Source organism: Apodemus sylvaticus, chromosome 2, assembly GCF_947179515.1.
Source record: "Apodemus sylvaticus chromosome 2, mApoSyl1.1, whole genome shotgun sequence".
Lineage (NCBI taxonomy): Eukaryota > Metazoa > Chordata > Mammalia > Rodentia > Muridae > Apodemus > Apodemus sylvaticus.
In genome coordinates this window covers 78899700-79043878 of record NC_067473.1, presented here as the reverse complement: position 1 = coordinate 79043878, position 144179 = coordinate 78899700, and the positions used below count along the sequence as shown (strand labels likewise).

Sequence of the window (144179 nt, the reverse complement as noted above, 5' to 3'; positions counted from 1 at the left end):
CCAGGAATGCCTGCATATATGATGGGAAACGGCAGTAGTCACTCTCACACTAGTGGTCAAAACTGCAACAGAGGAACGTGGGAGAGCTCGGTTGGTAGAGTTCTCGGTGTGGATGCATGAAGAACTGAGGGAGCACTCACGGACAGAAGCTATCAGCTGGCTGTGGAGGCATGCATTTCTAATTCCAGGCCTGAGGAGAGGGACATGTCCCTGAGACCCATTGGTAGTCTGGTTAGCACACTTGGCAAGTTTCTGGCCAGTGAGGGACCCCATGTCAGGAAACTAAGGTAGACAGCTCCGGAGAAATGGGGGAAGGGTAGAAGAGTCTGTCTTCTGGTCTCCACATAGGAATGAGTATATATGTGCATACAATACACACAAAGTAATAAAATAAATGTATATTTAGTTTATAGACTTTAAAAATAAACTTTATTATAGAAAACCTTAAAATAAATTAAGTAAAATAAACTTCTGCATTCCTTTCTTTTTTAAAAATGATTTATTTATTAATATCTGAGTACACTGTAGCTGTCTTCAGACACCCCAAAAGAGGGCATCAGATACCATTACGGATGGTTGTGAGCCACCATGTGGTTGCTGGGATTTGAACTCAGTACCTTCAGAAGACCAGTCAGTGCTCTTAACTGCTGAGTCATCTCTCCAGCTAAAATAAACTTCTGAATAGGAAAAAAATTTCCAGAGTCACCCCCATTGATGACCTTGATTAGAAGTGACTATATTGAAGCATCTTCAGACGCTGCAGGGAAAACTTCAACCCAAATGAGGTGTGGCAGTTTCTTAGCACGCTCTCCATCTTTAGATCAATTTCAGTCTTCCCTTATTTTTTCCTCCCAAAGTTGGACTTCATGGAGACTCATGGAGATGGCTGGGCGGTACAGTGTCTCAGATTTACAATTTGTAATTAGACTGTGGCCTTCACGTCGGTCCTGGAACTGCAAGCAGCAAGCTCGAGCCGCAACAATTCATCATGAGGATGTGTTTTTGACAGTTTTAGAACATGGAGTGCGGTGCTGAGATATGATCGCTCTGTGGGAGATTTGCAAGGGAGGCTGCATGCTTCAGGAGGACTTTTGAATGAGATGAAGGGCGTGGCTGCTTGGGATGGGAAGAGAGAACTTGATGTCAGAAGAGTAGATGTGCTGCCGCCTCGCTGGGCTCTGCCTTGCACACAGTAGCCATTCCTCTCTGTCCCATCATGCTTTGTAGTTCTAGTCATTGACTTCCCTAGAGTACGGGTGTGTGAGGCCATAAAGGTTGATTGCAAATGTGAGGTTTTTTTTTTTTAAAAAAAAAAACTAACTCAAGAGTGTGGTGGGCTTCACAGGAACACCTTGCCTAGCCTACTATTGGCCTATGTCATGTGATTATTTTCTTTTTCTTTTTTTCTCTTTTCTTTCCTTTCTTTTTTCTTTTTCTTTTTTTTTTCTTTCCTTTCGAAGCAGGAACAATCGAGCACCCACTCACCTTATAAAAAGACATCAATGACAGAAAGAAAGAATAGAAACTTAGCTTAGAGGCCCAGTAAGTTTGCCCGAGGTTACTTACAGGAGCTTGGGTGGCTGACCCACTGAAGAAAATGCTTCCTTTCCTAAGCAACCATTAACTGTCTCTATATTCTTGGGAAGGGATGGGGCCTTGTGAGTGACTCTCAGTCCCTTAGCAACAGTTACGGGTCTATAAATCCTTGGGGGAGGAAAATGGCCCTGTTAGTCTGGTAAGAAGGCCTGAAATTAATTAAGTTTAGGAGAGAGTGAAGGGTTGGGAAGCCCTTCTTCTGTTTGGATCAAACATACAAACAGAGAAGGGCCTGCTCTTCGGGACTCACAGCCCTCGGTGCTCCTCATCTTCCTGTTGAGATCCTCCTCCAGGAAGAATATAGAAATCACCTGTGTAGTCTTGCTGTACACTGAATGGGCATCCTTACCATCCATAGAATGAGCATTCTCAGAGGCTGCTGGACTCCCTGATGGTCTCAGCCTTTCTTGATACCTGTCTTGTCACTGTAATGTCCAGTAGATTGTATTCAGAAAAGCCCTCCACACTCCTCCCCAAGTGTAATAGTCAGATAGCCTAGGTTATTACACAGTGACAAACAGGACATAGTAGCACACATTGGGAAAAGATTATTTTCTTTCTTGAGTCTTGGGACAAGAATACAAAAGGAAGCCTGACATTCAAGAGAAGACTAAAGCTTAGAGACGTGAATTAGCACAGCTGAGGGCATGTGGCTGCCAAGTGGCTTCACTGGGATTCAAATCCCTATTAGCCCGCTCCCAAGACCATGCCCTTAATCAGACTCTGACCCGTGCATCAGAGCAGGTTCACAATCATTCAGTGTGTACCTTGCAGAGGTGACATCATCTATGAGGATGTTGCAGGTGCCATAAGCCCACCAAACATGATTGCTGTGGCTATTTTTCTTGCTTTTACCTAGGGCTAGCTCTATTCTCCATAGGGGCCAGATCGATATTAATCCTATAATTCATCCTTAAACCTCCAACATCTTGTTTCCCAGCTTTCCCCATAGCCAGAGGGAAGCTACAAATGTGCCTTTTGTGAAAAAGCCTTAACATCTGCTGCCAAAGGGCACTAAACCATCTGGATCATCGGCGAAATATAGACTCACTTCTAAAAGACAGAGATTGATTTGGACGTCGTTTTCCTACACAAACCAGGCATAAGGAGGCAAGCAATCCAGAGAACAGATAATCATGCTGTGAGTAAAAGCACTTACTACAAATTATTACCATGTAATTATCCACAACTTCCTTGGAGTGTGCAGCCTGAGGCCGGTCCTAGAAAGTACCCTCTCCTTAGAAAGTATTAGAAGACTGAAGCACTTCAACAAGTTATCAGGCACCTGTCAGTGCCTCATGACAAGGTTATTGCCACCTGTGCCTGTCTCCCATGTAACAAAGTCTTCAGTGGTTATGATTAAGGTGCAGAACAGCTGGGCCAGGGGATTTCGACTGGATCTTTCCACCTACCTCCTTTTAAAAATACCACACTTAAAAATAATTAAATTTCATCTTTGCAAGTGGAAGTTTTGATGTACCTAAGTAGATTTTTTTTTCTTTGTTTGGGGTTCATGGATTTCTCACACACAATCTTCCTGTGTCTCAGACTGACCTTGAAGCTGTGAGCCTCTTGCCTTTCATCCGAAGTCCTGGGATCACAGGTGTGTGCCACCCAATCTGGCTTCTGGTTTATTAAGCAAGCCCAGGTCTATGTAGTGTGTGCAGGATTGACATTTCTATTCTGTGCACCGCTAGACTGTTTTTCAAGCTGTGAGAAGGCACAGTCAAAGATTGGCAATAATATTGAAAGGAGCAAGGCAAGCAGTCTTGACAAGTCTGAGGAGAGGCCCAGACAGGCCCAGAGGAGTGTGATTGTCTACAAGGTTAATCAGCTTGTGTTGATCCTAACTCCACATTTATCTCAGTGGCAGTGGCTCTTGTGCACACTGAAGATATTTTTCTTGGTGGCAGTGCTTCTTGTGAACACTGAAGATGGTGCATGAACCATAAACCTTGCTGCAAAGGAGGTCCTTTTGTACCCATTCTACCTTAACATTTATCTTGCTGGTGACAGCTACTAGCATGAGAGCCAGTCTGGAAGCCTGGAAGTTGCAATTGTGTTTACCTGCTCCAGATGTGTGTAAACAAACTACTCTATACAGCTCCTTGACTGGAGAATATGGGGCACTGCTGAGCACCAGCTCAAGGGCAGTGAGGGGCAAGCCTTCTAGGGGAGTCCAGACACCATTATAATGTATGGAGAGAGCAGTAAGACCCGCAATCATACAACCAGCATCTTACAGACTTCCTGACCCTCAGTGTTGTATAACTACTGCTTATATGATCATATATGGTGATCATGTCATTCTCTTTAAACCCAGGCAAGGTAGTATCTATGGATGAGAAAGCTAAGATTAAGTTGTTTGACTGAATCACCAAATAGCAGGTTCTAGATCTCAACCCTAGCCTGATCCATGCTCTGGTCTGCCAAGGAAAACTTGGGTTCAGAGACCATAAGAGACCAGGAAATTGATGATCGATCAACCAGTCACCCTAAATGCTTTCATCTTTGTCCTCAGAAATTCTAGTCAGAGATGAAAAGGATCCCCTGCTAGCCTGTATTTCTGTCTTCTTTTGAGTACATGCACCAAAAGACCAGCTAAAGGCATCACATGCATCGGTGGATTCTTCCCCCTTAAGTCACATCTATGATTCTTTAACTACTAAGTTCATTGCTGTTATGGACACTGGGGGACAAATGTTTTGGAACTATTACTATGGAAGGCTTTAGAAAGATTTTCCAGGGATACAAGAAAATGCTACTGTGTGGAGGAGGAATCTGTTTGTCTCTATGGAAAAGCCAACATTAAAATCTTCCCTCTCCACAGTTTTTGCCAACTGTACTTACACAGCTGGCTGGGGGCCCATCCAAAGGCGACCTTCTCCACAGCAGTCTGGTTTCCAGAAACAATCACTCAGGAGATTCAGCAGATGTGTCTCTCCAAAAAACAATAGTCCATCAGCGAAAGATGCTAAGAGACTGGGCATTATCAATAGGAAAATAGACTCAGTTCGTTTTGTCTGTATCACAGGTAGCCCTCCCCAGATCTCTTCAAGGCATCCAAATCTGTAAGCTTTGTTTTCTTTCTCAAAGTGGCTTTGGTGAGATAAGAGAGTCTCCAAAATTCATATCTATCCAGAATATCCGAATGGGACCTTATATGCAAATAAGGTATTTGTAGCTAAAATGGGTAAAGATGAAGTTACACTGGAACAATATAAGACCTGGATGCAGTGGCCAGTGTCCTAACAAACAGGAGAGGTGTGCAGAGATGTGCAGAGAGAGGCACAGATCCCTGCCCAGGAGTGAGACCAGGCAAAGAGTGTCCAGGCTTTGTAAGGGCAGTGGAAGAGGCAGAAGGCTTCTCCTTCAGATATTCTCTCTCAGGGAACCGGGTGCTCTACCACTGTTCACAGCTGCTGGCCTGTGGCGTTTCCTATGGTATCTGCAGAGCATCAATACCTATACTTATTTTTATTGCAGTTTCCCTGACCCAGCTCTCCGGAGCGCAGGCACCTCCAAGGCCCGTCTCTGTCAACAGAGTGTCCTCTCCAAGCATGGACAAACCTCTCAACACTCTGTGGCTTGGAAGTTCTGCTTTCCAGGTTTTTATGAGAAAATTTTATGAGAAAGTTTCCTAATGACTGAACCACCTGGAAGCATCACAATGACCAAGTGCTGGCAAACGTCTGAATATATCATCATGCATCCACACAGCTGAACATCATGCAGCTGTTAAAATTTTGTTTTTGAACTAGCAACTTGTGGAGAGAATTAGTGTATAATAAGACAGAACAAACAACTCCATGTAATATGATTCATACATATATGGACAAAATGTCATAATTCAGGCTATCTCTGAGAAGTTATAATGTGAATGTTCATCTAATATTTTTGTATGTGTCCACATCTCTATAAATAATTGTGTTTATAATAAGCAAAAATAGTTATCTTATTCAGATATCCAGGAGTCCTTCAATACTGCAGCTTCTAGGCTACCTTGCACTGTGACTCAATTGTCCCCTGGAACTGTCCAAATCCAGAGCCCTGGAATCTATAAATGCTCTACCTCTTCTACCAAATTTGAAGATGAGATGGCACAGTTATCTTAGAGCATGCATGAGGGCCTCATGAAGAACCAGATAGCCTGAGCAGTTTCTAGAAGACTGAAGAGGCTGAGGTAGACTCTTCCTGGACCCTCTAGAAGAAACACAGCTATTCTAACAAACAAGCCATTCTGACTACTGACCTCAGGATTATAAAAGAATATATCTGTGTCATCTTGAGACACTAACTTTGCAATCATTTGCAGCAGCTGCCCGAAAGGCAAAAGGACAAGCACTTGCACACAAAGTCCTTAAAATGTGATTTACTCTAGTGTTTCTTTCCTATCATTATGAGCTGAATTGTGTCCCATGAGAAGTGTGTGCTGAAGTCTAGTCTCTAGGACCTCAGAGTAGAGTTTTTGCAGAGGCAAGCAATTAAAATGGGTTCGTTTTCTAAGAAGGGAAGACCAAGATGCAGAGACAGTTACGCATTGAGAGAGGATGCTGTGAAGAGATAGGCAGAAGTTTCTGCAAAGATGAGCGACATCTGAGTGAGGTCACCACAAGCTGGGGCCACCAGAAACTGGAAACAGCAAGAGAGGTCCTTTCCCTACTGGTATCAAAGAGAACAGGACTTTGCTGATCTTTGAATAGAGAAATGCAGGAACAAAATGGAGCAGAGACTGAAGGAAAGGCCTTCCAGTGACCAGCCCAGCTAGGGATCCATCCCATGGGCAGGCACCAAACCTGACACCATTACTGGTGCCAAGCCACTTCTTAGCTGCTGTCTCCTCCTCCCAGTGCTCTTCATGACCCACTGCCCAGCTTCATGTCACCTCTGATGACATTCATTTTCTTCAGAAAGACCTTTGTTCTCTGCATTCTGGGAACAGCACGCTCTTCATTAGTCCCAATTAGAGAACAAATCATATTCACATCGTATTGAAAGAACAACTTTTGTGTTTCCTTCACCTTTGCCCTTAGCTGAATTGCAAATTCCTTAGAGACTATTAGGGAAAACCATTTCTTTCCTCACTTTTAAAGTGTTTAGCATAGAACCTGACATACAACAAACTAAAATATAGTAAAATATAGCACACCTCACACATAGTTTTAAGTAGAGTTTTCAGCCTTAAATTCAGAAGTCTGAACCCTACAAGCTGACAAAACTGTCTGGAGGCTTAGATTTTTTTTTAAAAAGCCACTTTAATAAGGGTTCTTTGACCCTTGTTAAACCTCCCTTTTAACCCACCGCCCACCAGAGGTAATGGGGGGAAAAAAAGGTTAGTAGGGCAAAGGGAGATATGGACCTGTTTAAAAATAGTTCTTTGGGGACAATTCTGATCTTTGTTGTAAGGATAGCAGCAGTTCAGTCCACTAGCAAGTCACCAAACATGAATCCTCACCAGCAGTCATGTCTAGGAGGCAAACACCACACCTGAATCAACAGAGGCAGCAGATCTGCATGAGTCCATGGAATCTGCAAGAAGCCACAGGTACGAAGTCCTGACAAACAATATCAGCATCATACATATTACAAGGCGAACCAATGCCAGAGCCTAGTCAGCGAAGTCCAGCTAAGCAGGGCAAGGCGAACCAATGCTTCTTCACACTGTCTGTAGGGTTATATTTGTTCTTTCTAAACATCACACGTCTCCTCATGTGTCTGTTTCAGCAAACCATCCTCTCACCTGTGTCTATCTCAGCAAAACATCCTTTGTCCTGTCTGCCCCAGCAAAACATCATGTGAGCTGAGTCTCCAAAGAAACCCAGAAATTCCCACTTCAACTATCATTGGAAATTTTCCTTCTTTTTGTCAGTTCGCATTTCTTTTGTAATGGTTTGAATTGAAATGGCCCCCATGGGCTATACAGAGTGGCGTTATTAGGAGGTGTGGCCTCAGAGTAGGCATGTCCCTGTTAGAGGAAGAATGTCACTGGAGGTGGGCTTTGGAGTTTCAGATGCTCTGCCAGGCCTAGCGTAACTTTCTGTTTCCTCTGCCTATAGATGAGAATGTTGAACTCTCAGCTACATCTCCAACATTATGCCTGCTTCCATAGCACCTTGCTTCCAGCTATGATGACAATGAAGTAAGCCTCTGAACTGCAAGCTACCCTCAATTAAATGTTTTCCTGTATAAGAGTTGCATGGTCATGGTGTCTCTTCACAGCAATAGAAACCCTAACTCAGACAGTCACTGAGTTTTAATTACAGTTATTCATCACATAATCTTGGCAGCACATTCTGAGAGCTGTCATCAAGCTATTTTGCCACTGTGCAAATGCTACAGAATATACCTGCAAAAAGTTAGGTGGTCCAGCCTACTGCATACTCAGGCTTATGATGCAGCCTAGGTTATAATTTGTGACTCCTGAGCTAAAAACTATATAGAACATTATTATATGGAACATTGTGGACAATGCTACTATGCTAAACACATGGGACATTAAATGTATCCAAATACTGAAAATATACAGTAAACATAGCATATAAAAATAAAAGATGCTATGTCTCTGCAAGCATTTACCATGAACAGTCCAGAAATTGGGAGTGGATTGCAAAGGAAGACCTGGGCCATTTCTGCACATAGCACCACTTTATAATTGTGCTCTATTTGTACTTTATTATATTATAGTATTAATTGAATGTAACTATAAATTTTAAACTTTTAAAACCTTTTGGAAAAGCATTGTATAAAATGAAAATTTGCAGCTATGAAAAATATTTCCTTGGGCACCATTATTGTATAAGCTTTTTTTGTGTTTATAATTTTTTCTTTTCAAGTTCCTTGTGATAAAAACCAAGATATATGGGCTTAGCTCAGCTAAGTGGTAGAATAGTTGCTTAGCAGGCACAAAGCCTGAGTGATTCCCAGTACCATATAAAACTGGGCATGTTGCTACACTACCCCAACAATCCTAGTGCTCAGCGGAGGAATGTAACAACATCAGAAGTTCAGGGCTCCCTCAGATGCAAAGCAAGTTCAAGGGCAACCTAGGATATGAGAAATTCTGTTGGGGAGAGAGAGAGAGAGAGAGAGAGAGAGAGAGAGAGAGAGAGAGAGAGAGAAGTCAACCTGGCTATCTTGCATGTTAGACAGGCAGAGAACACCACAGTTACCCATTAAAAGAATCTAGGCACTCCACCAAGGGTTATAGGCCTAGAATCTTCTGGAGAGTCATTACTAGATTCTGATGGCAGGCAATGATGGCAACAGTCACATACACACTCACTCAAGGAAGGAAAGAGATATAGACACACAGCATGCTGCTGCCTTCTGCTTCTATGGCTCTCAACCCCTTGAATGGTGCTGCCCACATCACAGAAATTCTTTCTCCTCCCTGTCATCTTTATCCTGTGTTTCAGCGCTCCCTGGACGTGTGCTCACACACCCTCATAGATATGGTTCATTGGTCTTTGACTTTCAATCAAGACCAACAACTACAGCGTGGTATGAAGGATACTACTTGGAGTGTAAAGCACCACTTTGATACTGGCATGCAGACCACTGAGAGGATGATGTGAAACTCTAGTATTAACTGTGCATATGTGGAAAAAGTAGTCTATTTTCCAAACAGTGCCGCTCTGTCTTAGCAGCGGGACAGTTAAGCGGGATGCCTGGTATTAGGAGCTATGTCCTGCATGCCTTCTCTTCCTCTGTGTGCCACAGGCCATGTCATCACAATCATCATTTGTCATCTTCTGTTGCTTCTATTTCTTCTGCTGTTTCTCTTCCTCCTTCCTTTTTGAGACAGAGTCTTACTATGCATCCATGCCTGGTCTGGAAATATATACCAGGATGGCCTTGAACTCTGACTCCAGAGAACTAGGCTTAAAGATAACTGCTACCATGCTCTGTTCACACGTACTTCTCAAGGGATCAAAGCTTCAGGAATACTTACTGTACACAATGGTCTTCAATCTATAACCTTATCATTGGCCCAAATTAGATACTTTTCCTGTCTATGAGAGCCTTGGACTCTGGCATTGAGTTGTCCACTTTATGAATGAAAGTCCTTTCAGACATATATTTCCAAGTTAGAGAATTTTTATTCCATGGAAGTCCTGCTCTGGAAATTGATTTCTTCTATGACCAAGACTACCCTCAAATTCTCAAAAGAATTACCACTCATTTTCTCATGAAGAAATGAAAAATGTCTTAACTTATTTAAACCACCTTGATATCAACATCACTATTGGGTCCACCATTCTTTCCATTCTGCAACCAATGTTTTTACTTTGGCCAAAATTCTTGGTGTTTAGAGGGATACTGTCCTGCACCACATCTCCAACCCATGCCATTATATCTCCTATGAGCATATGTCAGTAGGTGCACCTGTGACTGTAGTGTGTGTGTGGGGGTGTGTGTATGTGGTTGTACAGGACAGAGCTTTATGGTAGGTATCTCCCTCAATCACTCTTTACCCTATTTTTGAGACAAGATCTCATTGAACCCGCACTGTGACTTCAGGTGCATGCTGAGGATCGAACTCAGGCCCTTGTGCTTGCTCAGCACTGACCCCTCACTCCCAACCCCCTTTTCCAGTCTTTTCACCCCCAACAACATGGATCCTTTAACAATGTCTGCTACTTTATTCTTTGGGAGTGCAGCAGTGGAAGGGTAGAACACAGCCAACAGTAATACATGACCAGCTCTGTTATTTCAGCTTTGTAGTTCTTGATTACTTTTCATTTATTTTTAGGCTAAATGAGCCTCCTTCTGGCAACATTATCAGGGAAGCTACAGTGAGGAAAACATACAATAAAATCAGATTGGAGAGAAAATGACGCAATCAAGGATTGCAAGGAGCCCTGCATGTGCAAGGTCGACACCAGCAAAGCATACCATACTATTCAAGAATCAAATTTTTCTCTAGTAGAATCAGTACACTCTGAAATAATTACATTGTGTGATATATTTAAAGCATAGGCCAATGCCATAAAGCAGTATCATCACTATGAGGTACTATGAATTGCACATAATTATAGGCACTGTCCTTCTTACTGGCAATGCAATAGGATTGTTTACCCCAAATCATCACCCTTATAATGTGCTTTTCTGTGACACTACCATGTCACTAGAGGATGTGCATTTTTCATCTACATTATGATTTTATGAGACTGTTGGATGAAGCACTAGTATACTACATGACCATATCTTAATAAATATTATTGTCATTTTGTTTTCTTTTAGCAAATGTATGCTAACATAGAGGAGTATGTAGAGGAATTTTAATCCGACAACATGACTACTCTGGCTGTAATACAGACATGCCTTAATCCCAGGAGACAGAGATAAGCAGATTCAAAGCCAGCCTAGTATATAACAAATTCAGGTAAAGAAAAGCTTAGGTCCAGGCGAGGAGGTACACACCTTTAATCCCAGCACTCAGGAGATAGATGATACAGATTTCTAAGTTCCAGTCAGTCAGATTGGTTGTGTCAGAGGCACTGCATTGGACTGAAGTTTGTGGCAGTTCAGTTCGTGGAGTTCAGAGGTAGTTTTTACAGGGACAGTTTTACAGAGACAGGTTGCAGAAAGAACAGGCTAGACATAGATGAAGACAGAAGAGCCAGAGAATGAGAAGGAGCCAGAAGATAGAACAGATTGTCAGAGTTAGAGGCCAAGCAGAGCAATTCAGTGGGAAGCTGAGAAAAGTCAGATTCAGTCAGTCAGCTTGGAGAGGAGTTTGTGCCGGAACAGATGAGTTGAACAAGCCAGACAGAGTTCAGAAGAAATTTGAAAGGGCGAGTTTATTCAGCAGTAAGCCCCCTAGACGACAATTACATCAAGTGAATAAAAACTTCTTTTCAGGAACAGAAAATTTTCAGTAGAAACAATGTTTCACTCAACATTGACAAAACTAAATGATTGTGAAACTCTTAAACTTTCAAATGTTGCAATACTTATCTCTCTGAAGATAAACTGTAGTAGGGTTTTTGGTGCAACATGCTGGTAAATATGAATACTTATGTGTGGGTCAGTCTGTGTTTACTACAAAACTCAGTTTGACTTTCATTTGATTGGCTTCATTTTGGTTAAAGGCATATCGTGGCTAGTAGCTTTCTTTGCGTTTAAACTCAAGAGGTCCTTGCCAAGGCTGCACAGTTGGCCCTGGACTGTGGTACTCCCTCCAGTACAGGTAGGAGTCCATGGAAATGCACCATTGAACACGGTGCCCTTCAGCCCACTGTTCCTCAATCCAGGACTGTAAATACCTTCTACCAAAGCCACTTGTTTTTAGGGTCCACATACAAGCAGGCAAACTGTATCTAGGCAAGTAACCTTCAGGGGAAGACAATGTTGCTTTTTCCCATTATGTTCCTAAACCCAAGAGGTAGCTATTGGCAGCTGCTTCAGTGTTGCTGATCTGAGCTTCAGCCTATGGTCTGGAGATCTTCCTAAAGAGAGGTAACTGCAGAGCAGGGACAGGAAAACGCCTTTCCAGCTGGTCACATTGAAACATGCAGAACCTGGATTTCAAACCTGGCCTTTTGTACAATGATATATCCTAATGAGGATGTCAAGGTAGGAAGGCAGAATCTACAGCATCCAATGGCTTAACTTGGCAATGTCTATGCATCTGGGCATCTGATTATGGACTTGGATTTTTAGGCTCACCATGGGCATTATAACCATTCAAAGCACTGAATATTGTTTTAAGAAATCACTTTTATTTTCCACTAACAATTTTTTCTCTGTGAAGAGTTAAGTGGATAGGAAATATCTCCATGCATAATGTATGATAGGAAAAGAAGTCTGCAGTCTGGAGAGTCCACAATCTGCACCAGGCTCTTCTTCTAGCCCCCATGATGACACAACAGGGAGGTACTCTGGAAAAACTAAGATTCAGTGACATTAAGCAATTTGTTCCAGACCACAAAATGAGAGCTTCAGTTAGCTTTAGTTGCACAATAAACGGCCTTAAATTGAAAGTGACTTAAAATAGCAATGATGGATTTTTTCTTTTCTTGTCTGGAGGATTGGGCTGGGCTGCAACGCTGCCAGTTCCCTGGCAGGGTGGGCAGCAGAGGTCAGCTGGAGACAGGGCTGGGAGGCAAGGTTCCCAGTGCTTCTCACTTGTGTCTGGTTTGGTGCTGCTAGGGTTGAGAATGAAGATCTCCCTCAGTACTGTCTTTGCTGCCTACCACTGTGCATCCATGCATTTTAAATATAGCCTCTTCCTCCAGTCCTTCAGCTCACTGCCCACCACCTGGTGTCTTTTAATACTATACACTCAGCTCACTTATGAGCATCTTGAATGGTTGCTTAACCTAAGTTCCAGGTCCCCATTTACAGAATGTGGATGCAGCACAGATCGCATCAGGGTGCTCCATAGCCTTTCCAGCAGCAACACAAGAGTGGCTCTAGGTCGACCTTTGATTACTATTAAATGATTGCCTAATTCATATGGTATTACCTGTATGCATATGATCTCAGGACTGACCACTTGCTATTGGATAAAGATTGTTTGTTTGTTTGTTTGTTTTTTGTTTTTTCAAGACAGGGTTTCTCTGTATAGCCCTGGCTGTCCTGGAACTCACTCTGTAGACCAAGCTGGCCTTGAACTCAGAAATCCACCTGCCTCTGCCTTCCACGTGCTGGGATTAAAGGCGTGCACCACCACTGCCTGGGTAAAGATTGTTTTTATATATTTAGAATATATATATACATATATATTCCTATCTATCATCTATCTATATCTATCTGTTTGTACATCTATCTATCTATCTATCTATCTATCTACTATCTATCTATCTAATCCATCTATCTATCTATCTATCTATCTATCTATCTATCTATCTATAGAGAGAACATGTATATAAACAGAACAACAATTAAAAAATAAGATGCCATGCATTTGAGTGGGGAGATAGAGAGGAGGGATCGAAGAGAGGAAAGGGAAAAATACATGATTATATTTTATAATTTAAAAAGCAATCATAAAAACGATTTCTCTGTAGGATCAAGGAATGTATGTTGATCATCAGGCAGAGGGAGTGACCCAGTGTTGGTTTTTTTCAGGCGAGACCTCTGAGTTTGCAAGTACTGGAGTGGGGAAGTAATTTCAAAGCATGGGGTTGGAATTCTAAGACAGCAGCTCTGGGAATGTGGAAGAGAAAACAGAACAAACAAGGAGTGCACTCCACTGGGACACCACAGGAGCCTCTCTCTTATGGAACCCTCGGGAAGTTGCGTGTCATCCTTGGGCAGCGGCTAGGCCAGTCTCTGTTCCAGTTTCTGCCCCAAAGTTTCTCCATTAGTTTTTAAGATTCCATCTTGGAGCTCTTAGGTCCTTGTTTCTCCCCACATGGAAAGTGCTCCAGTGCTCCACCAGGTTTCAGGACCTGGGTGGGGACATATCTTTGTCCCATAGGTCTGGGTCAGACAAATCTGAGAAGCACTTAGGAGGTAGCTTTTGAGGATGTGATCTGGACTGGAAGTTTTACTCCCGCCAGACTTGTGATTCCCCACTGGGCCAGGCCAGCGTGGGTCTGTGCACACTGAGCAGGGAAGGCTGTGTGCCTGCATCTTTCCTGCAGGTGCGTCAGGCCAAGGGAATCAAGCAGTGTCCCCCCTTCTCCACCCGGGGCTCTGAAGGACTGTTTTGGTTTTGTAGGTGCTGGAGAGCAAGGAAGACAAGAGGTGCCTTGGACACTTCCCTGAGGGAAGGGAAAGCAAGCCCGCCTGGGCTGCTGCCAATGGTTGTGAAATGTAGGTCAGGAGGGAACCAGGGCAGGGGGCAGCCACTGCCTGACAAGTGATTTCTTCTTGGTTCCTTGGTGTCACTGAGCTCTGAGGAGGTGATGTGGGGGTGGTGTGGGGGAGTCATATGTATGGATTTCAATCCCAGGCCTGGCCTCTGCTATTAGCCTGTGACTCTGGGCAAATTGTTGAAGCTCTCCAAACCTTTCTCCTGTCTGAATGGTGGCGGTAATGGGCACATTTTTCTTTTAAATACAGAAATGGAAATAACTCTAGGCCATCCTGACCCAGTCCAGAGTGTACCTTTTAGTGAGAGGTCATTTTCTTTGACTTATGATTGATGTTGAACTGAGTGGTGGGACAGAGTCAATAATGCTTCCAACTCTGCCCGTGTTGATCATGGTCCCCTGTGTGCAGGCTGCCACTGTCCTTCTACTCTCCCCAAAGCTACCAGGGAATCTGGGGAAAGTCCCTGAACCCGACTGCTTCCAGAACCCACCACTGGTGACAATAGAAAGGATACTGTTCTTCAAAAGCAGTAAGGCCTTCCTCTTCTGTGTACATACATAGCATTGTTTGTTTGTTCTGGTGTGAGATAAATAAGAACAGAGGTGTATTGTGTGTAATTTTAAAAACACACTTTCTCCTTTGCCCAGGACCGAGGCCTGTGCTCCTGGATTATTAGCACAGGATCAATAGCAACCAACACCCATCCTGGGAAAGCCAGGAGCCACTGTCCAACTCCACCAGCCCCCTCTCATCTTTTCTCTTGTTTCTCCTGGCTAGTGTCGCCAAGCTGCCATCACCAACCTGCCTTCTATCTCTACCCATCGTTGTTCTGCAGAATGAAAAACACTAGGTGGCTTTATTATTTTAGAATTTGCCTCTAGCACAATTGCTGGGCACAGAATCTCCTGCGCTAATCTTAGGAGCTATCAGCTAGCTCCCACCAACCTCCTTGGCTCCTGCCCTCGGTGGTGGCTGCAGGTCCCAGGTGTCCCAAGGTAAGTGGCTGCGGCTTTCTTCTCATTCCAGTGCATGGCTGTAAAAGCCCCTGATCTTCCCTGTGTCTCTCTTTCCCTCTCCTGGGACCCAGAAGTCCCACCTGTCCCTTCCATCCAGCAATTGGCTCCATGTCTTCTTTAGTGACACAATCAAGAACCAATTAGTGAATCACCACCTTCCCCTACAGAGTGAAGAAAAAAATTTAAATTCCAACAAGGACAAATTTTATTAATTAAAAAAAGTACCCTTTAAGAGAATTGCTCAAAATGCAAATTGGAACATTTTTGGAAAAAATGCAATATGCTGAATTCCATTGACATATGAAGTCTATACAGTGGCAAAGACATTTTAGTGGACTGAATCTTGTCAGAGTATACTCCAGACCAGCACAGGCACAGTGGGACCCTCCCTAATGTGATGTCAGCATTCTTAGTAGGAAGCTTTTCCATTCTTTTTTTATATGTGGGGCATAATAAAATAAATCCATTTATAGACTAATGCATAGAAGGATTCTAGCAGTCTCATTTCACAGCCTAAGAAATAAACAAGATTCGAATGACTCAGGAGAGTACAAGAAAGCTCCTTCTCCAGAAAAAAAAAAATCTAAACAAGAAGAAAATAGCATGACCAGATATTTTTAAACATATTTGTCTTTGGGGAAGCATAGGCACTTTAGAGGAAAAGCCACCCTGAAATTCACAGAGCAGGACAGTGAGAAAAGCTATTACTATTGCCAAACAGCATAAGAACTCCACCTCTTACTGGCATCGGCTACTCAGGGTATGCAGAAGTAGCTAATAGTTCTTCAAAGAAAGCATGGCTTATTTAAAGGAGGTGCACCAGTCAGCTGGCAATGTTATCACAACAGGGAATCTGGCCTCCCTTACATTGGTACCATTTTGGCTCACAGTTTCAGTGACTTGAGTCCACAGGAGGTCGACAATATTGTTTTGGACCTGAGGCAAGGCAGGATTTCATTCCCGGTGGCGGTGAGAGCAGAGTGGAACAGGACTGCTCATCTCATGATGACAGGAATGAGACAGTAAGTCGACGGGAGCAAAGAGAAGAAGGGGTGGGGGAAGAAAGAGAGAGGACAGAGGAGAGAGGACAGAAAGATCAGGACACATGACAAGAAATATCCCCTAATGGTACACTTTTCCTTCAACTAGACATTACTTGTAAAAGGTTTGTCACCTCTAAACAATGTCATCATATTAAGAATCTATCAATGAGACAGGACCCCCAGCAGAGAGGTGAAGACACCAACCCACCTACAAAACTTTTGACCCAAATTGGTCCTGTCTGAAAGGAATGCAGGGGCAAAGATGGAACAGAGACTGAAGGAATGACCAGCCCACTTTGAGGCCCATCCTATGAGCTGGCACCAGTCCCTCACACTATTAATGATGCCATGTTGTGTTTGTAGACAGGAGCCCAGCATAGCAGCCCTCTGAGAGGCTCTACCCAGCAGCTGACTAAGACAGATGCTGACATCCACAAACAAATATTGGATGGAGGTCAGGGACCCCTATGGGGACCCCTACTGGGGAAGGATTGAAGGCCCTCAAGGAGATGGCAACCCCATCAGGCTCTGATATTGCTCTCTCCAGGAGACACGGCAGTGCCCCTTAAACAGAGAAACACACTTGTCTTTTACTACACTGACTCAGAACAAGACGAGGTGTTGGCAATGGGAGAGAAGCAACTAAGTCCTCAGATATGTGAGTTCCCAAACCCTTAGCATTGTCCTTTGACTTCAGTTGGGGCTCCCCTCAACCTGTGGTCTGATTTTGAATACAAGGCATCTCTACCTGGCACAGGTTTGGTTGCTGCTCCAGATATTGGATTAGAACTTTTGGGGCCTCCTCCTTCTTTACTGAAGCTTCTCATTCAATCAGTCATCCATCTTTCAAAAAGCTCTCTTGTCCTCTCCTGAATGGTTCTTTATGAAGGTTACTCAGATCCCCCAGGATTAATTCTCTCATTTATCCATTAAATCAAGTAATATTTAATATTTAATTTTCTAATGTCTGAGTATAAAAATGTTCAAATATTGATAAAATGTTTAAGTGTGAAAGCTCCCATTCTGCTGGCCCTCAGCCTGCTGGGTGGGGGAGGATTTCCCCCACTATTTGCTTCAAGCTGTGCTTTCCAAAGGTATAGAAACCTAAACGAAACGAAACAAAATAGCAAAACACAGGGTAAAGTCAGGGAGAAAGGAAGCTTTTGATTTAGCCTGGAGCAAAATGTTTGTGGAGGGGTCACGTGACTTTAGTCAGGGACGTTATTTTGGAGTCACATTTGAAGGACACTGATTTCATGCTTAAAGTGTTTGTGTCATGCGTCCACTTTCAGTCATGAGTCCTTGAAGGAGATTTTGGCAATAAAATGCCTTGGTTTTGTTCCTTTGGGCATCAAAGGTGTGCTGCACTGTGGTGGAGAGGAACTGAAGCCAGAGAGATGGGGTCAGAGGCTTTGCAAATGTCCTGTAAGTAAGTGCTGTACTAAACAGCGGATAGTCTGGATTACACCGAGGAAAAAGGGAGGGGAGGATTTGGTGACTGATTTACCATGAAGAGTTTTGGTATTAGAGCCGAGGATCTGCAGTCATATAGCACAGTGTCATTGAGACCTAGGCATCTATGGTTGTCAGGAACTGTTTGGGGAGCGATGGTCGGGAATAGGGAGAGTATCCTGAAATTACCATGGTGGTGAGACTACACAAATGTAAACTGGCAGCCAGCACTCAAGGGAATGAGAGCACAGAGGGAGAGAAGGAAGGACAAGGCCTTGGGGGGGGGGGGGGTGGCGCACTGACTTCTTAGAGCAAAGCACAGAGTTCATCAGGCTGACCCGGAGACTGTTCAGTCAGAGTTACAGCACAATTCCTTCAAGAGCTTACAGCTGATGCGTTCTAAGCACTCTCGGGAGAGGGCAGAGGGTGAGGCTCAGGAGTTTCTACTCACAAAGCTGTGCCTGCACTCTCTGGAGCCATGGCAGCCTAAAGATGGTCGCTGTTTTCCAGACTCAAGCTCTGGTGTGACACTTAATCAGATGTAGGGACACCCACTCTGTTAGCATTCTGTCTAAGCTCCACCCCACAGTTACCTGGCAACAGCCAGGTAGGCCTGGCCCTCTATAAAAGGGGCTGCTCACCCTGCCCCTCCGCTCTCTCTTGCCTCTCTTACTCCTGTTTCCTATTTGCTTCTCTCTCTCCTCTCCTCTCTCTCTCTCTCTCTCTCTCTCTCTCTCTCTCTCTCTCTCTCTCTCTCTCTCTCTCTCTCTCTCTCTCTCTCTCTCTCTCCCTTCCCTTCCCTTCCCTTCCCCCTCTCTCCATGTGGCCATGGCGGACTCTACTTCTCTACTCTCTCCCTCTCTGCCTTTCTCTGCCTCTGCTATCCTCTTAACTCCCTATTTTATTTATGACCTAAATAAACTATTCTATACTACACCATCCTGTGGCGGGCCCCTCAGGGGGAAGGGATGCCTTGGCATGGACCGGCTGAGGCAGCCCCTTCCCCCACACCTCCCCACACCCCCATAGAACATATCTTACTTCCCTTTAACTGTTTATAATCCCAACAAACTCTTTACCTACATAGCTGGGGCCAAAGCCCCCCCTCTGCCCCACTTCAATGCATGAGTGTACTCCCTATAGGCTGAGCAACTAGTCAGCTATGCTATCTGCTTTAGCACAATTTTTTGTTGTTTGTTTCTGTTTTGTTGGGTTGTTGTTTTGCCGAGGCCTTGTTGCTCCAAGTTCTCAAGTAGCAGAGGAGGGCAGGCCCTGCTGGGTTACTCTCTTTAGGACTTTGCAGGCTTCTATAGGTAGCGATGTGCACACATCCCTTACTGCGATGAGAGGCAGGGTCAGTCCCCACAGGATGTGAGCACTTTGCCGGAAAGAACATGGCTTTTAAGTGACAGAAGTCCTATTTGAAGTGGTGTGTACGTGCCCATTACCCAGGACAGCTGGGCGTGGGGCTCACATGGTGCTCATGGAAGCGCCGCACTAAGGCTGCTCCATCTCCGGAGGCTGAGGAGTTGGACAGTTCTTATTCCTGCGTGGGTGCCCTCTCCTTTTGTGTGCCCTTGTTCGACTCATCGTCCTGAACCCTGGGCAGAGGCCAATCCCTCTCCTAAACCAGTCTCTGGAAGTGGTGTGATCTCAAGGCTTCCCACTTCCTTTGGCTTAGCAGTCGCTTCCTTAATTCTTCTTGGGGCCTACTGTGAACTCTGCTGGTTTCTCTTGAGCATGAAATGGGGAGCAACCTTTCTGCTGTTTCCATTGCTAAGGTTTGGCCTTTTCCTATCCTCTCTGTTGTATCCAAGGCCAGTATTTACTTTGTATCTGTTCTTTTTGCCCCTGTTGTAAGTTCAGAAAGAGAGAGGGAGAGAGAAAGAGAGAGAGAAAGGATATGCACCCATAGCAAAATCACTCTTAGTCATTTGGTAGCCAGGTAGCCACACCCCTACCTTTGCTGAAGTTACAGGTAGCTTCTCGTACAGTGAGCAGGAAGATTTACATTGTAAATGGGTTATGGTCCATTGAGAACTTATTGAGGGTAGGTTTTCTTTTCATGGTCACAGAGTCCAGCCCTTGAACCTCATTATAGTGCTCACTTACAGACGATCTGGAGTCACTGGCTTCCCTGAACATTGTCCCCTTTCTAGAGTGTGTGCTCTTTGAGGACAGGTGCTGTGTCTTTGTCACATTACTCTTAAGCTTTGACAGTGTCTGACTCCATAGTCTAAGGCCACAGAAAGCATCACTAAAGAACTGAATGCTGTTCTAAGGTATTTGCATGCAAAGGTGTGGTGGGGCTTGAAGAGACAGAGAAAGGTGACTGCTTTGTGCTGAGGGGGAGTAGAAATGTTACAGTGACAGTCGAGGCTAGTAGAACACCCCCAAGCCTGTGAGGTAAGCGGCAGGAAGTGTTGGAAGTTAATGAAGATGAAACTGCCTTAGACGCATCCTGGACTCTGTGGTACGGGATCCTCCCAGCAAGGGCAGGTGGCAGCTCTAGCTAATCCTGAAAATGAGAAACATCCCCGCCTGGGATTCTTGACGAATAATATTATCATCAGGCAGCAGATTCCACTGAAAATCACTTGCTTTGTTTTCTCTCCCATTCTGCGTATTGAGGAGTTTGCAGAATTAACTTGCCTTGGAGGGGAGTGACCCTCTGTGCAGCCACATCTAAACTCATCTGAACCAACAATTAGCTGGAAGGCACTTATTGGGAATGTGTAGATGGGGTTTTGTTATTATGTTAATCCACACTCAAAACCATACTACAAAATAGTGTTTCGTGGGTAACCGGTCTCTCACTGATATACAGGGTAGAATGGTGACTTGAGTTTTCCTCTTATCAATGTGAGACTCAGAGCCTGCAGTTTTAGCCTCATGTGTGGCTAGAACCCTGGAATTCCGAGCTGGGATGCTGGGACCAATACAGTTCATCTAACCACCGAAATTTGCCAATGGAGGAGACAAAGTCCAGAGAGAAATGAATGTTCAGTGACCACCCCAACGCCCTGTCCCCTGGTAAGTCAGAGAATAAGAGTCTTTTCGGGAGGCCCCTCCCCTTCTGTGACTATGATCTGTCCATCACTGGGAAGGTTCTGCCAGCTACCTTCCATTGGTTTCTGGTCACCCTGTCACCACCCACGACTGCTTCCCTGCCCTGGCCAAAGTTCCCACCATCCTCATTCTGTTGAAGTCGGCTTATTTGGTGAAAACTGTTAACTTCAGGACCATCCTGTCACCGTTACCATGGTCTGCCTCAATCTTCAAAGCACCACATCCCGCAGCACCTCATAATTGTTAAAGACTGAGTCCTTATTCGGGACCCCACCCATGACTTCCACTTCTGCGAGGTCTGCCTTGCTCTTTCTCCACTCTCTTGTCTCTTGCTACCTGGCACGTAGTAAAATGGAATGGTTCCTAATTGCTACTGATGTTTGTCACCATCATAGGCCTATGTGTGGGCAAAAGTCCCCAACATTCTCTTTAAAAATCTGAGTCTTCTTCTCAGGTTGCCCTAACTCAGAGGCCTCCTCCCGCTTTCTCCTGCCCCCTCTTTGCATCTCTTTGTTGCCTAAAGGATCTCTTGCTTCTTTTAAAGCTGTGACTTTTATGATTTTTTTTAAGCTAACTTACAACTAATGGGTTGCATCTGGTGCTTTCATGCATGTATACGGTTGTGCTGTGCTCCTATTCACCCTCCCAACACCCTCTCTGGTCTCCCACTGAGCCATCAGCCTCCTTCTTCCCCAGATTAACTGGTTTCTGATTTCCTGCTTATAGTCTCAGTCCACAAAGTGAGCAGTTAGCCTGTTGCACACTGTATCTCCTGGGTCTCTTATTCTGAGACCCATGGACATGGTTACTAATTTCTTTTTCTTAAGTCAATATCCGACATTTGCTCTGCCTCATAAGTGTGGCTTGTGGCCAAGTATATGGCTTACTACAATGACAATCCCTGTCTTGCAAGTTTCATATAATTTGCTAAGTTAAAATGACCTGTTCAATTGTTCCAAATCTAGTTTAGCATTCTGTTGTTTCCTGAATGCAGTGTCTTATCTCTCTAAGGATATGTACATATTATAATAAATATATAATAAACATTACATAATATGTATACAGAATTACTCCACTCCATGTATTGTTGTTTCTTACGAAGGTTTAGTTAGATAATTTGTTTCATATAGTGCCTTTTGGATATTTTTCCAAGTTGATATGTCCCAGCGGTTCCTTGCAGACTCTAAGTGTAAGAAACTACATTATTATTTAGAAGCTCTGAGTATTGGGAGATCTGCATTTCCTAAGTTGACAGGAGGGGTCCCAGACATGTGACTGGTGTCCCCTTCATGACAGCACACAAGTTATTTCTCTAAGAAGATCTAGTCACTGTGGAAAGGAATCCTTCAGCCCCCTGTGACCTAGATGTCACCCAGTCCCCAGGGCTGTGGAGAATATGGGTGTGGAGTTGTTCTTAGCTCTAGGCAGGTGTCTCTTCCACACTGCATAGTGGCTAGTATGTCAGTTAAACGTTCTTAAGAGGAACTTTGGGACACACTCTCCCTGCTTTTCTCAGAGCCTACACCTGCTTCAGGGCCTAAGCTCTTGAGCACTGTGTGTGGTTCTGTAGTCCGAGGTAGCTTCTCAGTGAGACCATGCTCTCTTCCTTGGCAGACTGTTATTCCCCACCCCACATGCTTGAGCTGCCTCGTTTACTGCCATCTCTCTGTTTTCTAGAGCCAGAGTATTCGTGCCTTTAGAAAGAAGTCTTTACTCACACCCCAGGGACGTCCCTGTGCGAACACAGATAGATGGACTCCGCTCACAATGGTTTCTTCCCATTTTGACGCGTGGAGTTTTATACAGTGAGGGCACTTCAGGTGAGAATTTCAGCGGGCAGCTGGAGAGGTGAGCCAGAGGTGTCTGAGAAGCACATCAGCAGAAAGTGCTAGTTTGAATGATGACTACCTGGGAGAGGGTGTGTGGGGTGAGATAATCGTTTGAGCAAGGTGGGCTCCTGGGAACCCCAGGGGTGGAGGAAGCTGGGATAGAGGGAGTCATAAAAGTTCAGACTCTATGAGGCAAAGGTTGGAAAAGCTATAGACGAGGCATTGTGAACACCATCAAAGTCGGCTGTAAAGGCTAATTTTTTTTTTTTAATTTTGGAAATGAGTTCATTGGTGATTTTAGCAAGATAGTGTGGACAGAAGTCAGAATGTGGCAAGTGAGAGTGAAAACAGTGTTTTCACTCATTCAGAAACCGCTGACAGGTCGATTCTGAGTGTGATTCAAAGGCTTGAGAACCAGACAAGCCAGTCTGTAAGCTTTCTCCTTGTCTTCATCTTGAATACCACCCAGACTCTTTGGCCTTAAAGCTCTCATGAGGTCAACTTTGTGAAGACTTTTTTTGTTGTTGGCTTGAACTTAGCTATTGCTTCCCATGTTCCCATGCACATCAGACCTTACTTAAGAAATTAATCTCTTATTCCCCTTTCCATTTCTTGCTGACCACTTAGAGTTTTCCTGTATATGCCTAAAGGCAACTTAGAATTTGCAGGGGGTGGGTAGTGTTTGTACGGTCTTGCTTCTTTCTCTTGCCATGAATCCAATAGGGTTTCCACTGCCTGTGAACTAACTTCCTAGGGCTGGGGTAGGATCTCTCTGTCTCTGTCTTTGTCTCTCTGTGTCTCTGTGTCTGTGTTTGTCTAACTGTCTGTCTGTCTGCCCCCCCCTCTTACACACACACACACACACACACACACACACACACACACACACACTGGAGACAACAGGGACTTGTTACCAACACCTTGTTATAAGCATCTGGTGGGCCTACTTACTGAATACAGAGGCAGCTCTTGGGTCCCATCTGAAATCTCTAGGGAAGAGTCCCTACTTGCCTATTCCAGCATTGGCTGCATTACCTGACCAGATGATCCTTTGACTCATAGCTGCACTGCTCTGGTCTCTTCTTCTTACGTGGCTATATTCTGTGTCTCTCTTTCCCTGCAGGTCACTCTCCTTCCTGTATTTCCTCTTCTTCCTTCTAAAGATACCAATTTTGTGTTATAAATTCTACCCCAATCCACAACCCATCATGACCAATTAGATCTCCAAAGCCACATTTTCCCCCAAATAAGGCCCTGGGTCAAGGTTGTGGGAATTAGGGTTTCAACATGTGTGATCATGCATAAGAAACAACTTAGTCTTTAAAATTAAAAGCAGTCACTGTGGATGACAGTCCTGTGGCTTGAGTGTGGATTTCAGAAGTTCATGTATTAGAAACAGAGTCCTGAGATTCGTGTGAATGGTTTTTGGAAGCGTGACGCCTGGGAAGAAATGGGCATTGACTGAGGTCACGGCAGTAGTGGTTACTTTGCAAGAAGAGAGACCCTCGCTGGTCTGCTTGTTCTGTATCAGTGATGGCTTCTACCATATCATGATGCAGCAGGCTCACCAGATGCTGAGCAGATGTTGCCACCGTGCCCTCGGACTTTCTTGAGTAGAGCCATTGAGTCAATTTCTATTCTTTGCAGGTTCCTCAGTCCTGGGTGTTTTGCTGAAATGGACTAAAGCAGCTGTCCTCCATGTTTTTCTTTCCTGAAGCCACCACACCCTATTAAAGACACAGGTGGATGTGCCTTCAAAATACAGCTGGCTGTTCCTTAATAGCTTGCCGCAACTCCCTGGCACAACCCCTTCCATCACTACCGAGCCACTACAGCCTCCTCTAATTAGAATACTGATCCCATTGCTATATCAACCTGCTAGAGAACAGCTGGAGTGATCATTTCACACCGTGCTTCACCTTATTGCTCTCTGGCTTAAAGCCCCACAGCAGTTTCTCACTGTTAGCCATGTGCCTCCGAGAGGCCCCACCCTTTTCTCTCTTTCTTTCTGTGCTACCAAGTTTGCTCCCTCTGTTCTCACCAATAGCCAAGCTCGTTTGCACCTCAGGGCCTTTGCACTTTCCTCAGGGCTGGTGACTTCTCATTGCTTGGTCATTTCCATAGAGATTTCTTCCCTGGCTTGCAGTTAGCCAAATGCCTTCCTTTCCTCAGGGTTCAGAGGCCAAGGCCCAGGGAGGACACAGATGTTCCTCAGAAAGGTTTGTTGATGGAATAAAATCATAAAGTATGCTCCATAGGGTTATTCGTGCCAATCATACAAGATAAGATTTCCCTGGTCAAATATTGCTTATTTTCTAAGTTCTGTATTTAAGCAGAATTTCTCAGACATGTAGTCATTGGATTCTAGGGGATGGATCATGTGGTATTTTGGGGCTTACCTGAACAAGAAATAGACATGTCAGGAAGGGCTGGTACAGAGCCATGGGATGGGCTTTGTAACCTAATTAGGACTGGCCTTTGAAGGGAAAAGAAGCATTCTCTCCCCCATTGCTAGAGTCACAGCTTAAAGCAAAGGGGGAAAGGGAATTAACAAAAGAAAATCACAACATTTTCTATTTAGTTTAAGTTTTAAGTGACCCAGGAGTCTTCAGAAAGTGAAGGCCTAGGAGAAACTGCAGTTTTGGACAGACAGACAGGAGGAATGGAGTACTAGTCTGCTGCAGTAAATGGCTCAGCAAGACCGCTCAGTTCCTCACTAGTTTCCTTCCTCCTGGGAAAGGCCAGGACCCCCTGGAAAGCGGGCCTTACAGCCACCTTCAGAGAAGGATAGAAGGGTTATGCTTTCACAGCCTGGTCTTTAGAGGGAACGGTGGAAGGGTCAGCTTGCTCTGTATGCCTAGGGGTCATATTTGGGGGTGTCATGTTCCTCTGGATTCTTAAGTACGATTTGTGGGATCTCCAAGAATCAGTTGCTCTGCTACAAAATAGGATGATCAATTATATTACCCACCTGACATGGGTTAAAAACAAAAAAAATGATACAACGATTAGCACAGTTTGTACATGAGGAGTGTTTATCTGTTGGCTGCCTTCACTGCTATCAGGGCGTGATGGCGCCTTTGATCATGAATGATATCTATTTCAAAGCACTTATAAACACTGCAGGCATGCCGACTTTATTTCCCATTCTGCCCTGGCCTCCCGTATTTCCCCAAGTGGAGTCAGACTCTCAGGTGAAACTCTTCGGTTCAGCCTGGCATTGTACTATTCTCTCCTTCTCCTGACCCTGCTCATTCTTTACCTGACACACAATTCTAGTCTCTGTCCCCATCTTGCAAGTACAAGGATATGGTGGCAGAGATAGTGACAGCTAAATTCGTCAGAGAGATCAGTTTGCAGGGTCTTGTGCCAGAACTGAAGCCTGTGACTGAGAGATAGGCACGCCAGGCCACCAGCCAAAGCTGGTCCTTCACCATAGGGGCGTGTCCTGCTTCCACTGTCAATCTTAAAAATGGAAATGATGTCTTAAGGAAATGAACAATGGAGATATGGAAGTAATTTTTGCTCTATTCATTTACTTACACGGAAGTCTTTCATCAAAATGGTTACATTTAGAATTTGGGCTGCTATTTAATTCAAGGTTATATAATAGCCTTTATTATCAAATTCTCACAGTTCATTTACGCTTACAGAACCCCACAAGGTACCCAGGTGTTTTCTAAGCAGCAAAACCCCTTTCTTGTACTCCCTTAAATTATGGATTTCACGAAAATGCTGTTACTGACTTGTTTAATTTTTTTTCAAAATATTGTTTAGCATGTTGGGAATCGAAAAAGCAGTGAAAACTGGAAAGGTGTCCAAATGCCTATTTTAATCATGACAATAACATTTATCACGTGAGACAGTATTCCTTTTGCTGGTGTAGTCATACTGTACAGTGGAGTACTGAGGAATAAAGAGGAGACAGAGGATAGCTTGAATAGTGTGTGTGTGTATACCTGTGTGTATAGTATGTGCCCGTATGCGTGCCTCTGTGCCTGTGTGTGTCCCTGTGTGTGTGTGTGTGTGTTCTCATTCTAGAACCTCTCATTCTGTACCTTTAACTCACTAGTAAACACTCCCAAGTGGCCTCTTTGGGTTTCTTTTCTCCAGGCTTCTGGACTGAGCACACCACTCTTACTCCAATGTACCAAGGGCCGCTGAGCCCTCTTTCCTGTCTCTTCTGCTGGCCACTTGGGCAGGGATTGGAGGGGGAGAGGATGGGGAATAGTGTCCAGCTCACTTTATAAAGAGCTGCAGAGAACTCTGCAGCAATGGACTCTGGGGGAGAGACCTGACTTGTGAATTGTCAATTTCTATGGTGTAACACTGCCCACGTAGCTGATGTCAGGCTTTCAAGAGCTATGGAATACAGTTGGTGAACAATGCACGGAAGGAAGGAAGCCCTCACACAGGCTGCCAACTCTTAAGTCTCAAACTCTGGGACAAATGGCTGAGGTGTTGATTTATCATGTCAAACTGGACCTGGCCCCCAGGTTCTCCCAGCATCCCTCAGTCCCTGTTTCCTAGGGGGACAGCTAGCATAACCCACCTCCTTCCCTAAACCTCCAGTCCAGGGGCTAGGATGCCATTCCTCCAGCTGCCAATCATTTTAATTTCCTGGTCCCCCCTTTTGATTTTGTCCAGTCTTGTGGGTCTCCAGGCTGCTGCACCTGGGCTCCCTGCCCCCTCCTCTCTTCCCCTCCTCCTTATGTGCCTCAGCTCAGTCTGGTCAGGTCCACTTTAGACCCTCCCAGATGTCCCTGCCTCTGGCTATGCTCTTTCATATATCTACAATACACTTTCTCCTTCAGCATACCTGGGGCCTGCCATGTTTCTTTCTTTTTTTTTTTTTTTAATTTCTTTTTCTATTCACCTAACAGTCGCATAAAAATGTAGCACAGAAGTCAGTACTAAAATAACCAGGAACTGGTAAGCTTAGGGTTATTTTTTTAAATTTGCTTTAAGATATAACTCAGGGTAAGTTCTTGGAGTTTCGGTTTTAAAACACAGTATCTGTGTTAAAGAACTGTCTTCCAGGGTTCCCACGGTGTAACTGGCAACTGTCCTGATCATGGGGTGTCATACTGAGTGAGACAGAGAGGCTGCTGCTATCTAAACAAGGTCCACGTGTGGGTTATGGTGTCACACCTTTCCCAGAAAAACTGACTTCTCCAGATTCCGTCTATTTGTTTATGAATTGTTCAATACTTGATACCTGGGACAGGCTGAAGACTGTGATCTATTGATACCAGAGTCAGACTAATATCTGAAGAATATCTGAATGATCCAAAATGGGGGCCATGGGAATCAGATGAGAACTGGAACCATACATAAATCCTGGCTTTGAGTCTCCGCCCCACAATTCCATGATGAAATCCTTCTGATCAAGTCGGTTCTTTGTCAGGTGTGTTTTTGGTTTTTTTGTTTGTTCGTTTTCTTTTTAACCCTGTCAGACACCTAAATCAGATCTTAAGAACATTTGATATCTTCTGTAGATCTACGTTACCTTGGCTCCTCCTCATTCATATCCATCAGTGCCACACACCGCTGCTCAGTCATGCTTACTGCGTACTTGTTACAGATGCTGATCAGAATCGGATACAAATACCGTAAGGATGACCACCAGCAGCATCTCACTTCTAAACAGAGCCAAGTTACCAAGGAAAACCCCACGTTGAGCCTCTGAAGTTCTGTGGCTTTAGGTCAGGATACATCTGAATAGAATGTTGGAGAGAAAATCACAAACAGAACCTTATTCCTAGGAAACGCCAGAGGTCAGAACCAGGTATAATGAGGAACAAGGAGCAAGGCCCTGCTTTTTGTCCTGGCTATCAGTTGCTTTGTTTTGTCTGAAGGAAAATCAAAATATCAGAAAAAACTACTCTTTTGAATTTATAAGATTAGTTATTGTTGAAAACTTAGAATTTTATATGAAGTATAAAGCAAGGAGGAAATACCTATACCTACTCCAGTGGTCTACTCTTGTTTAACCAAAGCTTTGTTATCTTTCCCAAGTACTCTCCTCAGTCACTTCAGCTGTTGTCTGTAACAACTTTATTGAGTGGTAACTTACTAATCTGGTGTGTTGCTGTAGATGGGGTGTGCTGTGTTCTTATCCTAAAGATAAAGAGCATTGAGTTAAACAGCTTTGTTTAACATAATGTATGACATGGGTTCAAATGGTAACTTGGTGATGGTTTTGATCAGGCACACATTGTTGAACTGCCTTGATGATTTACTGATATGGCTGGAGTACACCTGGCATTTGTGTTCCTAAACTCCAAGAGCAGTATGTTCCCTGAAGCTGTCACTGTGATGGCTTAGACTGGAGATTTCTATGTGCCCTTCATATTCATTCAAGTAGGAATGCATGGTCAGTAGATAGTTTCTCTCTCTCTCTCTCTCTCTCTCTCTCTCTCTCTCTCTCTCTCTCTCTCTCTCTCTCTTGTGAGTCCCAACTTCTGTAGGTTTATTCATTCAGAGAGAACTCAGCGTTTAATAAATGAGAAATTTAGTTCAACTTAGGATTAGCAAAAGCAATGGAGAAGGTCTTTTTTTTTTTTTTTTTTTTAAGTCACACTCCTCCATTCATGCTAATGGTTTTCATTTCCCTTAGGAGAGATGACAGCTGAGCAGTTGTGGAATTCTGTTAAATGAGAACTGTGAAATGAAGTATGTTGTTGCCTTAATTCACTGATGTGCCACACCATGACTTTAGTAGTTACTTGATTAAATGTTAATGAGCTCTGCTAAATTGACCTAATTCTTACTTTTGTCCACTAAATTTATGTCAATTAAACCAAGCCTGCTTCCACCATTTTTAAAAAAAAACATCTTTGAGTGAAGCTCTGCTCTCCGAGGCAGTGTTGTGACTATAGTGGTTGCTTAAATATTAATGGTGCCATTAAGGGGGCTGGAGGCACGCTGTTGGAAAACAGGGAAACTAGACGACAGGCTGCTTTCTTGTGTCTGCCCAGGGGACACTCTTCCTGGAAGAGTCTCTTCTATTATCATTTTTTTTAACACTATGCCTTTCTTTTCTGAGTCAGTAGAATTGTGATTTCAGGCATTCTTTGAAAGTAGCTATGCTATTAAAGCCTTGGTGTAACAAATTCAAATAATTAAAAACCATATCTTAACAGTGCCACAGTGACCATTACCCTTGGGCCTCTGAGAACTTAATTTCAATTTCTAAAATCATTTGCTTCTTTATTATAGTCAATAACAGGCACAATCATTTTTAGCTGTGTACTATATTTGAATGGGTTTATTTACATTAAGCATGAGAATTCTATTAAGTTAACCCTGAGAGATATGACGAGGGTCATATATTCAATCAAATTATGATTATAAACCCTTACCTCAATGGGAAAATGTTGCTGAAAATCCTTTTAAATTTGACACAACCAGTATTTTGAATTATGCTAAATTGGGTTGTGTTAAACATGTGGTAAATAGATTTGTACACATTTTGCATTTTTAAAACGTTCTAATGGTTTGACATTTTGAATCATGGAAAATCAAAAGCAGGCATTGTGTTTGCATAATTGTATATTTCCCTTTATAATCAGAAACCTTGAGTGAATGGGGTATTTATTCACTGAACAATATTTTGTTTAGAATTTAGCTGCCAGGGTTATAATTCAATGGCAGTGAACTTGTATAGAATATGCAAGGTTCTGGGTTCTATTCCCAGCACTAAAAGAAAACCACTCCAACCAAAATTTAGAGCTAAGGATATCCTTCATGCTTAAGTAGCAATGAAACCGGGGCGGTGGTGGCACACACCTTTAATCCCAGCACTTGGGAGGCAGAGGCAGGCGGATTTCTGAGTTCGAGGCCAGCCTGGTCTACAGAGTGAGTTCCAGGACAGTCAGGGCTACACAGAGAAACCCTGTCTCAAAAAAACCAAAACCAACCAACCAAACAAACAAACAAACAAAAACAAGTAGCAATGGTGTGGAGCCAGGGACTGGCAGGTGCAGTTGCTATAATACCCCAGGCAAGGCTAGGATTAAGGTGTGGCAAGAGAGGCATCTTCCTCTGGTGGAAGATCTAAGATGGTTGCAAAAGCTCAGTAATCAAGAGGAACAGTGTTTTAATGCAGTGTGCGAAAACTTCATGTAATGAAAAAAAAGAAACCTATCATGGAAATCAAGATTTTAAGTGAGAACAGCCTCTGATCATCCTTCACAGAAGCTTTATGTACCCTCATATACCCTGCACCCCTGAAGTCATGCTTCATGTACCCCAACATGGGGGAGCAGGGAGAAATCAGGCCCTAGTTTCTCTACCTTCATATCCTTGCATGAGACAACATCTTGAGTCTAGTTTTGTTGCCTAACATTGAAGTCAGTTATTGTTGCCTTTCTGGTGGAGTTACTCAGGGATTCAAATAGCATAAAAAATACATTGAAAATACATGGAAAGGCCCACTGCAAACAGGACCTATGCTTCTGTGCAAAGCCTCGGCGGCAGACCACATGACTTCAAACCATTCTCATGACTTGCCAGGCAAGGATTCTCAGCAAACAATACATTTACAGGTTGTTGCTAATTTTCTCCTTTTTCTTCTCTCATTTAAAAAATGATTTACTTCTATTTTAACTCTGTGTGTGTGTGTGTGTGTGTGTGTATGTTTGTGTGCATTTGTCTGTGTGTGGTTATGTGCACCCATGTGTACTATTGTCAACAGAAACCAGAAGAGGGGATCTGGACTTATAGGAGGTTATGAGTCCCCAGCATGGATACTGGGATGAAGTCTCTGGTCCTCTACAAGAGTAGCAGGAGCCCTTGATGTCTAAACCATCTCTCTACCCTCCTCCACACGTACTTTTTGTTTGTTTGTTGTGTGAGACAGTAGCCCAGGATAGCTGACAATTTACTGTGTGGCCAGAGATGACCATGACCTGCTGATCCTTTTGACCCCAACTTCCAAGCACTAAGATTACAGGCATGCATGCACCCTGTGGGGCCTGATTTCTTCATTTGCCTATTAAGTGACAGTGAGTGGAGGGACTTAGAAATAGTTAGAGGATCTTCCATCTCTTCTTTCTGTTTTGTTGGTGGATATAGACTTGTGATTTGTAAGAGACAAATGATGTTAAACAACAACAACAACAAAAAAAAACAAAACAAACCCAGCCAGCCAGCCAACCAACCAACCAACCAACCCACTGGCTTATTTTAAATGCCCTGCAAAGTGCACTGTATGTCCACGGTCTTCCCTTTGCTTAAGCCATTTCTTGTATATTTGGTGCTGGGGAATGGGGGTGGGGGTTGGGTGTGTGGGGTGGGATGGGGCTGTGCTTTTTCTATTGCTCCCATATGCCTGAGTCCAACCTCCTTTCATTCCCACCCAGCTTGTCATCCTAGGTAATCTCCCTCTAAAATGCCCCCCAGATCCCCCGCCAGTCTGCAGTGATGGAATAGTCCTTCCCACTCACACACTCAGCGGCCATTTTTAGAGCCCTGGTTGCTTTCAGGCTTTTCCTAATTTTCTGATGGTTTTACTTTTCAGGTCATAATTTTACATATAATAGTTGCTTTCTCAGTACATTGTGAATCCCTTGCAGAACCTCTAGGTAGCTGAGGTCAGGATCAACAGGGGTTGTGTTGGCCTTACTCACCTCCTGGTCACATCCAAGGTGTTCAACAAACTGCCTTTATACATGATATGAAAAGTTTGTTTTCTTTTTTAAGCCAACCAATGGATTTGGCGCATGTGAAGGGGACAGGCAAAGACCGACTCCCCACTCATGTATGGACCGTTACTGCTCTCGCCCTAGGCTAACGAGAAATGGTTCCTGCTGAGTGGAAGGTGACTGCTTCACTGATCCTGTTTATGGTCAGCCCTGCTGATGGACTGTTTCACTCCCTATACCGAAACATCCTTGTTTCCCAGTCCTTGAAAGGGAATGCAGGAAAGCCTCTATTTCTTAGCCCGTACATCAAAAATGGGAAGATCAAGGAGGGTAAGTGTTGGTTGGGAAACTGCTGCTACCTTTTAAATGTGTTTTATTTCATTTTACAGCCCCCTACTCGATGGTGTTTTAAAAGTTATTTTCTATCCCCCAAGATTGAAAATACATGCCAGTATTTTATTCAGTTGTTTCATTTCAAATACTGATAATATATATCTCAATGCCATATATTATCTGAGTTTGAAACTAAAATGAGGTCATTGGGGAAGGAATATTTATGTGCTTAAGCACTGCTCTTCATAAAACCAGACAGTGTCTCTCAATGGGACAGGACTGACAAAGTCACTACAAAGCTTGCACCTTTCCTGTCATGAACTCATTCACACTTGTCAACCAAGTAAGGTATGCTCAGGTATGGAGGCCGAGGTAGGCGGTCCCAGGACCTGGCAGACTTCACAGGGCTGCCAGCTGATAGATGTGGGCTCCAATCTCCAGGGCTTCCTCCCTCCACCCACTCTGTTGTACCTCTCACCTGGCATGTGACCGCACCTACACCTCAGCTTCCTTGTTAGTAAGGTGGAGATTTAGCAGCTTGCACAACTCGAAAAAAATGTCAGGGAAATCTAGTGAGAAAGAAACTGAGAAAACCCCTGTATTTGTAAATTTATTCCAATATCTTAGTGTTTGCATAGGCTTCCTTAAGAGACTGCCAGGGGGTTAATACCTGTCAGTTAATAGAAAGAGGTCGTTTTGAGCTTTTAGTCTTACTAGACTAACATGTATGGTCGCATCTGTTCTTAACTGCATATTGGTCCTTGGGTAAGTCACTGTGGTTACAAAGAACTTCATCTGTGGGAACTCAGTTGACCCCTGAGCTACAAATAGTACACAGGCTCTGGTGTTGAGGAATTGTTTGTACAATGAAGCAGAAGACTGGGCTGGTGGCCAGAGAGAGTGGAGGAAGGGTCTCAAAGAGGAGGCAGAGTGTTTGTTGAAGGAAGGGGTGGGTGAGGTGAGGTCTGAGGAGCTGCTGGCAGGGACTGAGTGGGAGAAGTGCAGAGGAGGAACTTGCCCAGGACCTGATCCGTGCCTAGTGCAGCTGGAGGGTTTGATGGGGTGGAGGATGGAGGAGACCAAAAGTGCCAGGAAACTGATGGCTTCAAAGATGAAAAGTAAGTCTAAGTACTCTACAAGGAAGTTTAGAATAAAGCACAGTTTGCTCCTTGGAAGTGTCCTCACAATCAAAAGGCCGTCATCTTTTCTGTTTTCTTGAAAATCAAGGGGTTTGAATCCTGCCTTCATAGCTTCTCAGTGAAATTTGCATAAACTACGAGATTTTAACCAACTCTTTGCTGCAGGAAGGTGAAAAAGCCTTCATTGTGTAAACCGGAATACTTAAAAAAAAAAAGATTCACTTTCACTTTCTGCACAAAATTTACAGAAAGATGGCCACCTGGGTGCATGTAAAGATATATTTGTGTCAGAAATACATCATCAACCTGACTCCGCAGTACCAGTTGGCACTTGGTTCAGCTTCCTTAGTAACTTGAGACTGATGCTCAGATTCATCTCATTAATCAGAAGTAAGAGAAAACCATTTATGCAGTTAAATAGAAGAGGTCACAATAACCAAGTCTTACCAGCTTTGTGGCAGGAAGTGGAGACTCAGGCATCTTACAGGATTTACCCAAAGGGGAAGCAGGTCTCAGAGCAACCCAAAAAAGAACATATATTTACTGTTCCCATTGTGAAGATGAGAAGACCAAGGTTCCAGGAAAATAAATATCTTGCCCAGAGCTATAAAACCAGGGAGTGGCAGATCTGGGATCAGAACCTCTTGCTTGCCAGCCGCACCATAAACCACTGTGCCAAGTGACCATCTCCTGACTCAAAGCTGTGGGCAAGAAACCATTGACCCAAGAAGGGTCTTTGTGCACACTGATTAAGGGAGGCAGTTAAGCAAATGCATTTAGTCAGAGAAGCTATGACACGTCTGTGCCCTGCATGTGGCAGAACCAAGTGGGGAACACTGCAGAATTCCTACAAGCAATGAGTTATCCCATCCCTTGCTGCTTGTCTGGCCTAGGAACATGCCACCATCATCATGGGCACACACGGGAAGTGAGGAAGTTTGGTCTTTTGGTAGCAAGCCCAGCAGATCTACATCCTATTAGTGACAGCATTGGTGACACTGACTGATATGTAACTTCTATTGCTAATGTGGTGTTTCACACTCAGAATCTCTGAATGGAATTTGAGCGGCAGATCCAAATGCTGGCACATCTGGGGATTCAGATGCTTCCCAACAACATAATTAAGGATAATTTTATTCATCCGCTTTACCGAAAGTTCAGGGAGCTATGGACAGATGGTCAGCTCCCTCTTTAAATCCCTGCTGTTAATGGGATCTGTCAAAGCTGCAGAAACAAGAGCCTTAACATCGCAACAGAACATTGTCGAGATAAACAGAAGTTCAAAGAAAGACAAGGGGAATTTTTAATATTTTAATACCCAATTAGCTAGCTTAATTTTATATAATTGTAATTGCATGTTTGCTTTCTCTGAGGCTAAAATAAATCCTTACGTTCTGGAATAAAATGAATGCAGAAGGCAAACTTTAGCATCTTTATAAACATCATGTTTTTGCCAATTCTAAAGCATAGTTTGGTACTGGGTTCTAATTTGTTGCTTGTGGAATGTAAGTGTGTTGTCTACACTGGGGGTGGCTGGGGTGTGGATCTAATGTATGTCACAGTTGGCTGGTTGACTCCTTCTCTGGCCACACTCCAATTGTTCTCAGAGTGTTAATGTCTCAAACCCTGGCAACAGCAGTAAACAGAGGAAGAAGTGAGATGATTTCAAAGAAACCTTTTCCCTTTCCTTCCTTCACTGTTTTAAACATTTAACGTTTATATTGTGTGTCACAGTAACTGAAAGATTAAAAACTGCATGTGGGAGCCTGCCTTTCAGACTCCATTTACAGATGAGTCTGTGCTAAGGGTGAAAGACACATCCAAACATATTTAAAATTAACGTTACTTGAGGGAACTCTTGGTTATCTTACTGTGATTTGGTGCGTGGGAGTTTAATATGAAATGGGGCAGAACCACTCTTCCATTAAATAGAAAAGGGGTCTCAATATTTGTTAAGACAGTGACAATGTCTGTCTTCCAGAAGGGTTTGTAGAAACACACTAACCCTGGTGTGGTGTCAATGGCTGCCCATACATTCATTCATTCATCTGCCCATTCATTATTATTCATTCATTAGAGAGCATTTGTGGAGTATCTTAAGTGTGTGAACCATCACGATATGTCCCAAGGGTTCAGAGATTAAGACAGATTCCCTGCTTTCCCTCAGCTCCAGCTCGAGGAGAAACGGGACAGGACACGCCAAAGTTAGTAGAGATGCAACCTAGGCATTCCCAGAAGGGAGGAATGAGTGAGGAATGAGTTGAATCCATCTAGAGCCATCTTGGGAGCCTGTGCTGCGCTGGTCTCAGAGACAGATTGATCCAATGGGCTCTTGCCCGTAGTCCATCCTCTGCAGCCCCGTCTATCATCCACTTCCTCTTTTTCTCATTGTGCTTTGGCCTCTCTCATTCTTCTCTGTCTTCTATCCCTGATCCCATGCCTGCAGCCCATGACATACCTCACTCATTCCAGCCTCAGTGTTAATTCTTGCTCATTCTTTTTGGGGGATGGATGTTTGTCTGTTTGATGTTGAGATGATAATTAGTAGATATGCTTAAGGTATCTCCTCAGCATTTTAATGGCTTTCCAACCTTGGAGTGTGATCTTTCTTTGGCGTGAAAGTAGAAGAGGGAGAAATGGCAGTTGGAGGTAAGAGTTAGAGCTGAGGCAAGGCCAGAGTCTTAGTCAAGGTTGTACTGTTGTGAGGAGACAACCCGACCATGGGAACTCTTGTATGAGCAAGCATTTAACTGGGGCCTGGGGACAGTTTCAGAGTCTCTTAGATCATTGTTACCATGGCTGGAGCATGATGGCATGTGGGTCAGGCAGGCATGGTACTAGAGAAGTAGTTGAGAATTACAGCCTGATGTGGGGGGCGGGGGGACACTGAAACTTCAAAGCCCACCCCAGTGACACACTTCCTCCAAAAGGCCACACCTCCCAGTCCTTCTCAAACAGTGCCTGGAGCCTAAGCATTCAAATACATGAGCCTATGTGGGCCATTCTTACTCAAACCACTGTTGTCAGAAAACACTGCATTTCTTTTTCTTTTTCTTTTCTCTTACAGCCCTTTCCCTTTTCTCCTTTGCTACTTCTGTTGCTGTAACTGATTCACCATAGACCAAGCAGTTTATAAACAATGAAGGTTTATTTAGCTTGAAGTTCTGAAGGCCAAAGAGTCCAAGATCAGAAGCTGGATCTGGTGAGGTCATCCTGGGTATGGTCACTTTATAGAGCCCTGAACCAGCCCAGACCATCAAGTGAGATAGAAGGTCCTAACTTGTGGTTCTTCTATCCTGATACAGCCACAGCCCTATCGGATTAGGGCCCATCCTGATGGTTGCATTAACATTCATCACCCACCGAAAGCCTGGCTTTCAAATACTAAATTTTTGATATCTCAAAATGAGGACTCAATTCCCAACATGAGTTTTGGTCGGAACATTCAGGCACAAGAGAGACAAGTGCCCCTGGCAAGAGGGTGGGCAGAACTATGGGGCTCTAGTTAAGCAATTCTGTCTGGGACAAGTTGGGAGAGTAAAAACTGGGCAAAGCTTCCAGACATTCATGCTTCCTTCCGGGGTAACTTCCCAGGGGCTAACGAGACCCACCTCCTGTAAACTGACATTTTATGTTAGGTTCCCTCCCAGGCACATCCATGAGCACTTTTTGTTCTTCTTCTTCACAGAAAGCATGTAGTAGGGTAATCAGTGTCTGCATTTTGTACAGGAAGAACGACAGTTTGGAGAGGAAGTGACTTCATCAGGGATTATAAACCAGGTCTGTCTGACCAGAAATCCCACTTTGTAGCAGGCTAGGCCTGCTGGACCCTTGGGCCACTTCCCATTGAGACCTGTCTTTTGTGCCACCACTGTCTCCTCCCCCAGCTGCTGCCTCATCTCAATCAGCACAGGACATTTACAGACAACAGTAGCTATGCTCTGTGCAAGCCAGCTACTTTTTCTTTTCTTTCTCCCCTGTGTGTCTGTATCATGTGTTTGGATGTGCCTTATCGGGAAAGCCTGAGGACAACTTTGGGTGTCATCCTCAGGAATTATCCATTTCCTTTGCAGCAGGGTCTCTCACCAGCCTGAAACACACTGATTTGGCTAGACTGGCAGGCCAGGAAGTCCCTGGGATCCTCCTCTCCCTGTTTCCTCAACACTGCACCCATCACATATGTGGGTCTCCAGGGACCCAAGCCAGGTCCTCATGCTGGCCAGGCAGACACTTAACTGATCTCTTCCTCCCAGGTCTCCCCTCTGCGCCCTCCCTCACCCTCCAGTGTTCACTATCACTGCCCTCTCTGCCCTGTGCCCTGTTCCTTGTTGCTTCTTCTCTTTCACTTCTTGTTCCCTGTACCTAGGACTCGGTGGATCTCCAACAGCAGGCAGGCAGGAACAGCCTTGCAGCACTGCTGGGACAAGGAGTGCCTCAGTTCCTCTTCAATGCTGGGAACCTTAGGGGAATTACCTAACCTTTCTTTGTTTTTCTGGTGTCATGGCCTTGAAGTCTTAGCTCCTATCAGTATCAGCCCGTTTAAGGCCTTCACTGGTGACTGAGCATGCCCTCTGTCCCATTTCCTGTCCCCTTTGCTGAAATAAGAAATCCAGGGCCTCTGCCTTCCACAATGTCCCTGTTCTGCTTGGCACGCTGAATAACCATGAGGTCACTCAGGCTTGATGTCTGCCTGTAGTCACTTGGAACCCCTCAGGCCTGATCCTTAATAGATCAGTAGACTTTGTGTCCCAAATTAAAAGTTGGGGCTCATAGGCTGCCCTGTGACACTCAGCTGTTTAGTCTGTTTCCCTGTACCTTGTGGGAGAATCTGCCATTCAGTGGGAGAAGTGGAAACACCCGAGGTACTAACGTGACATCAACAACAAAACTACAAGGACTTGGATCCTCACCCCTTTCACCTTCCCTTGACCTTGGCCTCACCGGGAATGAGGAGTCTAGAAGCAGCTGGCGGAGGCTGGAACCTGTGTTCTGAGTACTCACACCAGCCCCTCCTAACTTCTCCTTTTAGCTGGTGGCTGGCAAAGGTCTCCCCCAGCCTGGGCAGGCTTATAGAACATGTTCTCTAATCCTTCCCTATATTTTCTTTCTCCTCACCAGGGCAAAGGAAGAGCATGGTCAATCCTTTCCCTGGAATGTATGACAAGAGTTATGCTGGCTACATCACGGTAAATCAGACGTACAACAGCAACCTCTTCTTCTGGTTCTTCCCGGCTCGGGTAGGTGTCCAAGGCCTGTAGTGGAGAGCTGGGCAGGGGTGGGGGAGCACCTCACTCCAGGTGCAATGGCCTGTAGTGGAGAACTGGGGGAGGGGGGCACCTCAAACCAGATGGAATGGAAATACTAGACTGAAGACTCATGGTGTCTTAGGGTTTCTATTCCTGCACAGAACATCATGACCAAGAAGCAAGTTGGGGAGGAAAGGGTTTATTCAGCTTATACTTCCACATTGCTGTTCATCACTAAAGCAAGTCAAGACTGGAACTCAAGCAGGTCAGGAAGCAGGAGCTGATGCAGAGGCCATGGGGGCGGGGGGGGGGGGGGATGTTTCTTACTGGCTTGCTTCCCCTGGCTTGCTCAGCTTGCTTTCTTATAGATCCCAAGAATACCAGCCCAGGGGTGGCACCACCCACAATGGGCCCTCCCATCCTTGATCACTAATTGAGAAAATGCCCCACAGCTGGATCTCATGGAGGCACTTCCCCAACTGAAGTTCCTTTCTCTGTGATAACTCCAGCTTGTGTCAAGTTGATACACAAAACCAGCCAATACACATGGGTTTTGCTGTTAATTGTTTTCTGGTGTGTTCCTGTGCATGCATGTGTGTGCATGTGTGTACACGCACCCTTCACTCTATTCTTTGAAACAGGGTCTCTCACTGAACCCACTAAACAGGCCGGCCACTAGGCCCAGAGATGTGTTTGCCTCCCTTCTTGAAAGGCTGGGCTTACAAGCCCATCTTTTTTATGTGGGTCCTCATGACCTCATGACAAGCACGTTCCTCAATGATGCACATCCCCAGCCCTGTTAGCTTTCCTTTTCTAAAATTAACATACAGGTTAAACAATAGGTTAAAATTGACATAGTAACAGATTTCGTTATGGAATTTCTATACACAATTTGTTTTTGCCGATTCTCCTCCATTTCTTCCTCCCCTCTGACCTATGTCATGCACCCCTCTGCCCCCAGTAGTCCTCTTAGGCCATACGGATCTATTGCCCTCCATCACTTTCCTGAAAGGCTTAAGAATCCTTGAAGAAAACTGTAATATTTCTTTAAAAATAAACAAATATTTGTGGAGACTCCAACTCAACCCTAGCCACCTGACACCTCCCCTTATAGTAACACAGCAACCTTCTTTTTGTTAGTATTGCTTTTATCTTTTAATTGTTATCTTATTTAAATAATACCTGGGGCAGGGCAGGCTTTGGGAAGAGTCCGAGGTCGGTCCGTAGGCTCACTCACCTGTGGCCTTTCAGGAGCTTCTCCATTTCCACCTGGGAGACAGAGGATAGAATTTTTTCAAACTCATCAGTGAGGTTTAGCTTATTCCCAGGTCACACAGTTCTTTGTGAACAAGACACATTAAGGTTGAAGGTACCTTTGGGGGGTCTGGGGGCAGATGCTGAGGTACAGAAACACATTAAAACCCACCACAGAGCTGCTTTCGATTTTCATCTACCAAATTGGATTTGCTTTAGAAGCCAGAGAAAGCAAAGCAAGACCTATCTCTGTGGAGACTGGTATTCATATTTGCATATGATTTGCATACAACAGTGTTGCATATTTAATAACCTGGTAAATTGCTTCAGCCAGTGTCTCTGCGAACTTGAATAGCTTTTTACTGGTCCTATCCTGCTGTGTTCTCTTGACTGACTTCTCTCTCCTCACCACATGACTTCTGGTGTAGTTCACCTCATAACAGTCTGTCTTTTGGACAGTGGAGGTGGGCAGTGTTTAGGGTTGGGTCTTTGGACCCTCACTGTCTCTGGTAGGCTTTCCTGGCCTCTGGAGGGGTTCTTATTTCTTTCTTCGTTTGACTGTTAGGTAAGTGAGGTGCCCAGAGTTTAGGGAGAGGCTTGTGTTGAGGTCGAGGGACAGATGGGGAGAAGTGGCTATGTCCAAGGTCAGCAAGTACAGCCTGCCATTGATAGAATCCAGCTGGCAGGAAGACTGAGGTGTGCTCCCCTGAGCCTCCCAGCGGGGCCCAGCAGGACAAAAGATGCTAATGGGTCCTCAGGGGCAAACAGCCCAGATGACTCAAGGTCACTTGACCTACATGAGACTGAAAACCATGACGTCATTTCACTACACAGAGGCTTTCCGTGTGTTTCTGTATTTGCTTGAGAGCTCAGCTTTATACGTACACTCTTATCAGATCTAAAGACCCCCGTGGGTTCCTAGCAGGACTCTGTCTTGCTTCTTGCTGTCTCCATCCTGCGTGTTTCTCCTTTCAACACCTTTGTTCTCCTGTTTCTTTATTTGCTCCTCCAACCCCAAGTTTCTCTGAGGTTTTCATACTTGACTTAGGAAGCACAAACATATTGAAGTTTTGTTTTGTTTTGAGATGGGCCTTGCTATGTAGTCTAGGCTACCCATGAATTAGTGGTGATTTTCCTGCCACAACTTCCACAGTGTACTACCACACCTGGCTATTTAACAAATTTTAATCCACATATACAAGTCATACAGCTTTATTGGCTACCCATGTGATGTATGTATGTACTGTGTGATGTTCAAATGTAGGTGTGGGTATTTATCTCTTACAAGGATTTAGTTCTCTGCAGTGAAAATGTTCAAAACATTTTCTTCTATCTTTTTTGAGCTGTACAGTGAGTTATAGTTATTTCCAGGCACAATACTGTGCAGACACCCAGAACTTCTCTATTGTATTATAGGACCCATGGAGCTAAATCTGGGGACTAAGCCTTGTCCCAGTCTTCCTTCCTCCTCCCTCTGTTCAGGATACGGGTGCTGTCTCACATTGGTCCCATCTTCATTAGAAAGAAGTCCTTATAGCAGACAGCTCAGGTGGGGAGCATATTCAGGCAAACATGGGGGTCAGCTTTCCAAATCCTACTTGGCATTTCACGAAGGTCTCTGGGAACCCAGCCTTCCCCTTGCCCTCCCTTTCTCCATGACCCCCACCTCCATCCCAGCTGATGAGGAAGCTTCACTCTCCGCTGTCTCTTCTACTTTTTCTAACCTGGTTTTCTTCTGAGAAGCTCTTCATCGATGTCTTAATGTTGCATCTTTAGTGAGTATTTAGATTTAGGAAAACAACAATTAGTAATGAGAAAAGATTAGAACCAAACAATAGAGCGGGAGGTTTTCTTTTCTTTGGTTTCTACCTGGCAGGCCTGGTCTAGCTTGCCTTTGTCTGCTTTATTAGCTCCATGGGTTTGAGGTTAGTTTGTTGGTTGTTAGTCCCCCACATCACTAATTAACTAAGAACATAGCTGGTCACCCACTGACTGAGCGATGGTATTTCTGATTAAGTTCTATAGCCATAAATACATGCAAAATGGTTCCGGAAGTCCTGCCCATGTGCCATCTCAGATCAAAGGTCTTGGACATAGGGTTCTGCAGGAAGTACGTGCAAGCTGAGAAGGCAGAGCTTATGAAAAGGCCCACAGTGTGGGCAGGTGTAGCAGGGAACAACTTACTGGGAAGTTCACAGGCACAACCAGGTGTCTGAGGCTAAGACTTCCAGATAGGAAATAAAAGAAAAAAGAAAAAAGAAAAACCATGGTGAGCAGATGCAGCACCCGAGGAGAAGCAGCTGTCAACCGTGAGGGATGTCCCTTTCATTTGGTAGAAATATGAGTTCCTTGGCGGTCCCAGGGAAGCAGCTGACATTGTCATTGGGGGAAAAATGACTCCCTTTTAAAGATGAGGGTATCGAAAATAGCGATGCAGGAAGGATGCCGCACTCAGCATCCTCTGAGTCATTTTCTGGATGCTGTTTCTCAAATTAGTTTTGTTTTCCTGTTATTTCTGCGAGATTCCCCTGTTATTGTCTACAAATCAGTGCATAATGAATTCCAGAAGTCAAAAATCAGTGTGCAGTGGAAATACTGTAGGGGAAACAGCATGCTTTCTGCCTGGGCTGGGGGCTGGGCAGAGCACTGTACCTAACAGAAGGCGCACCTCCAGTGGCTGCAGTAGGGACTGTGAGCTGCGTGCCGAAGCCCCTTCCTTGCTCCTGCCTTAATCAGAATTTAAGGCTCAGTTTTTGAGCTGGACATCTCTGCTTTTGACCACTGTGTATCACACCCCTAGAAAAGTAATCTCAGAAGGTCTTGGGGTACAGAGGTGGGAAGTAGGGCCTCTTGAATTAGTCACACGGTGGGCCCAGCCAGCACTTACCCACATTTCCTAACAGCATCAAACATCTGCTGTTTCAGTTCACAGTGAGACTCAGGACACGGCCTGACCTGGGTCTCAAGACAAAAGAGGTTATGGAGCCCAGCTGATTAGAGGAACCCTGACACACAATAAACACCACCTTTATTGTTAAGTCCTTGTGACAATTATTCTCATTATCTCTTTGGTGATACCAATTGCCACCAATACTGACCCACATGTATGGACTTTAAAGAAAATAGAGGGAAATTGCAAATCAGAAAGCCCCAGTCACCAAGCAAGAATGTGGATTAATTGCTACTGGAAAAGGAAATTACTAAGTGAAATTGGGATTGGTCACACTTCAGAAGATAAAGAGGCTTCTGAAGCTGTCTTCATTGGGAAGAGATAGCCAGATTTTGACCTTATCGAGTAGGAACACCAGTAATTTGAAATGTTCAGAATTAGCCCCGCCCCTTTCCTGAGGTCTACCCCTTGTTCTTTTGGGAGAGACAAGGCATGATTCCTGGTGTGTGTGTGTGTGTGTGTGTGTGTGTGTGTGTTTATTTGCTAGGGATGATGGGGAACTCTTATAAAGGAGCATGGAGACTGTGCCGTCTGTGAGGGCAGCCTCAGGGGCAGCCTATGAAGAGATACTCACTCAGGAACCGACAGGGAAAGTCAGATAGCAGGGAAAGGAAGGTGGCAGGATTATGCTGGCAAGAACTCTGCTGTCATCCCTCAGAGAATGGCAAAGGGCTGCTCTGTTATTCTTGGCCTAGAGAGATGTTTTCTGTGTGAGTGGAGGCAGAGTTCTAAACTGTCCTGAGAACCCATTTGGGAATGAAGGTAGAACCAGAGGCCCCGACCTGTCATCTGCAGCCAGGTATACTCCTTCCTCAGGGTGTCAGAACTTCCTTAGTAGCAGAGTATGTGTGGGAGAGCAGAGAGGATGCAGACTCTGCTGCTCTTAGAGCCGACTGGGAGCTTCAGAAGAGCGACGGCTGCTCCGTCTCAGGCATCTACACATCCAGGGTCCAGAGGTCAAAGCAGCATTTCTAATGTGCTCCATCTATCCTAGTGCAGCTTGTCAGTGGTCTTGAACTTAGGGGGAAAGCCTGGAGGTCAGGCTACAGAGACTCTGTTCTAGGTCTGCAATTCCTAGTTGTTTAACTTGGAATAGGGCATTTATTCTCCCTGGGGTTTGGGCTTCATTAAATCAGGGGTCTAGTTGATGTCTAGAGCTGTATCTTAGTTCTACAAGAGACCCTCAGCCAGTGTTACCCTGCCAGACGTCACCCTATCTCTGACTCATGGACAGCATAAAGGATGCTATGTTATCTTAAAAACTATTATGGTTTGGGTGGCTAAGGCCTTGTTCCTTTGGGGTGAGCTATGATATTTTGTGACAGTTGGCATCTACCTACTAAACCATGGGATGGAAATGTAGGTAGTGGCGATTGCTGCATAGTGTGCATCCTTGCTTGTTTTGCATCTCTGGTCTAATTTACCCTGACTCACAATAACAGCTTTAAACATCTTTGCTATTGGGTGACTATGTCAGTAGAGGGCGCTGGAGGGACATCACGGCACAAAGCTGCCTTTTCTGTTCCCTGTTCTGTGTCTTGCTGCTTAGATCAGGGACACTCTGCCTTATGTGTTCACTCAGACCACCAAGACCTTCTGTCTAGGTGACCATCCAGCTGCAGTCAGCTTACGGCCAGGAAACCCAGGGAACTTAGTCACCCAAGGGTTGCAAGGAGGTCTATAGCACAGCCTTAGGAGGCTCACACTCCTCCTCGTGGGACTGATTCTCAAAATAGGCACTTAGCCCTCAATACAGGACACTCTAGGCCAGTGTCCTCTATACACACCTATGGAGAAATCCCCATTGTGTCTGTACTTTTTATACCGTCTTCCCTGCTGCCTGGAAGACACAGGAAGCTTACGGGCCTGCTGATCTTGGGTCAGCTCTCTAGCCTTCTGTCCAACTTTCCTTGATACTGTGTCCCCTGTGGCTATAGCAGACATGCATCTTGCAGCAGGCTTACAGGCCAGTGTTTCTGGCTAAACAAAGTAACTGGACCGTCACACAGGAAAATGACTATGCAGTTCCTGTCTTACAATTGAGCCCTGAGTGAGATCACCACTCATTCTTTCTCTCAGAAACAGTCTGTCTCAAGGAACCAAGAATGTTCTGGAAAGACCACAGGAGCATCTCAGTGTGCTTTCCTTCTTCGGGAACTTGGCTAACTTGGCCAAACCATAGTTTCCAGGCTTCTTTGGCCTCAGTTAGAACTAACAGGGATTCACCAGTGTGTGCTTAAAGGTACAGTGTGATTGGCCAAGTTCCCATCAGGTGATTTTCCTTGATCCAAACAGCCAAGGATCATGGCCAATGGGCCTTTTCTATGATGAATGTAGGAACCGATTCTGTGAAAGACATGTGGCTCAACAGGTTTCTCAAACTATATTTATTACAAGTGGCTTCAGAGCCCCGGGAAATACCAAGACATCGGAGGTCATGGGCCAATGTCTTCATTTCCTTCTTGATGCACCAAGGATCTGAAATAACAAAGCCATATGAAACAAACCAAAGTTGCCACAGATTGTAAGTTATAGATCACTCTATTAATAAGTATATTAGGATTTTTCAGAAAACTTTTTGTGCCCAGTTTTCCATTGGGGAAATTAAAATTCTACACAATGGCAGAAGTTATTAACTTTTTCCAGTCATCTTTCATCTTAGAAGTGAGACCAGGCTCCCTCGTTCACAACACCCCTCATTCCTTCTAAGCTATAGCTTTCTTGCCTGGGGTTCTAAGAAGCCTTTGCCAGCTCCTGGGATGCTTAGGGAAGAGCCGGTGAGGAGTCTATGGGCTTGGGGCTGCTTCTTGATGAGGAAATAAGTCAGTGCTCGATAAAAACTCAGAAGAGGTTGGGGATGATCTAAGAAGACAGAGGGAGGAAACTGAAAAAGTTAATTTTCCCTATGAGTGATCACAGGAAAGGAGGGCTTAATGGTGTCAGCAGAAGCACGACGAGCAACTTCCCTGGGAACACACGACCGTCTGAAGCAAGCTCTTCACATGTGTTGGGACTATGCGGGTAGAATCAAAATGGTTCTGCAAAGCTATTTAATGATTCTGGTTACAAAACTAATTGCTTTAAGTAAAAATCCTTTTCCTTGATTAACATGGCATGGCAGTTGAAGCATCGTAGGCACAGAGATCTGTGCGGCAGAGTGCGAGTCCATTCGAATATACTTGGGGGGATTTAAGGACTTTACTTTGGGTACTAGTGACTTCGATTAAGAGAGAACATGTTATGTGAAGCAAGCAGGCCTCCAGCCGTGGCGTGTAGACGCACAGAGAAGGCCCCACTGATTCACCACAGCACGCTCTCCACTCTCAGCCTGGCTCGAAGTCTGGCAGCGGTTGGCTGTTGCATCCTCTTATCTACAGTGGTGTCTCTTAGTGGAATGAAAGAAAGGGTTGCGAGAAAAATGTATGCAGATTGGGTTCTGGCCCAAATACTGCCCCCACACATGGTAAGCTGTTTAATTCCCTAAAGCTACCTCAACAGAATTGTCCATGTAAAATTCAACCACTAGTTGCATTGTTTTGTTTTGTTTTGTTTTTGAGACAGGGTTTCTCTGTGTAGCACTGGCTGTCCTGGAACTCACTCTGTAGACCAGGCTGGCCTGGAACTCAGAAATTCACCTGCCTCTGCCTCCCAAGTGCTGGGATTAAAGGCATGCACCACCACCGCCCGGCGTTTTGTTTTGTTTTACTGTACTCTCTTTTCTTTCATTATTTATTTATTTATTTATTTCTTCACTTTACATCACTGCCCCCTCCTGGTCCCCCCATATAGTCCCTCCCCTCCCCTTCTCCTCTGAGAGAGTGGAGGCCCCTCCCCCTTGGATATCCTCCCATCCTGGCACATCAAGTCTCTATAGGGCGACTCCTCTCCCACTAAAGCCAGACAAGGCAGCCTGGCCAGAAGACCATTTCCCACACACAGGCAACAGCTTCTGAAATCTTCTCCCCTCCAGTTGTTTAGGACCCACATGAAGTCTGACCTGCACATCTGCTACATATATGTAAGAGGCCTAGGTCCAGCCCGTGTATGTTCTTTGGTTGATGGTTCAGTCTCTGAGAGTCCCCAAGGGTCCAGGTTAGTTGACTCTGTTGGTCTTCCTGTGGAGTTCCTATCCCCTTCAGGATCCTTAATCGCTGCTTAGATTTTTGGTGGCTTGACACAAAAGAATCACCTGGGAAGAGGGACTGTCAATTGGAGAGTTACAGCTATCAGATTAAACTGTGGGTATTTCTTGGTTAGTGATTTATGTGGTCAGGTGCCACCCCAGGCAGGTGATCTTAGGACATATAAGAAAGCAGGCTGAGCAAGCCAATAAGCAACATTCCTCTGTGGTTGTGGATTTAGAGCCTTCCTTGAGTTTTGCCTTGATTTCCTTTAATGATGGATTATAACATGTAAGGCGAAATAAGAGCTTTCCCATCCCAGTTGCTTTTGGTCCTGGTGTTTATAACAGCGATAAAAAGCAAACTAGAACAATCATGATGATCAAAAGAACTGAAATCGTTGTTGTTAGTCCCTGCTCCCAACATACGGACTCTCCACTTCAGCAACGTGTTAATGTGCAAATAGAAACGATGTCTCCTGTGTCTTGTTATCCGTCTCTGGCTGTAAATCTCTGGGGTCTGGTCTGGCTGGAGATATGGCTGGTTAAAAAGTCTAGGGGCATAGCTGATGCTTGGAAGGCAATGGGCCACATCAGGACCAGTTTAGATTTTAGGAAGTTTACTTCCCTGAAGTGACGGTCCATGAAGGCACACGATCGTTTTCTTTGTCCACCATCCACAGTAAGTAGTGGAATGTGCGAGTGTAGACATTCTAATGGACAGAATAGGAGACATGCCTCCTTGGGGCTGGCTGCTCATCACGCAAGAAACATTGAGGGAAGAGTAGCCAAGTTTGTGGCTGGCCACCAGGGGTCGCCAGAGGACTTGAGAGGGCAGCGGATAAACTGGGCTTCATTCTTTTCCTTACCCCCTTCTTTCCTTCCCTCACTTCCCCCCTCCCCTCCCTCCCCTCCCTCCCCTTCCCCTCCCCTCTTGATCAGGTCTCTCTGTGTAGCACAGGCTGTCACCCTTCTGTCTTCACTTCCCTAGCGGTGGGGATTGCAGGTGGTCACCCGCCATCACGGTTGTTGTCTGTGCATCACTCAGTGCAGGGTTCAGCCTCTTAGGCTCCACTCTCCGTGTGTCTCACAAGCCCAGGATTCCTCTGCTCCTTCACATTTCATCGCTTCTTCCTTCTTTCAATAGCTCTCAAAATGGTTATTCTTAGGCCCCTGACTCATTCATAATCGGTTTCCTTTCTTCATCACCAAACAGGTAACTCTTTACCAGGGCCATAACCCATGTAAGCCGTCCATCCCAAGCGTTTGAATAACCACCTCAAAAGCCCCGCCTTTGAGTCCTCACTCACGTGTTCCTCTGCCCATCTGTCCATATGTGTAGCCACACTTAGCTGTCTTCCCACTCATCAAAAAACCCAACCGGAACTGACACTTTAAAAAGGTAACGCCAGACACTGCCTGAATGAAGTGTTATGACAGCACCTGCTATTCACACGTATAACAACCCGTGTTTCCAGGCAGAGGGCACGAAGACAGAGAAATTAAGTCAGGGGCTCAAGGACACGCAGATATAAAGTAGCTAGCTGGAACTCCAGTCCTGGCAGTGTGGCTCGCATATCCACACTCTTGATAGAGTGCATTCTTCCTGGCTGTGAGTAGCAGCGAACCCACAGCTTGAGGGAGCAGACAGTGTGTGCTCTTAGATGACTTTACACACTGTGCGGGAAGCGTGCAGCCCAGGGTGATGTGAGTCACTGCTGTGGAGAGTCCTGGTGACCACAGAAACAGCAAGACCTTATCACTGAACTGGGTCTACAGCCCAGGTAATGCCCTTGAGTGTGCATATTGTATGCGCATAGAGAAGAATCCTTGATCCGTGATCAAGTTTAAGAAGTTAGACTTGGGATGGCAGGGGGATTTTTTTTGAAAATGATCTTTAAAAATCCTTAATTCAGAATATATACTCTATAGCTGAGAAATGGCGGGTCTGGTTGTACCCACTATCAAACCCGAAGACCTGACGGCCCCCTGAGCTACATGGCAGGAGAGAACCAACTCTCAAAACTTGTTTTTTGATGCTCACAGATGTGCGTGCAGTGCTAATAAGTAAACAAGTAAGCAAAAAAAAAAAGTAATGAGATTTCAAGAGAAGTACTCTGTTTGAAATATAAAAAATGTATTGAGTGAAATTAATCTAAAGCTTTGAGGTGGGAGAGCTAAATGTCTTGAATCGTAGCCATAGTAAAATTAGTATTTTCAAAGGTCTGAATTCCATCCTACCTATAGCTAGTGAGCAGAAGTTCCTTATTTCAATGGCCCTCAAGTTTGCAGTGTGGTTTGGTTCAGCATGCTCTCAGGGATTTCCCCTTTTTCCTTGGAGAAGGGCCTCGCCTCACAAGCGAGATCTGGCTATGTCATGGAGGATTATCTGTAAGAACGTTATGCCATTCGCGTGGGCCGTAGCGAGTATTGTCTATGATGTCATGATTCACCGTGCAGGCATGACTCTTGGGTACCGAGCATTAAATAGCGCCTTCCTATCCCAGCACCTGATCTAAGCATGACATCAGGGCCATACTTGGCTCACTGAAGTAGAAAGACACACTTTCTTTCAAAACAGGTGCTTCAAGGGCTGCTGAGCCCGAGGAGGCAGGTCAGCTGAGGTTGGAAGGCTGCTAACTCTTAGTATTCCAGCATCCCAAGAATGCAGGGTGCCGTGCTTCACGGCCTCACGAGAACCCTGTTTGGCACACTGCTGTTTGACTTGTTCTGTAGTGCGGCCTCTCAGGACCAGGCTATTTTTCTGAGTGTCTAGAGATAACCTTAACCCTGCCAGGTCACAGGAAGGTGGGGGAGAAGAGAGGAGTGGAAATTAGTTGCCTAGGAGACTGAAAAAGCAGGCTGCCTATCCTCTAGTAGGTCTCTGGCCATTTTTTCGTATAAGAAACTTCTGGGGAAAGCTGAGAGTGCCACCCGATTCCACAAGGGAGTGGAGGGGTGGGACAGGGGGATTGCAATTCCTGTGGCTTCACCTAAGGCAAAGTCATTTGAAAAGAGACTTCCATGTTATTTTAATCTATGGCCAAGCTTGCGAGCTACTGGTCCACTGCTGCAGATGGACCTAGGGAGGCTAAGGCTGAGGGCTGGGCACCCTGAAGTCAGTGTCCCAGCACCCCATACTTCCAAGAGGCTGGGACAAACGGGGGTGGCTTCCTTCCTGTTCTCCTGCTTTTCCTACCCCTTGTTGTATGGAGTTTGCTTTCAGTACTGGGTGAATAAAAGTATAGGTGGACTGGGGGGGGGGTGTCCTGGTGAGTGACAGAGGTTCTGGGGAGAGGTTTACTCATGTGAATAGGCAAAGCACGCAGTGGCTCCAGGAAGGGCGGGGCAGGTGGACAGCATCGCTCCACACAGATTTCCACCCTAGCATTCAGTAAGGCTTGTACTGTTGCCATGGGAGGGGTTTGGAAGCTCAGGCTGGAGGAGACAGAGGGCCAGGCCACCACAGCTACATTGTAGTGAGGTAAAGCCAGACCAGAGCCTCCTGGTTCGAGGCCTCCCTCAGCAGCTCTGACACACTGCTCTCAGGTTGGGGTTTTCTGCTTTGACTTGACAGAGAAGTCCCCTCCCTCCACTGGATTTTTTTTTTTTTTTTGGCATGTCCATATTTGAAGCAAGACAATAAAGTGATAAAAAATAGACCAGGCATGGGGGGGTAAAAACAAACAAACAAACAACGCCACCAAGCAGAACACTCTCCGAGCCTTCTGTGTGTAGATGCTTTGAGCACAGATCCCTCTGAGTTCTTAATGTTCACCCTTCACCATTTGCTGAACACAGCTTGCTGTGATCATAAAAAGAGAAAGCCGTGTAAGAATATGTTCTATGGGCGTGTGGGGGAAGGGGTTGCCTCAGCAGGTCACACAATGGTACTGCACAGAATAGAGTTTCTTCAGGGCATGGGGCGGGGAGTTAAGAGAGTAGTAGAGGCAGAGAAAGGCAGAGAGAGGGAGAGAGTAGAGAAGTAGAGGCCGGCTATGACCATGTGGGGGGAGGGGGGAAAGGAAGGGGAAAGGGAAGAGAACTCAGGAGGGCAAGAGGCAAGAGAGTAAAAGGCAAGAGAGAGAGAGGAGGGGCCAGGCAGCCCCTTTTAGAGTTGGCCAGGCCTACCTGGCTGTTGCCAGGTGACTGTGGGGGTGGAGTCCAGCCAGAATCTTAGCACAGCCACTCATCAGATTTTATGGCAAGTCCTCCCTCCTCACCTCCAGTACACACTTTAAACATGGTGCCAATGCCCATTTTACAGGTGCGGTAAGTGAAGTCCACATTGCTTTGCTGTCTTACCCAGAATCACCCAGTTGGGGATGAGCAAAGCCTGGGCTTGAGTCTGGAGGGTTGGGTGCAGTGTTTGTCACTCACCCGTGAGGCTGAGCTGACAACTGAGTGGCTACAGGCCCCTGGACCGAAAGCCCAGGCTACTGTGAGCTTCAGCACTTTCTGCCTGCCCCTCTGTTATTATAGCCAATTATGTTTATTGTATCTGGATGCTCCAGGGCATTGGCTATGTCATTTAATGTCTTGACATTTGGGAGTGGATCTGGGGCTAGCCCCTCATGGCAAAGTTATTCTACAGACCACAGCTGTTCCCAAGAGCACTTTCGGAAAAAAGCCCAGAACGTGAGGGAACCTCTGTCAGACCGTAGATGACAGGAAAGACATATCTGTATGGACCTTCCTCCAGATTCTTGCCTGCAGCTCCCAGTGACGTCTCATAAGTTAGTCTAGCCTCCCAGTACAGCTTCCTCACAGTACCTTGACAGGGGGAGTCCAGCTAACCTGGACTTTGGCAATGCTTACAATGTGTGTGAGACACTGGGTCAACTAGGAAATGGCAGGGGTTATTTGGTCCTTGGAGGATAGACTGTGCAGATGGCAAAATGCTATCAAGTTCACAGAAAGACACCAGCATTTGGGACACATGAAAATCCCAAATAGTAAAGGTGACCCACCTTTATTTATTGTAGAATGGAGTCCTGGGGACCAGGAGCATTCTAGAACGTTGTTGAGGATTGGAAGACAGAGGCTTCATGCATTTGGGCGTACTCTGCAACCTTGGAGCATTTTCGCTTACTGGCTTCTCTGTTCCCTCCAGATACAGCCTGCGGATGCCCCAGTTGTCCTCTGGCTTCAGGGTGGCCCTGGAGGTTCATCCATGTTTGGACTCTTTGTAGAACACGGGCCTTATATTGTCACAAGTAACATGACCGGTAAGCCATGGTTTGACTGCTTTTCTCAGGAGTCTCCTTCCAACCAGTGTCTGCTCTAAAACTAACTTGGAATAGACATAAGAACCACTAGGAGTAGCAGAATGGTTCCAGATGATAGAAACCCAGCTTTGTAGCAATGTCTGTCCAGAAGGAGGAGCCCCAGGATGAGTGTCCTGCATGGCCCTGGCTTACTCTCTCCTGAGAATGTGGGTGAGAGAGTCTAAGCTGTTTTCTGCAAGGCAGCTGCTGACTCAAGCATTCTTGGCTTGCAAAAACAGTTGGTATTTATTACTATTTGGGTGAGCTTTCTCGCACAGGCCTAATGGTGGAATTATATCCCTCATTATCCACGGGAATAGAATGCCTTATGAGCCTGTCACTTCAATGAGCTGATGCCTTGAGAGCAAAATGCAGTGGTGAGGCTGAGGTGGAGGAAGGGCTGGCGAAAGAGCCTCTGGCTGTGTCTCGGGGAGGTCTCTGCTCCTGTCTCATCGGGGAGGAGAGAGTTTGCTTTTCCTGGGTCAGCATTCAGAGTGTGAACAAGTTTGTGACTCAATGTAAAAACTTTTGTGTCAGTTTTGGTAGGGTTGTTCTCTTCAGCGTTGGAAAAGAAGAAGAGAGTCCAAGAGGCTGGGTGTAGGGTACCCTGTACCCGGGGGTGTAGGTGTCTTATACCCAGGGTTGTAGAGTGCCCTGCACCTAAGGGTGTAAGGTGCCCTTGACCTAGGGGCATAGGACAATGGGCGTTTTCATCTCCGTTCTTCATGAGGTTCTGTTGTCAGTCTTCAGTCTTGCCTATAGTATCACTGTGTTGGGCAGAAGTACGGAAGAGAACTGTGAAGGGGATGGGTGCTGGTCATCCAGAAAGAGGGTGCTTCAGTGGTGGGGGTGGGGCAGCGACTCTGAGAGCTCAGCAGGGTGTGCTGGGGTCCAGAGCAAGGGCTGCCTTGCCTGGCCTGTTTTGTTAGAAACTCAGCCCCTTCTTCCGTTTTGACAGTTCTTTCCAGAGACTTCCCTTGGACCTTTACCCTGTCCATGCTTTACATCGATAATCCGGTAAGTACCACAAGATCCCTCAGAGTATCAGTGCTGGCTTCTTGGATGTTTCCATTTACTACACACAGCCGTGGCTGCATGATGATTGGTCAACAGCGGGCTGCATACACAATGGTGTTTCTATAAGTCCAATCGCTCCTCTAGCCGTCAATCATCACACGTTTAGATATACATATACTGCTATTGGACTGGAGTTTTTCATTATTCTACTGGAGTTTTCTCAGTAGAATAGCCTGTTATTGTACACGTCTCCAGTGTGTGGCAGACTGTGCCTTATAGGTTTGCATAAGTCCTCATTATGAGGGAATTTAACAACAAGTGTCTAAGTTGTCTTCACTATTAGGCAATAAATCACCATATATTTTCTAAACTACAGAGTTTTTACATTCTAGATTAGAATTCAATTTATAAAGCGACCAGTCAGGCATGGTTGAGCATACCTTTAATCCCATTTGGAGGTTGGGGTTGTAGAATGATGAGTTCAAGGCCAGCCTGAGCTACATAGTGAGCTCTAGGCTAGCCTGAGCTACACTGTGGGGTCTCTCCCTTTGAATGTCACCACTGGGATAAGGGGCAGATGGCTTTCTACCAATGGTGTGGGTTCCCCGTCTCATGGGTTGTTGCTTAATAGTGGACTCCTCATGGTTCATGTAGCCCTTTAGAAACAAGGAGCCCAAATGGTGTGCTTCCCCTTGGAGAGGGAAGCAGGATGCCTCAGCGATAGGTGGAGTGATGGCAGAGATCTGAAGCCAAGCTGTGGGGTTTGGAATCTGAGGGTTTGCCGCCTCTCAGTGTGGGGACTCCATGCTTATCTCCACCTCTTTCCCCAAGGTGGGCACCGGTTTCAGCTTCACCGATCATTTCCGGGGATATGCCAGCAATGAGGACGAAGTAGCCCAAGACTTGTACAGGTACGTCACGCAAAGTGTGGCAGTAGGAAGAGTCTCCCTGTGGTGCAGTCACAGGTCCTTATTGTTCAACTTCTAAAACTCTGAAGAACATTTCTGTGTGTGCATATGTGTGTGTGTGTGTGTATGTGTGTGTGCATGTGTATGCATATATGTGTGTGTGTGTGAGCATGTGTGTGTGTAAGAGTGCCTGTGTATGTGCATGTGTATGCATGTATGTGTGTGTGTGCATGTGTGTGTGAGCATGTGTGTGTGCGTGTGTGCGAAAGTGCCTGTATGTGCATGTGTATGCAAATATGTGTGTGTGCATGTGTGTGAGCATGTGTGTGTGCATGTGTATGAGAGTGCCTGTGTGTATGTGCATGTGTATGCATGTATGTGTGTGTGTGCATGTATGTGTGAGCATGTGTGTATGCATGTGTGCGAGAGTGCCTGTGTGTATGTGCATGTGTATGCATGTATGTGTGTGTGCGCATGTGTGTGTGAGCATGTGTGTATGTGTGTGTGCGAGAGTGCCTGTGTGTTTGCATGTATGAGTGTGTGTGCTCGTGCGTGTGCTCTTCTGCTCTTCCTTACTTTGTTATCGATCATTGTTTATGACAGCAGTAAGCAGGACTAAAATCATGAATGTAACCAATTGTACGTTTCCAACAATTTCCTATGAGACAGTACAGACACAACACATATTTTCAATGAAAGATTCTTTCTCAAGCCATCCACCCAGATGTCTTAGAAGTTTCTGGTTGTTTCTATTTAACTTTGTTCTTGCTAGGAGAGAACGTCTTTTCCAGGTGTTTGTCTTCTTTCCATAACTGTTTCGTTTGTGGCTTTAGATGTGTATTTTGCCCTGTAGCTTCGTCATGACTTTTCCAGGCTAAAACCAGTCTTTCTCCTTCATCTTACAAAGTTTATCTTTCACTTTAAAAAAAAAAAAAGATGTGCGTGTGTGTGTGTGTGTGTGTGTGTGCGCGCGCGCGCGCGCGTGCGCGCATGTGTTGGGGGCTGTAAAGTTGTGAGCTTGGTTAAAGTATACACACATAAATTTTCCTTTCATTTTCTTGCATTCTTAGCATCTATTTTTAGTACGTTTTTAAAAACTAAGCTGACCTTTCTTATTTGGTCAAATTTTTCCAAGCTATAAATTGCGAGCTAAGAACCAGTCTGAATTTTTTCAGATCTCCTGAGTGCTCTCGGATACATTCTGAGAATCTGCAGCGTCTCCTAATGCCTGGTCTCACCTGCCCACACTGCTGATTACCCAGTGAGCAAACCTGGCACCTAGCAGGAATCCAAAGGGAAAGGGAATCTGATACGGAACAAAGGCTTCCCAGTTACTTTTCTTTCTCCCAGGCCCATCAGACAGAGGGCTGAGGGACAGGGCTTTTGGTGGCTTCCTGGTCTTTATTTCCTGCCGAGGACATCTCTTTCTTTCCCTCTGCTGACCCAGAAAAGAATATGGCTGTTCTCTAATTTCCCACATCTCAAGATTTCAATACTTGTCTTCCGTTTCCATCAGGGTTACCCAGGTTCTTACACCTCTGCACCCAGGTACAGTGTTTCCTTGGGACATAATAGCTGATCCTCCCAGAGGGACCTCCTTTGGCCTCTCACTTCCAGCGTCTTTCTCCCTGTGTAGGCAGGACCATGGTGCCTGTCTCAGAAGCCTACTCAAGCACCCACCGCCACTAATGACACTGTGACTTAGTTCTCCTGGCTGAACACCTATCTCCACCCCTCACTACAACCTTCTTTTGGCTTCGTTGTGTAACTAGCAAACACTAAAGACACGTGTTCACCCTTTGCAAGTCAGAGTTTTGTAAAACGCCACCTCCCCCAGCCCTCACCCCGAGCTGGAAGCAAGGATGTTTCCAGCCAGCAGTTGACCCTGTGTGTGGATGTCACTGCTGACATGTGGTCTGTCTCCTCTTGCATGACATTGAAAGAGGACTGGTTTCAAAGCAGCCGTTGTTTATAGCTGTTTCGGTTTCCTTTGCTTCAGGCTCTTAGAACTGGAAAATAGCTAATCAAGAGTAGTGCAGAAAACTGATTTCAGCTGTTTCTTTTACAGTTTACACTATTCGTTTCCCTTTGTGACCGCATCCTTCTCCCCAGCTTGCCAGATGGGTGTTTGCAATAAGAAGGTTGCTTTGGAACTAGTAAATGGGCTACCGGGGGTTTAAGGAGCAGATCTTTCTTCTCCCTTTGAAAGCTCCCTTCCCCCATTAGTTCCCCCCCTGAAGATGAAATTCCATTTTTCTGTGAACAGAGCCTGGCCTGGAAGGAATGGCCTCCTAAAGAGCCATTTAGCATTCACATTTCTAGTGACTTTTACTGTGTTCGGAAACTTGGTCGCTCACGTTCAGACACTCATTACAGAGGATGCCTCTGAGCCATGGCGGCAGCTCTCGGTTTAGAAAAATGTGAATGAGATGTAGTCAGCTTGCTCTCTTTGATGTGGATTTCTTGCCTAGTGCTGCTGTCCCCCTGTCTCCCTTGATCACTGGATATATTCCTGGAGCTGGTGACATAGAAGCGGCCGCACACAGCCCCTGCCCTCCCAGAGCTCATGGCCTGGTAGAGCTCCTGAGGTTACCTTCTAGGAGTTGAATGGAGGTGATACAAAACTGGTCTCACCTCCCGACAGCTGGGATGTCAGAGATGTCAAGAGTGAGAAAGAAGAAGAGGCCAAGGCAAATTGTCCTTTCAACAAGATTTGTTGGTGACATTCTTCTTCCAATGGGGCCCCGCCTCCTGAAGTTTCCATCTCTCAATAACCCATCAAGCTGTAAATCCACATGTGGATTAACCCACTCCTAGAGTCAGAGCCCCAGCCGGGTGGTGGTGGTGGTGGTGGTGGTGGTGGTGGTGGCACACGCCTTTAATCCAAGCATTTGGTAGGCAGAGGCTACAAAGCCTCTAACAGCCAGGGCTACACAGAGAAACACTGTCTCGGAAAAAACAAAACAAAACCCTAAAGCCAGAGCCCTTGGGAGCCAGGCCCCCCACTAAAGCCCCACCCTGAGGCCCAGGGCTTCCAACACTGGAGCTCTGGCAAACCTGTCAGATCCAAACCCTTGTACTGTAGACCTTCCGCTGAGTCCTGAGCCCCTGAATGTCTCAGGAGCACATGTTGTTCGCACTCTACCATAACTGACCAGGTTCCCTTGCAGCCACTAGCTCTGGTGTCTGTGATCATTTCTTCACTGTCTCTGCCCTACATCCACCAAAGGACCTTTCCCAAAAGTCAGCTGAGGAGCAGTGTTCTCCCAGCCGCTCCTCCTTCAATGGCGGATCATTCTTCAACCAAATAGCCTTTCACTAAAATTCCATTACAGGGAAGTCCTTGACAGAGTTCCAGCAGGGATTTATAACAGAGTCACCTGATACAGGGTTTCTGTGCCAGGTAATGTTCATACCTGAATAAATCACATGCTTATTTGTGTATTACATACACTAACATTATGCTAAACTTTGAAATGCAAGCAGGCATGAATCCTGATTTTATTGTCAGCAGACCCTCCCATGTCATTGGAACAGTGCTTGACCTACAGTTAGATGAGCGAGGTGCATGTGTGGCTCCGGCTACGAAATTCACCATTTTCACAATTTGATGCTGTGTAAGAACCATTTACCAAAGTCTCTGAGGAAACAGTCAGTCCGTGGAAAGACTGTAACTGTGAGATTAAAACAGTAATAGCCCCTCTGTGTGAGCTCTCGCTTCAGAAACCCCAGTTTATTTAAAAATCAGATAAACAATGCCTATTTCTTTATATATAACTATCTTTAAAAGGTGGCAAGTGTTAAAAAAAAAAGATAGTCAACACAGACTTCTGGCTTCACACACACACACACACACACACACCCTCATCCACATACATACACACACATATGCACACACAGTATGTTCTATACAATACTTGGACAAAGGATTATTGATTATTTATCTGAACTTTAATTTTAATAGGACACCTTGAATTTTCATTTGCTAAACCTTTCAAGCCTAAGGACTCCCTGTCGAATATCAAGGAAGTAAGCTATAAGCTAAAGCAGGAGACTTGAAATTCCCTGCACCAAATGAGCTGGTGCAGTTCCAACAAACAGGAAGAGAGCAGGGAAGGCTTTTTAGCCTGAAGGTTGCCAAGGGGAGGGTGGAGACCCAACTCCTATTTTTACCCTTGTTCTAAAGCCAGCTCACTACCAGCCCTAACTGCGGAGACAAAAAAAAAAACAAAAAACAAAAAACAAAAAAAAAACCAACAAACAACAAACAAACAAACAAAACAAGCAGCAAGTTTAGTTCCCTAAAGCCACTATAAATAACAAAGAGTGCACCCAAGCCCACAGCAGTGTTTCGCAGGCAGGGTTTATGGAACCTTTGAAAATTAAGTCTAGCCGGGATCACGCTGGTCGCTGGTTGTAATGACCGAGTTTTCTTCTCTGTAACCCTTGAACTCTCTCCCACTCCTGGCTTTTCAGAGCCTTTCCTCTTCCCTGGAAGGTTCATGGCTTTCAGTCCCTCAGCAGGAAGCTGGGACCAGAGCTCTGCCTGGTTTTCTCAGGCCTTGCAGGGCAGGTCAAGACATTCCTAGAGTGCCTGAGTTTTATGAGTTTTTTTTTTTTTTTCCCCTGTCCCTTTTGGAAAGACTTTGGTAAAGACATTTAAAAAACGGCTAGTTTCTTCTTAATGTGGTGAATGTCCTGCTGGTCCATTTCAATCGGTTTCATCCTAGAACATATTACTGAACACTTACAGTAGGAAAACATACTGACGTGACATGGGATTCTAGCTGTTTTCTTTTCCTCTCTCCCTCCCTCTCTCCCTTCCTCTCTTCCCCCTCCCTCTCTGCCTCCCTCTTTTCCTCCCTCCCTCTCTCCCTCCTCCTCCTTCTCCTCCTTTCTTCTCTCCCTCCTCCTCTTCTTCCTCCTCCTCTTCCTCCTCCTCCTCCTCTTTTACAGCTTTGGTGTTCTTATTAAAGCCCTGGCATTCTGGGAGCTCCTTTAGCAATGGCACACAGTGGGTGTATTGATAGGCTATTGAGCTTCTGATCTTCTCCCACAAAGCTGGCCTAATGGTGTCGTCATAAGGTTTACATGAAGATCCGCTAAACAGCATGTGGAAGCTGGCACACGGACACAAAGACGCCTCAGCAGCTAGATGACCGTAAGCAGGAGTTGCAAGCTGACAAATTGCTGGTGTTGGTTTCCGGTGTCCATACTTCTCAGTGTGGCAGTATCAGCCTACCTATTTGCTTTGCCTAGCCGTCTCCGTGGAATGTAGTATTATTAGCCACTAGAGACTGAAAACCAGAGGAACACACAGTACAGTGCTATCTCCTTTCCATCAGCCTTCACGCCCCCAGCTGGTGAGGTGTGGTAGCCAGCCACTCTGACTCCTCCAATCAATCAATCTCTTTGCTCTCTCTTCTGCAGTGCCCTGATTCAGTTTTTCAAGTTGTTTCCTGAGTATGCGAAGAATGACTTTTACGTCACTGGCGAGGTAAGTCAAAGTCTCATTTTCTTGAGTGCCTCTGAGGACTGAACTGTATGATGACAGTTGCAGTAGTCATGTGCAGAGTCATGTGTGTATTAGTGTGGATTCAGTCCACTTTCATAATTTCCCAATAATCCCCCAAATAGCCTCTTCAACAATGGTGTCAGTCTGGGATCAATTAAGGTTTATGTATTGGGATGTGTGCAGTGGGTTAATACAGATTCCTCCTTTTGCTATTGTCCTTTGTATCAGTGACTTTAAGTGGGGGCCAGGTGTCTGTAGTAATATATTCCACATTCCAAACTCATCTTCTTCTCTCCTCAGAGATCAGATTCAGTGAGGCTCCTGCCTGGATAACACAGCGTGTGTCCCACCATGAGCTATAGCATGACCCCTGGGCTCTGGGGTGATAGCAAATGTAATCACTAGATTCAGATGGCATTGGCCAGACCCCTGCTTCTGTTTGTATTTCATACGTAATCCATAACCACGTGCATGACTCTTTCCCCAATCTGTCTCACAACAGTTTTAAATCAATTGATGAGACATATGACTAAAATGGAGGTTATAAAATGGCAGTTTCCTCATCTGTGTCTGTATGTCTAGCATCCCACACTCTCCCACAGAGCTGGTCCTGTCTGTCTCCTCTCTGTGTTCATGTATATCCTGATGGACCCAAGCATTGGTATTTCTATAGGATCTATCAAAATTGATCGCTTTTCTTTGGATGCCATTTCTTACTCTGCTCTGTGAAAGGTCCTTCAAGCTGGCCCTTGTGCATTTTGACAGGTTTGATAATTTTCGAGTATTTCCCCTTTATCACAAATATTGGGCTCAGAAGCACCCCGTGAATCCCTTGCCCTTCTGAGATCAGCCATTTTTTTCTAGGGACTCTGGCTCACTCCTATTCTCATCTCCAGTGGTGAATGGCATTGGAAAGCCAGGGCTGGAGCACAAAGTGTGCTCATTGCTGCTAGGGCGACGATGATAGCTCTTTCGGACCTTGTGACTCTGGCTAGTGCTGCGACTCTGATCCCCACCACAGGCTTCTCCAGTTCTCTCCTCTGCTGATGGCTGTGTGTGCCTCCTTCTACACCAAGGAGCGAGATTCCCAGTGGCATAGTTTTCCTCCTGTGCACCTGTCCACACTCCCACCTTACACTCTGAATGACTTTAGAGTGACTCCATCATCACCATACCCAACAAAGAATCTTTCATGTTTCCTTCACCAGGACTTGGCCCCTCACTCTCTGTTGGTCTGTCCCTGGATCTTGTCTCAGTTCATCTCCAGGCAAATGTTTTTCATATTAAACAGCCCCTGCATTCCACACGTCTAATTCATCAACAAGTCTCTCCATGTTCCTAAATCCCTGAGGGTTTCTTTAGGTCCCATCCTATTTGGGAACCAATAACTTGGGCTAGAAGGTTAGAATAAAGATCAGTGTCTAAGGTCTACCCCTCGTGCTCTCAGGAGGAAGGATCCTGCTGGGCCAGTCATCCTCGGAGCCGAAAGGCTTAACTCCGGAATGACTGATCTTCACAGGAAGGTCCAAGTGACGGTGCCAGAGAAAGGGCTGGAACGATGCCGGGCAAGTGGTCCACAGATGTGCACATTAAGGAACTGAAAGAGAAAAACAGGCTAAGTTCATAGCAAATGGCAAGTTCATGGAACAGGAATGTCTTGAGCCCGTCTTCTTTTTCTAAGCTGTCAGAGAAAATGGTTTAGCATACTTTTTTTTTTAATACTCAATTTCTCAGTATCAACTCATGCTCAGTCTTTCTGTCAGTAACACTTCCTGCTGTCCCTTGCCTTTTGAGCATTTTCAGAGGCAAGTTGGAAGAGGGGCAGGAAGTGACACCCTTGTCATTTCATAGGAACCCTGGAAGTCACGCATTTCCCCATCGAGCTGAAGACTGGTCTGCTTGCTGTGTAATTCCTTGTCTAACAAATAATGTGGTGATGTCGTTAACCATGCAGCTCGGCAAAGCTGCCAAATCCTGGAGGAAACTGTTGACTTGTCTCTGTTATTTGTGCCTTGTGGTTTTAGGCATGTCATTTCCAAATGTGTGTGGGAAAAGAAAGATTTTCTTTTTATATGTTTTGCTGCCAGGATGCTTAAAGAAGCCTCTGCCATCCATGAGATAAAGAAAGATAAGAAAGATAAGCCAGAGAGAAAAAAGGGAGGCAGAGAGGCGGTAACTACGGGACCTCAGGTTCAGAAGAGCATGGCATATCCAACCTTTTTATCACTGGGACACCATGTCATCCCCAAAGTTCACAGTTGAGAACTGTGGTACAACTGGCTTACAGAAACAAGCCAACAACACAAAAGCAAAACAACAAAAGCAAACGGAAATCTCATGTGTAAAATATGTTTATGATTCTGCATTTGGCCACATGTAGCCCTGAGGCTATGAGATGAAGCCACATAGCTTTTTGGAAAGAAAAAACACTAAAAAGCAATGTCCCACTTCCCCAGTCTCACAATTCTGTTTTGTTTGTCTTTTCACGGGGGCTTGGGGGGGGGAGGAGAGGAGAGTTCTGGCGTGATAATTGGAGACCTGGAATAGACTCCTGTGTTGATAATTGGAGAGCTGGGTCTCACTGGGTGGTTCCAGGCCAGTCTTTAAGCTCGCTGAATCTTTGGATTTTATCTTGCAACCGCAGTGGTTAGTTTTGAAATCAACCCCTATGGTTGTTTTGCTTTATTTATTAAATGGTCAGCGGCAGGCAGTCACCCAGGCACACTCTTACGGTGTCCCCATGTCCCTAAGTTTGAACATAATACCAACTCCTTCTGCCTCTCTCCAACCTTTTCCAAAACTGTTCATTGAAAGACCTTTCTTTTCTCAATGTTCATTTGCTTTCCTTCTTAGGGAGTCACAAGAAACACCACCGAATTTGTAGATTCAGTCTTGAAAAACAATGGATACACACAAGAAATGTTTAGTACACTTTACATTTGTGTGCTAGGAGTGAAGGCAGCCTGCACGAGGGTCTTCAGCAACCATTTAGAGTCCTGGCATTGGTCTAAGGGAGTCTGGGAATGATAACAGTAATGACTACATAGCACCATTTGAGTGTTTAATTAGATATCCCCATTAGATATTTTAAATAGTGACTGACTGTGGAGAGCATCCAGCACTCGATGCCTCCATTGGGGCTCAAAGCCTAACGCCCTTGGCGTACGGCCTGGGATCAAAGTGTTCAAAGTAGCTCTGCCTGCTCATTGTTGGTCTATAGCGTTGCCTGTTCCGTTGTTACACTGGCTGTGTGTGTGTGTGTGTGTGTGTGTGTGTGTGTGTGTGTATGTCCAGGGAATTAACTCAGGGATTTTAGCATAATAAGCCAGTCCTCTACTACTGTGCTTTATTTCCAACCAAATGCATTTTTAAAAGCATTTGTTTCATCTAAAAGATGAAGGAGCCTTGATGATGGTATTAGAAGTTTGGTTCATTTGTTTTCTACATATCAGAATGTGTGAGGACCCACCCACACCCAACTGGCAAGGCAGACCAGGGAGAGCAGCCTAGGTCTACTTCGGGTGTGAAGGACAAGGGAGAGGCCTCTTCTTTCGTTCCTTTCTGTTTTTCGTCGCTGCCCAGAATACCAACTGGTATTAATTTTCTCTAAAGAGAGACAAATGTGTCTGTAAATCACCCTCCCTGAGGCAGGAAAAAAAATACTTCAAAGAGAAACAAGCTGTGTTTAATTCCTGTGATTAGCTTTCTTTCTAAGCATTATCCTCCCAAGCCTGTAACTATTCATGAGACAACTCTTGTTCTTTGGTGCACCATCACAGTGTAGAACCCTCTCCGGCATCCCAGGTTAGAAGTTAAAGGAGGACAGTCCTCATTGAAACAGAGGCAGGTGGCAGGATGAAGGGGGCCTGCCCATTGTTCTCTGAGCATGGGCTATATGTACCAGTCCAGGCAAAGACTCAAAGCTGTGAGTAGTTTTCAAAATGGGTATGCTTCCAAAATGATGGGGCGTATACTGAAACCTGGGCATCTCTTCCCTATAGCATAAAAGGGTAGAATCTCTTTACAAGTAGATTTGTAGCCATAGGTAGATTGAGGGCCAAACACAGGCAGAGCTTTGAAGCTACTTATGCGTTAGTAAATTAGTACTAAGTTAGTAAGTTGAATGAGGGTACTTTGTCTGCATGGGAAAATCCTATTTGGAACATGGTGCTGGATAACGTCATTGAAGACAACTGATGGACTGAAGGGGGGGGGCAGCCCAGCACACTGAAGTCTTGCTTGTTTCATTTTTTTTTTTAATTCAGTGTTAAGCACATGCTAAATGGATGTTATAGAGTGACTTCATGAAAGGCTGTTATTAGATACAATAAATCTATCAGCGGTATTTCTCTTCAGCTGCTTTCTGTCTTCCTGTCATTGTCCCTATCTTCTATCCAAGTCCCTGGAGGCTCCCCTGTCTCCAGGACCACCCTTGGACAGTCTCCCACTCTTCCTCTGTCTTCTTCTCACCGTGGTAACCTCATTCTCATGTTACTCTCTCCACACACCTTCCCTCTCTATTAGGATTGTCACCGGTCCTTAGATAAGATCAGCTAGATCCCACCCAACATGCTTTTCTACTAACATATTTATGTTTAAATTAGGCGCTGACCCACTTTTTATTAAGAGGTGATTCACAAGCACTGATGTGTGATAGGGTGACCTGTGAGGTGGAGTGGGAAAAACATGCTAGCAATAGGCCAAGAGTTATTCCGTGCCAGTCTCCATCAGCCGCAGCACTCCTGGATTCGCTGAATTTGGGGCCTAGAAGGTAGCTTCAAGAACATCGTGCTCGAGTGTTTATCATAAGAACGCTTGCTCAGATTGGGACGCCCAGCAGTCTTGAGCCCTCGATTGTTGAGTACTGTTTAATGCATTGCTTCCTCGAATCCCAACGGCTTTCTTACAATTATCCCAATCTTAAGAATGAAGTGACTGAGACTTAGGCTAGGTTTACCCAGCCAAAAAGCTGGAAAGCTGAAACTGGGACCTACTGATGAGACTCCAGGGCAAATGATCGGAATGCTGGCATTGGCTGTGGGTTCTACAGCCTTGCTTGGGGAGGTGCTTTCTGGAAACCAAATCATCTCCAGGAACCCTCTCCTCCCTCAGAACTGACCCTCTTCTGGAACATAGTCTCTCTCTCTCTCTCTCTCTCTCTCTCTCTCTCTCTCTCTCTCTCACACACACACACACACACACACACACACACATTCCTATTTCCTGCAGCTCTCTAGGGTCACACGTCTATACAAATGAGAAGAGGCTCCCTAGCTCTTCGGATGTCTGTCTTTCTGGCCAAGACCTAGTTTTAATCACAAAGACTTAGCTTTGATCATAAAGTTTTATAGAGCAAATGGAAGTTTCAAGTGATAGAAGGACTGGAGGTCCCTGGAATGCAATTATTTCTTGGCCAAGGAACTTGCTGAATTTTATTAGATAGTATTCAAGCTGGTTTAACTCTTCAGTCCATGACAAACGTCTATTTTCAATTACATCCATCTGCCCTTGCCAATATTTTCTTTTAGAATTGAAAACGGATCTGTGACTGTTTAATGAATTTAATATTATAAAAAATAAAGGTTTAAGCTGCAACCCAAAGAACTGAACAAGGGCATATGGAAATGTTTACAAGGTGGGCCTCCGGCTTTCAAAGAATATGTCCAAATCAAATCAGTACATATTTACTGATTCTCAAGTTGCATGGAGAAGAATGTGAGTGCGCAGACGGAAGTCATGAGCTTTGTCTAAAGTGAACTGTCCCGCTGGATCGGATAGTACCGTCTAGACACAACACTGGGACCCCGTTAGAGATGTCCAGGGCGGGGGCAGCAATTGGAAGGTAAATCACTTATGCAGCCTCGACCTTCTAAATTCTATCCACAGGGCTCAAAGGCCCCAGCTTGGGTCTGTGGTCTCATTTCCTCGTCCTCATTATTTACAAGTCAAATTAACTGGAGTCTCCATTTCAAACAAAGGAGTTTATTCATCTGCTTGAGTCACCTGGCAGCAAGCTGGGCTTTCCCAGTTTAGCTCTGAGGGTCAAAATAAGATGGGGATAGAACGCATCTTGTGTCCCTATCCCTGTCAGTGGTGAGTGATACTTTTTAAGACACACCCTTGGGATGAAAAGCAAATTACCTATTGTTTAGAAGGCAGCACGTACCAAGCACGTGGCTTGGTGGGACTAAAAGTTGGCTGTAGTTCAAAATGTTCTTGCTCCATGCCCATGCCTGTAGATTATGCTGGTTTCTTTTTAAGCTCATATTCAAGAGAAATAGATGGCTGATAATATCATGTTCTTGTTAAAAAGCTTCCCTTCTAATTGCTTCAGTGCAGTCTCGTTGAGATGACGCACGGTCTAGAAATGTCTAGGAAGTTGTGGAGATTACCACAGCATTGAGGCGCTGCTATTGCTTGCTCAGTTCGAATACTGACCCTTTTAAGTCACACCTCTCATTGCGTAGAAAACAATAATGCAGAGCTGAAGTGAGATCCCATCTACCTCAAGGCTAGAGGGAGTCAGGATTGCATTGGCCTCATCCGGACTGGGCTGGTCCATTACAGTTAGATGTTTGTTTTTTGGCACTTTTGTGACTCCCTTTGTGATTTCAGTGTGTATACAGAACTCTGTTCACAGCACTGATGCTTCCCTGCCCCTTCTGGTCTATTCCCTTAGGTGAGTGTGGCTGCTCCGAAGCGTGAGCTTGGGAAGAGCATGCATACAACTCTTTCTAGGTAGCTGACTTTGCTCCCTTCTGGAGACAGAGTTCCCTCAGTCGGCCTGAATTCTTCAAAGACACATCTTGCCAGATAAGTGACTGGAAAAATGAGTGACTTCGATGCCCTGAGCAGAGTAGGATGCTCAGCATGACCTTTAGGGGCTCAACCACTGAGGTTGCAAATCCCCTGGCCTTTTCTGCCAGGCTGAGCTGAAGACTGTGCCCAACTATGAGTGAAGAAACTATGTCCAGGGCAGCTGTCTCTCTTCGAAAAGCCATTGTTATCATCATTGATAAAGCTATGGAAGGTTTTACCACAAAATTCATATCTAGAAGCAAAGCCAGCAAGTGAATATAACTGCATTTTTTTTAAAAAAGCTATACTTAAGAAATAAAGGTAAATGTGACTTGGACACTATTAACTGTGAGTACACATCCATTTACGTAGAGGCACTGTTTCCAGCATAATGTAATTATCTGCCCTACCCCCACTTTGAAGGAGCTGAATGAAGCTTGGTTTTAGGTCCAAAATCTTCCCCCCTTCCCAGTACCGGAGAAACAGGAGCAAGGTAAATCAGCCGTGAATGCTGTTGAAACATGTAAGGAGGGAGCGATTGAGATGGATACATAATTACCTTGAATCTCATTGTACATTTACACACAGGGATAATTAGGTGAGCATTCTATCCTCTGCAGACTGTTTCCACAAGTACTGCAGCTCTTCACATGATTTCCACGAAACTGTTCCCAGGACCATGTAAAGTACTCACAGGGACTGCCGACCACGAATCAAAACTGCACGTGGCCATGATGTTAAGACCCTTCTCTCATGGGCAAAATAAAAGACCAAGAGCTGAACTCTGCCATGCTTCCGCTAAAGAACAGGAATTAGAGCTTTATTGCTTCTTTGAGCTCCAGCAAATAAAGCAAATTCGGACACACAGAGCCCCAGGTCCCTGGTCTGTCTTGCTGGAAGTGAGTGCGATTACAGTTACCGTGGGTGGGGAGGGGGTCCTTAGCACAAGCAGTGCTGGCCTTGGCAGCCACAGCTCTTTTAAATCTCAGCAGAGAGGACTTCCAAGGCAAGACTGGGATCCAGATGTGTTGATTACTAACTTTGCCTGAGTTGTGGTGTGAGACATATATGCTTATCTGGCTGGGTTCCTTGTTCGAAGGTCACTGCCAAATGCTAACATAACATGTCTGTTCCTGGTAGCACCTTTCCTTTTCCCTTTCAAAATGGCTTTGATGTTGCTCAGAGCTTTTATTATTGGATCTGGGGCTGGAAGGCTAGTGTTAACTTCCAGACTTCAGGGGCTTTGTTGGTCTACCGCTTCCCACAATGGGCAGAGTCACTGGGAGGTCAGAGAACTGTGGTCACCATTGTCCCCATTAAGAACATAACTCAGAACCAAAGGAGTGAGTGTTCTTATGTTCAGGTCCATAGGTTGTTTCTAACCTGAAGGCAGACCCTCCCCCACCTCACATATGAAGTTTTGCTCTATTTAAAATATATACAGAAGTCAGAGGAGGTGAAATAAAATATACTTGATTTGTCAACCTGTTGTCTGCCCAAGTGTTTGTTACAGGCAGTGAATTGTTAAACAGAGAAATGAGTGATCCCGGATGAGAAGTCTGCTTTTGCAGACACAAAGAAATACATCCCGACAAGGAATGTAAAAATAATAGAAATCTCACTATATTGTGTTGATTCCCCATAGAATAATCCTGTAATTGTCTACTGTGTGACAGCCTGAATCACTCAGCCAATGGAATGATTAATGAACAAGACAATGAAGAACTTGTCACACTGACACAAAACAAGGAAGTGTGTGATAGTCATTAGGAACAAAGGACGAGATAAATACCCTCAGCACTAGGAAGGCGGATGCAGGAGGAATGTTGAAGAACACGGTGGCTTTAGAAGCAATTACAGGATTATCTATCTTGGTGTCCTGTTTGTTCTGAGTGGTCAGCCTAGCAAGCATGGGACAGATAAGGACAGGTCCCAGCATGGGACAGATAAGGACAGGTCTGAGCATGGGACCTGAGAGCCACAGGCCATTCTGTGGCCATTGACTGAATTGTGATTTGTTGGGAGAAGCAAGAGCTATGGAAACAGCCAAGTCTGGGTCCCAAGCTCCATTTGGGAATGCCATTAGCACTCACAGACCTCACCTCCTCGTAGCTGCAAAATAGAGGAAAGTGAGGTTTGTTGTAGACGGACTCGTGTTTAAGGTACGGGCTTCTCTTGGTTCATGGATGAAGCACAAAAATCTTGGATGGGTAGTGAAAATATACTGTCCTTTTCATTTCTTACCTAATTATATCCCATGTGAATATGTCAGTCCCATGTGAATGACTCTCAGGAAGGCTCCATACTCTAGATATTTTAGGCTAAATTTACCACCATGGACTATATTGCTATGTAAAAGACATGGCCTTCCATCTCAGAAAGAGTACACTTTATTTACCAAATGTAACAAGAATACAACTCAAGAGATACTATTGCTAAGAGTATACATTTTAAGCATTTGTATCAATTTCTATAAAGGAAAACAATTAGCCGTAACTTGAGATTAGTATTCATGTACTGCCTGTGCTTGCACAGGCTTTGCACTGGCCATGGTGCACACCGTGGGAATGTAATTCATAAATTTTATATTTGCTCTGGTGGGTTGGATACACAGTTCCTATAATCTGTCTTTAGAAGTAACTGTAATCTTCCAAAGGATATTTTTGTGTTTTATTCATTATTGTGTCTCCCTAAGTATCTAGCATGATGATCTTGGCAGATAGCTTGTCTCAGAAGCCCTTGCTGACTGAAGGCTGGGTGACATATTTACCAGTTAAGTGATTACTCAGGAAAATGTATTATCCAATAGAAATGGATCTAATAAATCTTTACTATTTCCACCAATAAGACCACATTGCACAGTTATGCACCAAACCAAACTTCAGACATAAACCCATCTGCATATAAACATAAAGAAACTAAACCAGCTTCCTCAGTATAACTGCTCAAAGTGTTTCTCTCTCTCTCTCTCTCTCTCTCTCTCTCTCTCTCTCTCTCTCTCTCTGATATTTTCTTTATTTACATTTCAAATGTTATCCCCTTACCCGGTTTTCCCCCCTCCCGGTAACCCCCATCCTACCTCTCCCACCCCTGCTGCTGTGAGGGTGTTCCTCCACCCACCCACCTCCCCGCCCTTGATTCCCCTACACTGGGGCATCTACCAAACCTTTATAGGACCAAGGACCTCTCCTCCCATTGATGCCTGACAAGGCCGTCCTCTGTTACATATGGAGCTGGAGCCATGTGTACTCCTTGGTTGGTGGTTTAGTCCCTGGGAGATATAGGGGGTGTGGTTGGTTAATATTGTTGTTCTTCCTATGGGGTTGCAAATCCCTTCAGCTCCTTCAGTCCTTTCTCTAACTTCTCCATTGGGGACCCTGTGCTCAGTTCAATGATTGGCTGCGAGCATCCACCTCTGTGTTTGTAAGGTTCTGGTAGGGCCTCTCAGGAGACAGCTATATCAGGCTCCACTGAAAGTGTTTTGATTCACTGCTTTACCCAAGTAACTGCTGTTGCACAAGAGGGCTGGGCAAACAAGACCTCAAATAAGTTATGTGAATTACCTGCTTTTATCAGCTTGAAAGGACTTTAGATTTTTGGAGTAGGTCAGACCATGTGGGATTCTGACTCTCACCACTTAACCTCTCCAAGTCCCGTGCGTGCCCTAGCTTGAAGGCAGAACAGTGGTATCTCCAACCCATGAGGGTGGCTGTGGTATTGATCAGTTTACAGCAGGTAGGTACTCCAAGCCTACTCAGAGCCTTGGGAGTGTCACAGGAGTTGGTTCACAGATGCCGGCATAACGCCTCTAGTCTAGCGTGAGTGCCTGCGCACCGCCCTTTACCAAATGCACATGGGCCGGTTCATTTCTCAGCTTTGTATTGAACGCTAACGGCGTCAGACACAGTGAACAAAACTAAGGGAAGTAGATGCTTACACCTGTGTTCAGGCATCTTCTAGCACAGGAGTAATCACAATGACGTAAAGTGATGAGTGGGTTAAGAGATTTTGAGGAGGATTAAGGATTAAGAGGGAAATTAAAGGCTATAAAAGAAGAAAATGGGAAGATTAAAAATTTTTTGGTAAGTAGCTAGGAAAGACACTGCTCAGGTAGCCTGGCTTAAGGACTGAAGGCAAGGCTCAGGAGAAAGCATTCCAGGAGGAAAGAGAAATGGGCACGAAAGCCCTGGTGCATGCAGGGAACATTCTGGTACCCGGTGGGGCCTGGGAGGAATGAGGAAGAAGGGGGTTGATGAAGGGAGTGGGTCCCATTAGCCTTTTGGTCGCAGATAAAGCCTCTGCTTTCATCCAGTGCAGAGTCACAGAAAGATTTAAGCAGAGGGTGACATGGTCTGGCCTGGGTTTCAGCTGTACCACTGTCTGAAACAATAGAGTGGCTAAGGTCCAAAGAAGACCAGTGTGGAAGTTGCTGCAGTAAACCAGGCTGGAGCAAGGCATGGACGAAGACACTGTACCCCAGACAATAGAAGAAACAGGACTGAGGTTCCAGGACAAACTTTAAGGGGCACAAGAGAAAGACAAAGAGCAGACCAAGGTTTCTGACCTGAGCATCCAGGACAGGGTTGCCATGAGTTGCAAGGGAGGTCATGGGAAACATTGGGACCAAGAACTTTATTCTGAACACATGGAGTTTACAGTGGGATAAAGCTGGACAAGCCAAGAAGGAAGCTTTTGGGGGAGTAGTAAAATTGCGCTTTCAAATATTACTGAGCAGAAGAGAGAGAGAGAGAGAGAGAGAGAGAGAGAGAGAGAGAGAGAGAGAGAGAGAGAGAGCTCGCTCAGTAGGAGAAACTGCTTCCAACTAAGCCCAAAGTTTCATCTCTGAGACCCATGTGCTAGAAGGAGAGATGACTCTTGAAAGTAGTCCTACAGAAGAAGAACAAATCAATCTGTATAACTGAGCCAATAAGCACTTTCTAATACCATTGGAAAGGGGAATACTATGTTTGCTAGAGGAAAATTGGTCCACCTGATAATTTGCTTTGGAAAAAGATCCCGTGCTAGAAAAGGCTGGAAAAGACGGGTAAGTTCAATGAAAATTTGTGACCAATAAATATTATTTTGTTTGAACCTTCTATTCCTTTAGTATATGCTGATTTCATTTTTTGCATCATTATGTGTATTTTTAAGTCTTAGGTTTAGATTTGAGATTTTTTCTTTCCTTTATTAGAACTTTATGGGTTCCCAAGCCAGATAAGGGTGTGTTGCCCATACCCGGGACGGCTCTCAGAGAACATGGCAGGAATGGGGCTGCTTCCTACCCACAAAATGTTGAGGCCCACTCAACTCCATAGACACAAAGGCCATGTCATGATAAAGCCAGTTAGGCTTCTGTTTTCCAGCCAGAGAACTGACTTCTGGGAAATCCTGTGACTGCCAGTTTGCTAATCTAGCTGCTGCCTTGGAAGGCCACTCCCAGCTGCAGCACCTCCCACCTTACCCTTTTGCTCCCCTCCCACTAACTCGAGCTCTATGATCTAGCCCCGCTATTTCAATAAAGGAGCTATCCTCTGAATCGGACTCCCAAGTGCTTCATACCTACCCTACTCACTGCCACCTGAGACCCTGCTCCCCAGCTCCTCCACATCCTGAGGCCACCACTGTGTGATGACCGATCAGGGAGGGACCCACAGAGCTTGGAATAGAAGTTCCAGGGAAGAGACACCCGGCCGGTGTGGTCCAGGTCATTTCGGTTTGGAAGGGTATTAGAATGTTCACATATAACATGGTATGTGTGTGTTTTCCACATCACCTGGACTATATGGTGTGAGTACAGAATAAGAGGCAGGAGAGTTTTTTGTTACTGTAGGACCGACCTTCAGCTGAGGGAGTGGGTGGCACTTGTTAATTAGATTCAGCCTGAGCAGTTGTGCGTGGATTGGATTTGGGACTGCCATCTCAATGTCTGTCCTTCTCAGTCTTATGCAGGGAAATACGTTCCAGCCATAGCATATTATATCCACTCCCTCAACCCCGTGCAGAAGTTCAAGATCCGCCTGAAAGGAATTGCCCTTGGAGACGCATACAGTGATCCTGAATCGGTTGGTGTCTTCCTTTTTCTCTCTCAATCTGTCCCTTACAGAGACCAATTCCTCTGAATTGAATAAACTCCCCTCATACTCTAGGGGCCTAATTCGTTAAAAAGTAAGGTTGACTTCACTCAAATTGAATTCTTAGCTAAACCTTTCAGTGTGTCAACTTACTGTCTCAGCCTGTGTGGTGGCCAACATCAGATTGCGCGTGATGTGTGTGTGACTTTGCTCTTGTATATGTCTGTGTGTATAATAGTCTGGATTGACTAAGCCCAGCAAAAACTCATAGGTCAAATGTTGCTTCTTGAAGCAAAGGGCGCCCAACCTTCTCTCTGAGGCGCTCATGTGTATCACTTCTGTCACCAGATTATAGGAGGGTATGCGGCATTCCTGTATGAAATTGGCTTGTTGGATGAACAGCAGCAAAAGCACTTCCAGAAGCAGTGTAGCAAGTGCATAAAATACATCAAAGAGCAGGAGTGGATGAAGGCCTTTGAAGTGAGTGCTGGGGCCCCCAGGATGCCCTTGAGCAATTAGAACCATGTGAGGAGAGGAGGGGTCAGGGGCACACCGTGGTGTTCCAGCTTTTGGGATGGTATCTATCCTCTCCTCTCTCTATGATCAGGAGGTGAAATGAGCGAACATGCACACCACCTGCATGTCTCTGAGCTCACTTTGGCTGTATTTTTAACCCGAGCTCCTTCCGGCATGCTTATCTAACTGCAGCTCTCATTAGACGTTCCGATTTCTTTAAATGTCGTGTGGGGCCCGAAGGCATTCTGTAGCATATGGAAAAATTAGAAGCAAGGTAACCTGGGAAGTGGATGCCTGAGCTTCAACAGATGCTTGGACACATTTAGAAGGGTTATGTCCATAAGCAGTACTTCAGCCATAGAGGTGACCCTGTGTGTAACCAAAGTCACATGCCTCCGAGTGTCAGGATCAAAGTCTACAAAATGTAGTGTACCAAGAGACATCTCCTAAGAGACACAGTGTGCATGAATATTATTACGCAGTTAACCTAACGCTTGAACATGAGAGTGGTGATATGATTTGAACCTTTACCTACTTGTTTTCCTTTTTTGGTTGGTATAATCTTACACTAAATACTGAGATGGAAGAACTTGTATGTTTTAGCCAATGCAAACATACATACAAAGCAAACAATCTTCCTTCAGTACTTCTGCTATGCATCTGTAGAACCATCTTTTCTGACACACAGGTGAACGACGCAAGCGCGGGATGAACTCTGAAGACCTCAATCGGCTTGCTCTCTCATGTGCTTTATATGCCTAAAGCCATCGTGACTGTTCGGACCAAGCCCTGATGTTAATAGTCTTTCAGAAGCATCACATATGCCGATTCCGACCAAAACAGGAGACGTATAGACTTGGGGGAAAAGAAGCAATTTGAAGCGAAGCCTCTTTTGTAAGCAGGGTGCCAGGCCACTACTGAGATCCCTTGTGGAGGTTGACATGGTTTGCTTTGAAGTCTGAGAGCAGCAAGCTGTGCAGATGGGTTGTGAAAGGGAAGTCCCAGCCCTAGGCAGGATGCACAGACTCTCCTTTCTGGGTCAGGGCACCAGATGTGGCTGAAAAATGTGGAGCCAGGATGCCTTGCACAGCTGTAAACATGAAGGAAGCAGGATTGTCTTGGGAGCATGTAAGATCCAGCTTTCCCTGGCAAGAGGGGTCTCTTCTAGATAAGTTTTAGGCTTTAGGCGACCTGCTGTGGTAGAGATGGGGGAGGGGGGAGGGAAGAGGAATGCTTGGGAATTGAGAAATTTTATGTGGTGTGAGACTAATTTGCAAGAGAGAAGCATTCACTATGGTTTAGAAGAAGCACACAGAGATTGTTAAGCAGCGTCTGAAGCAAGACCAGGCCTGGAGAAGGAAGGAAGAAATGAAGTCCTCAGCATATGATATGATGGCTACAACACTCACAGGTTGGGGGAACTATTGAAAAGTAGGAGTATTTTGTATGGCTAGAGACAGTGAGACTATGGCCCAGGAGTCTCTCCCAAACCAAATTCAGTAGAAAATTAAAATTAAAACACCACAGTCCTTAAAGGCATGGGATGTCTCTCTAATCACTGATCCAAGATCTTGAGTGATAGATTAAAAAAACTCTGAGTTTTCAAAGGAAATTGACAAAGCAGTGCTTAGCAGGTTAACTAAAAATGCTAAAACATCCTGAAATTCAAGAGGATACAGATGTCAAAATCTCAAGTCCAGCAGACTCAGCCTGTTTGATGTTCTCACTCTTTTATTAAAAGCGATATTTGTTTTATCTTATGTGTATAAGTGTTTGCCTGCATGTATATATGTGCACCACATGCATTCCTAGTGCCCCTAGAGGCCACAGTAAGGCATGAGATCTCCCAGAACTGGGTTTATACTTGCTTGTTAACTACCATGTACATGCTCGCAACTGAACCTGGGTCCTCTGCAAGAACAGCAAGTGATCTTAATGGCCGAGCAGATCCCTAGGACCCAGTGTTCTGATTTTTAAAAATGAGTCAGCCAGTAAAAGAGTGGTAATATCTGTTGGGAACACTGGAAACAGGCAAAGTTATCCACATATATGCTCTGATGGGGATGCTGGGCCCAGTGGAGAGTCATGAGTTCTTGAAGATCACACAGAGGTTGTGGGAGTCCTAGGACTGTAATGGGTCTGCTTGACTACATGCTCAGTGCTTCTCCCTCATGCAATAGTTTTGGATATTCTGTTACAATCAGGGGACATCTCCACAGTTCTCCAAGAGTAAAATGGCTGATCTCTTGTCCCTTCTATTTTTCTCCTAACAATGCTCTAAATCACCGAACATTCTCTGTGAAACAAGTTTTGATTATGATGTAGATTTCTAAAGACTAGACTAATCTAGACACATTGTTTGTTAGACAGCAAGTATTTTGTTTCTTGGTGGAAACAATCTATTGGGTTTTTTTTTTTTATTAAATTAGTGTGTGTGTGTGTGTGTGTGTGTGTGTGTGTGTGTGTGTGTGGTCTATGCACACGTGTGCCTGTGCATGCACACTATCACAGATGTGTGTTTATGTTTATGTGGAGGCCAGAGGTTGATGTCAGGCCTCCTCACAGATGTTCCCTTTGTGAGGCAGGGTCTCTCACTTGCTTGGGACTCTCCTAGAGAAATGCTACAGAAGCTAATCAGAGAACCCAGCAATCTACCTGTTCCCATCTCCAAAGCTCTGAGATTGCTGGTGAGCAGCACAACCTCAGGGGTTTGACACAGGTACTGAAGATTGAACATGGGCCCTCATGCTTGTGTGCAAGTACCTTGTGTGGCAACTGACCTACCACCATAGAACCCAAATTGACTCCACCAGTGATGTGTGCATTCAGCACGACTTTAGAATAGAGTGGACAAATTAAAGAAAGACACCTGCTCGGGGCAATGAACCTATAGTTTTATTAAACAAGCAGGTATCTCCTCAGTGTGAAGATGCAGTGGGGACATTTCTCCAGATGCAGCCCAGAGCAGAATTCCCAGCATGCCTAGCAGATTTTGGATGGTTCCTTACCCTTCTCAATCCTCACATCTCTACACAAGGATACTGCACAATCAGAGATACTGAGGACAGGGATACAGTGCAGTCTGACTGCTAGTACAGCAGTGGATGCATGCTTGTGAGTACAGGCTGAGGTCACAGAGGAGATAGAGCCATCATCAGTGTGTGCCCTGGCCAAGTTATTGCACTTCTGAGAAGCTTAGTTTCCTCACCAAACATTAGGATGATGGTATTTTATCTTCTAATAAACTAAACTCATTCTTGATGGATGGCTTTTTTTTTTAGAATGTGTTGATTTCATGTCATACAAGCCCTCTTAAAATACAGCAGCACAGAGAAAACACCACTCCTCCCCCATTCTCAACCCCCTCCTTTCTTCATCTTCCAGCCTTAACCCAGGCCAGCTGCCAGGGCACTTCTTCCTCCTAAAGGCTTAAGCTTTGCATTTCATAGCCTGAGAGAGCATACCAAGCACTGTTCCGGGCAGTTGTCTACCCTGTGGTATCTCTTCACATTCTCCATCAATCCCATCAAAATTCCTGGTGACTGTGTGGATGGTGTTTCAATACTCAGTTCCTCTGTCCTTTAGCCTCTGCGTTTTTTCTACAATCCCGTTCTCCCAGGAGTTGCTTATCCCTGCTACAAAATCAAAACTTAAGTAAAAACAAACAAACCTAACCAACCAAGTAAATAAGCAACCAAACAAAATCTTTCCAGAACCGGTCACCCACAGTCTGAGGCCCAGCGCATTTATTCAGTTGCCACACCCTATCCTGCCGGCCTACGCCTGTTAATGAACCAACTGTGCACTTGTGCAGCTCTGGTACCTTTCATCCCATTGAGCCACCATCTCCTCAGGAGCCCCAAGCCCCACGACTTCATTTCTCTGATTATTCAACCTAAACCCAGGGCCACACATTCAAGCCGCTCAGCTCCACAGATGCTTCCTTCAGCATCTTTGGCTAAGCTATGGCCATGGCTGGTACTGCTTCTTTGCTACCTCCATGCTGGCCCTTGTGCATCAGCCTATAGATAGAGAAAAACAGTAGCTGTGGTGAACACTCCTCCCTGCTGGGCCCGTAGATACCCTCCAATGGCTCCAAGACCTTGAACTCCATAGACTCCTTGAATCTCAGCCTGCACACCCTGCTCTCTCTGCTCACACTGCGGATGTGACCAGAGGCCATGTGAAGGAAACCCCTCTCACCAAGCAGACCCTCAAGTTGAAGCATCTGGTTTTACTATCTTCTGCCTGCAATGTTCTTTCTCCGATTGCCTATATTCTTGACTTTCTTCCAGCCAATGGGTAGTAATTAGAATGTCAACTTCTAAGTGAAACTTCTTTTTTTGATGTCCTCTACATGTTGGCACACACACCCATAGCACCTCCCATTCCTGTTCTCCTTACTGTTCCCGAATGCACATACCACGCTAACACCTGACATGATCTGCTTCGCCATGCTTATCGGTTTCCATAGAATGCACATTCTATGAGGGATGGCATTTGCCTGCTACAAATGATCAGAAAGTAAAATGAAAAAAAAATTGAAAATATAAGGGCTGGAGAAGTAGCTCCGTTGGTGGAGTATTGGTTGTGCAATCCCAAAGACCTGAACTGGAGCCTCATAACCCAAGTGAGAGCAAGAGCTCAGGCATGGTGGCATGGACATGTGCTGAGAAGCCCAATCTACCCTACCCCGTGAGTCCTGGGTGGGCGAGAGAACCTGTCTCAAATAAAGCTATGGACAGTGCTTGAGGAATGTTAGATTGTCTTTGGCCTCCATAGGTGTGCGCATGCACTTACATGCACATACACATGCATATGTCTATCATGCATGTGAATGCATATGTGCACACATAAGAACACCCATATAGACGAACACATCTTACAAATAAAAAGAATGAAAAATGCCCTGGCTGTATGATATAACGATGGTCGTGCTTGTTACCACTCCCTGACACTGCCCTTCTCTTTCTCCCTCTTTGACCTAGATTCTGGATAAGCTGCTGGATGGAGATATAACAAGTGGTCCATCTTTCTTTGAGAATGTGACAGGATGTACCAATTACTACAACATTTTACAGTGCACGGTAATGATCACAATTTAAAGAATGTAGTAATGTGTGCTTAAAACTTTGGCAAAACCAAACTGCCCTTGATTGAAAAAATATAGCTCATTTTAAACTAGGTGACCATGCCTGACATTTGTTGGAGAATCTCATCACCTGACTTTTGGGGGTTGTTTCCTACTGGGCTTGTTAGGTCGACATCCATATCATGTGATATTCTAGACAGCTCAGAATGGTGTCTGATTAACCCAGTTTCCCTACTAGTCCTTGTTCCTGGTGGGGGAATTCTGTGAAGGATCCAGGCTAGGATAGCAGCGCTGGGTTCTGGGTCTAGGCTTTAATCTATGAGTCTCTTGAAAACATCCACACTCTTTGTTCTGCACTTAAGATGGCTTAGGTAATCAGTGCTACCCAACCTTCCTGAAAATATTTTCCTTGTCTTACTTTTAACTTGAGGCATTTGGGCCTCCAGGGCAGCCCTCGCTTCGAGCCCTCTGGAATACTTTTTAAAGTATTCAAGTAGTTCCTTTCATAAAAGTAGGCCAGAGTTGACATCTTTTGTATAGAATTAAATGAAGAGACAGAGAGAGCCAGCTTGGCAGTTTAAATGTGCGGACTCTTGGTCTACTGAACAGCACAATACATTCAGTTTTTAAATTGACTTATTTATGAGCTATTTGGAAGTAAAATATGAAGTCAGTTTTGGTGGGATTCCCAGCCCTGTGGTTTGGATTTATATTCTACCAATAACAAAACATGGCAGGAAACGGAGAAACAGAATTTGTGATTATGATGTTTTTCTGTAGAAAGTAATGTATTCACAGCCAAAAAAAAAAAAAAAGGCTGATGAAACACAGAATTGTTGAACATAAATCCTAAACAGTATTTTTCTAACACGGAGGATTTTTAAGAGATGAATACTTATTCCTGTTTTTTTAAGTTTCCTGATTATATAGACAGTTTTAAGGAGTATTTTGTTTGTTTTTGTTTTTGTTTTTTAGTAAGGGTTGTGGGTAACTTTTGTTTTATGTCTTTTATTAAGTATCAGTTTTAGACATGCGATATAATTCCTCCCTAAATTATAAGCAGTTGATTGTGTGGGGGCTAGACAAAGAGAGATTAATGACCAGCAGAAAACAGCAAGGAGAGACAATGGCCTTAAACCACTATGCCACCCCTGGTCCCTTAAAAGCCATTTAACCTTCTTTTTTAGGGCCAATGTCATGGAGCAATTACCTTACATAATCTTACTTTTCTCCAACATTCTTCCCAGTGAGCTGGCTAATTAGAAGGCAGGACTGCAAAAGATTAGTGTCCGAGAAAGAAAATCCATTCTTGGGCAGATTGGCTATTGACTGCAAACGAAGGGGACTCTCTGTGCTCGGCCTGTGAGAGGGTCCCTCTTACCTGACCTGGGACTCCCCATTAACATGTCAAGCATGAGGAAAAGTTAGCAGTTTAGTCTTGTCCTGTTTACTGGGCTGTGAGTCGTGAGGGAGTCTCAGCTTTCCCGGTGGGCTGTGCCTGACATCTTCCTCCGTGACACCTGGTAATGTGCCTCCTGCCAGGAACTCGAGGACCAAAGTTACTTTGCGAAATTCTTGTCGCTCCCACAAGTGAGACAAGCCATCCATGTGGGAAACCAGAACTTCAGTGATGGTGCTGAGGTTGAGAAGTACCTGCGAGAGGACACAGTGAAGTCGGTGAAACCATGGCTAACTGAGATCATGAATTACTACAAGGTGAGCAGGGGCCGTGGAGGGTGAGGATCTATCCCAATCTCCTGGGCGACCATGAGCAGAGGGAAATTCCTTTTTTTCCTATTTTACTTCCTCCTTTCAAAAGTTATCACCTATTCTATTTATAAAATAGAAATAGCCTTCTTTATTTTATTATTTGTCTTTTTAATGATTTCTTAAAAGTAAGTTCCGTGAGTAAAGCTCTTATACTTACCCAGTTAAAGGAAATAAAGCCAAGAAGATGTCTAGCCTTGCATGATAATCAATTGTCCTTGTTAGTTACCCTAGGATGTGAATGACGGCCTCATCATAGTTAATCCAGGAGTGCGTCTGCTTAGGAATCGCCCTCATTGGCTTTGACCAGGGATTATCCTGCTCAGATCTGCCACAGGCCCAGCCTTGTGGGGCTGTTGTATTGGAGTAAGCAATGAGTCCATTCTGAGTAGAGCAGGGCATTCTGAACAGGCACTGTGTTTAGGGTTGACATGTTCCAACTGGTTGGCGATAGGACGCCCCAGTGGAAGTCACAGAGAGCTGTCCCTCAGTTGGTCCCCAGTATCAGGGTGGATACCCAGAGCAGGTGATCTGGCAAAAAGTCCCCTGTGTATTGGTCCTTTCCTAGCACCACTCTCTTCACCCATCTCTGATCCTAGGGATGGTCCACGGGTAGGGCAACCCTGGAGGATGAGTGCAGAAGTGAAGAGAGGCAAGAATGGTACCCGAAATGCACAAAAGACTAACACCTAGTGCTCTGTAAGGCACCTTGTAGGATTAGACAAGAAAGTCCGGTTTTCAATGTATTTATTCAATTTTCACCTCTCCACATACTACTTCTGTAGATCCACAGGCCTTTACTGTTTCTTTCTAACTTGAGGACCATATACTTCTGTGATGTCTGTGTTAGGAACGGTCCTGAGGATTTTCAGTGTACAGCATGCACTGTAGTATAGGAAGCTTCTGAACAAGCACATACTTACCAGCTTGTGTTTTAGAGTACTCCCAGGGAAATCTCACCTGTTCTGGTTCTAGTACACAGGGTTTAACACCTGTGTAAAATCTACTAGCCTGCAGAACATGAGGAGACCCTACCTTCCAGGGAAGACAGAACCTCAGTACACCAGGGCAGGATTTCAACCATCCTCGCTTTGGGTTCTGCTGAGAGAATATGGTATTTGTCTGCTCTTAGTCTGTCCTCCTCTCTGAGTGCATTCTCCTTTGGTGATCCTTAGGACACACTGCTGCCATCCTGGGTACTTGATAGCTATGTAGGTGAAGACCCAAAGCACCTGCCTATGTGCAGTGAATAAATAAAAGAAACCTTAGTTGTGTCAAAAATATACCAAGAAAACCTGTCATAACAAACTAGGTATTTATCATTCTCAATTTACTAAACCAAAAAAGTACTTAGCACTTGTGTAGGGTTTTGTTTGTTTTGTTTGTTTGTGTGTTTGTTTTGGTTTTTTGGATTTGGTTTTTTCAAGACAGGGTTTTTCTGTATAGCCCTAGCTGTCCTGGAACTCACTCTGTAGACCAGGATGGTCTCAAACTCAGAAATCTGCCTGCCTCTGCCTCCCAGAGTACTGGGATTACAGGAGTGCGCCACCACAGCCCGGCTAGCACTTGTGTTTTAAAACATAAAAAGTTAGATATAATGACAAATTCCAAAGTGGCTCTTGATTTGGGCTCTGAGATGTGTATATATACACACACACACCACACACACACACACACACACACACACACACACACACACTGGAAAGTGAGTCCTTTCTAAAGCATTTGAGGCTAGGGTGGAAGATCCAGCATTCCCGGTGATATAATGTTCCTAATGCTAACCATCACTTCAAGCTGATCACTAGATACTAAAGAGAAACACACTGACTAGAGAACACTTGGATATTTCAGCATCTCCATTTGTTGCATCTATAGCTCAAATCAGCTGTCTCAGTCTTCTGGCTGCTATGACAAAATATTCGAGTAGGTGATTTCCATTCTACAAAAGCTTACTGCTCTCAGTACCAGAACCTGCTGTCTGGGGCAGAGTTCTCTGATGGGAGTGGGAGTCAGTGTCCTATTGCCTTTGTGCAGAGTCCTCCTTGGCAGAAGAGGCTGGGATTACTTTGTAGCAGTGGTTCTCAACCTTCCTAATTATGTGACACTTTAATACAGTTCCTCACATTGTGGTGGCCACCAACCATAAAATTATTTTGATCGTTACTTCGTAACTGTAATTTTGCTACTGTTAAGAATCGTAATGTAAATATCTGATATATAGGATATCTGGTATGCGACCCCTGTGAAAGGGTCCTTCAACCCTCCAAAGGGTCAATACCCACAGGTTGAGAACCATTGCTTTATATAGTTTTCTCTCATTCTCAAGAACTTCACCCTCATGATTCAGTTGCTTTCCAAGTCTCCACATTGGGGATTTGGTACCAACATATGTATTTTGGGGAAAAGACAGAAATATGAAGACCTTGGCACCCTCAAATTTAAACTCCAATGAAATATAAATATTCTCTGTATGCTTCAAATTTACATCAATCTCCAGCAAAAGGAAACTGTTTAGTGTTGCAGATAATACATGTTGCAATAAAGAAAGAACAAACTGTACAGTCAGTCTGAATGCCGACTGAACAGGGAGGCTGTGGAACAGAGCAGCCGTTCATGCAGACAGCTGGTAGAGCCCTCCCGGCAGTGATTGCTCTTGGCTTGTCCATTACCGATGGCGAACCTCAATGTGTATATAACAGAGTCAGAACAACATAGATTGGCTTAAGACATTATTGCCTTAAAGTTATATTTATATAAGACTCAGCTCTAATTTGTCATAGAAAGTAGTAAGCCTATTTCTATTCATAAGAACACAGGAGTCTTTTCCCAGTACTCTGTCCACTTGAGCCAATGTGCCATACCTCTGATAGAATGAGGAAGGCCTTCCGGAGTGTCTGTGATGGTGTTTCCGTGTGTTTGTATGTGAACATCAAGCACAGCCATGCTTTTGCAAAGGCTTGTGGGAAATGCAGATGCTGAGATTTCGATGGTAGAATGGTAAACTGAGATATGCACAGTTAGAGTAACCTGGCAGATGACTGGAATTTCTTCAAGATTCCATTAGATTAGAATCTTGTCAGGATTTTTAGGGGCTGTGTGATAAAAGACCACGAGGGCCTAGAGCGCACACTCAAAGGTCAGGTAAAACAGTGAACTTGAGCTCATGGCTCTTCCTTTGGAATGACTACTTAACTCTTTGAGATTCAGTTTCCTTATTATAGAATAAGAGAGGAAAAGGTCAGCTTCCATGAGGTTTAAGATAGATTATATTTAAAAACAGTCCCTGGTGGTTATAATGTTCATAACCATAACCAGTTACCAAGAACTTTCCAAAATATCTAAGAACCAGCTATTCATAAAAGTGAAGCGGTGATGTGAGACGGCTGGAGAGATGGCTCGGTGGGTAAAGACCTCCACCCATGGGTGGGTGTGAAGATCTGGAATACTCACACACCTTCTGAAACCACTTTTATGCACTCACCTTATGGCAAGATGAGACTTGGAGACAGGAGGATTCCCAGACTTGTGTGTAACAGTTAGCCTAGAGTACACATCCAGCAACAAAGAGCCCCTGTCTCAAAAAGATGGACATCAAGGGCTAACTCCTGAGGTTTCTCCACACACATGTGCACATGCGCGTGCTCTCTCTCCCACCTCCTCCTCCTCTTCCTCTTCTTCCTCCTGTCTCCTTTCCTCCTTCCTTCCTCCCTCTCACCCCCTCTTTCTCACATACACAGGCTTATGCCTGAACCGCACCCCCCCCCCAATTATAAAAGCAGAAAAGGCCTCACAGATTTCCACTTTCTTGTCTAGAACTTGGGGAGTTTAGAAGACATTATTACCATCAGTACAGGGAGAACCGCGCTTCTCAAAATTGTGAATAAATGAGGTCACAGAGCAAGCCACAGTACTCCACATTGGAGGCAAATAAAGAGGAGCATCTCCCCCTGTCTGGAACACAACCTCAGAAGGAGGGGGACCTCAGTAGGACAGGGCCCCAGGAGGAAATGGAACTGTGATCAGCGTGTGGCTGGAGGGTAGAGCCAGGAATGTAGAAGTCACAGCACTGGAAGCCCAGTCAAACTGGGCTGTTGTTCGTCCAGGTTCTCAAGAAACTGTTGGGGGAATCTCCCTGGCATTTATAACAGTAAGAAGAAGGGCAGGGAAACAATGTAGACCCTGCCCAAGTACCATGATCTTAACAAGATCTGCCCAGGAAGGAGATCAACTACTTTCTCAGCACCAAGCCTACTGGAGTTTGATCATAGCCTGCTGGTGCTTCTACTTTACATAAGGTGAGGTTGCATGCCAACCCCACCCCCAAAAAGGCATGGTAGGTTAGACATGGTGCTAATTGAAAATGCATTTAATACAACCTAACAGATTTTAGCACTCAGCCCAGGCTACCTCCAACATACTCCATCTACTTTCACTAGTCTGCAGCTGGGAAGTATCTTCCATGGCACTACTCTAAAGGCTGACTACTTCATGCTCTTTATTTTTCAATGGAAATGAAACCACAAAATGCAGTAACCCCAACTACCAGTCCTGCAGCACACCGTTGGGTGGCTGTCGCCTCCTGATCTGCATGGACTGATGAAGGCTGTAGCTTGTTGTCACTACAGCATTGCAAGTGTGTGCGACTGACCTGGGAAAAGATCAAACATGGATGAAGAGGTCCACCACCATCAGAGAGTTGAAAAAGGCCAAATTAAACCGTTCTAAGTCTGGCACTCTATTATTCATCTGCAGCCCCCTTTAGGCATGCTGTTCCATCAGCGAGTGTCAGGGGCCCACAGTTCTGAGAAGTTCACAGTCTATAAGCACAGGCTCCCAAGAGACAGAGACTGTGGAGCGCTTCCATTTCAAGTCTTTCAGCTGCTTATCTTGACCTGTTTCTTGCAGTTCTTACTGCCAAGTGCACAGTGCCAACCTTTCAACAAGACTTTGCAAGTATGGTTTGAAGACACTGAGTACTCCTTAGACCCAGAACAAGACAAGAATGGCAACATTCCAGATGAGGAATTAAGACAAAACAGAAGATACCTGATTAGCACTTTCCCAGAAAACAACAAAATGTACAAACAGGTAGATACTAGATATGGACATGTGGGAATTCTAAGAGTCAAAGCAGACACGTTTGTAATAAAGATGCTGTAACAGACATTAAGACATTAAGGTTTTGGCAGTCTCGTTAGCGACTGGGTACTACTGAGGAAGGAGAGAATCAATAAGTTTTAGATATCGCACCTGAAACTGCAAAAACCAACACACAAAACAGAACAAAACAGCTTCCACCCCGCTGAACAGCTTCTGAGTGACAAGAGAAAGAACAGAGTGACTTTCATGCAGTGTTATGACCACAGGGAGAATGTTTAAAAAGCAACAGAAGCAATGTTGTAAGCAGTTAATGACAGGAAATTTATGCAAATCAATGTTATATATAAACTACTCAGAGAACATTAGACAGGGTACTTGCAAAACAAATAAATCTAATACACAAGGCATTCTTAGACAACAGAAAGAAAAGGAATTTGCTGTCAGTCAATCCGCATCGCAAGCAACTTTTAATAAGATTTTTTAAAGAGGAAAAAAACAAAATATTCTGTGGAAAATTCACCTCTGTGAAAGGAAAGGGAGAAGGGCTTAGTGGGTACATCTTTAATTCAAACGCTTGAGAGACAGAAGCAAGTAAGTCTCTGTGAGTTTGAGGCCAGCCTGGTCTAGATAGCAATTTCTGAGCCAGTCAGGGCTATATACAGAGACTTTGTCTCCAAACACAAAAAACCAAACCAAACCACCACCACAAACAACAAAAGAGACAAAAGATGAAAAGAGAGTCAAATAATGAATATGATAGTTTATGTAACAAATCCAAAGGAATTAGCTTAAAAAGTAAACTCCTTGGATAACCGTTCTGGAGTTGTAGGATATGAGATAAATGCACAAGAGGTGATTACTTTTAATTATCAACAATAAATAATTTGAAATCCAAACAGTACTATTTATGCCAACAAACACACATAATGAGAAACTTAGGTGTAGACCTAGTGAAATGTGAAATCACAAAACTGGTGAAAGATTTAAATAACACAGAATAGAGAAATGTTGCCTGTTCGTGCACAGGCCAAGTTAGCATTACCAAAACCTCAGTACTTCACAAGGGTATCCACAGTTTCAATTTCTCCCCAAAGTCTGTCAGCTGCATGCGTAGATGAGTTAATTCCAAAGTGTATATGAAAAGTCAAAAGATTCATAATAGCCAACACAATATCAAAGATGGAGGATGTTGGAGGACTTAGGAAGACTTCCTATAGAATGGGCAATAGGCTAGACAAATGGATCTACAGGACAGAATGGAACTCAGGAGGAGACCCATGCAAATACAGTCAGATGCTCTTTGACAAGTTGGGAATGGCAGGACAACGGAGCAGGTTAATCTTCAATAAATGGTGCTGAAAAAAACTGGATAGCCACCTATAAAATAAGCACTGTGAACTCTTGGGCACTTTACAAGTACAGTCATAATACATGCAGATCTAGAGCAAAAACACCACCAGAAAACTTGAAGTCTGAATCCTGAGGATTCAGCATCCTGGGGATACAGGTCTGCAGCTGGGGCCCTGCTGCTGGGCCCATATGAAGTGTGGTTGTTAGCCTTGGGCCTGACACCAGATCTGGGAGGTGTGAAACTTTGTCCCCAAGTGGGTAGTTTCCACTCAACCAGCAGAAATAACCCAAAACCTAGAAGGACATTAGTCTCTTGGATTTTTTCCTAGCTAAACTTAGTAAATGTGTACTTTCTGCATTCTGTAGGTTTTCTTTTCTCTGTGACCACATAACTGACAAAAAGTAAGACTATTGAGGAAGGGTGTTTGTTAGGCTCATCGTGTGTTTGTCATGTCAAGAATAGCCTGGTGTTAGAAGTGGACTTGTCCCTGTAGAAGCTGGACTTGGCTCACACCTGCATGCATCAGGAAACAGAGGGGAATGCAGGTGCTCATCTGGCCTTCTCCATTTTTGCTTTCATTCAGTCAGGAGCCTCACTCACGGGCTGGCGGCACCCAAATCCAGGAGGAGTCCCCCTTTCTTAGTTCAACCTCTTCATCAAAGATGCGTACTTGACGATGAGTCTCCTAGGTGATTCTAAACACAGTCAAATTGACAAGAAATAATAAGCATCACAGTTCCCAACTTAAAAATGAAATCACTTAACATACAAATGAACAGGCTGCCATACAGAGTGAACATGGGGAGAGTCAAGAAGCTTGATATGTAGGGCACGTGATGCCTACATATCTGTATAACTGTATAAAGTAAACCTGCATATGTAAAATGGAATCACAAAATAAGCAAGAAACTATGAATCTTGAAGCTTGGCCAGTCAGGTGATTCAGGAGGTAAAAATGATTGCTCAGCTATGCCTGACTACCTGAATTTAGTTTCTAGGATACTCATAATGGAAAAAGATAACCAACTTCACAAGTTGTCCTTTGACCTACACACACACACACACACACACACACACACACACACACATTCCTGTGGCATACACACAGACACACACACACACATTCCCCTGGAATACACACAGACACAGTCACACACACACACACACACACACACACACCATGCCATATGCACACTGCCCCCAACAAACAAACAAACAAACAAACAAAAAATGTAAAAGTATCTTTGAAATTTGATGAGGCCAGCTTTGAGGAGAATGAAACAGTTGTTGGAGACATGATGTTTACCATGTGTCTCAGAAAAATCCTTGAGGCCAGAACAGAAAGGATGGAAGGAAAGCCTTGTGGTTGTTTTCTCTTCAAGACCGATGGTGCTTTCTGCCTTACAATTCTTTCCTCTGCTTGCTTTGTGTCTTTGGAGAACTTTCTATCTTGGTGTTTTTGTCCACTTATTGGTTTGTCTTTGAACAATTGAGCTGTGTGCCTTCCACAGTTCGTGTTAGTGTCTTGTCAGCTCTCAGAGTTGCTGGCATCTTTGCCATAGCGCTCATTAAGGCTCACGGTTCCTGGTTTGGATGAATTCTCCTTGATCTCTGAGCTCTTTCATTGTGGGTGCTTTGTTGTTGTACTTAAGAATCCAGTGCCTAACTCCAGAGAGCAAAGGTGTAGTCCTTCAGCTGTTTTCTAAGGTTTTTATATTACACACACACACACACACACACACACACACACACACATACACACACACATACACACACACACACACACACACACGAAGCTAAGATCCACATACAAGAAAGAACATTCTGTGTTTACTTTTCTGAGTCTGTGTTTACTCACTTAATAGAAAAATTATAGTTCTATCCACTTTCCTGGGCATATTTTATAACTTAATTATTCTTTGCGGCTGAGTGAAATTTCGCTGTGTATAATTATTGATTCATCTGGTGGTAGATCTTATTTCTCTGCCATTATGAACAGAGCAGCAATCAACAGGGATGGACAGATATCTCTCTTGTAGGATACAGAATCCTTGGGCTACCCCAGTAGTAATATAGATGTGTCACAGAAGGATGTTAGACTTTGTTCAAAACCTTTTCTGATAGGTGCAGAGCTACTGATATGACCGTGTACTGTCTGTCTTTGAGTCCATTTGCTGATGTGTAGCATTTGTTGATTTCCATATGTTGATCTATAAGAAATGTCAACAATCAAAGGTACTTGATCGTGATGAACAATTTTCTTGAAAGTGTTTTGCAAGTATTTTGTTGCCCTTTCTCCAGCTATGTTCATTAGGAAGATTAATCTTCAGGCTTTTTGTTTGTTTTGTTTTGTTTTTCTGTCTCTTTATGCAGTTTTGTTGTCAGAATAATGCTGACGTTGTCAGAGGAATTTAGTAGTGTTCCTTCTCTTTCTACATTATGGAATTCTTTGGTAAACATTAGTATTAGGTTTTTGGAGGTCTGATGGGTCCCGCCATGAATCCATCTAGGTCGTGACTTACTTTTTGGTGGAAGAATTGTTTTTGATATTGGTCTCACTGCTTTGGTGTAGGTAACTTGAAATTGTCTTGGTTTGGTTTGGAGACATCATTTCATCTAAAAAATTATCCACTTGGTTTTTATTTTCTGAATTATAAAATATATGCTTTTAAGGTGTGTCATAGTGAGTTCTTAGTTTCATCCGTATCTTAAACAACTTCATCTCTCATTTTTGTCAACTTAAGGCTTCTCTCCCTCCTGTTTAGCTTGGCTAAGACGCTGTCAATCTTATTTATTTTTTCAAAGAATTGACTCTTTGTTTCATTGATTTTTTTTTCCATTTCCACATTCTTACTTTCTGTCCTGATCTTATTGCTACTTTCCTCCTACTGTTTTGAGGTCTGGCTTGTTCTCGTTTTTTCCCAGTTCCCTAGGATATATTAATAAATTACTTATTTGCAATTTCTCTGATTTTTTCTTCTTTTTCTTTTTTTTTCCTTTCTTTTCTTCTTCTTTTTTTTTTTTTTTAAGTTTTTTAAGACAGGGTTTCTCTGTGTAGCCCTGGCTGTCCTGGAACTCACTCTGTAGACCAGGCTGGCCTCGAACTCAGAAATCCACCTGTCTCTGCCTCCCAAGTGCTGGGATTACAGGCATGTGCCACCACTACCGGGCTAGCTTCCTTCTTAAGAATCCGTATTTTTTTAGTTTGTGGTGTTGTTATTTTCAGTTTCTAGGAACGTATTGACTTTCTCCTTGATTTCTTCAAGCACCCATTCAGCAGTGTTATCTCATCTCCGAGATTTTGTGCATGCTCTGCTGTTGCTCCTGCTGCTAATCCGGCAATTTGCTGCATTGCAAACAGAGAGAATACAAGAAGTTATTTCAATTTTCTTGTGTTGGTGAAGACTTGCTTTGTGTGATATAATCTAATTAGAGAATGACCCATGGGCTGCTGAGAAGAATGTGTGCTCTGCACTGTTTAGAATATTTGTAGAGGTCTGTTAAGTCCATTTGACCCTTGGTGTCATTTAATTTAGCCGTTTCTCTGTTTATTTTATTAGTTTATTTTATTTGGCTGTTTGTTTTTATAAGACATGGTCTCACTATGTTACCCTGACTGACCTGGATTTTTTTTTTTTTGTAATTTAATTTATTTTATGTATTCGAGATACACTGTCACTACCTTCAGACACACCAGAAGAGGGCAACAGATCCCATTACAGTGAACCACCAGATGGTTGCTGGAATTGAACTCGGGATCTCAGGAAGAGCAGTTAGTGGTCTTAACTGCTGAGCCATCTCCCCAAGCCTGGCCTGGATCTTTTTAAGTAGACCAGGCTGGTGTTGAACTAACAGAGTGCTGCATGCTATTGCTTCTGTGGTACTGGGACTACAGCACCTCCCACACCTAACTTTCTGTTTTTCTTATGACAGGTTAATGCTCTGTCTATTGGTGAGAGTAGGGCATCACAGCTCCCGTGATTACTGTATTGAGGTTGATCTGTGTTGTTAGTGACATCTGCTTTTCTCAATCAGGTGCACCCATGATCAGTATATGTGCTCAGAACTGTGGTGGTGTTCTCTTGATGGGCTTTCCTCTTAAGCTGTATGAAGTGGCCTGATTTATCTCGTCTGTCTGTTTTTTTGTTTTAATCTATTTTGTCAGATAGTTGAACAGCAAGACTGGCTTGGTTCCTGGGTCTGTTTGCTTGGGATAGCTTTTTACATCGTCTTCCACCCTAAGGAAACATCTATCCTTTGTGATACGATCTGTTTCTTGGCAACAACAAATAGATGAATCCTACTGTTGATTTTTTTTTTAAATTAACTTTGCTGGGTCAGGGTGCCAAGCTTCTGTGGATGGGTAGGAGGACAACTTGTGGAGGAAGTTCTTCCCTTCCACCGTGTGGGTTCCATGGGTTGAACTCAAGACTGCCAGGCTGCCAGCAAATGCCTTTATGTGATTAGCTGTCTCTCTGTAGGAGCACTGACCTTTTTTTTTTTATCCAATCTGCTATCTTTTACAACAATTTGCTAGCCTCTGTCTTCTGATGGGGGAATTGAGACTATTACTATACAGAGTTAGTTTTGAAAGCTACGTATTGTTTCTTGTCGTTTGGAGTGGGAGTGGGTGGTAGTCTTTGCCAGTCTTCCTGTTCCTTTCTTGCTTAACTGTTATTCAAGGGTGGTTTATTCTTCCTTGTAGCCCTAGGGATATGTTTGTCTTTCTCTTCAGTCTTCAAGGATCTTCTGTAGGCTTAGTGGCCATGACTTTTAAAATCCTGTCTTTATCACAGAAAGTTTCTTCTTCAAAGAGAAGGTCTTTGCTAGGTCTGAGGTAGTCCTTGCTGCTGTCTTTCAAAACTCGAAAGACATCATTTCAAGCTCTCTTGACGCTTAACGTTTCAGTTGACAGATGAGCTGCTATTCTGGTAGATCTCCCTTTACATCTGAGTTGATGTTTCTCTTGCCACTTTCAAGATTTTCATTGTTCTACCTGTGTCCCCGTTAAAGGGGCGTTCCCTGACAAGACAGCAATGCCTGTGGTCAGTAAATATGAACCACTCCAGAGAAGGTTTCAAGTATGCTTACTGCACATGAGAAACTACTTAGCTGGTGAAAGCCTATGACCGGGTTGGTGAGCACAATGCCTTGGATTAGATAGGGAGCACGCAGAGTCCCTGGGCAACTATGCAGAAAGAGCACATTAGATGAGACCCGAGAGTGTAGACTCCTTTGCAGGCCAACAGCCTGCAGCTACTCTTGCTACTTCAGAACTCGGTGTTTGGGTTGCAGGAGCATGCTGTGCCATGCTCTTATTTAGAAGCGCAGTGTGCTAATTCTGGTAGATCTCTGGTCGATCTGGTAGGCTGGCCAGCTGCTCATGCTTGACTTTCCTCCTACATAAAGGAATAGTTGAATTCTAAGGTAATGAGGGGCAGCCCTTTTCTGATCTTGTATGTCTGCCACCTTGAATGCCCCCTATATCCCAACAGGTATTTCTTTCCCTAGTTTGGGGGTGGTATTCTTGCAGTCATTTCACCAAGATGTTTTCTTTGCCTTTGGAATAGAATACTCCCTTTCATGCTCATGATTCTTAGATTTGATTTTTTCATGGTTTCCCAAATATCTTGACAAGTTTCTTACTGATTTATCTTTCTTATTGTTGGAATGTTCCAATATTTCCATCTTGTCTTCAACCTTACATTTTCTGACCATCCTCCTGTCTATTAGTAAGCCCTATCCACAGAGTTATTTGACTTCCTGCATCCATTTCTAGTATTTAATTTTGGGGTTTTCTTTAGTGTTCCCACATTATGTTATTGTTATCATCTGGCTTTCCCGGGGAGCACCCCTGGGTATTCCGATCACACCCAAGTGACACCCAGTGTTAGATTCTGATAGGTCTTCTTCAGGGCAATGGGTGGCATTGAAGCCATATGGACATACAATCCTCTCTGGGTGACAGGTAGGGCTTGAACCTTGTAGCAACCCTCTGAACACTGGGAACAAAACCTTATGGATTTGTTCAGCTCGTTAGGGCAACAATAGGAGTACACTGACTGTACTGGTGAGACAGAGCTGGGCCTCATGGACACACTCTTCACTTGGACAGTGGGTAGAACTAGAGACTCCCAGGTGCACGGGCACCTTGTTCCCTGGGGTAATGATCAGACGGAAGCCTCACAGTGTACAGACTTCACTAGGGTGACTGGTGGAATTGAAGCCTCAATGGCATGCTGACCTCAGGTGAGGCTGAAGCTTCCCTGGTACACTGACTCCAGCATCTTGAGAAGCAGGGCTGAAGCCCCACAGATTTTTAAAAAAGATTTGTTTATGTATGTGAGTACAGTGTTGCTGCCTTCAGACACACCAGAAGAGGGCATCAGATCCCATTATAGATGGTTGGGAACCACCATGTGGTTGCTGGGAATTGAACCCCACTTCTGGAAAGCAATCAGTGCTCTTAACCACTGAGCCATCTCTCCAGTTCCATAACTGTAAGAAAGTGTAGGCAAGCCTGGAGCCCCTCTTGTATAGTCCTTGCAAGAATGATGGGTGGAGGTGGAGCCTCCCCATCAGGCTATGCTCATGAGTTCAGTGGGCAGGGCTGCATCCTCCTGGAAGCATAGTTCAATTCACCCAGTGGATGGTACATGTATGATTTATATTAGGCGTCTAAACTTATAGATTCTATGTATTCTTCAGCATGTATCACACAAATGCAGGCACACAGCCAGTGTGTGTGTGTGTGTGTATGCATGAATTTTAATAAAGGCACATTTGATAGTTATATAAAGATTTAATTTACACCACTGTAAACATTTGGGCTGCTTTGTGGGAAAATGTCCTGAAATCCTCTCAACCTGATGCAAAGAATTATGAGGCAGTTTGGTGGAGAAAAGACTCTGCAGAGCAAATTCTTCCCTAACTAATACAAAATGATCCTATAATCCTAAATAGCAGAAAACTACTAGCATGATTTTTTGTGCCTGTCTCTGCCTGCCAAGTGCTGGGCCTGTGATTAGCCCTGTAAATTACATGCTATTACACCATTTTGGTGGTAGTGTTAAAGATCATTCAGGGTCAGAAGTCAAAGTTCTTGGAATTTGAAATCCCCCTTCCCTTTTATTTCAGACCTCTAAAAATGTATTTTATCTCATAGAAAATGCACATTCTCCAGGCAGCTGTGTACCTCCCGGGTCACTACTCTAGATCCATATTTTGGTCCGGGGCCAGGTGCATGGCAGACAACTCAATAACCCTTAATAAATGGAAAAAGAATTGTCTCGGGAACAAAGGAAGCGATAAAAGTCTTGATGGACCGCAGATGTCACTAATACACTTTGCTTCCTTTAATCTTCCCTTTCCTGTTGCCCCAAAGCTCTGCTTCCACTGCAGCTGTGGCTCTCACGACTCCCTTTACATTTGGAGCACTGGGGGAGCTTAAAAATCACCCAGCCATGGCCTGCCCCATCAAAGGTGCTGGTGTCCCTAGTTGCCTGTCCTAGCAAGACGCATAGTGGCATGCAGTCGTTTTGGAAAGAATGAAGGAAGGAAATAAAGGGTGGAGTAACAGAAAGAAGAAAGGTGGACTGATCATGTATACAGTAAATGGTAAGTACAAATCATTTGTAAATCACCTTAATTACATACAAACACATTGTCTATGTGGTCCTCCATCCTTATTTCAACAGCATTTACAAACAAGTCAAATATAAATATCCTTGTAAATATTGGTTAGAGGTTGTATGCTAATTTTAAAATAATAGAATTGGTGGCCAGCAAATAGCACATCTCTAGAATCTTAGAAACAAAGCCCATTTTCACCCCATAGAGTTGCAGGCTTGAAACTTGGGCTTGACGGAAAGTTTCCCTGGTCCCCTGATTCTTTATAGAAAAGACATTTCCTTGTGCTCATTTTTCCAGAAACGTTATGAAAATGCTTCTACTTCCCTTCATCTGGTGGTAGTTCTCATCTCCCTAAAGAGTGTGTGGGCCGCATATCCAAAGGCAGCCCTGACCATGTGAACCTTTCCATGTAAAATCAGTGTTTCAACCAGGAACTACAGATTGCTACAACCAAGCCAGTGGGGCCCAATCCTACACATTGCCCTTGAATGAGAACCTGCTTCTCTTGCAAGTCAGCCAGCAGTGGCCGTGTTTGAGAAGGTATCTTAGCTAAATGGACATTCTCACCAACACACACTTGTGCTTTTAAAAGCTAAGTGGCCTCAGGATAGGGCTTAATGTGCTGTGTTTAAAAGTTCATCTAGTCAGGAAATTGTAAATATAAAGTTACATTTCCCTGTCACGTATCATTCTACAGCTCATTAAATGCCCCTTAATTGCATCTTCAGAGTTCAGGGTCCTAACCTATTTCAGCTTCACTAGCAAACTGAAACCTTAACGCCCAGACCACTGGTGTTTTATTTACCTACCAAGGTTATCGAAAGAACTTCCTTTAGGGCTGAGCAGTCCCTGATTAATGAACATGACTTAGAAGTTGAAAGGCTACATCTTTCTAGTTTCGCTTGTTTTAGCACACATTTTAATTGTTTATATTTCCTTAAGAACATCTTCTAGCGACACATGTTAATGGTCCTGGGGGGCCAAGAGTCTGGGTCTGATGAATGACAGAGCCTACCAAGTAAAACATTCCCATTTAAATGAGCCCAGTTCTTCCATTGTTGGTTGGATCCAGGCATCTCTGCGCCATTGGGGGCTGGGAGGGGGAGGGGAACAGACTCTACCGACCTTAAGCCAATGGAAGCCCCTTCTTCCATACCCTCTGAAGACAGTGAAGGCAATGTTAGTACTCTCCTTGAGAAATTTCAGGAAAGAGAAGGTAACTCTTGGTGAACCGTAATGGAGGAGAAGGGTGCTTATCCAGGGCCTTCTTTCTTTAGACCTGCAGCCCAGCCTGCCACAGACAAGCAACTGTTCCTTCAGAGTCACATAAAAATAGTGTAGGCACAGAAGCCACGTCCCCCTGCTGGCTCCTTGTGAAGTCGGTTTATCTGTGCTGGTCACAGTCCAAGCACAGACTGCAGTGACCTGAGTGAGTCCCTTGTGTGAGGTGTGTCTTCAGGTGTGTCTTCAGGCCTTGCAACTTTTTTTTTAACCATTAAGCATGCCAGCAAACAAAAGGAAGGGAATGCCCATAGTCATGGAACAGTGCGATTTCACCTGAAGGTAGGTAGTGGCATCTTTTCACAGTCAGTCTCCAAATTTAAATCTCATAAAATACCCAAGATGCTGCGAGCCAGTGTGTCTTTTTAGTCTCTCATTTCACCAAGCCATCCGATGATATATTTACCTGGGAATGGTTTGATTAAGTTGCTCTGCTGGGTGAACACTGCAATTTTGCCAGGGAGTTACTTTGTTATTTGGACATATTTTATGCCAAGAAAAAATTTAAAAAGCATATTGTTGTTTAGGGAAACAAGAAAAGTAGATTTTTTTTTTTTTGTAAAAAGTATGTTGTTGTTTAGGGTGACACTGGGATCACCCAAGTATGGCAGAGTGAGGGTAGTTTGGAAAGAAAGATAGCAAATGACAGGTTTTGTTTTGTGGAGCCAGAGAGTGGATGGCTGGTTAACTGGGAGGTACTTATTTAAATCCAGTGGCCTTGAAAGACAACTGCTACAAAGAGGCAACTCTGTCAGATGACTTTGCAAAGATGATGTGGGAAGGGCCAGAGGCTGCACAAAATGATGATGTGGATGTTCAAAAGGACTGGATCATTCCATGGAATTCAGTGGATCTCAAAGAAAAGTCCAACACTGCCCCCTGAGATTGGGAAGGGGACAGTAAAATGTCATTTAAAACATTTAAAAAAAACAAAATAATAATCTTTACTCATATTTAATGTTTAGATTGGGGTATTAATATGGTCTGTATGTTAAACAGTCACTTGTCAGGCTAGAGTCAGGACGCAAAGTCAATGCATCTGTGCTTTGTTTGCAGTCTCCATTTACCACACCTCCTCCCCCACCACATCCATCACCTCCAGCATCCCCTCCTTCTCTACCACAATCACCACTTCCTCTTCCTCGTCCTTCTTCTGCTCATTCTCCTCCTCCACCACTCCCACTTCCCACCATCACCACCCTCTCCTCCACCACCATTGTTGGTACTCTGTCTGGATTCCACCCCCACAGTTACCTGGCAACAGTCAGGTAGGCCTGGCCCACTATAAAAGGGGCTGCTTGCCCCCCTCTCTCTTATCCTCTCGTTCTCTCTTGCCTTCTTGGGCTCTTCCCTTTCCCCTTCCTCCCCCCTCCACATGGCCATGGCCGGCCTCTACCTCTCTCTCTCTCTCTCTCTCTCTCTCTCTCTCTCTCTCTCTCTCTCTCTCTCAAAGCAAACATTTAATTGGGCCTGGCTTACAGTTTCAGAGATTTAGTCCATTTTCATCATAGCAGAAAACATGGCAGGCATGCAGTCAGACGTAACACTGGAGACATAGCTGAGTGTTCTGCATATTGATCCAAGGGCTGACAGGATGAGACTATCTTCTAGGGGGCTAATAGGAGTGGAATTGGGTGGGACATCAGAGCCAGCCCCCACAGTGATACACTTCCTCCAAAAAGACCACACCTCCTGGTAATGCTACTCCCTGGCCAAGCATATTCAAGCTACCACATTCCACTTGCTGGCCCCCGTATGATTGTTCAAACACATGAGTGCATGGGGGGTCACACTTAAACAAAGCGTAATGCAGAATACTTGAGCTCCAACTTCAAAATCATCTATAGAAATCTCAAAAACTTAAAGAGTCCAAAGGTCAAAGTCTCTTCTGAGACTAGCCCTATCAGGGGTTGATCTCTACTGCTCTCTTAACTCCCCTCACCAGTGCCCTAAATAACCTCTATTCTATGCTATACCGGTGTGTGTGTGTGTGTGTGTGTGTGTGGTCCCTCAGGGGAAGGGATGCCTGGGCATGGGCCCCCTGAGGCACTTCCTTCCTCCCCATCTCCCATGCCCATGGAACATATCTTAATAGCCTCTTTCTCTTTTTATGATTACAACAATCACCACCACCACCTCCACCACCACCATCTCCTTCACCACCACTGTCACCACCTCCACCATCATCATCACCAGCATCATCTCCATCATTATGCAAACTATTTTTCATTCAGTCTGACTCAGCCCTGTATTCCTTCTTCTGAGAACCCATAACTTAATTCAGTGGCAGCTGGCTCTGGTCTATAGTTGGGGAGAGAAACCAGGCTTTCTATACTTCTTCCCACCACACAAGGAAGAAACCACAACAGCAACATGCAGGACTTTTCCTAGGAAGGTTTTATTGAAGGGTTTGCCCAGCCTATATTGTGGGAGGTTTTCAACCTCACCCTTGCTGTGGGCTAATCGGTTATTAACTGTTGGTGCTATTGTTATTGCAAACAAGTCTTGTCGCAGGAGAACTGTCAAGGCAACCCAGGGCAGGATTCCTATGTGACTTGTGCCTGAATGAAAGCTGAACCCTTGGAATGTGGCCCTGACCTTCCGGGCCTGGTTTTCCTGCTCTGTCCCCCATGGTCTCTTACCAGTCTGCTGCTCAAATTGTCTCTGCAGCCTCCAGACAGTCTCCGTATTTGTTACAGTGATTCGTGCCACCTTTTTAGCCTGTTTGACATTTTCTAGAAAGAATGTGGAAAGGGATGCTTTATTCTCCAAATGAGGGAGCTGTACTTTTAAAGAAAGTGAACCACCCTAACCTAATTGCAAGCTAATGGGGTAACTGTGAAGAATAGTGCCTTTGAGAGTGCAGGGAAGAGGCTCTTGTACCTGACGGACACCGGGTTTTCCGGTGGAGATAAAATAACAAAACAAAAAACTATCTCTTTGATAAGGAAAAGCCAGCTATGCACTTTCTTTTGAGAAGTTCGAATGGCTTCCTTAACCGTGCTGCCCTCCTGGGTGGGCTCTAGGGACTGATCTGTCCTGATGGGAACTGGACTCCTGCAAGCGGCTCCCCTGGCTCTTTGGAGGAAGGCCTACTTACTCTCATGCTCAGTCCCCGTGTAAAGGAGGACAAAGCAATCTCCATTCACAGAGAACTACATCCTCTCAAACTGAAAGGCAAGAGTGTGATGGGAGAAAGTGCCATTGGGTCAGCCAGCGTCCATGGTGGTCTGCGAGCCATGAACACTCAGCTCACTGGACACCGAACAAATGCCCTCCCACTCTCCCTACTTCTCTTGAGGGCTTCCGTGTTCCTATTGATGTCCTTTGCAGGCTGTGTAAGATTTCTCCCTCGGCTGCTGTCCTCTGGCACCTGGGGTAACTCTAGCTGGGAAATGGGTCTCCCTTCCCAAAGCTGCACTGTGGATTTGCTCCTCACACCATCCCAGGCAAGCCCTCTTCATGTCTAGCAAGCAACACTATTTATTACTTATGAATCTGAGAAGAGTGGTAATGACAGAGGATCAGGAGGAGTCGATAGGGTGCAGGGTGTGTGTGTGTGTGTGTGTGTGTGTGTGTGTGTGTGTGTATTCACATGTGCGGCTCATGTGCTCAAGATTAGCAGACAGAGTTTGGAGTGTCTGCTGCACCCCTACAGTGCCATGTCTCCAGATGCCTTGCCCTAGCTTGATGACACTGCAGATTGCAGTCAGGAGTGGCTGACCTTGAAAGCTGCTTCTGTCATTTGGCAGCTATGGCTGAGGAATCAATTCTTCGCAGCATAAATGTAGCACAAGGCACACCACCAGTTCCTCATAACTTAGACTGCGAGGCACTCATATCATTTACATTTTCCAGAAGGCTCATTGAAAACATGAGTAGCAATGAAATCAATGTTGAAAATATACTGACCCTAACTAACTATATAATTATGAAATGTTAATATATACCTATATATACATATATACACACAAATATACATGTACACACATGTTACATTGGGTTGCAACAAATACTAATAAATCACTGATGTATTTTACATTGGCTACTTTGCATAAAAGGTTCAAAGTTCTGTGTGTGTGTGTGGTGTGTGTGTGTGTATTGGATTCACAGAGTTTGGGCCACGTTTTCAGCACTTCACTAACTACTCTATTAACAGCACAGATTGATACCACAAATTTAACTACATAGAAATTTGAGCATTTGGGGGTAGGAGCAGGCTTGTTTCTGGTTGGCTAGTTTGTGTGAAAATGCATACATGTTAATTAAATACATTTAAATACATGTGGAAAGAAATTGGCTCCTTGGTCCCCTTTTAGAAGGGTAATGCTGTTGGCAAACATTTTGTAGCCCTTGAAATCGGGCTTTGAATATGACTTTGAGGTTGTCCTCTGGTAAGAAGGAAGACACTCCTTTTGGGGAAAGATTTGTGTGAGAGTGGAAAGACTCACTCCTGGGGTGTGTCCCGCACATTTGAATGCATTTATTGATAACGGTCAGTGGACATTCTTAAGAGATAAGTGATCAACAAGGAGAGAAAATGACCCCTAGAAAGGACCACCAGGACTGTCATATTCATTTAGCAGAACAACCTAACACCACATCATTATTGAACATCTTCGGCATTGTGCTGTTCTAGGTAACTGGTTAGAGCCCTGTGTTAGAACCCTGGCTTTCTGAATGTGTTTCAAGTTGGCTTTGCCTCTCGCGCCCCTCCACTAGCAGCTCAGTGGTGAGCACGAGCTTGGGAGCAGAGGCCGAGAGGCACTGTTTGTGGAACCTCTGCACACCCACTCAGGCCTGTTGTTCACTTTCGCTTTTCTTCATTCTTCTTGGCAATGGCAAGAAGGTGGGTAAGAGGGTGGTTATTCCCAGCTAGCTTTCTCCATCTCCTTGTCTTCCCCTTTTGCCTAAACTCAGAAGCAAAATCTCTCATTTTAAGAGTGACCTGGTTGCAGATTTGACTACTGTTTCATTCAACAATTGCATTGCTGTTCTGCCTTAGTCCTTTCCAAATAACCTTGGGGACTCAGACTTTCTGTGTTATACACCCCCAAGTCCCCATAAAACTGAAGAAGGAGAAGGGCCAAGCTTGTGAACCAGGACCACTGGAGGCAAGTCTTTGTCCAAGCAAGTATACTAGCTCCTCCTCCAGTCAGAAGAGTTCTTAAACGTTGTCCTCCTTAGCTGAATTCAAGCTTTTCTTTTGCTTCTTGGTGTTTGGGAAACCTTTGGGAATCATCCTTTGAAGAAACCTTTGGGAATCATCTTTTGTTGAGCTGGATATTAGTGCAATTAATTCTCTCTGTTCAGAGGCAAGGCAGCAGTGGGTCCTGCTAATTGCTTCAAGCAGAAAGAATTGCCAGCCACTTTGGAGACTGCAATAGAAGAATGATAAGAAAAGCATCCCAAAAAAGGAATCCTGGAGAACTGCATTATAGGGGTTTCGATGATTTAGCATCTGTAGGGAAAGTTTCTTTTTAAAGAGATTTTTTTTTTGATTAGTGAACAGGAGGACATTCAAAAGTAAGACAGATAGAGGCCCACTGGGAATGCTGAGCAGCCTGGAATAGCTTAGGCTTCTGTTCAATCATTTCCCCAAACAGGAAACCACAAAATGTTAGAGATTAAGGTCACTAGATCACTGGGAAAAGAGCATACGTTTGTCTGCAAAGCATTATGATGTATTGTGAGTGGGCCAAAATGCAAGCATAAATCTTTCATCGAAAAAATGCAACAACAAAAACCCACCCTTCACACAAAAGACCAATTTGCTTTTCCACCGGACCAAGGGGCCCAAACTGCCTCCAGCAACATTTCTGTAATCTTCCTGCTGAAGGTACAGGCAGTCAGAACAGAAGGAGACAACTTTGGGCTGTCTGTTGGTAAAGTTTAGGTCTGTAAGTGGGCTTCATCTCATTTATTTTCTCTTACTCTTTTATATTTGTGGCTATGGAAACATTGAACCAAAATGAACCTTTGTATACAGTTCTGACTCAGCCTTTCTTTGTTATAGAGCCTATGTTAAGAGCACACATCTCTCTCTCTATCCTGGTTGCTTTGTGGCACCCCAAATTTGTTTGAGGCATAGTCTAGGCTGGGAGAACATGGAGCCTCTCTGGATGGCTCAGTGGGGTGCTCGTCTGGGGTTGCGGATGCTCCTGCAGGGTATCTGGCTATGACCTAAGACTTAGATCCAACAAACCCACTATCCCATTAGAGGAGAAAGCAGCTTCCTTGCTGAATTGATCTCTCAGTGAACTGCTGATTTATGTGCTTTGAGAATCTGAAATGTTTATGGTGTCAGTTATTAAAATGGCTAGCCTGTCAGAAAGGCCGGAGTGAAGCTGACTGGTGTTGGCCACTCTTCTGAGGAAAACATCAAGCATGAAAGGGCAAGCTTGCCTCTCCTCGTCTGATTGTCCATTGTTTCACAAAGTTTAGGAAAGTCAGCTGCATCAGGACAAGGGTCACCCCTTTCTTATATCTGTTCCCAGGTGCTTGGCCCCTCAGTTGCCTGTATAAATATTTGCCTGTTCGACAAGCATGTGCTGATTGAACAGTCAAACAAACACCACATCACATATCTAAGTGAGAATGCTCTCAGCTCCATCAGAGACAAAAGGCCACTTCCCTTCCATCCAGCTGTAAGGGACAGCAACTGCCTGCAGGTCCAGGAAAGGGAGGAAATAAATGAGCTGGCTTGGATTGAGACCTATTGATTTTTTTCACAGACAGAGACATGGGTACAGACAAATATATTTTTTCTTTTCTTAAAAATAAAAAGACAATGCCAACACTAATGCTGACTGTAGGAGATCATTGCCCTAAGGTCTGTGTGTGAGGACACTAGACAAGGATAGAACCGTGTCTGTGGGGAAACTTGTTGTGGCGAAGGGGTGGGGAGAGTGCAGGTTGATCAGGTTTCCCTGTTGTATTTTGGGCTCCTGTTGCATATTTTGTAGATTGGGAAATATGAAAACAATAGAACTTTGTTTTGCAGTTTTGGAGGATGCACGCCTGAGATTGCATGCCAGTGTGGCTGGCTGCAGCCAGAATCCTCTTAGGAGTTCAACTTGTTCCTTTCTGGTATCATCACATGGAAGAAGAAGGAGGAGAAAGAGGAGGAGGAGGAGGAGGAGGAGGAGGAGGAGAGGGAGGAGGAGGAGGAGGAGGAGGAGGAGGAGGAGGAGGAGAAAGAGAAGGAAGAAGAAAGAAGAAAGGAGAAGAAGAGAAGGAAGAAGGAAGAGAAGAAGAGAAGAAAGGAAAGAAGAAGAAAGAAAAAGAAAGAAAGAAAGAGAGAAAGAAAGAAAGAAAGAAAGAAAGAAAGAAAGAAAGAAAGAAAGAAAGAAAGAAAGAAAGAAAGAAAGAAAGAAAGAAGAAAAGAACTATTTTCCTGGGGCCCTTCCAGTGCTAAGAGGTCCACCTTGACCTGACTCATCCAAAGACTCCTCCTTCTAAGTATATGATGTTGTGTGTTAGAATTCGTCAGGGCCTTGAATCTCAAATGTCCCTCACAAGTTCATGCTCTCCATCTGTAGCTGGTGGCACTACAATTTTGGAAGTTGTGGAACCTTTAGGAAGTGGGGCCTGGCTGGCAGAGATAAGTCAGTAGGATGGGTCTTAGAAGGTAATTTCTTTTTCTGCCCTCACTCTCTGCCTCTTGGTTGGCTGAAATGTGATAGACATCTACCCCATGTTCTTGTTGCTGCATATCATGCTGATGAATGCAGGTCTCAGGCACCAATACAGACCTTTGTACTGTAGTAGAAGTCCATACTTAAAGTTTGCCTTTGCACTTGATAAGGAGTAACAATGGCATTGGTAGAACCCTGCTCTTCAGATTACAGGAAGCTTTTTAGATGACATGACTTCCCCCCAAACACCCTGAGCTATAGATATGCTACTGTTTTAGGGCTGAGAATGAGTTAGTGACACAACAAAGCTCACTCAGTGAGCACAGGCCTGGTTGCAAAGGTCAGGGCTGGAGTTTAAGACTTCTGTCTGCACATATCATGCGGCCTTTACAAGCCTTTCTGTTGGCTGTCATCCTGTGGTCTATGTAGCACAGCTGTGTCAGATTCTAATTCTCATGGCCTTAGTTACACATTTCATTTGGAAAATACTGAGTTGGTCTGTGTTTTGCTTCAAAGGTGGCTGTGATGAGATTATTACTGAGATGTTGGTTTTTTTTCCCCATGCCTAGGATGCTGTGAGCAGTGTATGCACAGATCACAGGATTCTCCCCATCCCTACATGCCTTTATCCCTGTTTTATGGGTGAGGAAATGTTGGTGGATAGGCCTAGAGCTTAGTTGGGGTATATCTGCTATTTAGTGCAGAGCTAGTGTCCAAACCCTTGCAGAGCCTGTGGTCTTAGCTACAAGCAGGCATGCCTCATTCCGAAGGATAATATTACCATGACTTTAACTTTGTATCTGTAAATAGGGGCCCATGGCAGACGTGCACTGTCAAAGAAGATTATTGGAAACATGGTCTGGGCTTCAGCAGACCTGAACTTTAGCCTCTTTGCATCTAAAACAGGATCAATAACCTGGCCTTCTGGGTGTTCTATAAGACACTGAGCACACTTCCCAAGACAGAACAAAACTGGGTTCTAATGTCCAAGAAGGGTGTTGTTTTTTCCTCTGTGCCATTTACCACAGTTGCATAGTATTCAGTGTGGGGAAATTTCTTGTGATATTGAATTCTAGACTTTTATGTGCCTTTAGAGTAGTAATGATTTAATAATTTATAGTTCTAGCTTTTCAAGAAAAACTGAGTCGTTATAAGCAATGTGCATAAAATAAGTGTTAGAAGGCTGTTCTCTCGAGAATTGGAGTGTGTGTGTGTGTGTGTGTGTGTGCACATGTGGGCACATGTGGGCACATGTGGGCACAGATTTATCCTGGCCACTTGGCTTCCTCCTGAGGCTCTGTGCATGAATTTTATCTGAAATGAATTTTGTCTATAAACCATCACAGACCATGAGGGTTTACTTTTAAAGTGCTTCATGGGTCCTTCCAAGTCATTGTAAGGTAATCAGCACACTGGATAAGAGGGAGACAAAACCCTCTGGACTACTGCACATGGGGCTTCATGCTGGGAGCTCTGAGTGGATGATCTCATTGATTCTCACTTCTGTTGTGGAGATGTCACCAGGTCTGTGCCTGGCCTCAGCATTCGGGCATGAGTGGCACTGGTCCGGTGCTGTTTATACCCACATTTTGTAGATTTTAGCAGTGGAAACATGGGGACTGTTGATTGGAAAGCATTAATGGGTCACAAAATTCTCAGAATGCATGAAGGACTGTGAAAATAAAGGAACCAGAGAGGGCAGAGAACTTGTACAGGCTTCAGGGTCCCCTGTGTCCTGTTGCCTACCAGCCAAATTATAAGTGAAGAGCTTTGAGCCTCTCACCCTAAGTCATATACCAGGACTTCTGGCAGAGACAGAGACTGAGTGACAACCTCTGAGGTGCTGTGTCCAGTGTGTACAGGGCACCAAAAGTGTTACCAAGAGAAGTCAGAGTGGACCTGACTAGAACAGCAGGCGATTCCACATGACATGGTATAGAAACTTTGAAGAGTGGACTCCCCACCCTGGGAACATCAGTTGATTTCAGGGGAGTAGGGAGTGGGGCAGGTACAGCGTAGAGAGTCCTTTCTTCAGGCAGCTCATGGCATTGCACAGCAACCCCAAGAAGACCCCAGATGTGGGCTTTGAAAGTACTTATGTGAAAACCCTGGAAAATGATTCAGGATGTAGACACAGGTAAAGACTTTCAAAAGCAGGCTCCATTGGCACAGGAAACAATAACAAGACATGAGAGGTGGGCACATAAAATTAAAAAGCTTCTGCACATCAAAGGAAAACATTGCAATAGAGGGACTGCCTACAGAATGGGAGACAATCATTGTCAGCCATTCATCCGACAGGGGATTAATATCTATGCTACATAAAGAACTCCAAATGAAACACCAAAAAAATTTAATCCAATCATTGTCCAGTGAAAAGAATGGAACAGATGATGCCCAACAGTAGTACATGTTCAAGAAATCTATAAAAAATGTTCAGCATCCATAGTCTTCAGGGCAATATAAACCAAAGCTATATAGAAAGGTAGACATTTGCAATCCCAGCACTGGGGATGTGGAGAGAGAAAGATTTCAGGGAGTTTCTGGCCAGCTAACCTCCCTACTTGGCCAGTGAGAGACCTTGTCTTAATAAAAACAAAAAACAAAATAAAAACAAACAGAAAATAACAAACAAAAGTAGCAAGTCCCTGAAGAATGGTTTTCAGGGCTGTCCTCTTTCCTCATATGCATGTGCGCACCTACATACACAAAGTTCTCTCTCTCTCTCTCTCTCTCTCTCTCTCACACACACACACACACACACACACACCCCACCAGCACTGACAAAAACCTAAGTGGAGAGTCCATCTTTCCCCAATGAGAATGATCATCATAAAAAATAAAATTGAGGACAAATACAGGCAAGCAAGGATGGGTGGTCTTGGTAATGGAAATTTCTATGCTGTTTTGGAGGAGTGTAAGCTGGCACATCCATGGTGGAAGTCATTATGGAGGTTCCCAAAAAAACTAAAACTAAAAGTGCCATATGGCACAGCTGTGCCACACCTGGGTGCATAAGCAGAGGAATCCGAAGTGAGCGTTCCATAGAGGCACTGCACATCCATGTTTATTGAAGCACTGACCACGACAGCGAAGTTATGGACTCTGGTTAGATGTCCATCAACATGTACAGATAAGGTAAATGTTGAATAGACACATACACAGTAGAGTTTTATTGAGACAGAAAGGAGAACAAAATTTTGCATTTGCAAAAAGGTGGATTGAATAAAAGATCATGTTATAAGGAACTATGCTCAGAAAATCAGAACATAAATATGTTTTTTCATATGTACATTATAGGTTTGTGTGCGTGTGTGTATGTGTCTGCTCATTTGGCTGTATGTAAATGGAGAAGTAGGAAGGAAAGGGATGGATAAGAGAGTGATGTGGGAGTAAAATGAGCAGAACACATAATATACTGGTATAGAAATCATGAAGAAACCTAAGATTTTTATAATTAATACATACTAAAAACAAAATTATAATAAAAATCAAGGAAAGCCACCTTCAGGAGAGGTGGACAAAGTGCCCAAGGTTGCTGATGGAAGCAAGAACTGGGTTTCACATTCACCGACTTGCAGTTTCCAGGGGTGTTTGGTGACACTGGTCACTTAGTCATAGGGATCAGCACTTTCTCCTTTAGAAGGACTCGGTTGCTTTATGAAAGAGCTGAGGTAAGATTTTGAAGGATCCATGAGTCACCCAGTACCTCATACACTCATGGCTTCTTAACAACACAGGAGCTATATTACCTATAGCCTCTACCTCAGGAAGGTGGGTAAGAATAAATCTATGTTTAGAGGGATTCACAGAATACAGATTAAAACACGTTTGCTGTGCTTATTTTTGCACTTTTAAAATGTATTGTGTATATCTATATACACATGTATGCTTGTGCCAGAGGACATATGGATGTAATAGGAGAGGGCTAAAATGAAGTAATTTCTCTCCTTCCATGTGTAGGTTCCAGGGGTGAAAGTCAGTCAAGCTTGCCACCACTGGGTGGCACAAACAAGTCGAGCATCCTTTGACTCCTGGCTGCCACCATGATGTTTCCTCGCTCTCTCTCAGGTTGAACGTATGCACGTGTTTTACAAACATGGCAATTACAGAGTCTAAATAAGTAGACTGCAGGATTTTTTAAAAGAATTATTTATTTATTTTATGTGTATAAGTACACTGTAGCTGTCTTCAGACACACCAGAAGAAGGCATGGAATCCCATTACAGATGGTTGTAAGCCACTGTTTTAGTCAGGGTTCCTATTCCTGCACAAACATCATGACCAAGAAGCAAGTTGGGGAGGAAAGGGTTTATTCAGCTTCTACTTCCACATTGCTATTCATCACCAAAGAAAGTTAAGACTGGAACTCAAGCAGGTCAGGAAGCAGGAGCTGATGCAGAGGCCATGGAAGGATGTTTCTTACTGGCTTGCTTCCCCTGGCTTGCTCAGCCTTCTCTCTTATAGAACCCAAGAATACCAGCCCAGGGCTGGCACCACCCACAAGGGGCCCTCTCCACTTGATCACTAATTGAGAAAATGCCCCACAGTTGGATCTCATAGACGCACTTCCCCAACTGAAACTCCTTTCTCTGTGATAACTCCAGCTTGAGTCAAGTTGACATACAAAACCAGCCAGTACAGCCACCATGTGGTTGCTGGGAATTGAACTCAGGACCTCTGGAAGAGCAGGTCTTAACTGCTGAGCCATTTCTCCAGCCCTCAAGCTGCAGTTTTTGATTGTTTTTTTGTCACACAATAAGCATTTTTCCATGTTAGTAAATAACAGCCAGTTCCACTGTGCTAACCAGCCAGCCCTCCACAGAACTAGGGAGCTGATCCAAGAATGACTTTGCCCTTTGTGGGCCTCACAGCTGACAGGCAGGTGTGTGGGGAACTGGGAGATTCGGGGTGTTGCCTAGTTCATCTCTGAAAAACAGCTCTAACTGTCTTTCCTTACTCCTTGCTTAATTTGATGTACTACAACAAGGGTGTGTAGCTAAAATCTCACATCTCTCTTCTCCTTGTCTCTAGACTTTCTTGCTTTAATTACCAGCACACCCAGTGGGAAAGTTCGTGTGACTCCCCTGCTCTTAGCACTGAAAACCTTGATCCTGGGAAAGTCCTCAGTATAGGACAGATAGAGTTAGATCAGCGCTGATCGGTATGGGAGCAGCCAGGGTGTGTGTGCTTCTTTCACTGTCTGCAGGTATACGATGCTGGGCACAGGCCTAACTATTCTGTGTCTCTCTGGATGTGAATAGACGGCATGTGCTTGTGGCCTCCAGACTACATGAATCTGGGCTTCTCAACTCACCACTGCTGTCTGGGTTCTGGGCTCTCTGACTTAGTCATTCAGTTCAGAGGTTGCTGGATGAAGACCAAGAAGTCAAACACCCCAACCCCAGGGAGGGACGGGTGTGACTGTGCATTGAAAACCTGGAGAATCTGAGTCTGGTATCTGAGCAATGGCGATAGCACACTGCATCCTGCTGAAGACGGGCATGCAGCTCACAGGCTCCCACTAGTCCTGACATTTTGTTCTTCTGGCTCCTCAGTGTGTTAAAGGGTACCATTCAATGTTTTGTTTCTTTTGGTTTTTTTCAAGACAGGGTTTCTCTCTATAGCCCTGGCTGTCCTAGAACTCACTTTGCAGACCATTTTGAACTCAGAAATCTGCCTGCCTCTGCCTCCCAAGTGCTGGGATTAAAGGCGTGTGCCACCACGGCCTGGCGGTACCATTCAATGTTGAAGGAACGTGTTTCCCTATTGTGATGGTTTGCATATGCTCGGCCCAGGGAGTGGCACTATTAGAAGGTGCAGACCCATTGGAGTAGGTGTGTTACTGTGGGGGTGGGCTTTATGACCTTCATCCTAGCTGCCTGGAAGCCAGTATTCTGATAGCAGCCTTCAGATGAAGATGTAGAACTCTCAGCAACTCCTGTACCATGCCTGCCTGGATGCTGCCATATTCCTGCCTTGAGGAAAATGGACTGGACCTCTGGAGCCTGTAAATGAAACCCCAATTAAAGGTTGTCCTTATAAGAGTTGCCTTGGTCATGGTGTCTGTTCACAGCAGTAAAACCCTAACTAAGACACCCATTAAGTTCACTAACCTAAACCCCAGTTGTCTCTGGAAACCCCTTCATAGACAAATGCAAAATTGTGCTTTAGCAAAAATATTTAGACTTCTTTTACCCTAGCCAAGCTGGCAACCAAGATAGTCACAACCATTTACTTGATTTCTCTTTTGCTGCATTTGATTTGTGTGCTTTTTAGAAATTAAGTGTTTGCCCTGCTTTGAAAAGGAGATATCCATTGCTTGTTCCCCAAAGTGAGCTTCTGTCTGCATCACTCCACACATGCACGGCTATATATCTGGTTTGTGAAGAGTTTGGAGTAATAGGGAAAGCAGTCAGGGGTGGGCTGTGTTTCAGTTTAGATCAGCAAAGACATCCTGCAATACTGAGCAGACAAGACTGTAAGCTGTGACTTTCGTTATTGTCCCTTAAGAAAGAAGAAAGAAGCAAGTGAACAACAACAACAACAACAACAACAAAAACCCATCTTACATTGGTTTTTAAGATACAGTGATGAGGACTGGAGAGATGGGTCTGTGGTTCAGAGCACTGGCTGCTCTTCCAGAGGTCTTGAGTTCAATTCCCAGCAACCACATGTTGGCTCCCAACCATCTATAATGGGATCTGATGCTCTCTTCTGGTGTGTCTGAAAACAGCTACAGTGTACTCATTATACATAAAATAAGATAATAATTAGAAACATACAGTGATGATATTTTTAAAAAGTAGCTTCCGGTGACTTCTGAGAAAAGATGCTGGTTTGCAGTGCAGCCATGAACAGTCCAGATGAACAACCTGGCAATTAATTAATCCGCATCTTTTCATTGAACTCTGGAAGGAGACCTACTTTGTACATGATAATTTTTGTTAATCAGTAATAATGAGGCCTTCTGAGAACGGTGGAGAATTTGAGCTTTATTCACTGGTACCCATCACGGGTAATTGTTTCCATACTTTTGGAGGCTTTGCACAGGCCATAAGTACTAGGAGCCTTTGAGGTGGTGTTTTGTATAAACAATGGCAAATATTTTATTGCTCAGTTAAGTCAAATCTTTAAAAATGGCCTTAAATCTATCAAGGACTTTCCCCTTTGGGTTCCTGTGTTGGAGAGGGGGTGGTGATGGTGACTGTGCAACATGAAAGGCCGAGTGTTCCTGTGGTGGAGGCCCAGGACTCTTTCATCTTAGCCTGAATCCTATCCCACCTCTGGCTGAGACTTGGGAGTGTGTCAAAGTCATGGGCTTTTTAATTACATTAAAGCCTTTTAGGAAGTCTGTGCCACGCAGAGATGGAAACATGGATCAGAACACTTGATAGCCAATTTGAAGACCGAACCAAAGGTCTCCACTCAGACCAAAACAGAGCCTGAGAGCAGATCAAAGGTTGCACAGACTCTCAGAAAATCTCTCCATTGGGTGAAGTAGCAAGCTCTATAGTTATGATGAGGCTAGTACCGTGAAAACAATGTCAAAATATAGAAAGTAGAGGAGGAAGTGGCTCAGGTCTTAACCGTGTGAATTAAGGAACCACATTATTTTCCAAACGTTTCATTTCACATATGCGTGCTTGTATATATAGGGCATGAGGTAATTGCAATATGGCTTATGTCTGACTTTCTTCATTCATATTTGAAATCTATGGTAAGCATATCCCACCTCCCTTAAATGACTTTACAACAGCCCAGAGAACTCCTAAGCCACGGAACATGTAGCTACTCACCAGTTACAGGCTTTTGGCTTTTGTTAAGTTCTTCGTTATAATGAAACTCAACAAGCATAGTTGTATGACTTTTAGTTTTCTTTTTGTAGAGTGCAAAATGGGATTACTAGGAACAGAAAGGATCCATATTTCTAAACCCCCTCTATGTAAATTTTGAGTTGTGTGGGAGACAGCAAGCTGTCTGGGCATTCTCTATAGCATCTATTTATGTGGGAGGGAAAGATTTGTTCTGGAAAGGAAGGACTTTCTCTGCATGGATGGGTATCATAGTAAAGCAAAGGAGCCAATGGATTTGAGAATTTCCATCTATCTTCCTATTTCAAGAAGTTGTGGTTGCTTCAAACCTGACACAGGAGGAGGACTGAAGAATATGGAATTCTAAGTGTAGTATCTCTTAGTTCCATTAAAATGTTACCTCTTTGTTTATGCACACATGAACACAGAGAGAGGGGGGAGAGGGAAGGGGAGGGGAAGGAGAGAGATGGGGAGGGGGAGGGAGAGGGAAAGGAGAGGGAGAGGGAGAGCGAGCAAGTGAGCGAGCGAGAGCTTTTAAGTTCTGCCTAAACCTCTTAAGAAGGCTGCATCATGAAGACAGAGTGAAATCCAATTTGAGAACTCAACCAGAGGACTGTATTCAGTCCAAATTGGAGACTGGAAAGATCAACATGATACATTATCTTTTGGGACACAAATATCTGTTGACTATGATAAGTTAACTTTGGAAGGATGATACTAGCTGAGACAGGACCGGAGTGTCTTTCAGGTTGTTGGTGTGTGTGGTGATCTGGGAGCAAGTGAGCTTTTTTTCGGATCTGCTAGGGTAGCCTCTGGGGACCTATGTCTGATTCTGCTTCACACCCACCCATCCCTGAATCTGCCCCTTGATTTTCCTTCTGAATTCTAGGTTTGTGACGGTTGGATTTCATTTCAGGTTCTCATCTACAATGGCCAACTGGACATCATCGTGGCAGCTGCCCTGACAGAACGCTCCTTGCTGACCATGGACTGGAAGGGATCACAAGCCTACAGAAGGGCACATAAAAAGGTCTGGAAGATCTTCCAATCGGACAATGAAGTGGCAGGTTATGTTCGTCGAGTGGATAAATTCCATCAGGTATGCAAACAGTTGGGGCATACAGTCGTGGAGTAGGTTGATAAACATAAACCCAAAACACAAAGGTCAGTAAGCCACGGCTGTATGTAAGCAAAGTCATAAGATAGTCAAGATGTAAATGTGTGTGTTCTATAGCCCTCTCTTCAACAGAGAAGATATGGCAAAGTGAAAATCACCGATGTAATCACGGACAGAAGACTAGGCATCGCCTAAGATGTAATGAGATGCTGGGAAAGTTCAAAGCAGAGCAAAACTAATGAGAAAATCCCAGTCTGTTTGGGAATCAAAGGGAACTTGAGGAAAATTCAGTGCAACCTCCTCCCACCATATGTGAACATGTTTTTATAAGCCATATGGAGAAATAACTAGAATAAGATCTCTTGCTAGCTGACCTTGCAGAGTGACTTATGCTTAGGGCTAAAGTATTACTCCTAGAGTTTTCTTTTCTCATTGAGCTTTGAAAACAGTCTTTTATGAATTTTGTAACACGCCTCAGTCAGCATCTCCCATTCCAGTGTCCAGTAATAACTGCCAGTGTTAGGGAAGCTGTACAGGTAAGGCCATCTGGGCATGAAGGTTTCCTTAAGAAAAGACTTCAAATCATGTATTCAATTTAACAGAGGATTAATGGCTTTTTCCTATTTCTAAGAAAACATTATTATAGGCTTTAGGGTTTTTTTTTCACAAACTACTCAATTTCACCTAAACATTTAGAATTTATGAGCTCCTGCAACTTTCATTTAATTCCTCTTAAAGACTTATAGTGATACCAGTAATTTATTTCTCTTTTGCCTGAGGCAAAATGAAGTTATTACAGATTTCAAGTAACAAATAATGTTGCCTTTGTTGATTTCCCTATTGTAGTTTTGCATCCTATTTTATTATTTATGCTTTTATCATATTATTATCTGTTATTTACTATCATTTAAAATTCTTTAAGACAGAGACTCAGAAGATGAAGCATTGAACTTTTTATGTGCGTTCAATGTCTGTTATATGTATGTTAAGCTTGGTATTGAGCCTACACAAAGATTCATTGTAGTTTCTTTGATTTAAAGTATTTACAATTTCCATTGTGTTTTATCCCCTTTGTCCAGTGAGCTGTTTTAAAGTGTATTGTTTAATTTTCAAACATTTTGACTCTTCCTTTCTTGCATTTACTATAAGCAGAAGGGGATATACTCTCTCATAGCTTTGTGGTTTAAAAACCCACATATCCTTTATGGTTTCAACCATTTAAAATTGACTTTCTGGCTCTGCTTTGGCAAACATGTTCTGTATACTTTTAAAGCGGACACATTCTTCAGTTGTTAGTTGTACTGGATTTTATGCCAATAAAGGTCTTTTAAAAACATTTTTATACTTATTATTTTGAGAATTCAAACTCACTTCCACACAACCTTCCCCCATAATTCCTGTGCCTCCTACTGCCTCTCAAGTTCATGACCTCTTCTTCAAATTATTGTTATACATGCACATATACACACACAAACATATGACTATAACCTACTGAGTCCGTTTTGTGTTGCTCATATGTATGTGCATTTAAGGCTGATTACATGAGACTACATAGCTTAATGGAGATCTCGTCTCTTGAAGGATTGACTCAGTCTTTCTTGTTAGCCACCGGTTGGCTGTAGATCTTCTTTGGGATTAGGGCCTTGTGAGATTTCCTCCATCTATAAAGGGATGTCAACTGGTGCTGTCCTTGTGTGAGTCTTTTTTAGGTGGCCATATTGTTAATTTCACGGGTATAACTCTGCCTTATACAGAGGACACTATCAGGAAGCAGAAGTCCCAGTTCTCTGGCTCTTACAATCTTTCCATAACCTCTACTACAATGATCCCTGAACTCTAGGTATACGGGTTGCGTTGTCAGTGGGCACCCCTGCCTAGTCCGTTGTTCTCCAGATTTGATCAGTTATCCATCTCTGGCATGTCTCCATCTGCTACAAAAGAAGCTTCTTTGATGAGGGGTCAAAGATACACTTATCTGTGGGTAGAAGGTAAACTAGTTAGAATGTACTTGGTGATTATACTAGTTTAGAGAATGAGCAGGAGAATGTTCTTGTCTAGCTGTGGTGCTTGGTTTGCTAGGTTTATAAAGGCAGGCATGAATTTTCTCCTGTTGAGTGGACTTTCAGTCTAATTGGATGGCTGAAAATCTACTCTCACACCCTCAGATGTTTCTGCCCTGATGGTCATTGTAGTTCATAGGCTTTATACCTGGGTAGAACAGTTCTCCCCACCCCACCCCTGTCTCTTTCTCTCTCTATGTCTCTGGTCTCTCTCCTCTCTCTATCTCTGTTTCTCTCCCTTTCTCTTCTCTTCTCTTCTCTTCTCTTCTCTTCTCTTCTCTTCTCTTCTCTTCTCTTCTCTTCTCTTCTCTTCTCTTCTCTTCTCTTCTCTTCTCCCCTCCCCTCCCTTTCTCTTCCTCATCCTCCTTCTCCTCCTCCTCTTCCTCCTCCTCCTCTCTCTCTCTGCACATGTGTCCCTTCCTTCCATCTCTCATTTCCTCCCTTCCTTCTCTTTGCCCACAGTTAACAAGAGATATCTCTTTTAAAAGCTGCCATAATTGAAGTTTGTTCTGTTTTTCCTTTTACTTTGTGCCATTCGCTGCCTACAGCCACAGACTCCTTGTTATACATTCCTGGCACTAAATCTTCCTTTCTTATGAACTATCCTGTTTGTTTGTAGCAAAGCTTCTCATCTTAAGGCGACTTGATTGATGGTAGCATAACTGTGCCAACTCTCTTTTGAAAGTGTGCACTTGGGATTCTTTTTATCAGTGTCTCCCTTCTTGTCATTTTATAGCGCCATGTTTATGATTTACTTTTTAATGCAGTATAGTAGGTTTTATTTTTTGTGGATCCTGACAATATTTTAAATTTGGAGTTATATATTTGCATTTAATGTAATCATTGATTTTTTAATCTACTGTCTTGTATTGTTCCTTTGTATCTATATTTCTGTTTCCTTTAGTTTAAAACTCTTTGGAGCTTTGTGTCATTTTATTATTTCCATCAATACATTTGTGAGTTATCATTCTTTTTTTTTGTGAGTTATCATTCTTTTGAAATTGTTTTTCTTATACTACTAGCACAATATGAATGCCAGGCTTACTCAATGCTAATATAAATTAGAATTTTACCATTTTTCAGATAAATGTGAGAACCTCAGAATAGTTACATCTTTAGCCATTTCCCAAGTTTTTGCTATGAAAAACAAAACACTTCTATGTCTCCTTTAAACAGGCATTGCTTACAGCATTTGGTCCAACCAGCACTCACTGAGAATTCACTGCATATTTAACCTGTGAGCTAACATTAATCTTTTGTGTAGTTCTTGTCCCTTCAGAAAGATTCTTTAGTATTTATTTTTTAAATGTGTTGACAGCATGCTCTCTATTTTTGCCTGTGTGTGCCTTTTCGTCTTCTTCGACCCCGAAGGTCGAGTCTAGTGCCATGGGATTTAGCTGTTCTCCTTGAGCTCCTGAAGGCTGTGGCTTCTGTCCTCCAGTACCCTGTGATGACTCATCAGACATTAGCTTTGTTGATATTGCCTTGAAGGTGATCTGTGTTTCCTTTTGTTCTGCTTATTCCTTTCAAAGTCACCTGTGTGCTGTTTCCCAGCAGTTCTACTAGTCTGACCTACAAGGTATGAAGATCCCTCTTGCTGTCAGCATTGAGTGGGTCTTGTCTTGTTTTATTCTAACTTGAAACAAGCTAGAACGCCCGGGAAAAGGCAATGGCAATTAAGGAAATGCCCTCATCAGACATGGCTGGAAGTCTGTAAGGCTGGCTTACTTATTAATTAATTTATAGTTGATTAAGGACTCATGTGAGAGGGTCCAGCCCAATGTGGGTGGTGCTACTTCTGGGCATGGGGACATGTGGTCCTAGGGTGCATAAGGAAGCAGGAAGCCACTTCCGACCTCCAGGTTCCTTCCTAGAGTTCCCGTGCTGACTTCTCTCCATGACCCACTGTTAGCAGGACATGCAAGCTGAAGTGCCCTCTCCCTGCTGCCTCCCTCCTCCTACTTACCTCCTCAGCAGAAACTAGGACGCTGGCTGTGCATCCTGCCTGGGCTCCTTTAGCTTTTGGAAACTAAAGTTTTGAGTTGGTCTATGGTTTTTTTTTTTTTTTTTTTTTTTTTTTTTTTTTTTTTTTTAGTCAAATTTATACAATTCTCATCTTCTGCACCTTCATGAACTGGTCATGCTCTGTTTCTCTCTCTCTCTCTCTCTCTCTCTCTCTCTCTCTCTCTCTCTCTCTCTCTCTCTCTCTCTCTCTGCCCTAAGATTGTGTTTAGGTATTGGGTGTTCACCCAGCTAAGGCCATGGGTTTGACCCCTAGACTGGAAAGAAAGAAAAATAATTACCAAAAAAAAAAATCCCCCAAATCACCCCAGACACATACACACACACACTCATACACAACCCCCTCAAAACAACAACAACGCAGAAAAGAAGACAATGCCACATTCTTCTTTATGCTTCAAGTTTCTTTTCTATTGGTCTTTCTTTTGTCTTGATATACTTTTTTTTAAACTTCTATTTTAAACATATTGTTTAGCACAGTTTTTCATTTTTTGAAGATTTCACGTAGCCTGCTTACTTTGGACCACATTTTGTTCATACACATGTACAAACACATATATCCAATTGCTATAACCCTACCGCATGTGAATGCATCGTGGAGAGAACACCTAAGGCCAAATGAATGCACAAAGGTAGGGCCTTTATTTCATGTCATTCCTGCCCTTAGAAGGGGAGACACCAGAGAAACATGATCCTGCAGGTGGGAGAAGATCATCTGGAGAGATGAAATTAGTCAGTGCCTAGATCATGAATTTCCCAGATGTCCCTTCTGTCTTCCTGCCAGGAACCTTTGACATGATTCACAGAGAATCTTTCTACTTTTATTGTCATTCGTGGATTGCTTACAAGGATGCATATAGCAAAAGAAAAATTATAAAGGGTGAAATTCATGATCTTAGAAAGTACTTTACATTCAAAGCTAGCCAGTAAGGGAAAAATAGATATTGATATTTGGGCTGTGGGGACAGATACATACTCTGAGCTATGAAGGGCAGATGGATAGTACCTCCTTGACCCACCATGCTCATTTGAGAGATGTAAATCTCAGAAGCATACAGAGATCTCAGCCATCTGTTCCTGGACACCCACCCATCAGTCTTGCTAATTGCTACACTACCTGAGACTTACAAATGTCCTTGCACAAATCTATCAACTGAGGCAGCCAGATTGATGCTCAGGGTAGTGTGTGTCACAGAGGTAGGAAGAGGATTGGCCACTCACCAGCCATGGCTGCTATCACACTAAGCCATCTGGCTCTTCCTGTGAAAGCAAGACACACTGAAAGACAAAATGGTACTGTGCTGGTTTCCAAAAGATGAACAGAAGAAGCAGGAGGTCCACATTGTCTGGCTCTAAGGGGGACTTGCCTCATGACAGGAAACCTGCATTTTGCATATATGATTTAGGCATGTTGGGAAGACCACGCCTTCCCACCAACTCCTGCTCAGTGCCTTGGAGCTGCTTGGTGGTTGTTGGGGATGAAGGACTGGAGGGAGGAATAGATGATTCATTGTTTTTTGTTTGCTTCAGAGCTGGTGTCTTCCCTATGCCAGTCAAGTCTACTTCTGAGCTATATCCTCGGCTCCTTTTTACTTGTATTTTTAGACAAGGTCTCACTACACTGCTGAGGCTGGCCTTAAACTTGTGATTCTCCTGCCTGGGTTTCCTGGGTAGCCAGGATCAAAGGACTGCCCTAGGTCCTAACATTTTTCCCCCAATGTTATTTTGACTCATTGAGAAACATATGAAAATGTTATTAGGTTTCTAGCCACATTGATGAACTGCTTGAGGAACATGTTTCTATTTTAAACTTCACTAAGCTAAATATTTTGAAGAAAACAGTTTAATCATATCCATTTTTGAATCTTTACTGAAAATATTTATTGACACTAATTATTCTCTGTGTGAACATTGAACTACAAGCTTGAATTAATAGTCTATTTTCGTTCTTCAGTAGATTTTGCTGAGTGAGAATTCTGTTAACATAAGTTTTGCATAATTAATAAATCTAATTTACTTGATTTCAGCTAGCTATAAGTATTGTATTATACATTTTCAGTATCAAGATCAATCTACATTTATTTAAGACTCACAGGATGAGTTATTTCAACTAGATAAAATCTTACAATTGGGTCATAGATCTCACTGTCCAGGTGAGGACACCAAGTACCAGAAGTTAAGTATAAGTAGTGTCTGTATTCGTTACTTTTCAATTGCTGGATAAAACACCACAATTAAGGTGACTTATAGAATTAAAACTTAATTTGGGCTTATGTTCCAGTGTGGTTAGAGTTCATCATGAGAGAAAGGTCAGGTAGCAAGCAGTTGGCGTGGTTGGGGAGCAGGTAGCTGAGAGCTCACAACTTCAAATGTGAGTAGGAAGCAGAGAGAGAGAGGAAAGAGAGAGACAGAGAGAGAGAGAGAGAGAGAGAGAGAGAGAGAGAGAGAGAGAGAGAGATTGGTAGAAAGGGCACAAGGCTTTTAATTTCAAAGCCTATACCCAGTAATACACTTACTCCCGCAAGACTATACCACCCAAACCTTCTCAAACAGTGCCACCAACTGAGACCCAAGTGCTCCAATACACAGAGGCACTCACTCCCATTCAAAACCACCACTGCCTCCTTCTCACTTTTTAGTCCCATTTCTTATCATTACTGAAATAGGATTCCAAGAGTCCTGCTTCTGACCCCATGCTTTCTTTACCTCATGCCTGATGTTGGAAAGATAAAATCATAGTGGTGTCCTGGGGCAGGAGACAATGGAGATTGTAGACTTGACTGTCTTAATTAAAGCATTAACTGAATGTTATGGTGGTGACATAGGACACTAGGTTTTAAGAAAGCTGTAGAGCTGGGTTGGAGGTAAGGGCAGCTTCATCCACTAGTAAGAGGTTTACTCTTACTGCGATATTAATACACTAACAAATGTCAGAAGTAGCTAAGTAAACAGAGAACTCAGATGGGGACTTAGGTGAGAGACCTAAGCTGGGCAGAGCATATTGGCTCATGGTCTGAAGCCTGGAGGAGAGCTGGGAAAGGACTAGAAGGGAGTTGTAGGGACCAGTGTTGGGCTCAGGGGTGTACCCTCTATTGTTTGTGCAACTGGGAATCGCTAAAAGATTTTAAAGACATATTTACAGCTGCAAGAGTACTTTCAAACAGCAGCGATCTGATGGGTTTAGGCCAGGGAGGGTCTGGAATCAGGATGTCCTGTTAGGAGCTTTACTGTGAGAACGTGGTACCTCACCTTCGCGAGGTTGCCTGCTTGGTGCTTGATTCTCAGCTCTAAATAGAGATGGACAAATAAGCTTTGGAATGTCTAGGCTGTAAAGATGGACTTCCTGGTGAAGTGATGTTGCTCACTCTGTGTTCATGTCACTAAAAAGCTATTGATGCCCAGAGGAAGTGTGGTCACGTCCTCTGTCCTCCCAGCTGTCCTAAGACCCTCCAGCCCCTGCAGCATATCCCCGAGCAAGCTTATGCCTCTACCCTGCAGGTCCCCCAGACTGGTGGTCTGCCAAAGTGTTGGGAACTTCTCGAAAATACCCTGATGTTTGGTGAGAAGGGAAGGAGGACAGTGGCTCAGAGCTTGACTCTTCCAGAGAGTGGTCATGTTGGATGCAGGTCATTGGTTAGTGAGCACAAGGCAGACTTAGATTTAGATAAGTCTGGTTTGAATTTATTTTGGCCACTGACTAGCTGTGGGCCGGTTACCTGTTCTGCAAACTCAGAGTAAGGACAGTTATTCTGTAGGGATGGATGGGGTCCAAGGGAGATGCTAAGGGTGATTGACAATGCTCCCACATTAGTGAGACCTTGAGCTATGGCCTACCAGGTGCATCTTTATCCTTGGGTTGATGGAATCCCTGGTGCTGCTCTGTAATCTATGGGGATATATTTACTCATTTATAAATGAGGAGCTAGAAGCTTCACCTGAGAGACTTGTTCAATGCTTTAAAGACCCATCATAGTATATAATATTAGATAGGACATCTAGATCTTTCCACTACGCCACGGAGAGTACTTAGATGCCGTGAGGACAGAGTGGGATGGAATACTCTGGTGAGCAGACACAAGGCTGCACGCTTGCCCACGGGGTGCATGTGCAGCAGAGATGTCCATTGTCCTTGGCAGTATATCCAGACCACATACAAGACTTTGTTCCCTAAAGGCAAGAGTACCTCTTCAGAGGAGGAGGGAGAGAGAGGCGGGAATGTGTAGACAGAAAATCAGAACACCTCAGCTCTCCAGTTGCACAGTTTAACTTTAGATTTTGTTTTGGTGACCACACATAATTAAAAAAAGAGTAAGTGGGGACAGGCACCCAAGGCCTCTAAATGGAAATGAAAGTCAGCCTAGGATGCGGAAGCTTCCAAGGAACGTCATCCAGAAAACACCAAAACCCCATACCTCTACTTCCCTGTCGACAATTTATTTATTTATTTATTTATTTATACAATTTTAAATATCATGGGAGATTGTTATGGACAGTTGACTCCAGAAAGGTCTTCAGCAAGCCCTGGGTGGCAAAGAGCGACCCCATGCAACCTTGACATTCAACTAGGTGAGGGAAGATGAGAAGTTTTTTAAAAACACATGATAAAGACAAATATTCAGAACAAATATACCTATGCTCTTATTACCAGATATAGATTAATACTCAGTATGTGCCTTGGGTTTGTTACAGCACTTGCTTAAAAAGGATCTTCATCCCTACCCATCCCCCAACCCTGTTTCCTTCTGTAGAGAGGTGTGTCCTGACTCTTGGGTTCTATGTCTCCAGACCTGGTGTCCTAGGGTTTTACTGCTGTGAACAGAAACCATGACCAAGGCAACTCTCAAAAGGACAACATTTAACTGTGGCTGGCTTATAGGTTCAGAGTTTCAGTCCATTATTATCAAGGCTGGAACATGGCAGCATCCAGGCAGGCATGGTGCAAGAAGAGTGAAAGTTCTACATCTTCATCTGAAGGCTGCTAGCAGAATACTAGCTTCCAGGCAGCTAGGATGAGGGTCTTAAAGCCCATACCCACAGTGACACACCTACTCCAATAGGGCCACGCCTTCTAATAGCACCACTTCCTGGGCCGAGAATATATAAACCATCATACCTGAGAATTTTGTTTGTTTGTTTGTTTGTCAATGAAATCTTTGGCAGAGAATAAGACTCTATGAAAGCTATACTTGGGTCTCAAAAGCAGATGCTAAGGACGTTAGGGATTATATCCTAGGGACCAATGGTCATAGAATCAGGAAAGTAGGGTTGGAAAGATGGAAGATAAAATAAGATGCAATCAATACAGAACAAAGAGAGCACTGGGAGAGGATTTTCATCAGGATGTTTCTTATAGATCAAAATATTCCCAGCCACTCAGCTATCAGATGAGGGCAGGTCATGGAGACCATCATCTTGAGAAAGGCTCAGGGCTGGGACACTGGCAGATGAAGACTTCCACTAGCTGCATCCCTCTACAAGAGTCTGACGATCCTTAGCCTGGCTGCCTCCAGATAATGCCCACGGTTGTTCTCTGGCCTGGAGGATAAGGCAGTGGGAGCTGGTGGTTTGGGTAAGACCACATAGGAAACTCTCTCTTGTTTTGTGTACAAGCTGTCAGTACACATTTTGTCTTCTCTCTGCCTTAGAGAGATAGTAGGGCAGGGTATTCACAAGAGCAAGGAACAGTATTATGTATGTATGAAAGTCATAATAATGCACCTTCTTCTGGATGCTAATAAAAATTAACTCAAGAGCAAAGAAAGATGGGTTAGGCCTTGGCTTTCAATTCATAGATTATAAGCCAGGAACTCTAGTCTCTCAGGGAAAAAGAATTGGCTAAGACTTGTCGGTAAATGTTTTTCTTCTTCTTCTTCTTCTTCTTCTTCTTCTTCTTCTTCTTCTTCTTCTTCTTCTTCTTCTTCTTCTTCTTCTTCTTCTTCTTCCTCTCTCTCTCTCTCTCTCTCTCTCTCTCTCTCTCTCTCTCTCTGTGTGTGTGTGTGTGTGTGTGTGTGTCACGTTATTTACTGTGTAATAAGAAGTGCTTCCAGAAATCAGTGGCATAAAGCCACAGTTTATTATTTCTCACAAACATGTGGACAGATTGGACTCCGTTGGGTGTTTTGATTCAGACATGGTAGGTTGAGGTCACACACACATCTGTATCCATCTGGATCTTGGCTAAAACTGTGATAGCCAGTGTGAGTTCCTCCCCAGATCTCTTTCTCTTTGGAACCTCTTAGGTAGCCTAGGACTCTTTAGAACATGGCAGCAGGTCTGTCAAATTGAGACTAATGAGTTTACTGTCCTTTTTTTCCCCCCGAGGCAGGGTTTCTCTGTATAGCCCTGGCTGTCCTGGAACTCACTTTGTAGACCAGGCTGGCCTCGAACTCAGAAATCCGCCTGCCTCTGGCTCCCAGAGTGCTGGGATTACAGGCGTACGCCACCACCGCCCAGCTGAGTTTACTGTCCTTTTAAGGTCTGCAGTCAGAAGTCACAAAATATCGTTTTTCTCTGCATTGTTTTTGTCAAGAAAATCCCATAGAAAGACCAGATTCTTCTTGGGGCAAAGAATAGCAAATAATTTGAAAATAGAAACTAGGTTGTCTTTGGTTCCGGTTGACCATACTTTGGCCTCCATTTTCAGGAGCCCCAGGTGGCTGTAGACACACTTTCTCTGATTAACAATGACATTACTTCTGATTCACAGTGACATTGTGACATCCTTACCTATTTTACTGGCTGACTTTCCAGCTAGAAATCAAAGACCTCCGCTCTACTCCTGAAGAGCCAGCAAGTGGTCAGAAGCATCACAATATTAGAAGGCTTCACCTCTCAGTAGAGTCCACACCACAGCCTCAATTCACAAAATCCTTCAGTCAAAAACTTAAGCTAAATTTTCACCTTCTATTCTTGCCATTCAGTTTTGGTTTACAAGTAGGCCTTGTTCTCAAATCACTGGGAGACTGTTCATTTAGATTCGTGTTAAAAACAAAAAAACCAAAACACTCTTACTTATTCAAAGTGGCAGTTTCCTTTCTCAAAAGCTAGCAGTTTTGTTCTGTGCTGCAATTTTGGGGGGTTTGGTATGTAGTGATCATAGATAGTAATGCATGTGTGTTCCTCTCTCACAGAGAAGGACTTGTATCGGGCAGTGTCTGCTTTAAATGCCATCCAGAGTGTTGGTTCTCAACTAAAGCACTGGCCAGTGGCCAGTGGACACAGAGCATTCCTTTCTATTCATTGTTGCTGGTGGATTTCTATGCCAAAGGGGAGAAATTCTATTTCAGTCTGTGTAGTCTTTTAATGAGTAAACTTAATGTTTTTCCCCCAGTTATTCCATAAAGCATCTTAGTATAGGACAAGGGTCTTCTAGGGCTTGTATTTAAGAGGTCGCTGAACTTGGAAGAAAAAACATTACATCTTTATTTTTACTAACCTTTTGCTGAAAGAGTATTTCCTCCCATTATGAACTATGAAATTTGGCATTTCCTTTTATTTTTGGATGTAGGTGACAAATCCCAGTGGTACTGGCAGTATCTTTGAGTACCTCACCAGAAAGAAGAGCTGTTTTCATTTCAGATTCACTGTCACAGATACTGCTTTTGACATCTGAAAATGACTTTTATGCTCAGCATGAGTTTAAAGGCACAGCCTTGCTAGAGCCAATGGTTTCAGATTAAATTAATAGGATATGCATGTACACATACATAATGTATTGCAAGTTTGTATTTTACTTTATTATTTCACTATAATAGCTTCATTTGTGATCTATAAGTATGTTTGGTTAATCTGCCCACTGCCTCCTGCTCTGAGGACAAGTCCAGGCTGCCAGGGGCGGGAGCAGGTACTGCTGCCAGGACTTAACCCACCATGAATTTGTGAGCTGAGATAAAGCTTTCTTCCCTTACGTTTCTTTTTGGTCACAAACACGAGAAAAAAAAACAATGTCAGTATTTTAACTGATCCACAATTGATTTAGAGTGTTTAGAATCCTATGTATAGATGATATTTGCGATTACTACACACGTTCATATCAAGGGAGTTGAGCACCCCTAGATTTTTTTTTTGCTGTCTCTAGGAAGTCCTGGAATCAATCCCTTGTAGATAGTAAAGCCACCCTCATTCTACCATCACGGTCATGTCAGATAGACAGAGGGCCTACAGCACTTACGCGGGAAAGACTAGGGATCCATACATTAGACTGTTTTGAATTATTCAAAGTAATGTGTAGACTCTCCCACATCAAAATGTCAGCCTAGCTTTGGTGACCTGATGCTCAGAGGCTGTGGAGTAAATGATCACTGTGGTCAGCCTGTCTACTTCTGCTGTTCTCTAGCATATTCTGGTAACACTGAAGAATAGGGGTCGAGAGGACAGATGCAGCGAGCTCAAGTTCCTCATAACAAATATTTGAGGGAAACTTTGGAGAGGGCTAGTACTTTCATTCTCTGTTTCTGAGGTTTCAGGCCATGGTCATTTGGCCCTGCTACTATTGGCCTATGGTTAGGCAAAGCATGGTAAGAGAGGGCACACATTGTAGAGCAGACTGTTTAGACCATGGGCACTGGGAAGCACAGACTCAGAGGGCACGGGACAGTGGCTGCTCCCAGTGACCAGCTTCCTCCAGTTTGACACATCCTCTCAATAGTGGCCTCAGATTTCAAGCTCCTCAGTAGATTGAATTGTCTGTCTGTTTAGACCTGAATCTGGATGGTCCATCACTTCTCCAGTGATCTGACCCATCAACCAGGGACAAAGCCATCAATACTTGAGCCTTTTGAGGGACACTTCCTATCTAAACCATGCTATGCCTGGGCATGTCCCTGCTCTACCACCTGGCCAGGTGACATCAGGCAAGCTATTTAGCCTGTCCAAGTGGCTCCCCACCCATGACACATTAGATTTCTTAAACTGGCTGGCAAAGATAATGGTGTCCATGTCTGATCTGTTTTCCATTACACAAGCGTTATTGATGAGTTTACACTCAGTATTTACTCTTAAAGAGAAAAGGAAAACTTCACAGGAAGATTTGGTATTGTGACTATTGAGATAACGTCCACTGATTTCTTTGCACTCTGCTGACACCCAGTGAACATGTGGTATTTGCCTCTCTTTGTAAGACTTCTCCTACATTAGTCTGTTTTCAATGGCCAGGAAGCTCCCCTCTGTGTGCACAGGGTCAGTCACTGATATTATGTGTTAAAAGTTCAAGTGATTAAATTACTTCAGCAATGCTTATCAGATTGACCTGGAGCTGTGTCCAGTTATTGCTTCCCTGTGGTAGGAAAACCATCTCTATTTGAATTAGACGTAGGGAGAGCTGAGGAGGAGTTTGCCCTGCATTTTTCTATAAAGTGCTCCATTGATAAAAGCATCTAAGTTAAGCAAGAAGTTCTTTCTTTCCTATTTCCCTTCAGTTGCCTGTTTCGAGGTAGGGGCTCACCATATAGCCCATACTGGTCTCAAACTTACATTCCTCTGACTCCGCCAGTGCTGGGAATACAGATGTGTATCACCATGCCTGCATTCAGTATTGAATTATTTCCAAACCCTCAGCCTCTCCTGGTTCAACAATGATCTGAAACACACCTGTTGACAATAAGGGACAAGCACACAGCCTTTAATTTTCTTTTCATTAGTACCAAATTCCTAACATATGGGGAAAAAAGAAGGGAAATGTAGCAGGCAGCGGGCAGGCTTCAAAACAAGAAGGCGAGCTTCCTGGGCCTGTGCTGTCCAGGGTGGGGATCTCCGTATTTATTTTTGTTCCTACTATTTATTTTTTTACACAGCGGCCCGAGGCCCAAGGTTTAGGTTCTGGCAGCTCTGCCTTCCTGGAGCTGCTGTGTGAGGGACTTCCAGCTTTGGTCTTTGTTTCAGCTCTGTCCTCTCTGCTGTGTCCTTCCCACCTCCTGGGTTGAGACAGGGCCTCACCTTATCATCTCTCTGATGGGAGATGAGAAAAAGCATTAAGTCTCCCACAGATCCCCGGTTGTGAGCTTAGCAGCATCAATAGGCAGTTTTTTCCTTTTTCTAGTTTAAAATGTAATATTGAAAGCATGCTGGGTAGTCATAACGCTGTGGAAAGGTAAGACAAAGTAGAGGTGAATGCTATTATCTCTGCCCGCCAGATTAAGAAACCCAGTGTTCCTATAACCCTGGCCTTCCCTCCCCGAGCCCTCCCTACCAGCTCTGGAAGGAAATGCCTTGTGTTTGGAGTTTATCCTTCTCTTCCTTTGCTTATTTGTACTAACAATCCTTTATATACATAATATTTTTCTACAAGTATGTGTTTTTTTCTTTCCATACTTAAGCCCACATAAAGGAACCAGTCAGTGTGTATTTTGTGGTAATATAACGTGTGCAAGCCTACACAGATGAGATTCGCTCATGTTGACGTGCACAGTCGTGCTCTCTTTTTCAGTGCATCGTATGACTGCGTTATTTACCCATCTACTGCAGGTGGAGCCCTAGGCTACTCCCGAGACTTTGCGCCCACAAACGGTCTCACTGTGAACATTCTTGTTCCCAACTCGCTGTGCCTATGACCTGACTAGATGGCATGTGTCTTTCGCATAAACTGCGTCCTTGTTGCCTAAGAAGTCGGGTTATTGAACACAATCTTCGTCCTTGTTATCTTTTACTTACCTGAGCTTTTTATGTGAGGGAGGCTTTGCATCGTCTCTGGGTCTTAGGGCTTGTGGTTAGTTTTCTCTTCCTCTTGCCTTCTGCTGCCTACTTTTCTGGCTCCCATCAACTGCACTGACTGCAGCATGCCCATGTCTCTGGGTGCTTTGGTTGTAATAGTGTTTGTTCCTTTCCATATATATCCCCTGCCGATGCTGGAGTCGAGAAAAGATAAAATCAGAAATGGCTTCCTTCAGCTCCCTTCCAACTCAACTCCACCAGCCAGTGGCTCGGCACCAAGAAACAACTAGTCAGCCACAAGAAACAACTAGTCAGCCACAAGAAACAACTAGTCAGCAACAAGAAACAACTAGTCAGCCACAAGAAACAACTTGTCAGATCATCAGGCTCAGCTGGTCCTTGTTCCTTGCAGCTTCAGCAGGAGAACAGGATTCTTTCCTTCAGAATCCTTCTCATTCCCATCCAGACAAGGAGTCAGCTGGTGTGCTCTGCTGAGATCACACTTTGCCTTTGCCGTAAGTCTTACCAGAAAATGAAGGACAGCCATCACTGCCGTCCCCCCACACCTGGCTCTCAGCTGACAGCTCTCACATCTGCTTTGGAGTCTCCTGCTCCTCGGCCTGGTTCGATTCATTCCCTAATGCTCGTCATAGAAACCACAGAGAACTACTTAAAAAGCATAGCACTGCATTCATACAAAGCAATAAAAATAGTGCTGCGTTTAGGGGAAGCATTGAAAAGCCATAAGGGCTTTCCCACACTGAAAATTCCCAAATGGAACTCTTGCTGCCTCGTGGCAGTGTTCTAAAGGATGCCGCTCAAGAGCTTGCTAAATTTGTATTTTCAACTGCCATTGTTTAATTCTTTCCTTTCCCAGGAGCTCCTTAGCAGATCTAAACTCATCCGTTGACCCTTGCCTCAGTACTTTTCCAAGCTGCAAGTCTGGTCGTGCTTAAAGCCTCTAACTGGCTCCCTTGGCTGAAGTCTAAACTCTACTTGGCTTAAGGAAGACTTGCTCAGACCTCACTCCTGCTCTCCCTGCTGCCCACTTAGGACCCTGAGAGACAAAGCAAGATACCATGTCACTCCCCACGAGAGTGCTGTGCCTGGCAAGCCCCACGGGGTTTCCACACCTGCCTGATAAAGGGCTTTGCTGCTTTGGCCACTACAATATCCCCTTTGGCCTATCAAAACTCAATTCCCAAGCTCCTTCCAGGAAGCCCTCCTTGATTCCGCTCCTCAGCATAGCTCCTTCTCTATGGCTCTGATTAGGTACCACACTGGGCACCCTGAGAGCCGGCTTCTGATGGACACGAAGGCACTTGAGGCTAAATGGGTCATGGTTGTTCGCAGGCTGCTCACCATAGTCTCTGGTGCTGAGCGCATTCAAACCAAACTGCTTCAGTTTCATCCTTAGACCTGTCTCCCCCTCCGTCCCTTCTCCCTCCCTCCTCCCACCTCCCCTACACATGTGTGCATTTTAATACATCTTGCAGTGAAAGAGATGTCTTCTCTACACTTAGATAAGGCAGGGTGTCTTCCAGGCGACAGCCTAGACCTGCAGAGATAATGAATAGTTTAGAATAACCCAGGGCTGCGTTGTTTATTACAGCCACAGCCGGTTTCCCTTCTGTGGTTCCCTATTCTGGAACATGGAGTTATGAAAGTCCTGCTGCTGAGGACGCCATCCTCTCTTTTCAAAGACTGGATTCTTGATTTTTGTTTGGTTTCCTTAGCTTTAAAAAAAATCCACATGCACGGCTTGCTTCCTGAAAACAAAGGAAACAGTAAACAATAGCCACTCCCAATTTGACTCTAAGTATTTGCCAGCAGCCTCTTTAGCTCCCCTGCTTCCCTTTCATTAGTGAGGACTGCTTAGCATAACAAGAATGCCTCTAAATTAAGCTGTCTGAATTGCACTTAGTTAATACTCTGGGAACTAATTTATTGTATGATTTAAAATATACACTGGCTAGCAGGTCTATTTATTGATGTATTACAGCTAGGCAACAATGCATAATTTTCTCTTCTCTGTTGAGTGGTTTTTAATAATCTATTGAAATTTGAAAGAGAACCATTTCATTAAATAGGAAGTGAGTAAATACTGTGAAGTCCAACATTTAAAGAATTATCTACCCGTGGAGAATGGTTTTAAAAAATTAATGGCATTTTCGGGAACCAGCAAAGAATTGGGTTTGCTTTTTAAACAGTAACTTTTTGTTGTTTGGATTCAAAGCGTAACCAACAGTCCCAAAATCACTTGTGGAAATGCTAAACGGGGTCAGAAAATAAACAAATGGTGGAGAGTCAGCCAGTGACCGCCACGCTGTTAGCTGGACCAAGGAACTGCCTCTCTCTGCATTCAAATGTTTTATTTCAGGAAATGTCATCAGGAATATTCTAACCTCTAGTAAGTTCTCTACCCCAAATCCCTGAGACCCAAGAACAGTTGTGGATTCTGGAATCCATGTAGACGGTGGGTCAATACTACAGTTAAATTCAAATACCCTGGTCTGATGTTAGCCGGGCTTTGGAGCATGCTCAGTACTCTGCTGTATATGAGAGCAGCCAGGACTTGGTGGGCAGCCTTGGCGCTCCTTGTTGCCAGTTACACCAGAATCCATGGGGCAGGCATGGGCAGGCAGGCAAGCAGGTAACTGGTCTTTTCATCTTTTTGCAAATATTTGAAATCTAGCCCATCTGATTTCCAGAGCAAGGTTTCAGCGAAGTTTGAGGCCTTATAACTTATGTTTCAGTGAACATTTCTTAGTATGGTGGTAGCTTTCCTTCGCTGAGACAAAGCTACCATCAGAGAACTTAGTTAAAGGAACAGAGGCCACTTGGGTCACACGCTCGGTGGTCTGTGAACATGGTCATTCTAGAGAGACTGTAAGGAAAGCAATGCTGCTTACTTCCTGGTAACCAGGAAGCAAAAACAAACAAACAACAAAACAAACAAACAACAAAACAAACAAACAAATAACAAACCAGGAAGAGGCCAGAGTCTAATATTCCTTTGAAGATAAGAGCTCCAGCAATTTTTTTTCCTTCCACTGAAATCTCTTAAACCAGAGGTTCCCAACCTTCCTAATGCTGCGACCCTTTAATACAGTTCCTCATGTTGTGATGACTCCAACCATTAAATTACTTTTGTTGCTACTTCATAACTACAATTTTGCTACTGTTATAAACTGTAATATAAATATTTTTGGAGGTAGAGGTTTGCCAAAGGTGCTGCCAAACTCTACCCACAGGTTGAGAGCCAGTCTTAAAGGCTCTACCATCTGATGGGTTTGTTCCCAGGTTTTGGCACCAATGAAGGGGGCATAAAAAGAGAGAGATGGATTTAGGGAGTGTGGCACAGCAGTGTGGGGGAAGGGGGTGCCTAGGTGGGCCCAGGCCCAGGCACCTTTCCCCCCTGAGGGACTACACGCACACAGACATGGTATAGAATAGAGTTTATTCAGGGCAAAGGATAGGCATTAGAGAGGCAGAAAGAAAAAGAGAGAGAGAGACAGAGAGAGAGAGAGAGAGAGAGAAGTGGAGGCTAGCCATGACCACATGGAGAGAGGGGGGAGGGAGGAGAGCCCAAGAGGGTCAGAGAGGTGAGACTGCCAAGAGGGGAGAGCTATGAGAGAGAGAGTGAAGAGGGGAAAGTAGCCTCTTTTATAGTGGGCCGGTTTATGGGGCAGGGCATACCTGGCTACTGCCAGGTAAGTGTGGGGTGGAGCTTAGACAGAATACTAACACCATCTCTCTTCCGGAAGTGCTGAGGGCCAGGGACCAATCCTTCAATACATGAGTGTTTGGAGAATACTTTATATCCAAACAATGGCACTTGAGTTTACTTTGAAAAAAAGGACACATGTCAGAATGTACTCTTGGAAAGGACAAAAATGTAAGAAAACCATCACCTTCACCTCAGCTAATTTTGTATACTGACTTTATGCTAGGAAGTCTGGAGCAGAGCAATGAACTGTCTGACAGGCTCTTCTGATTCTGTAGGAAAGGCCCAGCACAGCCCTGCAAGAACCTCCCCATCTTGCTTTTGGCTGGAAGTAAAGTCTGGGTGGGTTGGCAGGCTCATGGTGTGTGATATCTAGTATACTGTGAACCATCTCTCCTGGTAGAGGGCACCGATGTCGATGTCTTAGCTGCTGCCCCCACCCCCAACGCTCACACAAAGAAAGAAATGTAGATCCTGCAGTAAGACAATGGGTTAGGACAAATAACGAGCTGCATTGTGCTTTCTAGCCTCTGTGGATATCAAATACAAAAAAGGATGAGGAAGGGAAGTTTCAATTACTTTGTAATCGCATCAAACACTGCTATAAAGTGAGTTCCAAAAAAAAAAAAAAGAAAAAAGAAAAGAAAAGAAAAAGGAAAAGAGAGCAGTTTTCTGCCACTCTGCTAAGACAAGCAAGCTCTTGCCTCCCTGCCTGCTTGTCATGTATGCGTTGTGCAACAAAAGGGATCTGCACTGCCTGTGGGCAGTGGGGGAGGGGAGGGAGGGAAGGAAAGAGATGGGTGATGGGGCCAGCAACTGGAAGACTTAAGCTCCCGAGCTAGCTAGCTGAGCCTGCTGATGAGGAATGCTCTCCTGCTCCCAAGGGCAAGCGGGACCCTTGATATGGGAATCAAAATACATTTGAAGATGAATATTTCCGCTCCTGATGAGTGAATTGTACTTCTTTCATTTTAAATAAGCATGCTACTATATTGTGTGTATGTATAGGTGTACCTGTACATGTATGTGTATATACATTTTTTTTTTTACTGCCACAAATCCTTCTCTTACTCTGGTAATTAAAAGGGAAAATATTTATTTGACCATAAAAACTTAAGACAATAGTGCTGTGGCCAGCCGAGTGTTTCCTCTATCAGCAGATGGGGTGGAGTAACGCCTGTGGTAGACAGTACCGGCTATTCTTTCACGTGCTCTCTCTCTCTCTCTCTCTCTCTCTCTCTCTCTCTCTCTCTCTGTCTTTGATTTCTTTTATTTTTTTCCTTTTTTGGAAATAATTTTTTTAACACCTGCTACATCCAGACCCCAGTTTCCCTTTTCTTTACTCCGTCCAGGTCCTGCCCACCTCGCCTCCCCTCCAGATCCACCCCTTTCTGTCTCTTATTACAAAATCAACAGGATTCTAAGGGATAATAATCAAATAAAATATAACATAATAAAAGATAAGATAAAACAAAGACCAGCACATAGGAATTGGACAAGACAAACAAACAGAAGGAAAAGAGCCAATGAAAGGCCCAAGAATCAGAGAACTGCTTGTTTGTGCACTCAGGAACTCCGTAAAAAAACCACTGAACTGGAAGCCATGATATATACACAAACGGCCTGTGGAGCAAAAAGAGAGAAGAAAAACAATATATAAATAAAATAAAGTACAAATAAATATAGTATGATAAAATTAAAAAAAAAAAAGAAAGAAAGAAAGGCCTGACACGATGTTGTGAGCCCGGAGTCTCCAAAGGCGCCATGGAGTTGTTTTGTTAGAGTGACCAGCCATCTCAGAGAGTCTGACACTATTTTTAGGTTTAAAACTAAAGTCTCAGATCCTCCAAACTCCTCAATACTGAGCAAACGGGACACCTGGTGACCTGAAGTCTTATCTCCATTTTACAAGTAAGAAAATAAAGGACAGTCCGTCACTGTAAGTATCCCAAGCTGGGCTTACGCACAGCTGTGCCAGGCTCTGGGCTGCTCTGCGCTGAACGCCCTTCCGCACTGCACGCTTCCTTTCCGGGTCAGCTGACTCAGTGTCCAGGGAGAGAGCAATGCTGAGGTCAGTCCCCATCAGGACCACAGAGTGAGCAGAGGCTTGCATGATGATAGGGGACGTGACAATGAAGTGACTGTGAAGCGTGTTCACAGCACGCGGCTGACCTGGTGGGCAAGGCTGCGCGCGCGACCTGATCTGCGGCCTCTGCCTCTCAGCTATCATGGGACACCTGAAACCGAGTCTGTTTCTGTCTTAACGCCCGACTGTGAGCTTTGCTTTTTGTCTCACATGTGATGTTTCTTCCCTGTTCCCTTCGCATCCTTTTATCCCACCCAGTAGTTCAGAGCCACCGTGTCTCCCATTGTAATTTGCTAGTACCGTGCTGTTACTGTCTACCCACACTTGATATTTCCCTAAGAATCACACCACAGATATCCTAATTTACAGAATAGACCTGGTTTGGTGTACTTGCCACATTCCAAGTACACAAGGAGACCTTTTTGCTCAGTTTGCACCACTTCTGTGTAAATGGTGGGTTTTCCCCCATTATTATTATTACTATTCATTATTTTTGTCCATCATTTAGGAACCACTTTTTCTTCTGTTTGATGAGAAACCTTTAACTTTCCTGTAGGCAAAACTTCATCCTTCAGGTCCAGCCAAGACCAATCAGATTCGCTGACATCCCTGGCCTTTCTCCTCTGGTCTATGCGTGCTTTCTGTCCTGTAGATGCGATGCTGCTGTTTGGCAGGGTCCAGGCTGGATGTTGTCAACTAACCTATTAACAAGACCTTCCATTTCCAGTGTCTTTTCTTCTACTATGTCCAAACTGCTATAATACTGTCTGTTGTCAGTTTCAGTTAGCAATGGGTGGAAATTTTTCATTATTATTTATTTCTATGATATGTGTCTATGTATATATGTATGCATTATATGAATTATAGGCTGTTTGCCTGCATGTTTGTGAACCTTGTGTGAGCATCTCACTTATGAAGGTCAGAAGAAGGTGTCACAACCTTATTCAGTTCAGTGGTGAGAGGGTTTCAGTGGAGCCGACTGCTGGGATGCTGAGGCTTCTGGTCTCTGGCTCTCCATCCCTCTGCAGACACACTTGGGTCTAATGGGAAGTTTGCAGTTTCTCAGCGCCAAGTCTGCATTTTCTTTACTTTGGACGTTTTCCTTAAGGTCCTTTCTCTTATATCCAGAACCAAAACAACGTACACCAAAGCTCTGTCTGGATTTCTCTAGAAACACAGAATACTGTGATAGCTACAGTTGGTTCCACTGAGGTATCTAGAAGTAAAATTTTACCCTCCCCCCCATTCAGTATTCTTTGCTAGTCTGCAAGTGCATGATGGGAAACCCCGAGGATGGCCCCTGCTGTGTTGCTGAAGCAGCCCTGCCTTGATCTGGTTATCTTGCACAGGTCTTGCTTCGCTCAATCAGAGGTGTCTGCTGACGATCGATGACTTGTCTCTCACACTTGTCTTCAGTTACTTTATCTTTTCAGTGTGGCTTTTCCTGAGTGTACATTTGTCTTAGTTTGACCAGTAGGTACCACCTGATAGCTAGAAGCCGTAATTTCATAGGTAGGGTGTGTAATTAAGATAGTAAAAGGGCTTAAGTTTAAACTAGAAAGCCTAACAGGCATGTGTCTGTTGTGCACCAGTTTGCAGTGGGCTGGGCTCCTCCAGTCCACCCTGCCTCTTGGAGTCTCCATGGGTTTCTATTGTCCTGAAGCAGTACCACCCTTTGCAGATCTGAGAAGGCTGAAATGGGAGCAGTGGTGGAAGACGACTACCACCTGGCCTTTAGATCCGATTATCTTTAATTTCATTGGTTCTGCTCTGCTACACTCTCCCCACTCCCATTCCTACTCTTTCCTAAGAGCCTACACTATCCTTCATCCAAGCTGACGGTCCTCCTCTGTTTACTCAGGGTTCACGCCCTTCAAAGCCTCCTCATTAGATATTTAGCAATTTTTGTGCTGGAAATCTGAGCATGGCATTTCCTCTAGGTTCTGCCTAGAAGAGGCAGATTGGCAGGCTGCTGAAGTTGGTGAGGCCACTGCAGACTACAGGGTTGAGGACTGGGCAGCATCAGCTGCTGTTTCCTTTGGGACAATGAAAATAATCCACAATTACCTACTAGTGGTAGAGGATGCACTAACTGTGACTGGATTTTGCACCTTAAAGTAATTAAAGATGTAATTTCATGTTAAGTATATTTTACTGAAGCTAAAAATAAATCTCCAAACATCTAATGTGTTCATTGCAGCTCATCCCAGCAGGCCTGTATCCTGTTTGCCTGTTCAGCTTCCCTCTGCCTCATCACACTCCTTAACGAGTGGGGCTGCATATAGAAGTGCATGACTGTTGTTTCCTGAACATGTAGGAGCATATTCCTCTATTGGCAGTGCATCCCTGCATCCCTGCCTCCCTGTGCCCCTATGTCTCTGCATCATGTGTCCCTGCATCACTGCACTCCTGCACCCCAGCATCTCTGCATCCCTGCACTCCTTCATCCCAGCACCCCTGCACCCTTTATCCTGCATCCTACACCCCTGCATCCCTGCATCCTGCTACCCTGCATCCTTCATCCCTGCAACCCTGCATCCCAGCATCCCTGTATCTCTGTACCACTGCACTCCTGCATCCCTGTGTCCCTGCATCATGGATCCCTGCACTCCTTCATCCCTGCACCCCTTCACCCCTGCATCTCTTCACCCCTGCACTCCTGCATCCTTACATCCCTGCACTCTTGCATCTCTGCACCCCACATCTCTGTATCCCTGTATCCTGCACCCCTGCACCACTGCATCACTACACTCCTGCACATGTGCCTGCCCACCTTTGTCAGTCCAGGAATCTTTTCCCCAGAGATTTCTGAGAAGTCTGCCCTGACATGTCTGATCACAAGCTCATTATGACTTCCTTTGATTCTGGATGCTGAAAAAGCCCCAACTGGGAAGCCTCTTCTGCTAGGTCCACATCTCTAGGTCCAGGGAGAATTGAAATCATTTACTAAAAACTATCTTAGAGTGATGGTTTAAGTGCTTGAATAACCCTTTTAAAATTCATGGCACACTGATGACCCCCCAGAACATCTGGAACACATGAGTTTAGAGGCTCCCAAAATATATCATTTCTGCAGATGGGGCTATTTCCATTTGGGGAGCCTTGAGATTAATCTTGTCACATTTACATATGTAATCACAAGCCTATCACATTTGATCACTCACCTCTGAGAGCTGCTGAGTGGTTTGCATCCTTGATTTGTGAGTGGTAAGACTTAGCTGGCTAATTAAAAGACAGAGTAGGCTGCAGTTGCAACCTGACCTAGACAGGAAACCTTCCTACCTCCAGGTCCATGTAGGTCTACCACTAAACTACATAGCAACACCATTCTGAATTTCACATATATTTTAAATAGTGTTTAGTCTGAGTTTACACTTTCCATGTATTGAAAATATTTATTTTCATGTGTTCTTTTGTCTTTGGTCTCCAAGGTAATTGTCCGAGGTGGAGGACACATTTTGCCCTATGACCAGCCAATGAGATCTTTTGATATGATCAATCGCTTCATCTATGACAGAGGATGGGAACCTTATAATTCATAAGCTACTTTTCTGAAACAAGAGTCTTAATCACAAAAGAATATTGTTTTTAACAAACTAAAGATATCTTGTAGAATAAAATATTTATATTTTCAAGGTACATTTTAATCAATAAACATTTACCTGAAGCATGTGACCTTTTGAATGACAGTTGGGGATCATGAACACGCTTAAGTGAACATCATGTGTGTTGATTTATGGGATGAAAAAATTGGGTTCTGAGGCACTAATGGAATATCTAATCCCTTGCAGGCAGAAAGTGCAATAAATTAATAGACTTGTAACATCATCTGGTTCTGTAAGTACTAAGATGGTTTATCTCATGACACATCTGTCCTAGTGACTCTGTATATTGTGCCTGGCAGCCAGAAACAACTAAGGAAAGGTAGATTAACTTTGGCTGGAGGTCTCAGCCCATCTCAGCAGGAAAAGCCCAGTGGGGCTCAGCCTCTGGCAGCAGGAGTGTGTAGAGAGGCTATTCACATAGTAATGGGCCAGGAAGCAGAGGCTTAGGCTAAGGCTGGGCTGGGTTGTCTCTTCAGAGCTGAGCCCTACATCCTGAGTTCCACAGCCTCCAGAATCATTTTAACCACCTGGGAAATAATTGTTCGCAACATGAGCCTGTGAAGACATTTTGGATTCAAACTGTAACAGCCTCTGAGGATGCTGATGAATATTACAGAAAAAACAGCTGAGCAGTTCATCCCAAAGCGAGGATATGGCTATAACAGAGGGGATTTTGAACACAGGAAGTCTCCACATAGAAGTTAACCTTGTAATTCTCAGAGACAGAAACCTTCCTTGGAGAAGAATGATATGTCACTAGCCCTCAGTCAGCAGGGGATCTGAAGCACAGAGAGAACATAATCTGTCTTCTCTGTTGGCTTGGTTGAGTTGTACACATTCAGTAAACAGCCTGTAAGGCACATTAGAAGAGTCATTTGAAATCTGAGTTTTAAATTCTGTTTCCTGTAATAAATAAAAACCAACCTAATTTTATGTCATTATTAGATTTTAAATTTGAGTTAACCTGGCACCCAAATATAGGTATTTGGGAATATACATTCATCGGCGTTCTTCTGGCTAAGCTGTCACATCCAGGCTTGTTTCTTTTTGACACACATGTCTTTGAAATTCTGCAGCATACTTAGGTTTTGGGCATAATTCACTCAGGTATCATTTGTCTCACCAGAGAATTAATTTTTTCCCCTTTATTTGAAAATAGACCTGCCCTTAGAAACATTGCAGGTGTAGCTGCTATGTCATATCAGTAGGTGGCAGAGAGGAGAAAGACTATGTCTATGTTGAGTGTTCTGATTTATGAAAAGATGAATGTTTAGTAGCCTAAGATTCCCTGGAAAAAAGAAAGCCTTAGCTGACCCTCAGTCTGGTGCCTGGAGGCCTGGATAGTAAACTAGCCTGAGATGATCATCATTCTGGTGCCAGGTAGGCTAAGATGGGCTCCCAGGATGGTGTGCAAGCTGGAGACTAGAACCCCTTCCGGGACCATAGGCACTGGGTGGGAATAAACCCAAGAGAGACAATCCTCCACAATGGGCCACTTGGGTGGGCCAGGGAAAGAGCAAGCCCAAGATGACCTCCAGACCAGAGCCATAGGGCCTGGGCAGGGAGCTAGTCTAAGGTGACCACCACCAGTCCAGTGCCTCACAGGCCTGTGGGGTAGGTAGACCAGGCCCAAGATGATCTCTGCCTAGTACCATAACACACGAGCAGGGCATAACACTCCTGAGACCACTCCTGAGACAGCCTCAGACACTCAGGACATCCCAGGTACTGGGAGCAAGTAACTGGTGGAGAAATGGGAGAGAAACAGAAACAGAAGAACTCTGGCACAACAAAGAGAGGTAGGCTGGATACTCAAGGGTAAAGGGGAACAGTCTGATTCAAATAGCTAGTGATGCCATCTGGGACCATGATGTGGTCTTGGTTTATGCTGCCATTGGGAGCCACATCTGGTTCATGGCCCTGTAGCAGCAGGGATCTGTTGCCACTAAAGAGCAGGCAGACATCTCTGGTCTGGGCTGCCATGAGCCCCGCACATTTTGGGGGTTGCAGGTGAACTGCCCCAAGGATACAGATATAAGCATTGGAGAGCTGGCCCTGCCACTCATCTTCCTCCTCCCTCTCCCCTCTTAAAAGGATGAGAAATACAGCCTAACTCTCAAATGACCCCAAGAAGTCAGAAATTTAAAAATGCTATCTCACTCCAAAGGAGCCCTAACTCCAGCCTCCTAAGAAGCCCTGAATACCTCAAATTCCAGACCCTGTTCTCTGACGGTAAATAGGTAAAAGGTCACATTTCCTGTTGTTCCAGAGCCTGCTCTCTGTTTGAACTAGGTGAAAGGGCATAAGACAGGCCCTTGAGTACATGATCCTGACCTAGTATGATAACAGGAAACGAGCTGACTAACCGCTTATCTGGCTTCTGTAAACTGCTTGCACCATAGAAGGAAAGCCCTTGTGACCTATCTTTTCTACAATCTGTCACCCCCTACCCAGGATCCCGCAAAAATGGGGGCCTCCAAGACTATAGGAAACTGATTGGTCCACGGAGTGCGGGCTTAAATGATTTGAAATGACTGGCCTAGAAACTATGGAGTGGTACAAATTGATTGGCCCACACTCTGCGGGCTCTCGATGCTAAGGAATGATTGGTTTGCGATGCGCGGGCTTTGTTGTAAACCTTATAAAAGCTGTCCTGATTCTGCACTTGGGGTCTGCAGTCCTCTATCCCTGCGTGGTGTATGACTGTGGGCCCCAGCGCGCTTGGAATAAAAATCCTCTTGCCATTTACGTCAAGACTGTTTCTCGTGAGTGATTTGGGGTGTTGCCTTTCCTTAGCTGGAGCGTGGGGGTCCTCACTTTGAGGGTCTTTCACTCTCACTACCAGTAGCAAGCAGGAGACCTGGCCCAGGGGTCATCAGAGCTGGAGAGCAGGCCCTGCCCCTCTCCTGCTATAGCATTCAGGAGAACAGGCCCTGCATCTTATCTGGACGGCATGGTAGAATTGGCCCTGGATATGGGAATGGTGCGTGAGCTGGCCTGAGGGTGTGAGTGTGGGAGAGCCAGCTCTGCCTCCTGCCTGCTGACACTGCCTGAGGACAGTGGTGTCCTCAAGTGGGAGATCCCCTTCCCCTCCGTGTTCCCTTGCCACCAGTGTTGGGTGGAAGAGTTGGCCCTAACAAAGTCATGAAAGTGGGAGAGCTGTCCCTGCCCCTCACCTGATGACCTGGGCATCACAGTAGAACTGACCCTGATAGAGAGGGTGGAGATGATGGAGGTGGGGGCAGGGTCAGCTGGTCCTGAGGATATGAGCTCCAGAGAACAAGTCCTGCCTCTTGTCTGCTGGGTGATGACGTACAGGTAAAGGAGAGACACCACCCCATCCCTTTGCTATCTATGGCAGATGGGAGTGTTGCCCGGGGTCATGAGACTGGGAGAACTGGCCATATCCCTCACCAGATACAACACTCAGGAGAAAGAACTCTGCATCTTGTCTGGGCAGGAGGATAGAGCTGGTCCTAGTTGTTGGAGACGGGGTGTTGCTAGTGAGCTTTCCCTAAGGGTGTGAGAGCTGAAGACATGGGAGATGACCAGCTCAGGTACCTCTCAGCCCCAGACCCTGGGCTTTGAATTGGCTCATCCCAACAGCAGCTTAATCAATGAACTGGAGTGCAGGAAGGTGCAAGTCCAGTTCTACAGATCCAAACTCCAGGATTTTTTGTCAGACAAAAATCTATTTTCTTTTTTAAAATGTTTTACTGGTTCTTTATGAATTTCACATCATGTACCCCAATCCCACTCATCTCTTCCTAACCTCCTACCCACCCTCCACCCTTGCAACCTCCCCCCGACCCCGGACAAAATCTCACTATGGAAGCTGCAGTGTGACAGGGTGCGACCCACAGTAAACCCTTTTTTTCCCATACTTCTTTGTCCCTCCACTTTCTCATCCACTCACATCTGCTTCTACCCCCTTCTGTCTCTTATTAGAAAACAAACAGGTTCCAGAGGAATAATTATGAAATGATATAAAATACAACACACTATGGTAAAACAAAAAACTCAAATATTGAAATTAGATAAAAACAAACAAGCTAAAGGAAAAGAACCCAAGATAAAGGAATAGATCCACTTGTTTGCACACTAAAAAAGCCCATAAAACACTACACTAGAAGCCATAACACACACACACACACACACACAGACACACACACACACACACACACACACACACACACACACACACACACAGGATCTGTAGGGTTAAAAAGAAGCAAAATTATTGGGAGATAAAATTAAGATTAAGATAATTGAGAGAGAGAGAGAGAGACAGAGACAGAGACAGAGACAGAGAGAGTGTGAGAGAGAGAGAGAGCCCTGACAGGACATTATGAGACAAGGAACCTCTGAGGATGCCACTAAGTTCGTTTTCTGTTGGCATCTACTGCTGGACATGTATCCTGCCTGCCCTTGAGAGTAGTTTGTTTCCCCATTGAAATTCATTCCCTTGGAGAAATCTAAATTTCCATTTGTAAGTGGTTATCAACTAAAACAGCTTCTGAGTTAGGGATGGAGGTGTGCCCCTACTTCTTCCTTCAGCTCTAGGGCCCCATCTGGGGTCGAGTATGCAGGATCTGTGCCTGCTGCCTCAGTCTCTATGACTTCACAGATGTGATGATCATGTAGATTTAGAAGGACTCACTTTGTTTTCTTGTGTTCTCCTTTCCCTCTTGTGTAAGTGTAAGTGACCCCTACCCTTTCAGAAGAGAAGTTCTTCCTCTTCTTCAGGTTTCCATGAGCCCCATTTAAGGCTCTGTGTTACAAGGCTTCTCACTTCACAATGTCTGCCTGTAAGTTTCTATATTTGTCCCCATTTGTCGCAGGAGGAGACTTCTCTGATGCTGGCTGAGCAAGTCACTGCTCTTTGAGTATAGTAGAATGTCTTTAGGAGTCACTTTATTGCTGCCTTGCCTTTGTCGGTTGTTTGTTTTTGTTTTTAGAACAATAGTATTGGTTTTACCCTAGGTTCTTGGTCACTCAAGCAGTGGTGGGTATGGGTTCCATCTCATGAAGGTGTCTAAGTAAAATCAGATACTGGTTGGTTACTCCCATAAGCTTTATGCCCCTATTGCATAAACATATTGCAAATGCAGGATACCATTGTAGATCAAAGAGTTTGCGGCTGGGTTGGTGCTTACATTTCTTCTTTGACAGGGTGCAGAGTTCCTTCCTGTTCCTTCCAAAGACACTAGAACAAAGGTCCTACACAGGCCCAGCCTGACTTCTCCATGTTTGGTGAGTTGTGTAGGTATTGTCTTCAGGAAGGGGGCCTTGCTGTCAGTTTGTGGAGAACAATTTATAGTCTCAGCACAGCCTGGGTTTTTTGGGAACTGCCATAGACCTCTTTGGCAAATATCTCAGATATAATCTAATCCCAGTTCTGGGCGTTTCATTTGCTGACAAGAGATGGCCAGTTGGAGCTCTGATTCTGCTATTATTTGGTGATTTCATTTAGATATTCTCTCTAGATATGTATATTTTAAGAAGCTTCTACTGTATTAGGTTTCCATAGATGCTCTTAAATGCCCCTTAATTTTAGTTGTCTCTCTCTGTATTCCCTCCTTCATGTCCCCCTCCCCTTCCCTGTTTGATCCTCCCATTCTAGTCTTCCCTCCTTGTCCACCCATTGTTATCTTTTCTGTTTTCTTTCCTAGAGAGGGCTGTCTGTCTACCTCAGCTCTTACTATGTTTCTAATTTCTGTGGTTCTATGGGTTGTAGCCTGGACATCACTGAATTAACAGCTAATATCAGCACATACACAAATACATACCTTATCTTTCTGGGTCTGGTTTATCTCACTCAAGATTTTAAAAGCCACAGTTTTTACTTGCTAAAATACTGTGATCATACTCTACATTTTAAATTACTCATGTTGTACCTGATTTGTTCAAGCTTTTGTTTTCTTTTCTTCTTTCTTTCTTTTTTCTTTCTTTCTTTCTTTCTTCCTTTTTTTTTTTTTTTTTGAGTAACAGGTATGTTTTTCATTGTGTTCATATAAGTCGTAAAGTCAACATTCTGGCTAAAAGCAGACTTTATTATCACAAAAGAAAGGTGAATTGCTTTTCCTGTAGCCTACTATGACCATGTTATAGAAAGGGTACTGAGCATGGCTGAAATCCTGGGACTTTGCCTCAGCTAGGCCACCACGCACTTGGCAGCAAGAGCTTTTCCTACCAAGAACGGACAGCCTTGATATGTGCGTAGTGGCTGGTACCAAAATGAAGCTCAGTAAGTGGAGATCATAGAGGTTCTCTCCATCTCTTTGTCCTCATAACAGGAGAGGAGGCTGTATTTGGTTAGGGGAGGTTAACTTGCCACACCCCCAGAAATCTCACTCATCGGCCCTTCCAATGGGACAGACCTGCTGAGGAGAATCTGTAGATAGTTAACTTTAAGGTGTGTGGGACTGGGGGTGGGGGTGGGGAATCAGCCAAAATTAAAAATGAAAATTCTATAAATAATCCTGCTTCTTCTTAAGCTAACTAAAAATTACAACTGGAAATAAAGGTGGGAGGTTAGCTCAGAGGCTAAAGAAAACCAGGTTATTAGAGTTAACTGCAAGGAGTTTGTAGGTATGTTACAAGTGGGTATGTTACAAGTGGGGTGACTACCCCATGTGGGGTGCCTGGGAGAAAGTTCTAGAATGTATATTTACTTGTTTCATTTTGGAATGAAAGTATAAATAAACTCACTTATATATGTTCACTGTGCCCTTCCAGTTTATAAACCTGTGACATCTACAGAGAGGGTGGCTGTCATGGAGAGGGGCCTATAAAAGCCTCTTCTGGTGTCTCAGGGTCCAGCATGTTGCCAGGAGCTGTACTTTATAGGAGACACATCATCAAAGATTAATTTCTTCAAAACATCAAATTAACTTCATAAAAGCTTCCCAATCTCTGTAACACTTGGCTCCTTTCTCGGTGTTTGAACATTTATTATCAATGATTATAGGACTTTGATATGAGAAATGTAGCTCCTATATAAAGAGAATGCATTAATAATATACATCTAGTTCTGTTTGCACCTAGTTATAGCTTTGGAATAAAATAGAAAAGGGACAGTCACAAGAATATCAATCCATAGTCATAGTGGAAGACTACTATGATTCTGTAACAAAATCAATTTAACAGAAACACTTTTTGCAAACTGTGCCACTCAACTCTTGCTGGGGAAGGGGCAAGAGGGTCGCTGGGTCACTCCATTACTTTGTGACAGCATCTCTGTTAGCCAGGGGCCAATGGCAGCACACTACCTCACATGCATTCTTCTCAAAGGAGGCACGGATTTGCCTTGCAATGGAGAGAGACATGCCACAATTAGAGAGGTGATTTTTTTTTTTAAGACTTGAATCTACAACAAGAAAATATAAAAACAGATGTTTGGAAATGTTTTCATTTTGCTCTAAGGACATTACCGAAACAAAAGCAAATCCTTAAAACCGAGAACAATTTCAATGAAAGCTTTGCATGGTAGAGACAGGATGGAGAAGGTCTCTGTCTCCTTAGTGTGGTTCTGCTAAGGAGGATCACCTTCTTCTTGGAGCCATGTAACTTTGTAAAGTGACCTTTTCAGTTGCCATGGACTTAAAAACCAACCAATAAAATAGACAGAACACACAACTGGACACAATTGCCATGTTAACTCAAGATTGCCAGGCTAACTCAAAGATTA

General features: G+C 44.3%; 1 protein-coding gene and 1 non-coding gene across 3 annotated transcripts; both read left to right on the top strand.

The window, feature by feature from the left end:
• The first annotated feature begins 32572 nt into the window (after window positions 1–32572).
• Window positions 32573–136711, top strand: Cpvl (carboxypeptidase vitellogenic like). 2 transcript variants are annotated; one of them, XM_052172537.1, is made up of 12 exons: window positions 32573–32747; window positions 39008–39126; window positions 52573–52687; window positions 53685–53743; window positions 54575–54654; window positions 60082–60148; window positions 72904–73026; window positions 73384–73515; window positions 78540–78638; window positions 80186–80359; window positions 112142–112324; window positions 136316–136711. In XM_052172537.1, exons 1-12 carry the CDS (start codon window positions 32573–32575, stop codon window positions 136424–136426), a joined length of 1437 nt encoding a protein of 478 aa, XP_052028497.1. In that variant the 3' UTR covers window positions 136427–136711. The 2 variants fall into 2 exon arrangements, with proteins under 2 accessions (XP_052028497.1, XP_052028496.1); XM_052172536.1 differs by lacking the exon at window positions 73384–73515.
• A 938-nt stretch (window positions 136712–137649) lies between these two features.
• Window positions 137650–137775, top strand: LOC127679571 (small nucleolar RNA SNORA17). The gene has a single exon (XR_007976863.1). It is a non-coding gene; the product is annotated as a small nucleolar RNA SNORA17 (small nucleolar RNA).
• The last annotated feature ends 6404 nt before the right edge of the window (window positions 137776–144179 follow it).

What these genes read in the sequence shown, in the direction of transcription:
- Cpvl (XM_052172537.1), top strand. Translation starts at nt 32,573, where the DNA reads ATGGTTCCTGCTGAGTGGAAGGTGACTGCTTCACTGATCCTGTTTATG. An exon ending in CATACAGTGATCCTGAATCG is followed by an intron (nt 73,027 to 73,383) that starts GTTGGTGTCTTC and finishes TTCTGTCACCAG; the next exon opens with ATTATAGGAGGGTATGCGGC. An exon ending in GAGTGGATAAATTCCATCAG is followed by an intron (nt 112,325 to 136,315) that starts GTATGCAAACAG and finishes TTGGTCTCCAAG; the next exon opens with GTAATTGTCCGAGGTGGAGG.